Source organism: Schistocerca nitens, chromosome 4 (genome assembly GCF_023898315.1).
Source record: "Schistocerca nitens isolate TAMUIC-IGC-003100 chromosome 4, iqSchNite1.1, whole genome shotgun sequence".
Classification (NCBI taxonomy): domain Eukaryota; kingdom Metazoa; phylum Arthropoda; class Insecta; order Orthoptera; family Acrididae; genus Schistocerca; species Schistocerca nitens.
This window is the reverse complement of record NC_064617.1, coordinates 97,136,391-97,280,569: the sequence shown is the minus strand read 5'-3', so window position 1 is coordinate 97,280,569 and position 144,179 is coordinate 97,136,391. Positions and strand designations below refer to the sequence as shown.

Here is a 144,179-nt window from a genome sequence, read left to right as displayed (position 1 = left end):
GACCGAGGCACACAGGGCCAACACCCGGCATCATGGTGTGGGGAGCGATCTCCTACACTGGCCGTACACCACTGGTGTTCGTCGAGGGGACACTGAATAGTGCACGGTACATCCAAACCGTCATCGAACTCATCGTTCTACCATTCCTAGACCGGCAAGGGAACTTGCTTTTCCAACAGGACAATGCACGTCCGCATGTATCCCGTGCCACCCAACGTGCTCTAGAAGGTGTAAGTCAACTACCCTGGCCAGCAAGATCTCCGGATCTGTCCCCCATTGAGCATGTTTGGGACTGGATGAAGCGTCGTCTCACGCGGTCTGCACGTCCAGCACGAACGCTGCTCCAACTGAGGCGCCAGGTGGAAATGGCATGGCAAGCCGTTCCACAGGACTACATCCAGCATCTCTACGATCGTCTCCATGGGAGAATAGCAGCCTTCATTGCTGCGAAAGGTGGATATACACTGTACTAGTGCCGACATTGTGCATGCTCTGTTGCCTGTGTCTATGTGCCTGTGGTTCTGTCAGTGTGATCATGTGATGTATCTGACCCCAGGAATGTGTCAATAAAGTTTCCCCTTCCTGGGACAATGAATTCACGGTGTTCTTATTTCAATTTCCAGGAGTGTATGTGCAATCCTCTTACCTCTTGGCTAACCTATGGCCTTGGCATACGCAACAAAACTTTTACAATATTCCCCCGTTTCCAACTCTTTACTATTCTGTGACACTACAGTACTTCGAAGCTCAGATGCATGAAGCTGCCACTCGTTACAACTTTTTTCATGTACGTTGTCGTAAAACTCACTCTTACAAGAAATGGACTGCTGAACTCAAGATTATGACTAGGAACTGCAAATTTATCTGCACTTGTGGAGTTTCAGTTCAAAAAGAAATCACTTGTGATGTCACTATTCAAAACCTTGCTGAGAACAGAATAATTATAGTCTGAGATTCTAAAGCATCAAAACACCGCTCTCAACAGTGTCCTTAAAATAACCAAAGCTCAGGAAGATCAAGACTTCGCTGAACATGACTAACACTTTCGCTGTCATGCGGCTTATGGGACTGTTGTCGCCCCAGGCCGAAAAAGCAAAACAAAAAAAAAATAATTTCTAACCACATATTGAATAAGTTCTAATGTTGCACCCTGAAGGTATGAAAGCTCGAAATGCTTCAAAAGAGGGCTTAAACTGTAAGGTAGCCAGCGCCCTCATGGCCTAGAAGTGAAGTCCAGCTTCAAATAGGTGAGCCGCAAGGACACCAGGTACCTCACTCTCTTACAGGATGTGACTAAGAAGCATGATATAATTTATATGAAAATGTTTCCAATTGACTTATTTATTAGGTTATGTAATAAACAGTATACAAACATAGGAACAACAATTTTTTTACAATTTGTATGTTTTTGAAGAACAGGAAATCAAACAAATTCATGACATTCCTTACAGAGTGTGGTTGTTTTTGCTTCTAGTTTTTGCACTTCATTTCTTCCTTTACCTCTTCAAATCTTAAAGTAGCAACTTCTGCACCTCTTCCAGATTTTTCTATTTCATTTGTGTCTCTACATGCTTTCTATTACGGTATGGCTCTTGAAACTTTTAGATCGTTGATTTGGTGTATTGACGCTGTTCTCCGAGAAGCTGATGAGTATTTCCTCGCCAAAATTGTTTATATGAATATTTCTCAGGAAATATTTCTTACAAAATGTGAGCATTTGCTACTGCTGTGTCGAACATAATTTCAAACGCCACTTTATGGTACCATCTTGTTGTTTTCCTCAGTGGTGAAAAATTTGACATCTTGTCTGACACATCGATTCCTTGCTTTGCCGCATTATAATCCAAAATGGCAGCAGGCTTAAATATTTTCTCGCCAGTTTTCTTGCTTTTCTTCCAAATGGTTCACATTTAGATGCCATGCTTAGAACTTAGAAGTGAGAAACATCACATCTCTTTTGTCTTGCCATTTTGTTACCACTATTCCATTAGACTCTGCCAGTGAGTTTGCCTTGTCTTATCTGTGGCATTGTGATGGTGAGTGGGTGGGGGGAGCAAACACTTTCTTTTTTTCCCCTCAGTGTACCTACAAGGTTAGTATTTGTAAGCAGCAAATGCCTAATTAATAACACGCTTGTGTAATAATTGTCAGTAACAACGGTGCATCCCTTATCTACATATTTTTCCATTAAGTCTAAAACTAATTTTTCTGCAAGATTTTTACTCACATTGTACAGCCCTCCTGTGTAAACAATCATTCTCAGCGCATAACCGGCTTGGTTACAAAGTTTGAGTACCTTGATTCCATCTCTATGGTTTTTGCTGGGGATGTAGGGCCTACTGACGAAATAAGAGGCATCCATGAAAGAACACCATCCACTCATCCACTGCTAACATCTCTGCCAGTTCATATTGCGAGAAAAATAAATTTTGGATCGTATTAAGGAGTTTTCAGATTTTGAATATACGTCACTTTTATCGGCAGATGTGTTGCCCTCGAAATGGACGAACCTCAACAGCAGTTGAAATCGATTACAGGTCATAGTTCTAGCGACTGGGTTATTCCTGTAATGAACACTTGAACTCCAATAGTTGGTAATGTGTGGGTAGTGAACAAGCCCCATGTACATAATCGTGCCAAAGAACTGGAGTTTGTCTCCTTCCAAGCTGTAGCTCTTCCTTTACCATGGAGCTGATCAGGAGACAAGAATTATACAGCATTTATTTTTGTTTCAGTAACAATTAAGGCTACAATATCGTCTCCGATGAAAGTTCTGAAGACTTGTACTGGTTTCAGATCCTTCTGATTCTCGGGGTAATGTGGGTCATTATATTCAAAGGTTTCCATACATCCGAATTGTACGTTCCTCAGCGGGCTATAGCCCACTTCGGCCTAGTTTTCGTTTTCACTTATTTCTAGAAATTGAGGACAAATAGGTCATGCAATGGGTGGCTCATTACCTCCTTCCAATTCCTTGTCACTTTCATTCTCAGACACCAGTTGTTGCTTGGGTGAGGAAGTTTCGTTGAGTGCATAGTCACCTTCAGTTTCGTCACTCAGATCACAAACATAACTCCCCATCACGAGCCTTGAGAATTTCTAACAGCTCTTCCTCTGTCAAACTTTTCTTTCCGTCTCTGTTTACCAGTAGAGGGTTCAAATGGCTCTGAGCACTATGGGACTTAACTTCTCAGGTCATCAGTCCGCTAGAACTTAGAACTACTTAAACCTAACTAACCTAAGGACATCACACACATCCATGCCCGAGGCAGGATTCGAACCTGCGACTGTAGCGGTCGCGCGGTTACAGACTGTAGCACCTAGAACCGCTCGGCCACTCAGGCCGGCTTCAGTAGAGGGACTGGGGCTAGTATCTCCACCGCACTTCTTCGATGGCATGTCGTTATACTGCGCCATTTACTGGACAACAGAGAGCAAAGTAACAGTGTCAAAATACATTTGGTGTTTAGCAACCGATTACAGAATAATTCATAATGTGCCAAATAGTTACCGAACATATTCTTCAGTTTGTTATGGCAACACTAACAGTAACTCTGCCGCATGGTTACACAAGAGTATTTCTAAACAATTAAAACTAAACTATGAAAACAATGTATCAGAACCATGTCACACAGAGGGCAGGGTTTCACAAGTAAATTATTCTGCAATCTAACTGCACATACTATTACAATGTTACCTGTAAGGCCATTGAAAACACAGAATTGAGTTTCCTGCCAGCCCAGCCTGTTTCAGAGTTGATTGAATGCAACTATAGCTCAGGGAGCCAGCGCCCTTGCGCCTATGATGAACCCACGTCTGAGGTTACTGGAGCTCTCAAATCAGTGCTGCGATCTAGTGGCCACTGCACGTTCTATTACAATGTTGAAACTTCCTGGCAGATTAAAACTGTGTGCATGACCGAGACTCGAACGGGACCTTTGCCTTTTGCAGGCAAGTGCTCTACCAACTGAGCTACCCAAGCACGACTCACGCCCCGTCCTCACAGCTTTAATTCCGCCAGTACCTCCTACCTTCCAAACTTCACAGAAGCTCTCCTGCGAACTTGCAGAACTAGCACTCCTGAAAGAAAGGATATTCCGGAGACATGGCTTAGCCACAGCCTGGGGGATGTTTCTAGAATGAAATATTCACTCTACAGCAGAGTGTGCGCTGATATTAAACTTCCTGGCAGATTAAAACTGTGTGCCGGACCGAGACTCGAGCTCGGGACCTTTGCCTTTCGCGGGCAAGCGCTCTACCACCTGAGCTACCCAAGCACGTTTCACGCCCCGTCCTCACAGCTTTAATTCCGCCAGTACCTCGTCTCCTACCTTCCAAACTTCACAGAAGCTCTCCTGCGAACCTATTACAATGTTACTTCACAAGGTCACAGAAATGGCAGGTACGGGTTTCCTGCAAGTCCAGCCTGTTCGAGAGTCAGCTGAATGCAATTGAAGCTGAGGGAGGCGGCGTCCTCGTGGTCTGTGAGAAACCCACTTCTGAGGTTACCGGCACCAACATGGCAGTGAAAGTGTTAATGTGCCTGTCGTTGCAACTCTGACCACAGATAGCTCAAAGCGGCCCCATTTTCACAGGCATATAATAACTGCTGCCACAGGCAACTGAGAAAACACACAGTGCAGGATGCTCACCCACTTTTTCGGCTTGCTCAAACATTCCACCATCATGCATAACATTTTATGTAACCCATGACCATAAGAGCCGCTTACTCTGCCATGAATACTTCCCACGCTGCCACAAATCAGGACACAAACAGATGGTGTGCATGAATAAGAAATAAAAGTAAATTCTGTTCCGCACAAGTCACGTTTTGTGAAACAGGAAATAAATATCGTCTCTCCATCTGAGTGTACCAACTACTCCTGGCTATCCACATTGGCATCATGGACGAAAGTGATGCATTCGTACAGCAAAACACACGGTGCAGAACTTGTGTTCTCCTAACCAGCTCTCCTCTATAGACGTACAGCTAAATGCTTTGTCAGTCACAGCTCAAAGACAGTCTTCCGCAAGTCTGAACTGATTGTCATATTCAGAGGACAAACCACAAACTGTTTATGTCTTTGAAGATTTGCACTCAGTCTGTACCATTTCAATTAGGTACAGATGCTTCAGTCACGCAAATTAATCAAAATATTTATGAGCAACTGGGGCAATCCCAACTAAACAAACCATGCCTGCATCATGGCATACAATGGCGAAAGTATCTCCATTCAAGGAACATGTTCAATGCAAGCAACGTATAGAAATACAGCCACTCATACTCCTGCATCAGTGGCTTTCACAATAGCTCAGTCTCATTCTAATCCCAATATTTTTTGACATGGATGCTTTTGATTTATTTGGTTTAGATATTCAGTTGTGTACATGCTACTGATTCATAACTTTTCCCGTCAGTATTCATCAGTTATATGAAAAATAAGGGCATTTGTTCAACGGCACACTGGGACATACAAACAATTTTCACATGTGACACTGCAGAACCAAACATTTAACATTCTCGTTCAATACTGCATGCCACTCACAATGATATTGCTTCTAAACTCAACAAATTAGTTTTTATATTTATTTTTTTAATTTATTTTTAGTCCTTCAAATCCTATACGTATAGAATATATACAAGGATATTGGACATGGTTAGGTACTTACAAGATAAAATACAATTTGTATTGCAATCCTAAGGACTAGATATTGAAATAATTTAGCAAAGATTCATACATACAAAAAACATTACAGGTAACATACAAAGTAGAATATTAATAAAGCATCTTTATTTTTGTTATTTGGCTTTTATATATTTTGTCAGACTGTAAAAGCAATGATCAATTAAATATGCCTTTACTTCAGCCTTAAAACTACAGAGTTTACCTATTGATTTAATATGGTTAGGTAGATTATTGAAAATCTTTATCCCAGTATGTAGTGTGCCTTTTTGCCACAATAATGTTCTCACCTGTTTCATATGAAGGTCAGATTTTTGCCTTGTATTGTGTGCATGTATATCTTCATTTTTTAATAAGATAACTGGGTGTCTATCAATATATTGTTTGATGAAAACTGATGTTTCGTAGATAAAAATGCAAGGAAGAGGAAGAACTGACAGTTTTTTGAATATGAGTCTGCATGAATTTGTATTGTTTACCCCTTCAATAATTCTTAATATTCTCTTTTGCATCCTGAAAAGTTTAATATTTGTTGTTGAATTGCCCCAGAAGATTATGCCATATTTAATTACAGAATACACATAGGAGTAGTATACATTTGACAGGCTGGCTTTGCTGCAACAAGTTTTTAAGATCAGTAGTATACATTTGACAGGCTGGCTTTGCTGCAACAAGTTTTTAAGATCCATATCATGTACCAGGTTTTGCTTAGTTTTCTTTGCAAATATTCAATGTGTACCCCCCATTTTGTGTTGTTCTGGAGCCAGAGTCCCAGAAATTTAGTGCTGTCAACACTTTCAAGAACTCTGTTCATAAGTTCTATTTCTATGTTTGGGTGGTGTCTTCCTTTTACATTATAGAAGTTCAGTGCTACTGTCTTTTCTTTGTTTATAATTAGCTTGTTATAGCTGAACCACTGTTCTACACTGCTCATTGTTTGGATAGTGGAGTCTTTTACTTTTTCTTCTGTTTTACCATTAATAAGGAAGCTTGTATCATCTGCAAATTGGAGGGTAGTTTGGCAATATTTGTTGTACATAAGATCATTGACATAGATGAGAAACAGAATGGGTCCTAATACTGATCTTTGAGGGATGCCATATTTCACATTTTCATATCCTGAATAGTAGTAGCTGATTTTGTTATGGTCAGTACATTGCACTTCAACCACCTGTTTGCGACCACATAGGTATGTCTTGAGCCACTCATTGGATATACTTCTAATTCCTAAGTGGTCAAGCTTCTTCAGTAGGGCATTATGGTCAATGATGTCAAAAGCATTAGATAAATCAAGACATATGCCTGTCACAAACTCACTTGCATCCAGTTTAGTAAAGATTTCATTAAGAAATTCAAATATTGCACTTTCAGTTGAATAGCCTTTCCTGAAGCCATGCTGTGAAGGGGAGAGAATTTTATTTTTATTTAGGAAATCAGACAATCTCTTATAAAAAAAATTTCTAAAATTTTTGAAAATACAGGCAGTAGGGCTGTTGGTCTATAATTTGAAACACATTCTGGGTTTCCTTTTTTGTACAGTGGTTTCAGTTTTGCTGTTTTTAAGCATGAAGGGAAGGTTCCTGATGCCAGTGAGCTGTTGCACAAGTGTGTCAAGGGTTCAGCTAAGGCAAGACAGCATTTTTTAATAATTGCATCTGGTATTCCATCAATTCCACATGAGTACCCTGTATTCAAGGTTTTTATAACTGATAACATTTCTTCAGTATTTGTGGGTGAAAGGAACAAAGATATAGACACATTTCTCACACTATTGCATGATGGAGGTGATATTTTGTTGTGTTCTTCCAGTCCACTCACCAACTGTTCACTTACGTTTGCAAAATATTTGTTGAAGGTCCCTATAATTTCTGTTGGGCAAGAAATCATTTGTCCTTCATAACATAAGTTCATATTTTTATATTGTTTAGTTTCACTTGTTGTTTAATTTTTTATAACTTCCCATATAGCTTTAGATTTGTTTTCTGAATTTTCAATGTATTTGTCATTTGCCATTGTTTAACTTTCCTTACAACATTTACGAGGATCCTCTTACAATTCTTCAGGTACAAATGAAATTCATGAGGCATGTTCTGTGTCTTTGCTATATCGTGTAATCTTCTTTTCTCTGCACAAGATATTCTAATACCTATTGTAATCCATTTGTTCTTTTTGAAGTTAGGTTGACATTTTTGTTTTTTAATGGAAATGCAGCTTCAAAGTATGACATGAAGATTTCCATGAATTTTTCAAACTTTTTGTTAGTATTTTCACAAGTATACACTTCATACCAAGTTTCTTCACTTAGTCTCTGTACAAAAAGGTTTATTTGTTTGTTAGTGTATTTCCTTGCTTCTTTTACAAGTTCCTCTTTCTCAGTTGTTTCATTTGAGGTGTGCAAGCAATAAACTGTGCGTAGTAATCACTGAAGCCAGTATTAAGATTTTCGGCACAGAAATTGTGATTTACATTTGTGTTTATTAATATCTGATCAATTGTTGACCTTGTTGTTGGTGTTACTCTTGTAGGAGAGTCTATGGTGGCTTTTATATTATATGTTTCTAGTAGGGTCATCAAGCTTTGCTGGTCTTTTATTTCTTGAAAATCAATATTAAAATCTCCACATATGATCACTGTTTTGTTGTTTATAGTATTTAGAGCTGCTTCTAGCTGATGACAGAAATCATTTAAGTTCCCATCAGGGCTCCTATATACACAGATGATTATTAATTTCAATGCAGAGAGTTCAACTGCAGGTACTTCAAAAACTTTCTCTTCAGCTAACGGTTCAATGGGTTTTATGTTACAATAATCAATGCCACTTTTAACAAATATACATGACCCTCCATGACTGGATGTAATTCTAGAGAATGATGATGAAAGATTGAAGTCTGCAAGTTTTGTGACAGACATTGCATCTTTAGGCAGCCAGTGTTCAGTTATACACATTACAGAAGCGTTTTTTAGCTCATCGGTACATAAAATTTCAACTTCACTTAATTTGTTTAGCAATGATTGGACATTTTGATGAATCAGCATGAAATTAAAGGATTTGTTAGGCTTTGGCATATTGTCAGACTTTGGCATATTTAATTCATCACTTACCTTTACCTTGTCAATAAAAAATCATTCAAGTGTGCTGGAAGTACTGCTTTTCTTTTCCCAACTGCACCTATTCTTCTATTATCATCTGCAGCAGAATTTTCTTCTGTGTCTGGCTCCCCTGGTAGTTGTCCAGCTGCTGATCCTACTGTTGAAATATTGCTGCTGGTGTCAGAGCTGGGTCTGCAATTGGTAGAGCTGTTACTGAATTCATTGTTGTTGCTGTGCCTGAATACTGGAGGCACCTTGTTCCTTCTTTTTTTGTTGATGTTGGAGAGTGAGGTCTTTCTGGCGTTGTTTCCGTCGAATATTTGGGGGTCCAATCCAGGATGATTTTGCTTTTGAGTGTTTGATGCCTCTTGATGATAATTTCTTCATATTTTCTGGCGAGCAGTTTTTTCCCCATGTTGATAATGCGCAATCCATGCAATGTGTGGAATCTCCTGCCAATATTGTTAACATTTACGAGATCTACATTTCTGAAATGTTTGCAAAGTAATGAAATTTGTTGGTTGGCATTGATTATTTCTTTATTTACGTATGACCAAGATGGTAAGTCATACCGATGTGGGATGTTCAGCACTAAAACATTTGTGTGTGTCAACTGTCCTAAGTACCTTTTTAGTTCTTGTTTTGCTTTGTGTGTTTCATTTTTATATACGTAATTTGGCGCACCAATTAGCACAACAAAGTCTTCAGAGGATAAGTCAGCAACGTCTGTGGATCGTAAATGCTTGCAAACTTCCGACATAGAAGCACCAGGCTTTATGTAAGCGATTGTTTGTACACTGGACTGATCGTTCAGAAGGCGAGCAAATCCACGACCACGATTGTCTGCCATCACAACTACTTTTCTTCGTTTAGGTTTCTCTGCATGTTTAGAAGGCCCACCGGCGTTATGGCCAAACAATTTAGTATCAGCACTGGACAAACACTTGATATTTAGGTCACGCAACTGTTCAGGTCTTTCAGTTTCATTTCCTTTCCTTTCATAACAGTAGTTGAGTTGTTTGGCATTCTTTTTAATGTATCTCTCCACGTGTTTGTAGTTTCATATTCAACTCGGAAATTAGCTTTATCACATGCACAATGTTTCTTATCTTGCACAGTTGATCGCGCACTGAACTTGCATGTAACCGCGATATTAGGCTCATTAAATAAGCTTCGTTTAGAATGAGGCACTTTGTTTTTCACTTTGCCTGGAATTTCGTGGTTACTGTGAGGCAAGTTTGATGTAGGTTCACACTTTCCGGATGTAAGTTTTTTTAGTTCGCTCATCAGAATATTAATGGTTAGTTGCAGTTATGAAACCCATTTCTGCAAGTCAATAATCATCTCCTCTTGTGATCACATGAAAAGCGAACAGGAAGGTCAGAATTTCTGCCAACTTTGAATGGACAATTAATACTAGCAACAGTGATGGTTTCCTTCTCATTTACAAGTATTGGTGAACTTATGTGATTGGTTCCTTCCCACTTTCGCTACACAGCTGTCATATAGAGTAACATGTTTACTGGACATGACAGATGTGTCAAACGTTACCAACTATTGTCAGTGCCTAAGATCTGACAACAATAACATACATGAAACACTGTGTACTATGTTTTACACTGATGCACCAAAGAAACTGGTATATGCATGCATATTCAAATACAGAGATATGTAAACGGGCAGACTATGGCACTGCAGTCGGCAATGCCTATATAAGACAACAAGTGTCTGACACAGTTCTTAGGTCGGTTACTGCTGCTACAATAGCAGGTAATCAAGGTTTAAGTGAGTATGAACGTGGTGTTACAGTCGGCACGTGAGCGATGGGACACAGCATTTCCAAGGTAGCGATGAAGTGGAGATTTTCCCATATAACCATTTCACGAGTGTACTGTAAATACCAGAAATTCAGTAGAACTCAAATTTCTGACATCGCTGCAGTCGGAAAACGATACTGCAAGAACGGGACCAATGGCAACTGAAGACAATCATTCAGTATGACAGAAGTGCAGCCCTTCCACAAATTGCTGCAGATTTCAGTGCTGGGCCATCAACAAGAGTCAGCATGCGAGCCATTCAATGAAACATCATCGATATAGGCTTTCAAAGTCAAAGGCCAGCTCGTGTACTGTCGATAACTACACGACACAAAGCTCATCCCTCTCGTTTCCATGTATTGATGAGCTTATGTGACTGATTCCTTCCCACTTTCACTACACAGCTGTCATATAGAGTAACATGTTTACTGACATGACAGATGTGTCAAACGTTACCAACTATTGTCACTGCCTAAGATCTGACAGCAATAACATACATGAAACACTGTGTCCTACGTTTCACACTGAAGCACCAAAGAAACTGGTATATGCATACATCAATACTGACGTTGGACTGTTGATGACTGGAAACATGTTGCCTGGTCGGACAAGTCTCATTTCAAATTGTATCGAGCAGATGGACGTTTGCGGATATGGAGACAACCTCATGAATCCATGGACCCTACATGTCAGCAGGGGAATGTTCAAGCTGGTGGAGGCTCTGTAATGGTGTGGGGGTTGTGCAGCTGGAATGATATTGGACCCTCGATATGTCTAGATACGATTCTGGCAGGTGACACAGAAGCAAGGATCCTGTCTGATCATTGATGTCCATTGAGCATTCCGACGGTCTTAGGCAATTCCAGCAGAACAATGTGGCACCCTACACTTCCAGAATTTGCTCAGGTGGCTCCAGAAACACCCTTCTGAGTTTCTGCTGGCCACCAAAGTGCTCAGACATGAGCATTATTGAACATATCTGGGACGCCTTGCAACATGCTGTTCAGAAGAGATCTGCACCCTCTCGTACTCTTATGGATTTATGGTTCAAATGGCTCTGAGCACTATGGGACTTAACTTCTGAGGTCATCACTCCCCTAGAACTTAGAACTACTTAAACCTAACTAACCTAAGGACATCACACACATCCATGCCCGAGGCAGGATTCGAACCCGCGACTGTAGCGGTCGCGCGGTTCCAGACTGTAGCGCCTAGAACCGCTCGGTCACTCATGGATTTATGGACAACCCTGCAGGATTCATGGTGTCAAGTTCCTCCAGCACTACTTCAGACATTTGTCAAGTTCATGACATGTCATGTTGTGGCACTTCTGCGTGCTCTTGGGGGCCCCCATGATATTAGGCATGTGTGCCAATTTCTTTATCTCTTCAGTGTATGACATATTTCAGATCATATCGTATTAACTGACAAGCATATCAATGCTACAAGAGTGCATGACATGGCACTGAAGATGATTTATAAACTCTAAAACTGATTTGGCAAATAAACCATTTCTAGTGCAGCTCATGGCCTATACTAGATGTCCTTTAATATTTACATAAATGCATCAGCATTCAAGACTATTTGCAACAATCAATAACTGCACACCACAAAAGAACCTATAGCACATCAAAGTTACATATATCTCAATTATTAACTGTATCTATTATAAAAAAACTTTATTAATGCCTTACCTTTTTGTGTATGTCTGGTTCTGTTTGTTGGCCACATCCACCACCAACACAACATTTTGTATCTCCATCCATAGGTCCTGTATGGTTTTCAAGGGAACTCATAGCATTCTTAAAGCAAAATAGTGGTTGGTTGGTTGGTTTGGGGAACGAGATCAGACAGCGTGGTCATCGGTCTCATCGGATTAGGGAAGGATGGGGAAGGAAGTCGGCCGTGCCCTTTCAGAGGAACCATCCCGGCATTTGCCTGGAGTGATTTAGGGAAATCATGGAAAACCTAAATCAGGATGGCCGGACGCGGGATTGAACCGTCGTCCTCCCGAATGCGAGTCCAGTGTCTAACCACTGCGCTACCTCGCTTGGTAAAGCAAAATAGTGGAAAGATTAGGTAATGATTATGGATGTGGATAGCAAACACACATCCTTCTCTTCAAAGCAGACCACAAAGCCTCAATATTATTGACATCTGGTGGCTGCAGTGTCCCAGGGACATGTGACAACTCATCCTCGTACTCATAAACTTGTCCTTGACAATGCGAGCTGTGTGAACAGGGGCCCTGTCATCTTGAAACGCAGTATCGCCATTGGGGAACAAGCATTGTACCATGGGCTAGACCTGTTCAGTCAAAATGGTCAAACAATCCTTGATAGTAACGCAACATTGCGGCTCCCGGAATACCATGATCTGGCTGCTCAAACCATCTTCGAACCCTCTCCATGTTTGACTCTTGGGATATCAGTTCAACCAGAAGTTGTAAACAGGGTGAAACAATACTTTTTTGATGAAGTGACTTCCTTACATTGCTCCATAGTCAAGGATTTATGGCTTCGGCACCAAGTTTTCCAGTTATGGGCCATTTGCATCACTAATGAGTGGTTTTGAGATTCCAACTCGCTCGGCAATTCCATACTTATGGAGTTTCCAAATTGTTCTTTTGAAGTTGACAGGATTTGTGAAGTGGCATTCAGTTTTGCAGTCCCCTTATTTTTTGTCACCATCCTCTTTGATGACTTTCTGTCATGATCACTCAACACACACTTCTTCCACATTGTGATTTGGCAGGTGATGTTTCTCCACTTTCCCTGTATGTGGTATAAATCATTAATATGTTGCCTCTTACAACATTAAAGATTTCAGCTACCTTGATACCGAAGCACGCACAATATGAGCAGCAACAACTTGTACATGTTCTAGTTCTCTTAGCTCCAACATAATGCATTCACAACACACACAACACTGTTCTGGCCATGACTTTCATTGTGTTGCAATATTTTTGTCCTATCTCTGCATTTTTATAGGAATTCAGAAGTTTATTCTGGTCCTATGAAAGTGTACTGATTTTTCAGAAGTATTTTACTTATTATCAAGTATAACATCAGAAGTGTTTCTTTGGTATCTTTACTTTTCCTAAAGCAAACTGATAATCTAAATGATCTTTTTTACACTATGTTGTCAGTAACTTTAACCATTTCACAGGGCATGGAACGAATACTTGCCAACATTTTTGTTTCTTGTCGAAACTTGGGAAGTCATATAACTTCTGTACACTCCTGGCATCTAGTGAGTCTGCTGCAACAGCTGTAATTTCTGTTTGTTACAAAATACACTGAGGTGACAAAAGTCTAGGAATACATCCCAACATCTTGTTGGACCTCCTTTTGCCCAGCGTAGTGCAGCAGCTCAATGTGGCATGGACTCAAGTTGTTAGAAGTCTCCTGCAGAAATACTGAGCTGTGCTGCCTCTATAGCCTTTCATAATTCCCAAAGTGTTGCCAGTCCAGGATTTTGTGCATGAACTGACCTCTCTATTATGTCTGAAATATTTGATGGGATTCATATGCAGCAATCTGGGTAACCAAACCATTTGCTCGAATTGTCCAGAATATTCTTCAAACCAATTGCAAATCATTGTGAACTGGTCACATGGCATATTGTCATCCATTAAAATTCCATTGTTTTTGGGAAGATGAAGTCCATGAATGGCTGCAAATAGTATCCAAATAGCCATACATCAAGAGGTCCCAGGCCATTCCATGAAAACACAGCCCACACCATTACGGACCCATTGTCAGCTTTCACAGTGCCTTGCTGACAACTTGGGTTCACGGCTTTGTGAAATGTTCACCACACTCAAACTCTACGACCAGTTCTTACCAGCTGAAATCTGGACAACTGACCAGACCATGGTTTTCCAGGCACCTTGGACAACCAATATGGTCATGAGCCCCAGAGAGTGCTGCAAGCGATGTCGTGCTTTTAGCAAAGGCGCTCAGTCACGTCTACTGCCATAGCCCATTTTACCATCGCACTGTCGTAACGGATACATTCACCACACAATCTCTGGTACCGCGCACTGCAAAACTTGAATCCGCAACAGATGATATGGACATCGAAGACCCCTAGAGGTCTCTGCACCATCGCACTGTAAGCCGTGACGGCGTGCGCCTTCTGGCCTGCATTTAGTGTGAGGGCGCCACAGTGGAACACGTGGTCCCAGCGGCCAATAGCGGTGCCCTCAATCATGTATTCAAGCGCCTGCCTCTCACTCAGCCAGTCAGTGTAATCTTGCGTACGTCTCTGGACATATCGCCTCGCCTTAGACAGCGTGTTTACTTTTGTGTTCTGTTTACGAGTGGACATCGTTGTCTAGTTAGGTTTTCTTGTGACTCTGTTATTTCGATCTTGTTGTTGTCATAAGGTCCTTTGTTGTTGTGTCCATCCTCTCCTGTTTGTGTTCTGTGGGTCCTGCTGCGCTTTCCGTCATGTCAATGCTGTGACCATTCCAGTTGAAGTTACAACATTTAGGCGACGAGGTAAACGGCGGTCGTTGTTGATATGAAGGTGAAGTTAGTCTGTCTGCTGGAGCAACAGCAGCAGCTCGTGCAGCGGCAGCAGCTCCCATTAGACATCTTACAGCAGTCACTGCGATTGCTAACAGACAAAGTCGATGCCCGGGACGCATTACCACAATAGCTTTCGAGTCCTCGGGTGTCCGATGCGTTCTCACATCCGCTGTCATTGCCGCCATTTAATGACGCTAAAGAAGACTGGAAGACGTACTTACATTCACTGAAACAACATTTCACGGCTTTTCAAGTCACAGACAACTACTTGCAGCGGTCATTGTTTTGGTCTTGAGCCTCCCAAGACATGTTCTTTCTTTTCCGCAAGTTGGCACCGTTGTCCGATCCTGTGGCTTTCTCTTTCCAGGAGATATACTTTTGATGAGAAACTATTATTCCCAACGCTACCATGTGGTCGCCTCTCAGCTGGACTTCCACCAATACCATAAACAGCCTGGTCAATCATATTGTTCCTGGGTCACGGACGTGCAGGATCTCAGCCATCAATTCGATTTTACATTCACCAATCAGCAGTGTAAGGCTTCGTATGCAGAATCCCTGATCTGGGATGTGGTGGTTCAGCTGGCTCCCAATCCTGAGGTCCGTACTGTGACGTTGAAACTCGATAACTCCTCCTTGGAAAAGATCCTCCGCATTGCCCACACCTTTGAAATTGATCAAGCAGCTAACGGGTGTCTTATGGCACAGCCGCAGGCAGCGGCGATAGAGGTGTCACAACGGGTTCCGCCCTCATGACGTCAATGTGGCCCAGCCAACAGAGGCCAGCACCATCGGGACTTCTCGTTGTCCGACGTCTCTATGGCATCGGCGCCTCTGGTCACCCCTCATCACTGGTCACACGAACCACTTCCATCTTGCCAACAGTGCTTTACTGCACATTCTTGAACTGATTGTCCCCACTGCTGGAAAAGCTGCATGCTGTGTAACAAGGAGGGCCACATCTGATCGGTTTGTCATAGTCGCTCAACTCACTCCGGTCCTCCCCCTCCTGGATCTCAAGATACTGTCCACGCTCTGCAATCGGTCATCCCACACGATGACCCGTCGGCACAGCAGCTTTTCCTCACCCTCTGCCTATTCGCTCAGGATGTCAGTTTTCAGGTCGACACTGGGGACACTGTCTCCCTGATTAATATGGCGACATATACCTGGCTGGGCTCTCATGAGGTGCCACCTCCCTCATTCCATTTGGTCTCCTATGGAGATGGTTCCATTCCCCTTCGTGGGCAGTTCATCGTCCAGGCGACGTACAAGCATGTTCCCCAGCTCCTTACCCTCTTTTTCGTCGACCATCTATCAGCTTCGAATATTTTTGGCCTGGATGCATTTCTGCTGTTTCGCTTTCCAATTTCCGACAAAGTTAATGTCGTTTCCACGGCTGTTTCTTTTCAGGACTTGGAAATCTGTGCTCTGGTTTTGTGTCATTGTTTGCAAAGGATATCAGATGTGCTTCCAGTTTTCAGGTGCACATCACCCTGTGGCCGGATGCGCAGCCTCACTTTTTCCGGGCCCAGCCCCTTCCGTCCGGCAGTCAAGCGGGAACTTGATCGGCTCCAGGCTGCTGGCGTTCTAGAGCCTGTGACTTACAGTGCCTGGGCAACACCATTGGTGGTCATACGGAAACCCAATGGGTCCCTTTGGCTGTGTGGGGACTTCGGCGCTACTATCAATGCTCAGTCCCTCGTCGACACTTACTCCATTCCCCAACAGGAAGATCTTCTTGCCAAGCATGCCGGGGGAGAGTATTTTTCAAAGATCGACCTGGCTGAGGCATACCACCAGTTACCCTTGGATTCTGAATCTAAGAACATCATGGTTATCAACACGACTTTTGGAATGTACAAGTGCCTTCCCTTTGGTGTCTCTTCGGCGCTGGGCATTTTCCAGCGGTTCCTGGAGCAGCTTACACAGTCTATCCCTGCCTGCATGAATTATCTGGATGACATCTTGGTCACTGGGCGTTCCCGCTAGGAACATGTTCAAAATCTCAGTGCCTTATTTCACACTCTGCAATCCGCAGGTTTATGCTGTTGGCTGGACAAGGTTTTTTTCTTTTTTTTTCAACCGGAAGTGGAATACTTAGGTCACTGACTTAGCAAAGATGGCATTTGCTCTTCAGGTTGTAATGTCATGGCCACTGAGACCCTTCCTTGTCCCAAGAGCTCATCTGAACTCCAGGTGTTTTTGCGTAAGGTTACTTATTACTTAAAGTTCTTGCCCCAGGCTGCCTCCGCTGCTCAACCCCTCAATCACTTGTGTCGCAAAAGGGTACCTTTTGACTGAACTCCTGCGTGGGACCAGGGTTTTCTCCATTTAAAGGCGATGCTGCAGTCCGCCCCTTGCCTTACTCCCTTCTCTCCGGACCGCTCCTTGGTTGTGGCAGCTGATGTCTCGGCATACGGCATTGGGGCCATCCTCACGCATCAGGATGCCGATGGCTCCGAACAGCCCGTAGCTTATGCGTCTAAGACGTTGACCCCAGCACAATGGCACTATTCCCAGATGGAAAAGGAGGCCCTGGCGATCATGTTCGCCGTACAAAAATTTCACACCTATCTTTTTGGGGCAAAGTTCACCCTCCTGATGGACCATAAACCCTTGGTTACACTTTTCGGACCCCACTCTCACCTTCTGGAGCAGATGGCTCAACGTCTACAGCACTGGGCATTGTTTTTACGAAATTACGCCCACACCATCCAGTATAAGCCCACCGTCCACCACGCTAATGCAGACGCTTCGTCATAACTCCCAGCAGGCCCCGATCCTGCCTTTGACCAACAGGAGGTCCTCTGCTTTCACATTGATTCCACCCGCTGGAATGCACTGGACAGTCTGCCCCTCATGGCTGCTCACATTGCTGCAGCTACCCGCAGCAACCCTATCTTGTGACAGATTCTCCACTATGTGGTCCATGGGTGGCCCTCGTATGTTACTCATTGGATGCAGTCCAACTTCAGCCCCTGGCACCACCTGTCCCACAGGCTCTCCATGGTTGATGATGTCCTTCTGTTGGCCACAGAGTCGGATGGCCATCAGGTGTTCATCCCTCCACATTTGCAGCTTCGGGTGCTCAGTTTGTTACACCGCAGTCATTGGGGTATGTCCCGTATGAAAGTTTTGGCTCGGCGGCACGTGTATTGGCCTGGCATCCAGGGCGACTGTGCACTGTGTGTGCACGTCACCAGGCAAGCCCTCCTCAGTCGTTTACACCCTGGCCTGTGCCTCGCTGGCCCTGGGATTGCATCCATATCGATTTTGCGGGCCCATTTTTGGGGTCCATGTGGTTATTTATCGTTGATGCTTACTCCAAATACCCATATGTCGTCCACATGGCATCCACCACCACGGAGGCTACACTAACAGCTCTCGCCCAGGTTCTTGGCATTGAGGGCCTGCCACACACATTCGTCTTCGATAATGGCCCCCAATTCACGGTGTCCTCCTTCCACGACTTCTGTCATGCCAATGGTATCAAACATATCCGTAGCCCCCCCTTTCCACCCTTCATCCAATGGCACAGCGGAGAGACTTGTCCACACTTTTAAACAACAGTTGACAAAGGTGGTGGACACATCTCCAACCGTGTCAGCCCTCACCCTGTTTTTGAGCACCTATCAAACTACGCCAATTGACGGACGCAGTCCGGTGGAGCTCCTTCATGGGCGACAGCCACGGATCCTGCTCCATTTACTGATGCCTTCCCCCTCCCACCCCCATTCCCGGCCCTCACAGCATTATTCCCCCACCACGGTTGTGTGGGCCCGCGAGTGCAGGTGCAAGGCGGACTGGACACCTGCCATGGTCGTAGCAGCCCATGGGCGGCATGTCACGTTGGTGCAGATGTCGAAAGGGTTGGAGCACCACCATCATAATCAGCTCCGCCCACGTGCTCCTGCACGACTCGCGTCACCACCTTGCTCCTTCGGGTACAGATGTGGTCTTCGAGTCATCGCCCTTGCACCCGGTTGCCGTCTCTCCACAGGCCTGCTGTCGGCCCTCCCAACCCCTAGGTGGATCGGCAGCTCCCTCCCCTGCCCTGAACTCTGGGTTGACCATCATGGATACATAAGGCTTCCCTTCCTCCCCACCAACGGCGGTTGACGAGCCCAGCTCTTCTTTGCTTTGCCACCCACCTCGGCACCGTCTCGGGCGTTTCCGCCCCTACGCACAAGTTTCAGGGGGGAGGGATCTGGCAACGCACGCTGCGGAGCTCAAATCTGCACCAGACAATATGGACATCAAAGACCCGTAGAGGTCTCTGCACCATTGCGCCGTAAGCCGTGACGGCGCACAACTCCTGGCCTGCATTTAGTTTGAGGGCGCCACAGTGGAACACGTGGTCCCAGCAGCCAATAGCGGCACCCTTGATCATGTATTTAAGTGCCTGCCTCTCACTCAGCCAGTCAGTCTAATTTTGCATACGTATCTGGACATATCACCTCACCTTAGACAGCGTATTTACTTTTGTGTTCTGTTTACGAGTGGACGTGGTTGTCTAGTTAGGTTTTCTTGTGACTCTGTTATTTTGATCTTGTTGTTGTCGTAATAAGGTCCTTCGTTGGACGTGTCCATCCGCTCCTGTTTGTGTTGTGGTTCGTGGGCCACTCCACAGGTCCCGCCACGCTTTCCGTCGTGTCAACCCCGCGACCGTTCTGGTTGCAGTTACCACACAATCGACATTGATTTCTGTGGTTATTTCACATAGAGCTGCTAGTCTGTTAGCATTGACAACTATGCAAATGCTGCTGCTCTCAGCCATTAAGTGAAGGCCGTTGGCCACTGTGTTGTCCGTGGTGCAAGACAATGCCTGAAATGTAGTATTTTCAGCACGCTCTTGACACTGAATTGCAGATTATTGAATCCTCTTAACGGTTTCCAAAATGGAATGTCCCTGCATCTAGTTTGAACTACCACTGCACATTCAAATTCTGTTGATTCCCGTTGTGCAGACGTAATCATGTTGGAAACCTTATTGCATGAACCACCTGAGTACAAATGACGGCTCCACTAATGCAGTGCTCTTTTATAGCTTCTGTACGCAAAACTCACCATGTGTATATGTGCATATCACTATCCCGTGACTTTTGTCGTGTCAGTGTATAGCTTTTAGGGCCCTGAGAAGCAACAGCCAGCCAAATAACGTTATTTTAAAGGTGTTTGGAAAGTAAGAGCAGGCATACCACTGAAGTAGTGTCTCCATGGAACATGGGAAGTATACTTAGCACAGAACTGATATTTCTTTTCTGGACTTTTGGTAGCACACTTACCAATAACTTAATATTTTTACTATATTCACTGGAAAATATCTTACCACTTCTAGCTATGCCTGACATCTTGTGGTAGTAAGTTGTATATGGTGCATAATAACTGCTAGAACAGTCAGCTTCTGTTTCTCGTGAAATCACTACCGTATTCAGTTGCGAAGTCACAACGCACTGCTTCGTTGCTACAAAACTGAAGTGAGAAACACATTTACCACCACGGTTTAACAGGTCATAACATGGCTGTGGAAAATATACATACCACCACCATTTTTGGTCCTGAATCACAAAAATAAAATTATCAAAAAATAAATAGTCAGTTGAACGCAATATCAAAAACATTAACTTAGCTGAGTTGCTATAAACAGTGTTTCCCCAATATGTTTAAATAATTCTTTGGTTTCTGCTTCCAGCAATGGTTTTAAAAATTCTGGAGGAATGTTAAGAGGACATGCTGAAAAGTAATGTCACCGAATTTTTAGGGGAAAACTCTTTAAAGTTTTTCAAATAAAAGAAACTTTATTAACATTCTACATCTTCAGTCATTGTGTGTAGATATTTATTTCTCAGCATAGTATCCCATGACTTTTGTCATGTCATTTCTCCCAACGTGAGACCAGTTTGTTCATACCGTCATTGTAGATTGTTTTAACTTTGTTAACTTGGCCACTACTTCACCTACGTTCACACTGCTTCAGCACTCTCAAAGTGAAGTCCTCAAACATGTTCTTTAAGTTCTGAAAACAGACAAAAACTAGATAGAGCCAAGACAGGACTGAATGGAGGAGGATGATCAATAACCATGAGCCCCAGGTATTGGATAGTTTCAGATGTCACAGTGCTTGTGTGCGTCTGGCATTTTCATGCTAAAGGAAAATTTGCTCCACTTGTGGGTAAACTCTTCAACTTTGTGTTTTCAGTTTTCTGAGACCCTCATAGTGCCTTGCAGAGTTTATGGTGGGGCCTTTTACGCATGAATTCGAAATGCGCCTCACCCTGAACATCCCAGAACACTGTGAACATAGCACAACTTTACCTGCTGATGGCATGGCCTTGAAACTTTTTGGCATTAGTGATCCTCTGTTGCAGAGCACAACTTATGCTCCTTTTTGGGGGGCAGAATGGTGAAGCTAACATTCATCACGTCACAATGTTGTTACGGGATCGATCTGCCTCAAACTTAAAATGCAAGAGAGGTTTTTGTCAGATGTCCAGTCTCCTCTGTTTCATGTCACATTGAGCATTCAAGGCACCCACCACACACACAGTTTTCTGTACCACAATTCTACAATGATGGCCTGTGGATGCTCTTGTGATGTGCCACACTTACCTGAGGTATGCTTTGATGATTTAATCTGATGAGTTCATCAATTCAATTCCAATGAGTCTCGTCGGATGCTGTACATGGTCATCCATTCCGAGCTCTGTCACACACCTTTAGGTTACCACCACCTTCATTACAGACATGAACAACTCAACATCACACATTACTGATGTTGATACAATCATTACCATATACGGCTTTCATTCTTCTATGGTTTTCAATTGAGGCACATTTTCTGTGGTTAGAAACTCGATTACAGCACACTGTTTCCCACACACTAACATAGTTACGTTACACACCACCATGTTGTACACTGCTATTCAGAACTCTCTACCAGCAGAAGGTTGCAACTACTGTCAGTAAAACAGGAAGATGACTGAGTATTATGCCTGACATGTAATATCTCGACCGATATTCAGAAAGAATAAAAAATTCGGAGGCATTCCTTTTCTGCACGCCCTCATACTTATCCCTCCTGTCTAGATATTTCCATCATTGAATTCTTCTATCACATTAGCAGACATTTCCTCCATTTCTCAAGGCTCTCAATGTACTCTTTAACCAATTTGAGCTCTCCTATACATTTAAAAGTGGACTTTCTTGTGCAATCTCAAATATCGAGGACTTTGCAAGTTATTTTGACTTTCCTTAAAGCTTCTATCCTCCAGAATTTTTTTCCCCCCCGCAACCGTTTCATATTAATTTCCTTGCACTTCCTACTGATTTTATTTTAATCTGACTTATTCTGGAGAGTCTTTTCTCTTCCTGTATTTCCTTGTTTCATCAATCAGCTGAAATATTTCATCTATTACCCACATTTTTATTTGCAGTCACCCTTTGTATACCTACAGCCATGTGGCAACATATAAGATTACCCTTTAAAGAGATGCCCAGTCATCTGCAGCAACCTGTGGTATCATCACAGTACCTGCAGCCTCAGAGGAATTTTAACGAATGCCATCATTCCTCAATAATTCTGTACCCCACTTGTACACTGATGATTCTCTTAAATTTCAGCCAACTCTTCATAAGTACTAAACTGTGAGCCAAGTCTGTATGTTCTCCTGTGTACACCTCACTATCCGATATCCTATTTCAGACTGATATAATCCAGCTAGTGTCTTTTCTGAACAATGAATTTGCTATTAACAACCTCGTAATTATTGTAGAATCTCTCTCTCTCTCTCTCTCTCTTATTCCTGTGGTCTAGTCTATATTTCTCTGTAACTGTGCCATTACTACTTGCATTCCAGTCCCCTTTGACTATCTGATTTTTATCTATCTATACATACCAAGGTACCCATTCAATTCCCTCAATTTCACTCTTTGTATTGTCATGTTCTACTAGTGATACCACCATGTTTACCTGAATTGTAATTATTGGCTTTGGTTTGTCATTAATTCTGATGAGAATAATCCTGTTGATAGGCTGTTCATAGCAACTTATTCTGTGCCATATTCCGATATATTATGAATACTATTCCCATTTTATCATATTATGCAGCTGTTTATATTATCTTATATTTGTCTGACCACACATTTACATCTTATTCTTATTTCACTTCAGTACCCCTGCCATAACTAGTTTCAGTCTGTGCCTTTCCCTTCTCACATGTTCTCGTTTCCCTACCACATTCACACTTTTGACATTCCACAATCTACCTAGTAGAATATTAGCCTTTTGTTGCTTTTTTAACCTTTTTCTCATTTTCACCTCTGCCTTGTCAGACCCTTCTTGAGACCTGACTGGAGCACTGATCTGGAGTCTTTTGCCAGTGGACAGATTGTCATAATGCCCTTCAGAGACTACATTTCCTTAATGCAGTTATTTCAATTATCTTCTTCATCCTCATACTTTTGAACATTCCTTATTCTTCCACCTTTGTGGCCTATGAGTGTAATAAAATAAAGACTTTAACACACATTTCTTCTGTGGTGAGCTGTAATATTATTACAACACCTGTACCAGGCTGACTCACTCTATAACAAAGTAGTTCTGAACAGCTTTCTGAAAGTTAAAAATGTTACTTCAAAAATAACAAATACATGTACAAAGCTCTTTATTTACAAATTAAATTGAAATACAGTAAAGAAATGCTACAATCTTTTCCTTTTATTTTGTACTTTAGTTCTCTTTTCATTTGTATTTACACTAACTTCAGGTGTCTCCTTTGGATGATGCTTCATTTTTCTTTTTTTCCTTTTTGTAGCAAGTTTCTGAAACAATACAAAGAAACTCATCAAGTAACATAAATATGTTTAATAATAAATTCTGTTTAAAATCTGTCACAAGAGAGACACTGTAAGAAAACAACGTCATTAATATCAAATAGCATAAAACCTTTATGTAAAAAGAACTATTTCTTCTGCTAAAAATGTAAATGGCGTGTGACTAGGGCCTCCCGTCGGGTAGACCATCCGCCGGGTGCAAGTCTTTCGATTTGACGCCACTTTGGCAACTTGCGCGTCGAAGGGGATGAACTGATGATGATTAGAACAACACAACACCCAGTCCCTGAGTGGAGAAAATCTCCGACACAGCCAGGAATCAAACCCGGGCCCTTAGGATTGACATTCTGTCACGCTGACCACTCAGCTACCGGGGGCGGACATTTCTTCTGCTGGAAGACATGAAACATATTAACACTGTTCATCTACATCTATATTGATATTCTGCAATCTGCCTTACGGCACATGGCAGCGGGTACACCATACCACTACTAGTTGTTTCCCTTCCTGTTCCACTCATAAATAGAACAAGGGAAAAACGACTGTTTGTATGCCTGCTTATGAAGCCCACTTTCTTGTATCTTATCTTCTTGGTCCTTATGCACAATGTATGTTAGAGGCATGTAAATCATTCTGCAGTGACCTTCAAATGCCAGTGCTGTAACTTTTCTCAATAGTGCTCCTTGAAAAGAATGTTCCCTACCCTCCAGCAATTCCCATTTGAGTTCTCAAAGCATCTCCGTAACACTTGCACGTTTTTGAACCCACCACTTGCATGTTTTTGAACCCACCAGTAACAAGTCTAGCAGCCTGCCTCTGAACTGCTTCGAAGTCTTCCTTTAATCCCAGCTGGTATGGATCCCAAACAGTCAAGCAATACTCAAGAATAGGTCGCACTAGCGTCCTATATGCTGTCTCCTTTACAGCTGAACCACACTTTACTAGAATTCTCAAAAAATAAACCAAAGTCGACCAATCACCTTTCCTACCACAATTCTCACATCCTCATTCCATTTCATATTGCTTTGCAACATTATGCCCAGATATTTAAACAACATGATTTTCTCAAACAGTATCCTACTAATAATATATCTGAAAATTACAGGTTTGATTTTCATACTCATCCGCATTATCTTACTTTTTTCTACACTTAAAGGCAGCTGCCATTCATCATACCAACGAGAAATTTTAACTAAGCCATCTTGTATCCTCCTAGAGTCACTCAACTTCAACACCTTACCATACACCAGAGCATCATCAGCAAACAACCACAGATTGCTGCCCACCCTGTCCTCCATATCACTTTTGTTGTTGTTGTTGTTATTGTGGTCTGAGTGGTTTGATGCAGCTCTCCAAAATACTCTATTCTGTGTGGGCCTCATCATCTCCAAATACCTACTGCAACCTATATCCTTCTGAAACTGCTTACTCATCTCTTCGTCTCCCTCTATGATTTTTACCCCCCACCCCTATCACTCCCTTCCATATCAACCAAACCCTTCTTTTGGTCAAGTTTTGCCACAACTTTCTTGCCTCCCCAATTCTGTTTAGTACCTACTCTAAGTTACATGATCCACCCATCTAACCTTAAACATTCTTCTGTAGAATCACATTTCAAAAGCTCCTATTCTATTTTTGTCTAAACTGTTTATCATCAATGTTTCACCTACATACACGGTTACACACAGACAAATACTTTCAGAAAAGATTTCCTAACACAGAAATCTGTATTTGATGTTAACAAATGTCTCTTTTTCAGAAACACTTTTCTTGTCATTATCAGTCTACATTTCATATCCTCTCTGCTTCGGCCATCATCAGTTATTTTGCTGGCCAAATAGCAAAACTCATCTACTACTTTAAGCGTCTCATTTCCTAATCTGATTCCCTTAGCACCACCTGATTTAATTCTACTACATTCCATTTTTCTTGATGTTCATCTTATATCCTCCTTTCAACACAACATCCATTTCATTCAACTGCTCTTCCACATCCTTTCCTGGGTCTGATGGAATTAAAATGTCATCTGCAAATCTCAAGGTTTTTATTTCTTCTCCCTGAACTTTAATCCATACTCCTAATTTTTCTTTGGTTTTCTTTACTGTACATGGAAAAGAAAGAGTGCCCATATAAATATGGACGGAGCACCTGACGCATAGCAGTGGCTACCTGCAGTTAATGCTAATCTTACGACTCGAACCAAACTACTGTAGCTGCATCTTCATCCATTTGACCTAAATTGTGTCTCATGTTACAATGGACCAACTTTGTTTCCATTTGGAGGTGCAATCTAAAACTTTTCTCTCCCCTTGAATTTTGAGTCTCAAATTTCAGGTGCGGCTTAGATTCGGGAAAATTTTTTTCCTTGATTTCGAGTCTCATTTTTCAGGTGCGGCTTAGATTCGAGTAAATACGGTAAGTAGTATAATGAGACATACCCTCTGCCATGCACCTCATAGCATGCTATTGAGTATAGATGCAGATGTAGAAGAGTACCTCGCCAATCCATATAGTGCGCACCCATAGTCTAGCTGCAATCGCACAAAAGCCCTATACAAATGGAGTTGATGTGCTCTGTCCACTCCCAAGATCTGTGGCTAAGAAAGCATGATATTCAGTGTCTTCTGGGTACTGGCTTTCAAGTCTCTCAGGTGTGGTAACCATGACAATTTGGAGTCAAAAATGTGGCCTAGAAGGCTCACCAAATTTTTAAAATGTAGAATGGGGTAACTCACTTGCAAGTCAAGTAAATTAAAAATTTGACAAGAATGATTAAAATGAAGACACATACATTTATCTGCAGGAAACTGAAAACTTGTCTTTGCAGCCCACTCCCCTAAACTGTGCACTGTCAGTTGCAACTGACAAACTGCTGTTGTAACATTGGAGGAGAAACTTGCAAAATCATCCACAAATAAGGAGCGTTTTACAGGAATCTTTGCTGCAGACATGATGCTGTTTATGGCTATGGCAAAGAGGGTAATGCTGAGAACACTGCCCTTAGGAACACCATTCTCCTCCTGACAACGATCCACCTGTGTGTCACAAACTCAACACTTTAAAAACTGCTTAGACAGAAAACACCATATGAAGATTGGGAGGTGGCCACAAAAGCCCCATTGATGGAGTTGTGTGAGAATATTATGTCTCCAAGTAGTACTGAATGCTGTACATATTTCAAAGAATATACTAAGACAGTGGTGTTTACATAGAAAAGCCTGCTGAGCAGCTACCTCTAGCAGGGTCAGGTTGTCAACACAGGAATCCACACTGAGTGTGGCTAAGTCATTGCATGATCTCCAACAACCAGACCAAATGACTGTTAATCACTCACTCCAGGGTCTTTCCTATACAGTTCGTTAAGGTGACAATATGGTAACTACTGGAACATGTGCGGTCCTTTCCTGGTTTGAGGACAGGTATCAAAATTGCCTCTCTCCATGAGTTGGGAAAGTGACCTGTCTGCTATATCAAATTAAAATATTTGAGGAGGATTTCCTTTGATGCTGTTGGCAAATGTCGAAGCATGCAGTACCAGATTTGGTCATGACCAGGTGCAGAATCACAAGTCTCAGTCAGTGCTGAATTCAACTCCCACAAGGAGAAAGGGCAGCTGCAAAAAACAGAACTGTTGGATCTAAAGTCCATCCTGCCCCTTCTCTACAGCTGCAAGGTAGAGGGGGAAGGACGGATCCTGGCTGGCTTTGACAGCAGTTACTCTAAATGTCTGAGTGATGTCTTGGTGCATTATTTGGAAATGCACCTGTTTCAGCACTGCTGCTATTGGGAAATGACTGTATTTGCTAGAAACCCTCCTGACGGGTTTCCATACTTTCGTGGAACAAGTGGAATGGTTTATGGAAGCCAAGAAAACTTGCCGTGACTTTCTCTTACTCTCCTTAATTACACCTCGAGCCTCGGCTTTTGTGACTCAAAAGGCTGTGAGGTTATCTGTTGTTGGGTGGTATTTAAACTGTCGAAGAGCTGCATGCCTGTCCCAGGTTGCTGAGCAGCACTCATAAGTCCACTAAGGTAGAGACTGCCTCTTAAGGTAACCTCAGGACTTTGGGATAGATAAGTTAGCAGGAAGATGGATCACTGTTGTGGTGTTATCCACCCATTCCTATATACTGTCGCGATGTCTGAACACAGCCAGCTGGCTGAACACTGTCCAGTTAGCCTTGCTGACAATCCATTTCGGTGGCTTCTGTTAAGTAACGCTCCATCCAGTATGTGGATGATCCACATTGGGAAGTGGTCACTGGAATGACGAATATCAGTTGCTTCACACTGAGCAGGGTCTGCAAAGGCTGGATAGCAGAAAGAGAGGTTGATGGCTGAGGACGACCCAGTAACAGGTGAGAAATGTGTGTGACCATCTGTGTTGAGGATGCAAAGCTCCTGAGACAATATGATGTTCTCCAACACTCAACCCCCAAGGCAAATGGAACTTGAGCCCTATAATACATTACATGCACTGAAATCATTTACTAGGAGAAATGGGCAGGGGAGCTGTTCTATAATGTCTGTGTCAGTGTCTATCGCATCCTGCGGAGGTAGGTACAGTGAGCAGATAGTGATGATCTGACCAAAATGAACTGCAACAGCTATGGCATGTTGGTCAGTAACCAAGGAGAGAGCAGGGGAGAAGCGTGTTATTGACGAACACAGAAACCCCTCCCTTGCCCTGTTCATCAGTCAGGTCATCCTTGCAATGAAGGGTACAGCCCCCTAGTACAGAGACATCAGATGTTTTAAAATGTGTTTCCCACAAAAACAAGCACAGGGGATGTTCCTATGCTAGGAATTTCAGTTCCTTCCCCTGAGCCCTGAATCCATTGATGTTCCACTGCAGTATGGGAGCCATTTGTCTCGGAGGTTGCACTTTCACCTTGCCTTTCTGCCTGGAAGGGGAGCCCATAGTGGGTGGAGGCCCAGTCTTCGGGCAAAGATGACTGCCCTAGGCTGACACGAAGGTCCATCAGCTCTGAAAACGAATTATGAGAGATATCACAGACAGTGACATCAACCTCACCTTACTGCTTACTTCCCATCTCTGTCAGTGGCTAATTCTTTGCCTTTACCCTAGGTAGGCTTTAGAGCCACAACCACAGCTATGGTAGTGGCAACACTGGACAGTGAACTGAACTATTGGAGGGGCAGGGAGCTCTGCAACAATGGCAACCATAGCCTTTTCTGATGTTCTAGGGGGTGGGGTTGGGCTTCGAGAAAAACAGATACTACTGCAGACACTACCAACGTCCTTTTGAATACCAGCATGAGTTTTCGGGGCTGGCTGTTTAAGAACGGAAGCAAAAGAAGCAGCAAATGTGAGTACTTGCATGGTCTTTTAGATATTTTTGGTTTCACCATGTAAGATGCCCTTGTCATGCCTGGATCTACCTTTCTTCAAGAAAGACACTGCAGTCTGTACTCCAGACAGGGTGATCCCCAGAGCAGCTGACACACTTCGGAGGAGATGAACAACCAACTCCTTCGTGGGTGGCCTTACCACATTTGCCACAAGTGGCTTCTCCCTTAAAACTTAAGAGTAGTGTGTCCAAAGTGTAGACACTTAAAGCAGTGTACTGGGTCAGACCACGTGCTTAGATGAAGTAAACCTGCTTCGACACACTCTGGAAGTTTCATGGTATTAATTGTTAAATATAGAAGAGATTGATTTCATCAGACTGCCATCTACCCTTTTCATGATGTTTTGCATGTCAGCAATGCCTTCTTTGGTCAATCAGCTTTCAGTTCATCTTTTGGAATATTTACCAGATATCTGCATGGCACAACACCTTTGCTGTAGTTGATGGTGTTGCACAGTTCAGTTTCGATTGCATACTCCCCGAGGCATTGAGCTTCCTGGAGGTTCTTTACTTGATGGGAACTATATGTATCTTTCAACAGCGTCCCATTTCGCAAGCACTTGACATATTTTAAATGTGCCATAGATGCCCTCTAAATCCTTTCGGATACAGAAAGGTGAAACTTTCTTAAAGCTGCACTCTTACAGTTTGACAGAGTAGCAAGCATTCTGTTACTATAAATGGAAGCACCCTGAATAATTCCTAAATTAGGAGGACTGGCTACCTGAGCCCTCGTGTTAGACTGGGTGTTTATACCTATGAGCTGCCTACCCATTCCACTAAGAGAAAAAAAAGAGGAAATTTTGAAGGTTCCATCTCAGTCCCAAAGTGACAATGGACTGGCAGCACTTACCAGTCCCCAGCTCAGGAAACTGGGGTCACAAAGCCTGTACCTGGTGGATGAATGCTGATCCCCTGACGGCTAGATTCATTCAAATTACACCTGATGATTTCTGAAATGTAATTAGCATTTAAAACAGAACAATGAACACTGAAAGCAGAGGAATTTGTTAGGATATACCACTGACATCTATAGCCCATCAGGAAATTAGCAATGCTCATTATCTCCAACATATCAAACAGGACCAATACGGATTTGGTTCAGCATATTACTTACAGACTCAGCACATTCTCAAGTGTTAACACAGTGCCAAACTGTCAAAATTACATGTTCTAATAATACAATATTTGCAAACTGCTTTTGCTCAATAACATGCAAATCTTTTAAGGTACTCGGACCATCTTATCATGTACGGTTTTGGTTTTCCAGTGTACAAAATGGTGCTATCACAAATGGATGCTGACAACTAACGACAGACAAATGACATGTCATATTTCAGACACTGCTTTCACCAACCTTTTGCTTTCCAATTACTTTGCTGAGTATACATTACTCAAAGAGTTCAGCAGTTTCTATGCATAGCAATAAAAAGGCATATAATAATTATAGACTGAACATTCAAAAAGAAAAAATAGCACAGGAGGAAAAAATCTTTCAGCAACAAAATAAGCCTTATCTAGATCAACAAATGACTTGGAATCTCACAGTTTTTATTATTTTTTGTTACAGCACTTCACATTAAATCATAAAAACAAGAGTACACAAGGTCAAAAATGTGATGCTGTAGAGCAATGTCATTACCAGCATCAGAAAAAGTTTGCATTTTGTGATTAATGCAAATACAGATTTGATTTCTTATTAGAGATTGTCTGATATAGCTTTATTTTCTTTACATACATACTGAAAATGTAACCAGTTTTTGATTACTGGTATTGCACATCATCAGGCAAAACCCAATTTGAAAAGATAGTGTGTGTCAGAATGTGTTTGCAAAATAAAAAGTGCACGAATGCAACAGCATATCAGTGCACTCAGTGCCCTGGTGCCTTGCCAATTGTCAACAGTTGAATGGTCTGTGTAAGATACACACCACATAATGCAATATAATACCACCAACTAAGACAGCTCTTATCAACTGAAAGGCAGTACAAATTTGCTCCAACTTCAAAAATAAATAATTACATGAATAAGTAAATACATACATAAATATATCTAAAAACAAAGATGATGTGACTTACCGAATGAAAGTGCTGGTAGGTCGACAGACACACAAACAAACACAAACATACACACAAAATTCAAGCTTTCGCAACAAACTGTTGCCTCATCAGGAAAGAGGGAAGGAGAGGGAAAGACGAAAGGATGTGGGTTTTAAGGGAGAGGGTAAGGAGTCATTCCAATCCCGGGAGCGGAAAGACTCCTAAGGTAAGTCTTTCCGCTCCCGGGATTGGAATGACTTCTTACCCTCTCCCTTAAAACCCACATCCTTTCGTCTTTCCCTCTCCTTCCCTCTTTCCTGATGAGGCAACAGTTTGTTGCGAAAGCTTGAATTTTGTGTGTATGTTTGTGTTTGTTTGTGTGTCTGTCGACCTGCCAGCACTTTCATTTGGTAAGTCACATCATCTTTGTTTTTAGATATATTTTTCCTACGTGGAATGTTTCCCTCTATTATATACATACATAAATAAATAGATAAATAAATAAATAAATAAATAAATATAAGGATGAAAATCCATGTAAATGACAGTGTTTACATTCACTGAATATTGTATTCAGGACCGTAACTTATCCACTGCTTTGAGTGCTGTTGTCGCAATGCATAACAAAAAATAGTACGTGGTTGCACACATTTGTTTGTTAGCCAAAGTTCACCATTTTCACTGTGGCAATTTTTGGTGGTGGGTATTTTGAATTGTGTTCACATCAAATTCCGCTAGATGTCGGGCCTGAACTACCTAGTTTACAATATTCTGAAAATCTCCATAAGCAATATACTCTTCCAACCTCAAGATGCAATTGCAGAGTTGACCATTCCGAATGCTTTGTATTGTATGTTGCTTGCTGTTTTTTTTTTTTTTTTTTTTTTTCCTCACAACACCAGAAAGATCAGTGATTCTGTGACAATGTGTCAGATCTGCTTTCACAGAAAAATAGAGCACGGATATCGGCTGGTGGCTGCCTTGCAAGAGGGAGGCAGGGCGTGTTTCCCCACACTGCTCCTCTTTCCTCTGCAAGTCATTTTTCTAGTTTGTTTAGTTTAGACTCACAGCTGTCCACTAGTATACACAGTCCACATACTACACCAAAGCAAGTGGAAAACAAAACCCGCCATGTATTTTGACCGTGCCAAAATTTCTCCCCTAACATGCAAAAGGAGTTCTTTTTGGTACTACTTCTATGCTACGTGCCTTGTCAGTTCTCTCTCCAGCACTGTCATGTATGGGCTGCATGGCTATGAATGCCCAAAGAAGCTCAAAATTAATATTATGCAAATTTTGTAGCAATAGAATTGAGTGGAGGAAGAAAACTAATTTCAAGAAACACATTAAGTCAGAGATGCATTCAATTCATTGGTAGGAAAATGCTCTAACTTCCGAACAGAACAATCCTTTGTTGAAAGTTGAAATATAGCCAAAAGAAGAAACAAAGGCTATTTCAGAATTTCAGATAGAAAAAAAAAACTGTTTAAGTTTTTGCAAAAGCAAACATTCCAGTTATGAAGTTCCCCAATCTGCACATTTTTTAACAGTGTCAAAGCACTAAGGCTTTGTCTTCACTCATGTCACCTGACATCTTTTTAAATTTGCAAGCAAAAAAGTTAGATGTGAATTCTGACAAAATATGCAAATTTTGGTAAAAATAGATATGAATTTCACCAAAGATAGATGCTACATTTTCTTGATCCTAGTCATTACCAAGTGATCATAATACATCCAGAGCTTACAAAACAGACGTCTGTGACTGTATGAACAAAGAAACAAGATCATGGATTAATGTTCTGTTAACAATGACAGAAGCATTGACAGAGCACAAGATTGGACTCATTAAGGCTGTCACAGCATGGTGTTTTATATGGAACTGTTCCAGCATTTACCTTACGTGATTTACAGAAACCATGAGATGGGGTCAGGGGGAAGTCTGCCTTAACCACCGTGTCAATGAGTGTAGAACATTCTAACACTCTTAACAGGAATATTAGAAAATAAAAATTACAATTAAGCAAGTAGTACACTAAAAAACATAGAAAGAGTGATGACTACATATCAAAATTCTATTGTTTCTGAGCAGATAGACATAAGGCATAGTAACAACAAATAAAAAAACTGACATAACAAGAGCTTCTTAATTCTGTAAAAGAGTTTTGCTGTACTGTATTATCCTCATGAATTCAATTTAAACCCAATGCATACCTCTTTCTGTGGACAGTTGCCTTTCCTGTGTCCTTCACCACCACAGTGGTAACAAACACTGGAAGGAACAAAAGTTCCACATTTGTGATTAGTTAGGCAACAGCGTCCGCATGTGTTACAGTGCTTCCAAGAAGGTTTCACACATCTGTCACACTTAAAACAATGCTCATAAGTTGTACCATTCTGTAACAAAACAATAAAAAATGTGTGATAATGTGATAGTAAAAATAATTCAGTCAGTTCAGATCTAGTGTGTACCAATATAAAGAATCCCTTCAATAGCATTCACTGCCATTTCATAGTAAAAGACTCAGAGAAACACTTCAATATGTGCCACAATGACAGGCCACACACCGCAACCCACTGATTCCATTGAGCTTTGACACACTAGTCAGGGAAACATATAAAGTAACTCCTTTGAATAGGTTTTTTAAAACATCAAGGTCAAAAGTCTTGAGGCCTACAACATAATAGTTTCTCAGACATTGAAAAAGTTGCCGATTTTGATCTAATGCAAATTTAGTTGAGATAGGAAGCCAATGTTAACTGGGGCAGTGTCCAAGCTGTTGCAAAGTCTATATAACATCATTTTAGGTTAAATGAACTTTATAGTGAACAACAAAAAAATAACAATTAGCTTGTGTTCCTACATACTTCAACAATTCTTGGTGCCGACTGTAGGTTTTTGTGTTTTCCAATTTTCTCATAACATACTGTTTTTAAGGTATTTGGAGAAGAAAAAGAGAGCAAATATGTTATACACTGACAACTGGTTATGTACACTGAGCTGACAAAAGTCATAGAGTAACAATATGCACATATACAGACAGCGGTAGTATCACATACACAAGGTATAGAAGGGCAGTGCATTGGTGGAGCTGTCATTTGTACTCAGGTGACTCACATATAAAGGATTCTGATGTGATAATGACCACACAATGAGAATTAACAGACTTTGAATGCAGAACGGGAGTTCAAGCTAGATGGAAGGGACATTCCATTTCAGAAATCTTTAGCAAACTCAATATTCCAAGATATACAGTGTCAGGTGTATACCAAGAATACCACATGTAAGGCATTACCTCTAACCACTGACAATGCAGTGGCTGACAATCTTCACTTGATGAAAAAAACCGATGGAATTTGTGTGGAGTTATCAATCCTAACAGACAAGCAACAATGTGTGAAATAACAGCAGAAACCAATGTGGAATGTTCAACGAACACATCCTTTGGGAGAGTATGGTGAAATTTGGCGTTAATGGCCTAATGGCAGCAGATGGCTAACACAAGTGCCTTTGCTAACAGCACATCACCTGCAGCACCTCTCCTGGGGTCTTTCCCATATTGGTTGCCCTATATAACTGTAGAACTGTGGTCTGGTCTGATGAGTCCCGAGTTCAGCTGGTAAGAGCTGATGGTAGAACTCTACTGTAGTGCAGACCCCACAAAGTCATGGACGCAAACTGTTAACTGGTGTGCGCTGTGTAGACATGGAATGGACTGTGTCCTCTGGATGCCTGGGTACTTTGAAACAATTTGCAGCCATTCATAGACTACATGTTCCCAAACATGTCACCAGACCACAGTTGTTCATGATTGGTTTGAAGAACATTCTGAACAATTCAAGTGAATGATTTGGCCACCCAGATCATCCAACACAGATCTGATTGAACATTTATGGGACTTAATTGTGAGGTCAGCTTGTGCACAAAATCCTGCACCGGCAACATTTTCGCAATTATGGACAGCAGTCAATATTTCTGCAGGGGACTTCCAACGACTTGTAGAGTCCATGCTACATCAAGTTGCTGCAATACAGCATGAAAAAGGAGGTCCAACATGATATTAGGAGGTATCTCGTGACTTTTGTCACCTCACTCTTTGAAATTGATTTTGATGTTCTGTATGTATAAGAACAGTGTGTGGAATACTGAGGCTGAAATGTGATTCCATGATTCCATATACAGCTCTGGATCCTTACAACATCATCTGGATAATGTAGTTTTCAAACTATTTTGAGAAGTATGAGACAATTTTGCTTACTTTCATAAATTTGTGTTAATACATACGTACCACAGGAAAATTCGGATGATAAATTATAAGACATAATTGAATATAATAGAGGGAAACATTCCACGTGGGAAAAATATATCTAAAAACACAGATGATGTGACTTACCAAACGAAAGTGCTGGCAGGTCGATAGACACACAAACAAACACAAACATACACACGAAATTCAAGCTTTCGCAACAAACTGTTGCCTCATCAGGAAAGAGGGAAGGAGAGGGAAAGACGAAAGGATGTGGGTTTTAGGGGAGAGGGTAAGGAGTCATTCCAATCCCGGGAGTGGAAAGACTTACCTTAGGGGGGAAAAAGGACAGGTATACACTCGCACATCCATCCGCACATACACAGACACAAGCAGACATTTGTAAAGGCAAAGAGTTTGGGCAGATATGTCAGTCGAGGCAGAAGTACAGAGGCAAAGATGTTGTTGAAATACAGGTGAGGTATGAGCGGCGGCAAATTGAAATTAGCGGAGATTGAGGCCTGGCGGATAACGAGAAGAGAGGATATACTGAAGGGCAAGTTCCCATCTCCGGAGTTCTGACAGGTTGGTGTTAGTGGGAAGTATCCAGATAACCCGGACGGTGTAACACTGTGCCAAGATGTGCTGGCCGTGCACCAAGGCATGTTTAGCCACAGGGTGATCCTCATTACCAACAAACACTGTCTGCCTGTGTCCATTCATGCGAATGGACAGTTTGTTGCTGGTCATTCCCACATAGAAAGCTTCACAGTGTAGGCAGGTCAGTTGGTAAATCACGTGGATGCTTTCACATGTGGTTCTGCCTTTGATCATGTACACCTTCCGGGTTACAGGACTGGAGTAGGTGGTGATGTGAGGGTGCATGGGACAGGTTTTACACCGGGGACGGTTACAAGGGTAGGAGCCAGAGGGTAGGGAAGGAGGTTTGGGGATTTCATAGGGATGAACTAAGAGGTTACGAAGGTTAGGTGGACGGCGGAAAGACACTCTTGGTGTAGTGGGGAGGATTTCATGAAGGATGGATCTCATTTCAGGGCAGGATTTGAGGAAGTCATATCCCTGCTGGAGAGCCACATTCAGAGTCTGATCCAGTCCCGGAAAGTATCCTGTCACAAGTGGGCACTTTTGGGGTTCTTCTGTGGGAGGTTCTGGGTTTGAGGAGATGAGGAAGTGGCTCTGGTTATTTGCTTCTGTACCAGGTCGGGAAGGTAGTTGCGGGATGCAAAAGCTGTTTTCAGGTTGTTGGTGTAATGGTTCAGGGATTCCGGACTGGAGAAGATTTGTTTGCCACGAAGACCTAGGCTGTAGGGAAGAGACCGTTTGATGTGGAATGGGTGGCAGCTGTCATAATGGAGGTTCTGTTGCTTGTTGGTGGGTTTGATGTGGATGGACGTGTGAAGCTGGCCATTGGACAGGTGGAGGTCAACGTCAAGGAAAAGTGGCATGGGATTTGGAGTAGGACCAGGTGAATCTGATGGAACCAAAGGAGTTGAGGTTGGAGAGGAAATTCTGGAGTTCTTCTTCACTGTGAGTCCAGATCATGAAGATGTCATCAATAAATCTGTACCAAACTTTGGGTTGGCAGGCCTGGGTAACCAAGAAGGCTTCCTCTAAGCGACCCATGAATAGGTTGGCGTACTAGGGGGCCATCCTGGTGCCCATGGCTGTTCCCTTTAATTGTTGGTATGTCTGGCCTTCGAAAGTGAAGAAGTTGTGGGTCAGGATGAAGCTGGCTAAGGTAATGAGGAAAGAGGTTTTTGGTAGGGTGGCAGGTGATCGGCGTGAAAGGAAGTGCTCCATCGCAGCGAGGCCCTGGACGTGCGGAATATTTGTGTATAAGGAAGTGGCATCAATGGTTACAAGGATGGTTTCCGGGGGTAACAGACTGGGTAGGGATTCCAGGCGTTCGAGAAAGTGGTTGGTGTCTTTGATGAAGGATGGGAGACTGCATGTAATGGGTTGAAGGTGTTGATCTATGTAGGCAGAGATACGTTCTGTGGGGGCTTGGTAGCCAGCTACAATGGGACGGCCGGGATGATTGGGTTTGTGAATTTTAGGAAGAAGGAAGAAGGTAGAAGGTAGGGGTGCGGGGTGCGGGGTGTTGGTGGGGTCAGGAGGTTGATGGAGTCAGGTGAAAAGTTTTGTAGGGGGCCTAAGGTTCTGAGGATTCCTTGAAGCTCCGCCTGGACATCAGGAATGGGATTACCTTGGCAAACTTTGTATGTAGTGTTGTCTGAAAGCTGACGCAGTCCCTCAGCCACATACTCCCGACGATCAAGTACTGCGGTTGTGGAACCCTTGTCCGCCGGAAGATTGACGACGGATCGGTCAGCCTTCAGATCACGGATAGCTTGGGCTTCAGCAGTGGTGATGTTGGGAGTAGGATTAAGGTTTTTTAAGGAGGATTGAGAGGCAAGGCTGGAAGTCAGAAATTCCTGGAAAGTTTGGAGAGGGTGATTTTGAGGAAGAGAAGGTGGGTCCCGCTGTGACGGAGGACGAAACTGTTCCAGGCAGGGTTCAATTTGGATAGTGTCTTGGGGAGTTGGACCATTAGGATCATGATTAGGATCATTTTTCTTTGTGGCAAAGTGACATTTCCAGCAGAGAGTACGGGTGTAGGACAGTAAATCTTTGACAAGGGCTGTTTGGTTGAATCTGGGAGTGGGGCTGAAGGTGAGGCCTTTGGATAGGACAGAGGTTTCGGATTGGGAGAGAGGTTTGGAGGAAAGGTTAACTACTGAATTAGGGTGTTGTGGTTCCAGATTGTGTTGATTGGAATTTTGAGGTTTTGGGGGGAGTGGAGCTGGAAGTGGGAGATTGAGTAGATGGGAGAGACTGGGTCTGTGTGCAATGAGAGGAGGTTGAGGTTTGCTGGAAAGGTTGTGAAGGGTGAGTGAGTTGCCTTTCCGGAGGTGGGAAACCAGGAGATTGGATAGTTTTTTGAGGTGGAGGGTGGCATGCTGTTCTAATTTGTGATTGGCCTGTAGGAGGATGCTCTGGACAGCCGGTGTGGATGTGGGAGAGGAAAGATTGAGGACTTTTATTAAATATAGGAGTTGACGGGTGTGTTCATTGGCTGAGTTGATGTGTAGGTGAAGGATTAGGTGGGTGAGGGCAATGGATTGTTCAGTTTGGAACTGGTATAGGGACTGATGGAAAGAAGGGTTGCAGCCAGAGATGGGAACTTTAAGTGTGAGGCCTTTGGGGGTAATGCCAAATGTCGGACAAGCCTGAGAAAATAAAATATGGGAGTGTAATTTGCCTTTATAAATGTCTGCTTGTGTCTGTGTATGTGCGGATGGATATGTGTGTGTGTGCGCGCGCGAGTGTATACCTGTCCTTTTTCCCCCTAAGGTAAGTCTTTCCGCTCCCGGGATTGGAATGACTCCTTACCCTCTCCCCTAAAACCCACATCCTTTCGTCTTTCCCTCTCCTTCCCTCTTTCCTGATGAGGCAACAGTTTGTTGTGAAAGCTTGAATTTCGTGTGTACGTTTGTGTTTGTTTGTGTGTCTATCGACCTGCCAGCACTTTCGTTTGGTAAGTCACATCATCTGTGTTTTTAGATATATAAGACATAATTGTTGACGAATACTTACCTTAAGGAGCAAAAACATTTAGTACTGTTGATTTGCACATATAAAAGAAAAATTCATACATTTCCTAGCCTTCAAAACTAACAACTCCTTTTTCGGGGAAGAGAGAGGAGTAGGTTGGAGAAGGTAAAAAATGAAGGGCAGCTCCTACAGATTCTCAGAAGAAAGGACTATTAGTTCTGAAAGCTAGGCAATGTACTACACATTTAGCCACCATGTTAGTACATATGGCACTGTGATCTGTTATAGGTTGTTAACTGAACTCCTACAAAAATCATCTATTCATATATATTACAGTGATCGTGTTTCTCATTACATGAGAAAAATTTCTTGCAGTTACACACACACACACACACACACACACACACACACACACACACACACACACCAGAGAGAGAGAGAGAGAGAGAGAGAGAGAGAGAGAGAGAGATTTCTGATTACTTGAGTAGAGCAGCCAATATAAAACACATCTCTGAGATTGACAATGATGATTATAAATGGACAAGTTCAAGATTACTGTACAATACATCATAAACAAAGTTGTGGTGTGTGCGAAAGCTTCAAAACCAAAGAGAACTTCATTGCAGGTTTAAGCATAGCCAAAGCTTCATGGGGTAGGGGAGGTGAGATTGGGGGATTGGGGGGGGGGGGGGGGGGGGTGGCAGATCTAAGTTAAGTTGAAATTAGTGTAAGGACAGCCATGCATGAAGCACTCAACAAATTCAAAAGTAATATTCTATCTACTGATGTAAGGAAAATTCTACGAAATTCTGTTGCTTGGTTAAATCCATAAACAGATTAAAGCCACTGATCAACTATAAAGAAACAAACAGAGGATGACAGAGAGAAGGTCACAGTACTAAACCCTCTTTCTCTAAAACTATCTCACTGAGGAAGACTGTAGTGTGGTACCTTCTTTCAATTGTCATACAAAAAATAAAATGATAAGATATCGAAATAAGCAACTGTATGATAGAAAATCAACTAAATTACAGCAACAAAGGAAAGGAGACTGCAGCTGACTGGATACCTACAAAATTCTAGATACAGAATGTGAAGGAACTCACTCCTATTCTAGCAATAGCCTGCCATACATCACCAGAAGAATGAAGCATTCAAAATTAATGGAAAACCCAGGGGTCATTCTCATTTTGATGAAAGGGTGTCAAACAAGTGCATACAACGATATTGCTGAAGTCCGTTTGTCACAGAATTTTGGAACATGGTTGATGCTCATGTACTATGACCTGACTGACTGCTGAAAATTTCCTCCATACGAATTGAAATGGGTTCTGCAAACAGCAATCATGTGAAATCCAACTTGCTCTGTTCATCCAAGAGGCACAGACAGCAGCAAATACTGATGCTCAGGTCGATGCTGTGTTCCTTGACTTCAAAAACTCACTCAATACTAGTCTGTACTCTTGCCCAACAAACACAACGTAAGTGTACGGAATATCAGATGAACTTTGCGACACCACTACACATAAAAAAATCAGAAATGAACTGCCAATGACCTTGATTTGAGGGTTCAAGTTCCTTTTGACACAAATGTAAAAATTGTTGTGCTCAAAATGACAAACAGGAGATTCTCTTTTAACATAATTAAATGCTAAGCATGAACATAAATTCTACACTAACAGGGACGATACACACACTCTCATTAAATTACGAAACTTCAGTAATTATTTCTAAGGAAGGAAAATCCACAAATAAAGACAGGTTTTCTCCTATATGCTAAATAGTATTTTTTTCACTGAGATTTATCAAGCGAAGAACAGGTGCACAAGGGCTGTACATTAGAAAGCAGACAGAGAGTGGCACCTAATGAGGCACATAATGAATAGAATATATCTATGGCAACAAATTCTGTACGATGTGTCCTAAATGCATATTAAGTACAAACTTCATATACAAGACATTAAACTCTGATACCCCTTTCATTTTTAACATATGAATAATTTCTAATCCTATTACTGCACACATTACCTTTGAAGTACACTTGTTGCAATAAGTGCAATGCTTGTTCTCCTGACTAGACCACTGTCTACATACGGGGCAGAACCGATATCCTTCTTCTGCTGGTAATTCACATTTCTCTAGTGGGATGTCAGCGAAAATCCGTACAGGTGATCCCTTCTTCATAATTTTAGAACCTAAAATTTTGTCATGAGAAGTGAACCAAATATCATAACTGAACACATTTAAATTAACTGCCGCAAAGACTTCATGGTAACAGTGAAGCGAAACACACACACACACACACACACACACACACACACACACACACACACACACACACACACACCATCATTCCAAAAATCAGTAAGTGCCACCCGTAACAGTTTTACAGAAACTGGACTCCGTTTCATTGGGTGTCACGCTAGTCACTTACTGTTACAGCTCTGTACTTGTTAATTCATTTTGTCATCTTCATGACATGGGGTTCACACTGATTATCTTAGAGTCCCTTTTTTTAAAGTAATGTTTGAGTAACTAATGACTGACACTTTTGTGACATTCAAGTCAACTATGAAACAACTGTTTATCATCATACTTTGAATTATTTATCTTTGTCTATTATGTCACCTTTGGTACATATCTTAGTTGATTGAAGTCCATAGTCAGTCTTACTAGCAGAACGATGATGAGATCTGCAGGAAAAGTAAAATACTGTAATTGAAAGGAAATAAATAATGCATTTGTTGAAAAAAAAATGCATTATTGAATCTATGTCTGGTAACCAAGGCTTCATAAGGATCCAGCACAGTAATGGGAACTTCACATCATCTGGTTACAATAAAATTTCAATGACAAAAAATCCATCATTTACGTTAATTTACAAAAACCAGTTGTACTTATTGCTATCATTTGATAAATGTTGTCTGAGATGAAATACATTCAGTGCCAAATTTATTTTATGTAACAATATGATAGTTGTTACTCCCCACATAGCAGAGATACTGAGTTGCAGAAAAACACAACAAAAACACTGTCAGAAAGATAGTTTTCGGCCAACAAAGCCTTTGTCAAAAATAGACACCACACGTGCACACGCGCACACACACACGCACCCGCACCTCACACACACGACCACAGTCTCTGGCAGCTGGAGCCCGACTGCGAGTAACAGCGCATTATGGGAGAGACAAACGGGTGGGGGTAAGGAGGAGGCTGGGACAGGGAGGGGGAGGGATAGCCAGGTAGGGGTGGGGGCCAGTTAAGAGCTGCTGGGAGTGTGCAGGGGACAAAGTGGAGGGTAGGGCAGCTTGGTGCAATCGGGAGATTAGGCAAAGGGCGAGGGGGGGGATTGGGGAAAAGGAGAGAAGTATAAAGACTGGGTGTGTTGGTGGAATAGAGGGCTGTGTAGTGCTGGAATGGGAACAGGGAGAGGGCTAGATGGGTAAGGACAATGGCCAACAAAGGTTGAGGCCAGCAGGATTATGAGAAATAAGATATATTGCAGGAAGAGGTCCCACATGGCAATTTAGAAAGGTGGTGTTGGTGGGAAGGATCCAGATGGCACAGGCTGTGAAGATCATCAAAATGAGGAATGTCGTGTCAGATGGCGAGCTCAACAACACGGTGGTCCAGTTGTTTCTTAGTCACAGTTTGTCAGTGGCAATTTTGTTTGGACAGACAACTTGTTGATTGCCATGCCCACTTAGAATTCAGCACAGTAGTTGTAGCTTAGCTTGTAGATCACATGACTGGTTTCACATGTAGCCCTGCCTTTGATGAGATAGGTGATGTTTGTGACCGGAAGGAGTAGGTGGTGGTGGGATACTGTATGGGGCAGGTCTTGCGTCTAGGTCTGTTACAGGGATCCGAGCCATGAGGCAAGGGGTTGGGAACGGGGGCTGTATAGGGATGGACAAGGAAATTGTGTAGGTTCCACGGATTGGAATACCACTGCGGGAGGGGTGGAAAGGACAGTGGTTAGTACATTTCTCATTTCAGGGCATGACGAGAGGTAGTCAAAACTCTGGTGGAGAATGTAATTCAGTTGCTCAGTCCTTGGCAGTACTCAGTCACAAGCTGAATGCCCCTCTGTGGCCAGACGGTGGGACTAGGGAGGTATTGGGGGACTGGAAAGATAAGACAAGTGCTCGGTTGGCTAGGCTGTATGGAAAGGACTTCTTGGTACAGAATGTGTGGCAGCTGTTAAAGTGGAGGTATTGCGTGTGTGTGTGTGTGGGGGGGGGGGGGGGGGGGTTGTCTGTTTTCGACAAAGACCTCATTGGCCAAAAGCTAACTTTCTGACAGTCTTTTTGTTGTGCCTCTCTGTGACTCAGCATCTCCAACGTATGGTAAGTAGCAAGGAATAGAAAAGCAACTGGAATCACTCAACAGAGGAAAGTCCACTGGACCTGACGGGATACCAATTCTATTCTACACAGAGTACGCGAAAGAACTTGGCCCCCTTCTAACAGCCGTGTACCGCAAGTCTCTAGAGGAACGGAGGGTTCCAAATGATTGGAAAAGAGCACAGGTAGTCCCAGTCTTCAAGAAGGGTCGTCGAGCAGAGGCACAAAAATATAGACCTATATCTCTGACGTCGATCTGTTGTAGAATTTTATAACATGTTTTTTGCTCGAGTATCATGTCGTTTTTGGAAACCCAGAATCTACTCTGTAGGAATCAACATGGATTCCGTAAACAGCGATCGTGTGAGACCCAACTCGCTTTATTTGTTCACGAGACCCAGAAAATATTAGATACTGGCTCCCAGGTAGATGCTATTTTTCTTGACTTCCGGAAGGCGTTCGATACAGTTCCGCACTGCCGCCTGATAAACAAAGTAAGAGCCTACGGAATATCAGACCAGCTGTGTGGCTGGATTGAAGAGTTTTTAGCAAACAGAACACAGCATGTTGTTATCAATGGGGAGACGTCTACAGACGTTAAAGTAACCTCTGGCGTGCCACAGGGGAGTGTTATGGGACCATTGCTTTTCACAATATATATAAATGACCTAGTAGATAGTGTCGGAAGTTCCATGCGGCTTTTCGCGTATGATGCTGTAGTATACAGAGAAGTTGCAGCGTTAGAAAATTGTAGCGAAATGCAGGAAGATCTGCAGCGGATAGGCACTTGGTGCAGGGAGTGGCAACTGTCCCTTAACATAGACAAATGTAATGTATTGCGAATACACAGAAAGAAGGATCCTTTATTGTATGATTATATGATAGCGGAACAAACACTGGTAGCAGTTACTTCTGTAAAATATCTGGGAGTATGCGTGCGGAACGATTTGAAGTGGAATGATCATATAAAATTAATTGTTGGTAAGGCGGGCACCAGGTTGAGATTCATTGGGAGAGTGCTTAGAAAATGTAGTCCATCAACAAAGGAGGTGGCTTACAAAACACTCGTTCGACATATACTTGAGTATTGCTCATCAATGTGGGATCCGTACCAGATCGGGTTAACGGAGGAGATAGAGAAGATCCAAAGAAGAGCGGCGTGTTTTGTCACAGGGTTATTTGGTAACCGTGATAGCGTTACAGAGATGTTTAATACACTCAAGTGGCAGACTCTGCAAGAGAGGCGCTCTGCATCGCGGTGTAGCTTGCTCGCCAGGTTTCGAGAGGGTGCGTTTCTGGATGAGGTATCGAATATATTGCTTCCGCCTACTTATACCTTCCCCCATGAACAATGGTCCTTGCCGTTGGTGGGGAGGCTTGCGTGCCTCAGCGATACAGATGGCCGTACCGTAGGTGCAACCACAACGGAGGGGTATCTGTTGAGAGGCCAGACAAACATGTGGTTCCTGAAGAGGGGCAGCAGCCTTTTCAGTAGTTGCAGGGGCAACAGTCTGGATGATTGACTGATCTGGCCTTGTAACATTAACCAAAACGGCCTTGCTGTGCTGGTACTGCGAACGGCTGAAAGCAAGGGGAAACTACAGCCGTAATTTTTCCCGAGGACATGCAGCTTTACTATATGATTAAATGATGATGGCGTCCTCTTGGGTAAAATATTCCGGAGGTAAAATAGTCCCCCATTCTCTCAGGAGAAAGAAAACTGGCATTCTACGGATCAGAGCGTGGAATGTCAGATCACTTAATTGGGCACGTAGGTTAGAAAATTTAAAAAGGGAAATGGATAGGTTAAAGTTAGATATAGTGGGAATTAGTGAAGTTCGGTGGCAGGAGGAAGAAGACTTTTGGTCAGGTGATTACAGGGTTATAAATACAAAATCAAATAGGGGTAATGCAGGAGTAGGTTTAATAATGAATAAAAAAATAGGAGTGCGGGTTAGCTACTACAAACAGCATAGTGAACGCATTATTGTTGCCAAGATAGAAACAAAGCCCATGCCTACTACAGTAGTACAAGTTTATATGCCAACTAGCTCTGCAGATGATGAAGAAATTGATGAAATGTATGACGAGATAAAAGAAATTATTCAGGTAGTGAAGGGAGACGAAAATTTAATAGTCATGGGTGACTGGAATTCGTCAGCAGGAAAAGGGAGAGAAGGAAACATAGTAGGTGAATATGGATTGGGGGGAAGAAATGAAAGAGGAAGCCGCCTTGTAGAATTTTGCACAGAGCATAACTTAATCATAGCTAACACTTGGTTCAAGAATCATAAAAGAAGGTTGTATACCTGGAAGAATCCTGGAGATACTAATAGGTATCAGATAGATTATATAATGGTAAGACAGAGATTTAGGAACCAGGTTTTAAATTGTAAGACATTTCCAGGGGCAGATGTGGATTCTGACCACAATCTATTGGTTATGAACTGCAGATTGAAACTGAAGAAACTGCAAAAAGGTGGGAATTTAAGGAGATGGGACCTGGATAAACTGAAAGAACCAGAGGTTGTAGAGAGTTTCAGGGAGAGCATAAGGGAACAATTGACAGGAATGGGGGAAAGAAATACAGTAGAAGAAGAATGGGTAGCTCTGAGGGATGAAATAGTGAAGGCAGCAGAGGATCAAGTAGGTAAAAAGACGAGGGCTAGTAGAAATCCTTGGGTAACAGAAGAAATATTGAATTTAATTGATGAAAGGAGAAAATATAAAAATGCAGTAAATGAAGCAGGCAAAAGGGAATACAAACGTCTCAAAAATGAGATCGACAGAAAGTGCAAAATGGCTAAGCCGGGATGGCTAGAGGACAAATGTAAGGATGTAGAGGCTTGTCTCACTAGGGGTAAGATAGATACTGCCTACAGGAAAATTAAAGAGACCTTTGGAGAGAAGAGAACCACTCGTATGAATATCAAGAGCTCAGATGGCAACCCAGTTCTAAGCAAAGAAGGGAAGGCAGAAAGGTGGAAGGAGTATATAGAGGGTTTATACAAGGGCGATGTACTTGAGGACAATATTATGGAAATGGAAGAGGATGTAGATGAAGATGAAATGGGAGATAAGATACTGCGTGAAGAGTTTGACACAGCACTGAAAGACCTGAGTCGAAACAAGGCCCCGGGAGTTAGAGATGGGGGATCCGCTCCTGAACTGTTTTATAGAGTTGAATCTTTCAAAGGAGTGAACAATCAGTGATTCAGAAAAAAAGAACGCTAGCTCCAAACGTTTCCCACAGCAGAGAGAGAGAGAGAGAGAGAGAGAGAGAGAGAGAGAGAGAGAGAGAGAGACGGAGCGTATCAGCGGGGCCTCTGCTGGTCAGAGCACACTGCGCGCCACACAACACAGCCAGCGCCGGCCTCTGCCCTGCTTCTGCCTTGGCTGCCTGCATTGTGCAGTGCCCCATTGGATTTTGTGTTTCACATATCCCGTGCCGTCTCTGTGCTTCCTCTGCCGCGTGCAGTGTCTGGCGCACCTTAGCATCGCACTCCGTCGGCGATCGTTTCAGTCGCACGTCCTGCCCTCTGGGCAGTTGATGCGAGCAACAGGACAGAGAGCCTTCTAGCAGAGAACATAAGAACTACTTGCAACAACCTGCTCGCAAGAGAGCGGACGATTTGTCTCGGAGCGGGTGACTGGTGGCCGCTCACCGCTCCCCCCACCCTCGGAACTCGCCCGCTCAACGCTCACCCCACCGTTCTCGACTCTAGCCAGAGCGTTGAGCAAAGCAACTCAGGTGTCACTCTGGTCTCTGCGGTCTTAGCTCACGCAGCAATACAGCTCGCGGCTCGACCAGCTTGACTCAGCGCCTCTGCATCGGAGTTCGTCTATACTGGATATTGTTCTTCGTACTAATACCGATGTGTATATTACATAATTATGTTATGTATACATCATTTGTTTTTATTTTATTTTTATTTGTTTAAACTGATCAGATGAGGTTCCTGACGACTCCTCTTACTATAGGATTTTTTATTATGGACACTCGAATTTACACTTTAATTACAAGCGAACCAATAAACGTATCGCAAAATGTGATACACCAATATTTTCCTTATTTTATTCTGCATAAGGCTATATGCAGCACTTTGGTCTTCCAGTCAAATTTATATTTTTTTTTCTAATTGTAGTACGGATTTTGCGATTTTGGGCGTCTTAGGAAGGAAATGTTCACTTTAAAAATATATGGCTTGGGATGTATTTGTACGAGGTTAATGAAATTTTAATACATTATAGCCAAATACATTGTTAATGTAAATCTCAAGTTCCAAAATTTTCCGATCACCCAAAAAACCACGATAGCGCAAAATAAATCGTTAATCAAAAACTTTGTCATATCGTGGAAATTTCAATAAACAATACAAAATTCTTACTCATTATCTGTGTTACTTCAAAATAGGATCAAATAAGATCAAAATACAGGTATAGTACTGGAATAAACCAAGTTTAAAGGGCAATGTGCCTTCCATTTATTTTCTATTGTGAATGAGTGGTGAGTCATGAAAAAGACCTAGTTCATTTCAGGGAGTGAACAGTTCAGATCCGATCTCTGAAAAGAACAGTTTTGCCCATCTCTACCGGGAGTAGACAACATTCCATTAGAACTACTGATGGCCTTGGGAGAGCCAGTCATGACAAAACTCTACCATCTGGTGAGCAAGATGTATGAGACAGGCGAAATACCCACAGACTTCAAGAAGAATATAATAATTCCAATACCAAAGAAAGCAGGTGTTGACAGATGTGAAAATTACCGAACTATCAGTTTAATAAGTCACAGCTGCAAAATACTAACGCGAATTCTTTACAGACGAATGGAAAAACTGGTAGAAGCGGACCTCGGGGAAGATCAATTCGGATTCCGTAGAAATATTGGAACTCATGAGCCAATACTGACCCTACGACTTACCTTAGAAGCTAGATTAAGAAAAGGCAAACCTACATTTCTAGCATTTGCAGACTTAGAGAAAGCTTTTCACAATGTTGACTGGAATACTCTCTTTCAAATTCTGAAGGTGGCAGGGGTAAAATACAGGGAGCGAAAGGCTATTTACAATTTGTACAGAAACCAGATGACAGTTATAAGAGTCGAGGGGCATGAAAGGGAAGCAGTGGTTGGGAAAGGAGTGAGACAGGGTTGTAGCCTCTCCCCGATGTTATTCAATCTGTATATTGAGCAAGCAGTAAAGGAAACAAAAGAAAAATTCGGAGTAGGTATTAAAATTCATGGAGAAGAAGTAAAAACTTTGAGGTTCGCCAATGACATTGTAATTCTGTCAGAGACAGCAAAGGACTTGGAAGAGCAGTTGAACGGAATGGACAGTGTCTTGAAAGGAGGATATAAGATGAACATCAACAAAAGCAAAACGAGGATAATGGAATGTAGTCAAATTAAATCGGGTGATGCTGAGGGGATTAGATTAGGAAATGAGACACTTAAAGTAGTAAAGGAGTTTTGATATTTAGGGAGTAAAATAACTGATGATGGTCGAAGTAGAGAGGATATAAAATGTAGACTGGCAATGGCAAGGAAATCGTTTCTGAAGAAGAGAAATTTGTTAACATCGAGTATAGATTTAAGTGTCAGGAAGTCGTTTCTGAAAGTATTTGTATGGAGTGTAGCCATGTATGGAAGTGAAACATGGACGATAACCAGTTTGGACAAGAAGAGAATAGAAGCTTTCGAAATGTGGTGCTACAGAAGAATGCTGAAGATAAGGTGGGTAGATCACGTAACTAATGAGGAGGTATTGAATAGGATTGGGGAGAAGAGAAGTTTGTGGCACAACTTGACTAGAAGAAGGGATCGGTTGGTAGGACATGTTTTGAGGCATCAAGGGATCACAAATTTAGCATTGGAGGGCAGCGTGGAGGGTAAAAATCGTAGAGGGAGACCAAGAGATCAATACACTAAGCAGATTCAGAAGGATGTAGGTTGCAGTAGGTACTGGGAGATGAAGAAGCTTGCACAGGATAGAGTAGCATGGAGAGCTGCATCAAACCAGTCTCAGGACTGAAGACCACAACTAACAACCCTACTTATACCTCCCGAGGAGATCACGAATGTAAAATTAGAGAGATTAGAGCGCGCACGGAGGCTTTCAGACAGTCGTTCTTCCCGCGAACCATAAGCGACTGGAACAGGAAAGGGAGGTAATGACAGTGGCACGTAAAGTGCCCTCCGCCACACACCGTTGGGTGGCTTGAGGAGTATAAATGTAGATGTAGATGTAGATGTACCCTTTTCACCATACTGTTACATTCCATTCTGGATTTTCCACCATTAATTTTATTTTATGGTTAGATACAAACAAAGTAAACTGTTAAATACGTATATGTTTAAATTAACACTCCTCCCACTTTTTCCTCAAAAGGAAGATTTTTGTCACTGATTGTGTACACTGCTACATACAATAACTTATACTTCACTTTCCCATAGTTTAACATCACACTTAAAGCTAGGCCATTATAGGTAAAGTTTTTGCTCAAGTTGCCCTCGAGATTCGAGCATTGATTAAGTACTTCATAAAGAAAGGTATGAAAGCAAACAAGATATGACACATACAATATTCACAACTGCTCAACTGCTTCAGACTTATAAAAAGAACAGTTACCACATATAATAAAATGTTATCAATTAAAATTGCAACATCACGAAGGCAGCACGGAACAAATGTCAAATTAGCATGCTTGGACACACAAATGATTAGCATTTTAGCACAACTGCACAAAGTGGGTGGTAGTAACACTATCTATAAGGAACAAGCAAATGATAACCAAATGCTTGCCACAATGGGACCATAAAATGATTTCTTTTAAATTAATCACCACAGGTTAAGACATTTATCCCTCTGGGAGACAAGATGATGAATTTCTGTTTCACAGAATGTGGTTAGCTGCTGATGGATCCACAACCACACCCACTCTTGCACTTCCTTGTCTGACTGAAACTGACATTCACACATCTTTCTTGAGGTCGCTTAAGATGTGAATATTACACAGTGAAAGATCCCGGCTGTATGGAGGCTGTTGCAGCATTTCCCAACCAAACTGCTCAAGAGTAGCCAATTAGCAGGGTGAGGGTGGGCACTATCAAGCAACAAGACAGTTCCATTTGACAACATTCCTGGGTATTTTTACTTCATGTCACATCGCAGTTTCTTCAAGGCATCTTCATAGTGCTGCGCACTGATTGTGGTTCCATGCTCGAGGAACTCTATGAGCAGAGACCCTCTGGAGTCAAAGAAGGAAGTCATCATGACCTTACTGGAATTTATGTGAACAGCTCTGGGTTTCTTTGGCTGGGAAGATATGGGACACTTCCATTGTTGGGCTGTCAGATGGAATCATATACTTACACAATAACACCCAACCCCTCACTGCAAATGTGACAAAGTGATTTGTTTGGGACACTGCAACATCCTCCGTACAGCCGGATGTAATTTTCACATATTTGGCAACCTTAAGACAGATGAGTGTCGACATTGGTTTCAGATGGATGAGGAAGTGCTAGAGTGGGTGCTTTGTGGATTTGTGAGTGGCACAACCACATTCTATGAAACAGGAATGGTTCATCTGACTAAACATCATAACATGTGTTGTTACTGCTTTTGAATGGAACTGTACCATGGTCCCACTGTTGTGAGTTTTCAGTTTTCATTTGAGGGCCTCTCAAACATTCTGTATTCAAAAAAGGTGAGATTCTCAGCCAGAAATCATATCTGAATGTTGGCTGCTTCCAAGAAGATCATATCATGTCTTGTGTAAGAAGGAGAAGTGTCTATTGACATGTGTCGGAATTCGACAGTAGCAGTATCATGGCCTATAGCAACCGACTTTTATCACTCTGAGTTTAATGCCGCAATGACATGTGAATCAGCATGAACTTTCAGCATGGTGACCACTGTCACTGTTTCTCTTGAGCAGTAGCAGAGAGGCATGCTGACAGTGGTGCAGCCAATGACTACAGTGGACACAAAAATGACACCACGGCATTTCTTCAGGCAAGTCGTCATTATGCATACAGCATTAAACTGAATGCTCCATTGTGGAGGCTCCAAGAAAAAAGTGGTCAGATTGCATTAGCCATCATCATAAGGACCCAACACTTTGATAGTATTTGGTACAACTGGGTACATGAAACTATCACCTGTGATTCAAATAGCCAGTAATTTGAACAGCAGCTGTTAGATTTCTGAAATGTATAAGCCCCATTTTTTGAGATCCCTGTGACGTTCTCTTTCAATAGCACAATGCAAGACTGCATGTTGTTTGTGCTGTCCTGACCTAGCTCGATACAGAAGATGTTTGACCGTTGCCTTGGCCAGTGTGTACAGATCTCTCACCCAATGAAAATAGTTGGTCATGGTTCACCACCATCTGACAGACACTATGGTTGATGAACTCTAGCTAAGAGATGAAGCAGCATGGAACGATGTACTTGTACGTGTCATACAAGCTCACTCTGACTCAATGTCATGATGTCCTATTGCCATTGTTGCTGTCAGAGACAGCAGCTCTGTGTTCTGAATGTCAAAGACTGTAAAATCATATATAACCTACACATTCAGTCATGAATCCTTCCTACTATACTTTATAAGCACAATACATAAAATATTGTTATTTGGAATTCTTTCTGGTGTTGTAGTTTTAATAGCCAGTAGTACGTATAATATATGCAACTAATTATGTACCTAAGATTACCTTGAGAGAACAGAGGGTGGTTCTCGTAATAAACTTTGTAGTCCAACATGCGCAACTTTGGACAGGCATCAAGTATGTATGGTTCCATGAAATATGGACATACCCAGACAACTGAAACACAAAATTTAAGTTTACATAAGACGAATGTCTCAAAGACATCAAACAGAAATTTTGGGAAATGCTCATTTTAATATCTCTTGGCAGAAATTTATTAATACAAAAGCATTCAGCACCAAATTACAACATGTAAATAAACAGAAAATGACTGAGGAATACTTGTATATGAATTATGAGTTACAGCACAGATGCACTGTCAGAAGTGCTTTTCTTCCTCATTTGTTTCACTCTGATAATAGTAATGTGGGTCCGATTGTAAAAGTGTTGGTGTGGCAACATTTCAAAATATGATAAATTGTAAACAACCAGGACTATCATCGAAAAAACACCTCTTACTTTCTAATTTACCCTATTTCTAGTTTGTTCCATTTTAAAAAAAGTGTTTGTTTGCACAAAAAATACACTTTCTAAGTATCATTACAATCTGTTGGTTGGCTAACAATACAAGCTGCTGACTACCAATCCATTCTGTGAAAACCGCACATCAATAGCACTTTCCATTTCTGCAATGTTTGCGGTGAAAGATTTAGGTGATGCACTTTGTATAGGATGATTAGTTGATTTGGGGGAGGGGACCAAACAGTGAGGTCATTGGCCCCATGATCGAGGATGGCAGAAATCAAGGGAGGAACAACACAAACAGCACAGTCCAGTGAAGGGAAGGGGTAATGCACAAACAAAGAGGGAAAAGGGATGTCAGCACAGCAGGAAGAGGACAGAACAAGAGAGGGTGGGTGGGAATGAGGACAGCAGGTGTGCCCCAGAAACACCACGCAAGGTGGGACACCAACACTGTCACTGACCTGTCCCGACATCCACGTCATACCATTATCATGATACAAAGGGGACAACAGTATGGGAAGAAGACACAAGAAAAAAGGAAACAAAATATCACGATGGATCAGACAAAAAGGTACGAAAAAGGTGGGGAGAACCTGGCCAGCGTGGAGGCGATGTCAAGGCCTTCTTAACCAACACCTACACTAACCAAGGAAAGCATACCTGAAAGTACAACCACTTTTACAAAGAAACCAAGGACAGACGTAACCATGTCAGGGCCATTCCCTAACACCTGCGACAAGGAAGGGGGGAGGGCACATTTAGTGCAAAGGGCCAAAAGGCGGGAGCAATCCAGCAAAATTTGGTTCACCGTAAGCGGAACCCTAACTACAAAGAAGGAGGGGAAGGGCGGGGCCAACTGTGGAGTAAAAAAGCATAGATCAACATAGTATGGCCAATACGAAGATGGCAGAGCATGATAGATTCCCTCCAGAAGCAGCAGAGGGAAGAACACCACATGCTGGGAGTCCTGTTGACAGCAAGAAGTTTATTAGACAGAGGGGTAGCCTCTCCATAGTCAGCACATGATTGAGGAAAAAGGAATCTGATGTAAAGTTACAAATCCGCCCCCGGAATGGTCACGGAGAACGAAGGGTAGCTACTCACCCTCCCTCCCCCTCCCCTCCCCCAACCAGATGATCACCAAGTTCATTAGCCAGTATGCCCACATGGCCAGGAACCCAAAGGAAATCAACCAAACATGCTGCATCAGCTAGACCAGTGAAAAGGTCTCGGATGTCAGATACCAAGGTGTGGTGGGAAAAAAAACACCGAGTGATAGCCTGAAGGCCACTCACTGAGCCCATACATAACAAAACTCAGGTAAGAGAGGACCTTTAATAAAATGGAGGGCCCAACGGATGGCCATCAGTTCCTCAGTAAACACCGCACACGTGGCAGGCAAGAGATGGTGTTCTGTGCCAACAGAAGACGTGAAGAGATATCCAACTTGGATTTAGAGCCATCAGTGTAAAAAATGGTGGCATCCTGAAACTCCCATAAGAGCATTCAGAACAAACACCATTGGAACAATGGACACTTTTGGTACCCGGAAGAGATCCATCCGAATCTGTGGTCGAGGAACTACCCAAGGAGAGCTGGTCAGGAGAGAACATGGGGAAGAGGATAAGGAGGGGAGATGGAAGTCATGGTGGAGAGAAGTGAGGTGGATCCCAACAGGTAAACCCACCCGAGAGCTGGCAGCAGGCAGGCGATGGCCTGAAGTCACAAAAAGAATGGAATAAGACAGGTAAGCAGGGGAAGAGCGGATAGTGATGGCACAGGAAACCAGGTTCTGAGACTGCTGCACTGAAAGGGGAAAGATTCCAGCATCAACCAGAAGACTATCAACAGGGCTAGTGCAAAAGGCACCAGTGGCTAAACACATACCATGATGGTGAGTTGGGTCCAAGAGGAGCAGCATGGAAGCGAAAGCTGATCCATAAACTTGACAACCACAGTCCAGAGACGACAGGTATAGGCGGAGAAGAGTCAAATGATCTGCACCCCAAGAGGCGTGGGCATGGAAGCAAAGACATTGCGTTTGAAAAGACAGGCAACCTTCAGATGATGGATATAGGGTAACCAAATTCAAAAAGAAGACCCAAGAAATGTAACTGTGGCCACAGTCAGGTTGTGTGCATCAAGGTGGAGCTCCAGATCAGAATTAACCGTAGTACAGTGACAGAAATTCTCCACGCTTGAGTTAAGGGGAGAGAACTGAAAATTGTGCAAGAGTGTCTACGTGGAAGCGTGCCAGATAGCACCCTGGATCTGTCATTCCAAAGAGGCCACCGAGTGGCAGATAGCCGAAATACAGAAATCATCCACATACAGGGCATGAGAACAGTGTCAGCCCGGACTCTGAACAACCAGTGGGACAGGAGCTGACAAACAAAATTTGGGAAGGGGCCCCGAAGACCTGAGTCATGGAGTGTAAAAGAGAGATGTGATGGTGTCAAGCGGTGTCGTAGGATTTATGAAGATCAAAGAAAACTGCCACAAGATGGCGGCACTGAGAAAAGGTCTGCCAAACTGCAGGTTCCAATTGAAGCAGATGATCGATCAGAGATCATCCCTCCTACCACACCGATAAGGAGAAAAAAAGACCCCAAGAGTCAAAGACCCAATTGAGTCGACGAGCCATCACCCATTCTAGTAACTTGCAGCGGATGTTGGTCAGGCAGATGGGCCAATAACTATCAAGGAACAACAGATCCTTGCCACGCTTAAGGTCAGGAACCACAATACTGACTCTTCACTGAGAAGGGAAAATTACTTGGAGTCAAATATTGTTAAACACCTGGAGGAGATATTGTCACTGTGGAGGACTGAGGAGTTTAAGTAGTTGGTTAAGCATGGAGTCACTAGCAGGAGCTGAATCATGAGAAGTAGTGAGGACCAGAAGAAGCTCCCATTTGGCAAAAGGTTCATTGTAGGATTCTGACTGACAAGGGGTGAACATAAGCAGGAAGCTTCAGCCTACTGTTTCCAGTGGAGGGAGGAAGCTGGACAGGAGGCTGCCGCCAATGCCGTCGCTAAATGGGTCATCAGGTGATCCGCAAGAACTGACAGATCTGTACAAAGGACATTTGGAAGGGCAAGGCCCAGAATGCAAGAAGCCACTGACAACCTTGGAGGGCGCAGAGTGTATCCCACACCTGTGACAAAGAGACAGAAGAACCTACAGAAGAGAGAAAGTATTCCCAACACACCTGTTTGATCTTTTTGATTAAGTAATGGGCTTTGCCATGAAGATGTTTAAAGGTAATAAGACCGGCGGAGGGCAGGTGGCACTTAGGATGTTGCAAGACGATCACAGATAGCAGTGGCAATAGCCATACTCCAACACAGAACTGGCCGACGGGGCCTGTCAAGCGGGGAACAGCAATGCCGGCAGTGCAGATTACCTTATTGGATTATCATGGATGACTTTGTCAATAAGACCTGATAATTAAGGTGGAAGCACGACATGAGAGGTAACAGAGGACAATCAAGCAAGATGGAAAGCCCAGCAAGGAAACCTAGTCATCAGGAGGTGGGAACAGAACAAGTGAACTGACGGGAAGTGGACACTATCACAGAGGTCATCAAGTGGCAACCAGTGTAAGAGAAGCAGAAGGGGAGGGGAAGAGAGCGAAAGATCAATGGAAGAGAAAGTGCCATGTGCAGCACTAAAATGAGTTGGGGAACCATCATTAAGAAGGCACAAGTCATGGTGCACAAGCAATTGGTCAATGAGGAACCACCGACTAGATGAAGAAGCACTGCCCCACAAAGGGTGATGGACAATAAAATCCCCAAGGAAGAGGAAGGGGGGGGGGGGGGGGGACATTGCTGAAGGAGGACGGTTACGGCAGCATATGTACATGGTGTGTCAGGAAGGAGACAGACTGGAAACTGTGATGGCAGGGTCCAAGTGGACCCAAATAGCAACGACTTCCAATGTGGTAGGAAGTGGAATCCATAAACAACAATACACATACAGACCAACATGCAGACACCACCGAAAGCCCTCAAAGGGCCGACCTGGTTCCAACATAAAGCATGGAACCCACGAAGGGTCAGAGAGTGAGCATCACTAAAATGAGATTCCTGAAGGATGACACAATCTGCCGAGTAAAAGGCAATAAGGCACTGCAACTCTGGGGGGTGATAGTAGTATCCATTACAGTTCCATTGAATAATCACAGAGCAGGTATTTAAGTGGGAGGCAAAGGGGCTGGAGCCAATCACACATCACGGGTCACGAACCGTCACCAACGATGACGGGATGACATCCATAAATGTCAGACTCAGGTTGCAAGGGAGAGAGGACACCTCTGGAGGCACTGGAGTAGCCCTGAACTGGTACTTGTGTTTCGTGTTTCTTCTTCTTCTTCTTCTTCTTCTTCTTCTTCTTCTTCTTCCCTTCCACAGGCAGAGGAGGGCATGATACAGGAGGAGAGCAGGCTTCTGTGAGATCCAGAACCGAAAGAGAGTAGGCAACCTTGGGGCAAACAGACTGTGAGTCCCGTGGCCACTTTGAGTCCTGTGGCTGAGTTGGGGTAGGAGGCCTCCAGCCTGATAGACGCCGCAGGCAGGGGTCCTGGAAGGGAGCCCCATCACCAACAGGGGCCACAGAGGGGAAGCACTTCTTTGACACCTGGAGGGGAGGGTGTGGGAACAGCAGGGGAGGGGGAGAGGAGAGGGGGACGGGATTGGGATGAGGATGAGGGAGGAGGGTGGGATGAGGAAGAGGGAGGAGGGGAAAGGACATAACAGAGGTAAAAGTAGAAGTCATCGACACAGGTTGGAGTCAGTCATATTTTTGACAAGTCTTAGAGTAAATAGACAATCCAGGGACTTATACACTTGTATCTTCTTTTCTTTCTTGTAAGCCAGGCAATCTGGTGAGCATGGAGAATGACGGTCATGACAAGCTACAAACACAGGTGGTGTAACACAGGGGCTCCCCTCATGGTGTGGGTGTCCACAGTCACCACAGAGCATCTACCATACATAGTGAAGACATGTCCAAAATGTAAGCACCGAAAGCACCTCATGGGTGGCAGCACATGTGGCTTCACATCACACTGCTACCACATAACCTTGACTTCCTCTGGGAGGGTATCTCCCTTGAAAGCCAGAATAAAGGCACCAGTATTGGTATGGTTCTCCTTACAACCTTCCTGCACATGTTGAACAAAATGAACACTCTGTTGTTCCAGATCAGCCCAAAGGTCCTAATCAGTTTGAAAAATGAGGTCCCAATGAAAAATGATTCCTTGTACCACATTCAGAGACTGATGAGGTGTAACAGACACCGGATGTCACAAAGATGATCACAATCAGAAAGAGCTACAGATTGGGTAGCATAACAAGCTTTATTCAACAGGGAACCCAACTGTATCTGAGACACTCCACACTGCCAAACTTTTCTTTGATATTTTCTGCAAAAAATAGTGGCTTTGTGGAGATGAATGAGTCCCCATCCATCCTAGTACAGACCAGGTAGCGGGGAAAGTGTTTCACGCCAAGCTGGCGAGCCTGGCACTTGTCCCAGAATGTAGCAAGGAGAGGGAAGGCCAAAGGGTCATAAAAAGCAGCATTCAATCTGTTACCTCGAAGAGATGGCCGTAGGAGTTATGGCCAAATTTTTGGAGCTTGATACACTGCACGCAAAAAACATCTGCCCTGATACCACCCACTCTGATCAGGGGCTCTTCACATGGGTCCCACCCAGCCACAGCAAGGGCCGTCTTTCACCGTGGCCATTGCTGAAAGTTGCAATGATCTGGAATGACAAATAACCACTCCTAGACTCACGTGTGGAGGCAACAGCTCAGGTATCAGAAGTGTGATCCCTGTGTTGTCAGGGAGATGAGCCAGATGGGTACGTAACAGCCCCACCACACGGACTGGCTACACCTGTTGATGACATAGTGGGGTGGAGGAGGGGCTATAGCAGAGAAGGAAGAGGTGAAGGAAGGGAGTAGAGGAATTCATGCCATAGATGCTAGGGAGGGAGTTCTTCCCCACATGGCTCACACTACAGACAGAAAATTTAGAAGTGAAGGTCAAACCCCAAAGGGGACCAAAAATGCCAAAGAGGGTGAAAGAGAAAAGGCAAGGCAAACGAAACCACAAGGAATATAGGAAACAAGGTGGACAGCCACATCAACATACTTAAGAAGGGGGAGGAGGGGCAGCACAGAAGGAGCGAGGATGGGGAGTGAGGGGCACGGGGAGGAAATGCAGCCCGGGAAGGAAGAAGAGGCTGCCACAGCTCTGGACCGTGTGGGTGCCATGCATAAACTCACGAAAGAACTGAGAGCCCTTGGGGAGTTCACTCAGTATGATAAGGGAATGTGGAAATCTTTTGAGATAAGTGACTCTGACAAAGTGCAAATTGTTATGTCCTGGAACCTGTAAATGACCATATAAGAAAATAGTGAAGCTGGTTGGTTTTCTGCGAGCTACTTTCATGAGCATCTACTGAAATGGTTGAAGGACGGTGAAACCACGAGTAGATGACAATTTTGTTGGAATATGGATGTCGGAGACTTGCTTACTCTGTAGCCGGTAATCTGCAGCAGATCTGATGACACAGTAGAATGCTGGTCTAGGCACAAGTGTTTTGGAGCACACTGTTCGGGGCACTTTGTTGAACATGAGGCTCCATACCTATGTGTTCCCATGTTGACCCGACATCTGCATCGTACTATTGAGACTAGTGTGTGGATCATGGAAAAATGTTGTCTCGTTGTGTGAATCCCGTTCCTTCCTACACTAGCTTGATGTTTGTGTCTGAATATGCCATCACCCATGGAAACAGCTGCTCGAAACATATACGGCACCGTGAATGCAGGATGATGGGGATATGCTATGGGGAAATTCACCTGAGCTTTGATGACAATGGCACATTCCAGCAGGATAACTGTCCATATTACAAAGGCAAAAGCATGTTATAGTGGTTTAAGGATCATGAAGTGAATTCATTTTGATCTCTGGGCCACTAAATTAACATGATCTGAACACATCTGGATGCTATTGGGCATCAGCTCCATCCCCAAAAATCCTCAACTAGTAATTCATGGGAATTGTTTGACCTGTGACTAGTGTGCAGACATCTTGTGCCACATACCTCCAGAAACCTTCCTAGAACCAAGCCACACAGAATCACTGTTCTATTGTGTTCCCAAGAGGGACCAAAATGCTATAAAGCAAGGGGTCAAATTATGTTTTGGTTATTCAGTATATGAATCAGCCTACAAGCTAAACAATTTTCAATAAACAACGGGAGACAATGTCTTGGAAGAAACACATATAGAAGAGCACTTTAATTGCTCTAAATGACTGAACATGAATACAGTGCAAACACTGTTCAGAGAGCACACAAACTACTTAGTGCAGCTGTTGTTGGGAGGGTGTGACATCTTATGCTGAGAGATAGTACAGGAGGGTTTATGGAAAGGTTCAGACCAGCAAAGTTTCTATACATACAGTTTTGCATGAACTCTGGCTCAGTGTCTGCAGAATTCGTGCACAAGTTCCGTCTAAGGTACAGAAGCAAAACCAATCTTGACATTTCATAGTAAATGCTGTGAAAATAAAAAATGATCCCCAGTTTCTTTATACTCCAATAACTGAAGATGAGTTAGGAAAAATATGGATACACTGAAATCCAATAAGAGTATGAATCAAAATCAGGTTTATGCTGAGTTTCTTCTTTAATATATATGGAACTGTTTATTCAGAATACACAGTGGAAAAGCAAATAGCAATGTAAGAGACCTATGCAGAGGTTTTCTGACAGCCCTGTGGTATAGTTCAGCATAGGAAGACAGTAATCTGGAAGTTGTGGAGGGGAGTCGAGGGGAGGGGGAGGGGAGAGGTGTGGAGGGGAGGGGAGGCCAGGGCAGGGGAGGGGAGGGGAAGGGGAAGGGGAAGGGGAAGGGGAAGGGGAAGGGGAAGGGGAAGGGGAAGGGGAAGGGGAAGGGGAAGGGGAAGGGGAAGGGGAAGGGGAAGGGAGGCTCTAGCACTGAATCATGACAGCGTTCAATATCATTCATTCCACCTGATACAAATTTTCTTGGGAAGAAAAAGAAAGAAATCCAGTTTTTTTTTTTTTTTTTTTTTTTTTCTGAGCTCCCTATTTGCAAAGCCTTGGTGATGGCAGAGGTCTACTTTGAACGGAACTGAGATCCCTTCCAGTACGTAATATATTTCTCTTGGATGATGGTCAGGTACTTTTTAGATAAAACAGTTACGAGAGGTATTTGAAAAGGCAATGAAAAAATGAAAACTACTTACGTGTTTGAGGTAAACCTTTTTTATTTTTCGACATAGTCTCCTTTTAGATATATACACTTCATCCAACACTGTTCTAATTTGTTGATCCCTTCCGAATAATAGGAATTGTCCAAGTCTGCAAAATAGCTATTAGTTGCTGCAATCACCTCCTCGTTTGAATAAAATCTTTGTCCCGCCAGCCATTTCTTCAAATTGGGGAACAAATAGTAGTCTGAGGGAGCCAAGTCTGAAGAATATGGGGGATGTGAAACACGTTGGAATCCTACTTCCATTAATTTTCCGACCACAACTGCTGAGGTGTGTGCTGGTGCATTGTCGTGATGGAAAAGGAATTTTTTTGCGTTCCAATCACCGGCGTTTTTCTTGAAGCTCGGTTTTCAAACAGTCCAATACCGATGAATAATATGCACCTGTAATATTCTTACCCTTTTCCAGATAGTCAATGAGCATTATCCCTTGCGAATCCCAAAAGACAGTCGCCATAACCTTTCTGGCCGAAGGAATGGTCTTCGCCTTTTTTAGTGCAGATTCTCTCTTGGTAACCCATTGTTTAGATTGTTGTTTGGTCTAAGGAGTATACTAATGTATCCATGTTTCATCCACAGTGACGAAACAACGCTTAAAGTCCTGCGGATTCTTCCTGAACAGCTGCAAATCACCCTTGCAACACTTCACATGAATCCGTTTTTGGTCAAGTGTGAGCAATCGCTGAACCAATCTTGCACATAGCTTTCTCATGTCCAAATGTTTATTCAAAATGTTATGTACCCGTTCATTTGAGATGCCCACAACACTAGCAATCTCATGCACTTTAACTCTTCTGTCATCCATCACCTTATCATGGATTTTATCAATGATTTCTGGAGTTGTAACTTCCACAGGGTGTCCAGAATGTTCAGCATCACTTTGGCCCATATGGCCACTCCGAAAATATTGAAACCACTTATAAACTGTTCTAATCGAAGGTGCAAAGTCACTGTAAAGTTTATCAAGCTTCTCTTTAGTCTCCTGAGGCTTTTTGCCTTTCATAAAGTAATGTTTAATCACCACACGAAATTCTTTTTCATCCATTTTTTGACAATCACACGACTTTACACGAATGCCAAACAAAAAGAAATAGACCAATATAGCTGAAACTTGGTGTGCGTTCTTTCCAAAGATGGTACTAACATGACCTCAGTACATGCCGGTGGTGCCATCTCTCAGACTTTGCATAGACTTTTCAAATGACCCTTGTATTTCTTCAGATAGTCTTCAGTTTTAATTTAATGAAAAGAATACATTGCTACTCATCATATGGTGGAGATGTTGAGTTGCAGGGAGGCACGACAAAAAGACTAATAAACAAATAAGCTCTTGGCAAAAAGGCCTTCTTCTGAAGTACACAAAAAAAAAAAACACACACACACACACACACACACACACACACACACACACACTCACGAAAAAACGCAACTCCCAGCCACGACACAAGGCCAGACAGAGAGGTCTGGTCTTGGCAACCAGACAGTGGTCATTTTTGTGGGAATTATGTTTGTGACAATTATTGAACTATTTGAAATACAATCGTCATAAGTTCAGACAGAATAATTGGTGCGATATTCCTTGATGGCAGGATGACTACCGAATAGTACATGAAGGTTTTGGAAGATTATTTCACTTCCATTACCCAAAGTGATCCTTATTTTGTAAATATGTGGTTCATGCAAGATGGAGCTCGACCCCATCAAAGTAGGAGTGTGTCTGATGTCCTGGAGGAGCACTTTGGAGAACATGTTCTAGCTCTGGGATACCCAGAGGCCACTGCCATGGGGCATGAGTGGTTGCCATATTCTCCGGATCTGAACGCATGTGACTCCTTTTTTGTGGGGCTGTATTAAAAACAAGATGTACAGCAATAGCCCCAAAACCCTTGTTGAGCTGAAAACAGTTATTCAGGAGGTCATAGACAGCCTTGATGTTCCGATACTTCAATAGGTCACGCAGAATTTTGCTATTCGTCTGCGCCACATCATCATCAATGAGGGCAGACATATCGGACACGTCGTAACCTAAATCTGAATATCTGTAGACACGTTTACATGTTGAATAAAGTGTGTGTTCACCATACTTTGTAACTAATTTACTGTTTTTTCACATAGTTCAATAATTGTCACTGTGTGTGTGTGTGTGTGTGTGTGTGTGTGTGTGTGTGTGTGTTTGTTTGTTTTGCCAACATCAGTTGAAGGCCTTTTGCCTGAAAGCTTACTTGTTTAGCAGTCTTTTTGTTTTGCCTGTCTGCGACTCGAGATCTCCACTATATGGCGAGTAGCAATTTATCTCTTCAAAATATCAGTTCAGTATCGAAATATTTTAATTAACAGTGAGCTGACACTAAAAATCATTATGAAATGGATAGAGGTTCCCCATTTCACCCACATCCATATTTTATGTTTCTTTGCTTCACATAATGGTTGAAATATACTGCATAAGCACTTTGGAGTACATAATGAATGGAAGGATATATATCTACAAACAGAAAAAATATGTTATATCATAACATTATGACGGATAATAAAGTGCCTTTGAAACACCAAGACAAATCAAAAGGAATGAAACTTACCTTTAAATGTAGGGTTCTGCAGGTGCTCATTAACTTCCTGATGCAGTTTGCGCATCTCATTGATAGAGTACGCCAAAGGCTCCATTCTGCCTCCAAAAGGTGGGTCAAGAACCAATAAAATGCCATCATTGGCATCTGTTAGTAAGAAAGGTTTCAGTACTTCTTCCAAGCAAGAAGAGTCAAAGAAGTAGTTGTTAAATGAATTGTACCAGCAGAATTTATCTCGACTGTAAAAGCTATGCTGAAATTCAAAAATAAACTGTTAATAAAATAAACATTTAATGCCCACAACACATTTTAAAATAATGTAATACTTTACTATCAAATATACAGAGATTCTATTCTTCACACGCTAATCTCTGACAAATTCTCATAAGATTTTCACAAGCAACTTGAGTGTAGCTTGTGGCAACATGAAAGTCTTTTATCTCATCAAAAATGATATCGTTAATTAAACTTTAATCTAATATCATTTGCTCAGTTTAGTAGTTCAGATGTTTCATCATCACGGCATACTACACCAAATAACTAACAGACTGTGCTGTCATTCTGTAATATACCAAAGAAACAACAAATGGTGCTATCAGTTTTTTTTAGGGCGCTCAACTACTAAGGTCAATAGCGTCCAGTCACAAACGTTAGTGCACTAAGAGCATAGAAAAACACAAGGGGACAATATCAGAAAGTACTTACAAAGATGCAGAGAAACAAAATATAAGAGTTAGATCTTTTTGGACAAGTCCGTCAGTGTAATAAAACGAAGGACACGAGCAGCTGCTCGAGCGTCATCAGCTAAAAGTTCCTGTAAGATAGGCGGCAGACATAGGACAACACGAGAGTGAATAAAAAGGGGACAGGACAACAAAACATGGCGCACCATCAATGGATGACCACAGGAGCACTGCGGGGTGGGGTCACCAGACAACAGGTAGCGGTGGCTAAATCGGCAATGCCCGATCCGCAACCTGGCCAAAATGACCTCCTCTTGCCGGGAAGGACTTGAGGAGGTCATCCAAGCCATCGGGATTGGTTTGATGGCCCTAAGCTTATTTTCATGGAGAGAGGACCAAGTCTCATGCCACAATTATGAAACACGCCGACAAAGAACCCCACTAACATCAGTTGATGGGACACAAAAGGAAGCTGTCCGAGCAGGAGGACAGCAGCCTTGGCCGCATCATCAGTAGCTTCGTTCCCAGGCACACCAACGTGGCCAGGAATCCACAAAAAAAAAAGGACACGAGCACTGGTATCAGCTAGCGACTGTAGGGACCATTTAATCCATTGCATGAGAAGGTGGTCCGAATATGGGTGATGGAGACTCTGAATGGTGCTCAAAGAATCAGAGCAGATGGCATAGGGAGAATGACGATGGTGGCAGATATACTGAACAGACTTATAGAGAGCAGAATGCTCAGCTGTAAAGCTTGAACACTGGTCAAGGAGCAGTTATTGAAAGGTATCATCTCAAAAGACAAAGGCACATCCGACGCCAGCTGTAGTCTTGGAGCCATCTGTCTAAATAAAGACGTTATGAGCAAGTCTCGAACGAAGTTCGACAAACCCCGAGCGGTATATCGAATCAGCTGTCCTCTCCTTTGGGAGCGAGCTGAGTTCAAGGTGAACGCGAACCTGAGCCTGGAGCCAAGGTGGCGTCGGGCTCTCACCCATTCGAAAAGTCGTAGGGAGGGTAAAATCAAGTTGCTGAAGCAGGCGACAAAAGCAAACTTCAGGAGGTAACAGGGCAGAGACATACAGCCAGTATTGGCGGTCGAGAGAGTCGTCAAAGAAAGAGAAATATGACGGGTGGTCAGGCATTGACATCAGACAGTAGGCATACCGACAAAGCAACATATCACGCCGGTAGTTTAGCGGTAATTCGGCAGCTTCGGCATACAGACTCTCAAGAGGGCTGGTGTAGAATGCTCCTGTCGCCAGACGTAACCCCCGATGGTGGATAGAGTTTAGACGGTGCAAGATGGATGGCAGGGCAGAAGAGTAGACAAAGCTCCCATAATCCAGCTTCGATCTGACAATGAACCGATATAAGCAATATAGGCGAAGTAGGACGGTTCGATCGGCTCCCCATGACGTACAGCTGACAACACGGAGGACATTTAGGGGACGGGTACAACGAGCAGCCAAGTAAGACACATGTGGAGACCAGCAAAGTTTCCTGTCAAATGTAAGACCTAAAAATTTTGTTGTCTCCACGAATGGGAGAGCAACAGGACCGAGATGTAAGGATGGTGGAAGAAACTGTTTGTAACACCAGAAGTTCATACAGACCGTTTTCTCACCAGAAAAATGGAAACCATTAGCGACACTCCAGGAATATAGATGGTCTAGACAATGCTGAAGACAGTGCTCCAGGAGACATGTTCTCTGAGCGCTGCAGTAGATCGTAAAGTCGTCCACGAAAAGGGAGCCTGAAATGTCAGCTGGAAGGCAATCCATTATTGGATTGATAGCTATGGCGAAAAGGGCCAGGCTCAAAATGGAGCCCTGGGGCACCCAATTCTCCTGGCGAAAGGCATCTGACAAAACAGAACCCACACATACCCTGAACATTCGATCCATTAAAAATGCATTAATACAAAGAGGGAGGCAGCCGCGAAGGCCCCAAGTGTGCATGGTGCGGAGAATGCCGGCCCTCCAACAGGTGTCGTAAGCCTTCTCCAAATCGAAGAACACAGCCACCATCTGGCGCTTATGCAAAAAGTTGTTCATAATGAAGGTCGACAAGGTAACTAGGTGGTCAACAGCAGAGCGGTGCCTACGAAAGCCAGATTGGACATGGTAAGGAGGCGTCAAAATTCAAGGAGCCAAACCAATCGAGAATTTACCATGCGCTCCATCACCTTGCAGACACAGCTGGTAAGGGAGACGGGGCGATAATTGGAAGGAAGCTGTTTGTGCTTTCCTGGTTTGGGTATGGGAACAACAATTGCTTCAAGCCAGCGTGTGGGAACATGACCTTCAGTCCAGATGCGATTATAGGCGCAAAGAAGAAAGCCTTTACCTGCAGGAGAAAGGTTCTTTAGCATCTGAATATGGATACCATCAGGCCCCGGAGCAGAGGATCGGGACCGGGCGAGTGCACTTTCGAGTTCCCGCATGGTGAAGGTGGCATTGTAACTTTCACGATTCAAAGACTGGAAAAAAGGTGGCCGTGCCTCCTCTGCTTGTTTTCTAGGGAGGAAGGCAGGGTGGTAATGGGCAGAGCTCAACACCTCCGCGAAAATCGGCCGAAGGCATTTGAGACATCCTCAGGATAAACAAGGACGTCATTCGCTACAATCCGGCCAGAAATCGGGGAGTGGACCTTGGTGCCAGATAGCCGGCGCAGGCCACCCCAGACAACCGAAGAAGGAGTAAAACTGTTGAATGAGCTGGTGAAAGCCACCCAGCAAGCCTTTTTGCTTTCTTTGATAACACGACTACATTGTGCAGGGAGTCGTTTGTAACTGATACAGTTCGGCATCATAGGGTGGCGTTGGAAGGTGCGTAAAGCACGTCGACGAGCAAAAATAGTGTCGCTGCATGCCGTAGTCCACCAGGGGACTGGGACTCGACGGGGAGAAGAGGAAGTACGAGGGATGGAATATTCAGCAGCAGTGAGAATAACGTTCGTGAGGTAGGCGACCTGACTATCGCAGCTGGAGAAGTCTTGATCATGGAAGGTCGCCATGGAGGTGAAAAGCCCCCAGTCGGCTTTGGAGATGTTCCAGTTAGTGGAACGTGGAGAAGGGGTGTGATGCAGGAAATGGATTATGCAGGGGAAATGGTCGCTCGAGTATGTGTCAGACAGAGCATACCACTTGAACCGACATGCAAGTTGGATAGTGGATATTAAGAGGTCCAAGTGGGAATAGGTATGCGTTGCATACGAAAGGAAGGTAGGTGCACCGGTATTTAAGCAGACTAGATTGAGGTGGTTAAAAAGGTCTGCCAAGAGGGAGCCTCTCGGGCAGGATGCTGGAAAGCCTCAAAGGGGATGGTGGGCATTAAAGTCTCCAATCAAAAAAAATGGTGTAGGAAGCTGAGCAATCAGTTGTACCATGTCTGCCCTAGTAAAGGTAGACGATGATGGAGTGTAAACACTACAAATGGAAAATGTGAAAGTGGGGAGGGTAATTCGGACGGCAACTGCCTGCAGATCTGTGTGCAATGTGATTGGATCATAGTAAGAAATCATCCCAAACCAGCAACATGACCCCTCCATGAGCCGTAATACCTGCCACAGGGGGTAGGTCAAAACGCATGGAGGTATAGTGTGCCAGGTCAAATACGATCGCATGGGCGTAACTTCGTTTCTTAGAGACCTACCACAAGCGGGCACTGCATTCAAAGGAGCAATTTTAGTTCCTCTCGGTTGGACCAAATGCTGCGAATATTCCATGGAAGAAGTGCCATTATGGAGAGGGGGGGGGGGGGGGGGGGAAAGGAGAGAGAGAGAGAGAGAGAGAGAGAGAGAGAGAGAGAGAGAGAGAGAGAGAGAGTCACCTTGATGGACGCTGAGGGCCTGGCTTCGAGGAAGCACTGCTGCTGCAATTGATAGGTGGTGAGTCATGGTCCATCAATTCAACAGTTGCGTCTGCCACCTTCCTGAGCTGGTCAGGAGGGGCAGCTTCCTCCGCCGGTGAAAGGCCAGACGATCGGCTACCAGCAGTGTGGCCTGGCGAAAATGAAGACAGCCGGGGATGGCAATCACTGGGTGGCGCAGGAGAAGAAACGCACCTCGCCGGAGATGGAGAACTCTTTTTTACAATGAGTCTTCTTTGAAGAATTACGTTTTGTCGAAAGAACAGTTGATGGCTGTGAAATTCGGGTACGCAAGAAATCTTCACGTGTCGCTTCTTTTTCGAAGGTCCGAGCATCTGATTTAGAGGTCCTCGTCTTAGCAATAGCACATGATGACGTTTGATCCTTAGGGTTGGTGGGAGGAAGAGGAGACGTTGATCGGGTGATCTTAGCACTGGCCGATCTGATGACCGAATCGTTAAATGTTAGATCGCATGTCTGTGTATCTACCTCCCTGGTAGGCTGAGGAGAGACGAGAACAGTACTGTATTTCCCTGCCGGAAGCACAGTGGGCTTTCTGCTATTGAATAACTTGCGGGCAGCCGAGGTCGACACCTTCTCTTTCACTCGAATTTCCTGTATACTTTTCTCATCTTTGTAGATGGCGCAATCGTGAGAGGAGGCAGCATGGTCCCCCATGCAGTTGACACAACGAGAGGACAGAGGTGGACAGTCACCCTCATGGGTGTCCCTGCCACAGGTAACGCATTTAGCCGCACTTGAACAAGACTGCCTTGTATGGTTAAACCACTGACATTGGTAACACCTTGTAGGGCTGGGTATATACGGCCAAACAGAAATAATCTCATAACCCACTTTAATTCGTGAAGGCAATTGTACATTATCGAATGTCATGAATATGGTTCGGGTCGGTATGAGGTCCTTGTCGACCCTTTTCATGACCCGATGGGCGGTCGTCACTCCCTGATCAGAGAGGAAAGACAGAATCTCCTCATCAGTTAGTCCGTCGAGTGACCTGGTATACACCACGCGACGCGACGCGATGAATTCCAGGTGCGGTGGGCCTCCACCCATACAGGGAATGTGTGGAAGAGAATGGCTTGAAGTAATTTTTGGGCCTGAAAGGCGCTCTCTGTCTCCAACAGCAAGGTACAGTTGCGCAATTGAGTACAAGACTTCACTGGTCCTGTAATCGCATCTACACCCTTCTGAATGACGAAAGGGTTGACTGTTGAGAAATCGTGACCGTCAGATCTTGTGACAACAAGAAACTTCGGTGCTGGTGGTAGAATTTTCGGAACAGGAGTTGCATCTAGCTTTCTTTTTTGGGCAGAAGACAGGGAAGAAGAAGAAGAAGGAGGAGGAGGAGGAGGAGGAGGAGGAGGAAGAAGAAGAAGAAGAAGAAGAAGAGAAATCCATTGCGGATGAATCCTCCACGATTGCCAGCGTCTCCGATGGCGCGCTTCTTCCCTGTGGGGGCCCCCTCAGAGGGCACTCCCGCCTTAGGTGATTGTCCACACCTCAGGTCACATCTCCTGAGAAACAGACGGAGGGACCATTCGGCACGTTTGGAAGGTAACAGCTCAGGCAATCACCCCTCCCTGGGCCTGGCCTTCACCAGGGGGTACGTGCGTGCCTTACCTGTCTACCCAGGGTGGGGAATTACGCGTTACCCCATCACCGGCTACGCGTGCGAATGCGTGGGTCAGCCTTCAGACACGCACAGGGAGGAAAGAAGAGAGGAAAGAGAGATAGGGATAGAAGAAAGAATCTCAAACGCCAAAGCGGAGAATAAAACATGGAAAAGAAGACAAGGACAATGGGGCAAGGAGAATGAGGCAGAGATAGAAGTAAGGGCATGAAAGCAAGGAGAAGAGTGAATGTAGGGAAAGACCAACAGAGGAAGAAAGTGTGAGAACAGAGAAAAACAAAGGAAACAGGATCCCGGAGTGTTCAAACATCCATCTCCGGACGAAGGCTCGATACATTACTCCCAAGAAGATGGAGTGTGAAGGGGGGGGGGGGGGGGGGGGGTAGGGCAACCCGGAAAGGAAGGAGAACTGCACTAGCTCGGGGCCCTGTGCTCGCCGCGCACTTATCCACAAAAGAGTTGTGGACCCCCTTGGGGGGGCTTTATGATTTTGGTGCCTATTCATTACATTTTAATTTTGCTTTGTTTACAAATAAAAATGACCAGAAAATGGTCGAGTTTTCCTTCACACACCAGAATGGCTAAAAAGACTGAGGACTTTACTGTCTCAAGAACCCAAAGATCATGAGGCAAGAGTTATTGTGGCTCGAGAACATCAAGCTTTAACTCAGTCTTTGGAAACTCCTTCCACAAGCGAGGAGTGACATAATTTGATCAAGAGTGTCATGCATTATCTGCCCTTGATTCAACAGGCTTAAAGTGATTTATCTCCAACATAACATCATAAAAATTTTGACGGGAAGTGGGGTAGGTGAGAGATTTTTTACATCCCGAGTCCTGTTTATCCCTAACAATTTACCATTTTACTTAAATGTTTACAATTCCTGATGAGCTTACACTATATTACGACCACAAATAAAGCACATGGACAGATGCTGCATGTTGTGGGTGTGGACCTTAGTATCAGTTGCTTTTTCCATGGTCAGTTCTACATGGCTCTCTCCCATGTTATTGAAGCACACGAGCTCTTCATCCATGTCCCCAACCATACTATTTCAAATGGTGTACAGAAAGAAGAGTTGTAAAAATAAATTCCATGCATGCAAAGTCTCGTGAACAGATAGAAACAGACCCCTGGGCAAAGCCAGGTTTCTCAGCTAGTATTACATAACCCGCCATTTATCACACAAAACACAAATTTTTCAGCTCAGATGACAAGTTCTATGTGAGAATGAAAATCAAGTACATCTTCTTAAGCTGAAATACTTACATATCTAGTGTCTATGTCAAGAAGTAGACTGTGCATGTTCTGGCAATCAGAACTGTTTACATACTCATGTACCCGTGGTGACCCAATACAGAGCAGTTTCCTCAAATTATTTTTCTGTGCTAAATTCATTATTACTGATACTGCACTGGAGGAAAACAGGTACTGAGCCTCTTTTTTGTCCCTCTCTGAAGGTTTCAGTAGCTGCAAAAGGAAAAGTGATATAAGCATCATTGGTATGGAGATTTCAAAGGTAAACACTGGAAATAAATTAAGTTATATTTTTTCTATGTTGGTAGTAGGGTCAGCTTCTAAACATCCACCACAACAGGAATGTGTAGAGCTATATTTACAAAAATGGACAGTAATAGGAAGTTTAAAATTGCTGACATTCATTCCTGAGCTATGTTTCAGTTTAAGAAGATACCTGTTCAAATTATTGTGAATATCTAACCAAATTATTACTGGTCATGGATGCTGTTTTTTTACCCGTAGTTCCTCACTGGGAAAGTGAGATATACAGTCTCAGGTAAACCTGACCAACAGACACCCACCTCGGTGACTTACAAGGGGACCCTCCATACTGTAAATCATGGATTTTGATGCACTTCATATATGTTGTAGAGGCACTTACCCTGAGTACCTGGCTATCTGGTCTTTTAGCGACGGGTCTTGGTTTTTGAGAAAATCAATTTTGAAGTTCATTGCGCACGTTGTACACCTGTAACATTACATATATTCCGAGCAAGTCAGCGTAGCGCAGCGGTAAAGGCTCACTGCTACTGCGATGGAGGTACCATGTTCAAATCTTGCTGGTGTACTTTAATTTCTTTTTTTTTTTTTCTTCAAAATCGACCGAATTTTTCAATTTTATTTCAAAGAATATCAACAAACAGTGTAAGGTGTGCGAAATTATAAAGATATATTCAGTTATTAATTTTTTCTGTCATACAATATTACAAAATCTTATTTTTCATCATCCACATTGCTTGATGTGCCAGAACAATATTGTGGGTGATACTTACCATAGAAACAACTGAAGCACAAATTTTCGCAGCACCACGCGTGTTTTATGAAAGTAACCATCTTGCAGGCGCACGGTTACTTCATGAGCGATACCAGGAAATACAATTCTTTTGCATTCAAAAAGATTTCTCTTTCATCCACTAGTTTCGATGCGAACCATGCATATCTAATCACGCTTTCAAAATTAGGTGCGCTGAATTGATGTAGGATTAGCGAATGTAATTTTATCTAATCTTCCCTAGAAGCAATCTCTCTATTGTCTTTCATCAAGTCGGGAGCATTCTGAACAATTTTCGTGAAGATTTTCACCTGTGGGTAAAAATAAACATCGCAGGGCTGGGAATAAGGCATGCACTTTGGTGGGACCACTTTTAGGTTGCAGGTGCTCACTTTCCTTTCATCAGTGGATAGATGATAATATAAAGCTGAATCAGTTTGCCCTCCCCACGAATCGATAATGTACAAAAAAAAATTCTGTCCCACGTGCGGAAGAATTACAGTTTTTGAATGTTAGGACAAAATTTTCTGGATGGTTCTTGCATGCATAAAAAAAACCTATGGGATCACCTTTCCTGATGCTGTTATGGTATATTGGGCCGTATAAGAATGAGTAGCCTTTTTCTCAGACGAGAATGGTTTTCGTTCCTTTTTTCAAAAGTGATCTATTATACGTTGCCTGATACTGGCAGCCAGTTTGATCAGTGTCGATTATGAAGTCACGGTCGAAATTCTCCATAAGTATTCTAGTTTGTATGCGGAATAGTTCGGCAGCTGCTAAAACTTTGTCTATCGTTGCAAATTCTTTAGAGCTGACGAACTTTGTAATTTTTCTTTGACAAATCTTATGTTTTTTCTTGAACTGCTCAACCCAAGCATGGTCAGCCACGAAATTGAAGCTTTCCAGCGTTCATCGCCCACTGCTGTAGAGTTCTTTTTGTCACCTGAGCTCAGAAATAATTATCATTATTTTCACAAGCCATTCTCTTTTTTATGATATACTCAACATATATTTCATGTCAATATGATTTACCTGTTCCAAATTCTGCCTCGCTTCGAGGAACCTTTCATAAGTCTCGCAATCAATGGTTCTCCATTTATCGAGACGAGTTCCACCTAGCTTTACATCCTCTTTTCTTCGATATAGTATCGATTTATGTTTCAATCAAGAAACTCCATGAGACTGCAGACTTTTCAAGCTCCACTTAGGATGAGCTGCAGCAAGAGCAACTGATTTTTCCTTGTAGGACAGAGGCACACAATCTGTCAGTTCTGGCATGAGCTCCTCGGGAGCGTAATCACCATCTTCCTCTATCCCCCTACACTGCAAAGTGAAGAGTTTTATGTTTATTTTCATTCGTCCAAAAGCGAAAATATTCATAAACAAGTAAAACTTACTGCATCATATCACCAATTGCAACAGAACTGGCAGAGATCATGCTAGGCAGTGTATTCGTTACAAGATTCAAATCGCAGAGTAGATTTTTGGCATATTTAATGGCATTTGTGATTTCGCCTTTTGATTCTTCATTCAACTCCTCTACTTGTGGATCTTCTTCTGGCTGCACTACTCCAGAAACACTTGGTTCTTCCATTTCACATAATTTTTTTAACACACGGCACTTGAGATGCTTTGCGAGCAACTGATACTGTAGTTAGATACGAATATAAAGGAAAGCTTCTCGCATCCTCATTGGTCAGAACTAGGAGCTGAGGTTTCCGTTATGGCTAATGGTATTCATGGGATAGGGGACAATAATGGGCGGGGATCGATTTCAGGTAATGCAAGAAGCGACCATTGTACGAACATTTGGAACTCCAACTGTGAACCACAAACGGAATGAATATTTGAAAAAATTAATAACTGAAATATATCTTTATAATATCGCACACCTTACACTGTTTGTTGATATTCTTTGAAATAAAACTGAAAAATTTGGTCGATTTTGAAGAAAAAAAAAAAGTACACCAGCAGGATTTGAACATAGTACCTCCAGCACGGTAGCCGTGAACCTTTACCGCTGCACTACGCTGACTTGCTCGGAATATATGTAAGGTTATGGGTATACAAAGTGCGCAATGAACTTCAACATCGATTTTCTCAAAAACTAAGGGCCATCGCTAAAAGACCAGATAGGCAGGTACTCAGGATAAGTGCCTCTACAACATATTTGAAGTGCATCAAAATCCATGATTTACAGTATGGAGGGTCCCCTTGTTAGTCTGAGCTGACCGATTTCACAGAAAACTTGATCACGCTCACAATTCTAAGACCAGTTATCTGTAAAAGGTGGTAACACTGTAGCCTGCAGCAGTTTGTACAGGAAAAGTTCTCTTCTTCTTGAGCTGTCCTGTGCTGTACTTGCAAGTGGTTTAGCGCTAAAGAACACAAAGTGTTATGTACAGTCAACTGTTCAAGGTCACTCTGTCTAACAATGCAAACCTCTTAGGGTGAATGAACTCTCAAATATCCACTGTGCTTCAGACAAAACTATTATAATAGCTGTGCAAAGTAGAACCAAGCAAATAACACTCCTGCACATAAAGTTATGATTTAGGTTGGCATCAATACACTAAACATTATTCCTAACTATGGTTTGGCTTTAGCCCTTGACCATAACTACTTATATGTGAATAAAAGTCAATTGGGGTGTTTGCTGACCCTTCTGTCTTTTTGCCCAACCACACTGTGTCTTTGAATGTCAGCCAACAGTCTCTCTAGCAGCAAAAGAGGTCCAGACCACCTTACGCAGGAGACTAGCTATGCAAACAAATTATTTGTATAATTAGTGTAGCTGACACTTCGCAATATTGTGGGAAATATTTGTCTTTCTTGGCATCTTCATGAAATGAGCTGAATAATTCTCACTTAAAATGTGACAAAAGGTGGGTTAACTTTGCGTTTTGAATAAAGGAAGGTATTCCCACATAGCTATTACAAATTTTCTCTTCTTTCACTCTGCAGTCTACCCACCATCCTAATTAGAGTAATTACTACTGCACCTTCTTGATAGCTTAGTCCATAGTGTGGATGCAGTGAAAAACTCTGTTTTATAATACAGGATGATTCAAAAAGAAAGAACAGATTTCAACTGTGTATTACAGACAAACTATGAAACATATAAACAGTTTGTGCACGTTACTTAATATAGGGAGGTTCAAAGAGTTATGTTTCCACAGATACTATACCATACATTCAACATGACCACCATGTGTCACTCAAGAAACATCAAAATCATTGTCAATTTCATTCCACACATGAATCGACAGGTCCCTTTATACTGAATCAACAGCTTCAATAATTAGATTTCTCAACTCTCGAAGAGTGGCTGCCATAGGCGAGACAAAGACCCTGTCTTTTAAGAATGCCCACGGAAGAAATTGTAAGGTGTGAGGTGTCTGGTGATCTGGGAGGCCCAAAGCAATGAACAAGACCTTGTCATCCACCTCTTCCAACTGAACATTGTGATATGGTGGTGTTACGATAATAAGGTGAATGTTAGGTGGGGCACTACCACACATAAAAATGAAATCGCTAGACTTGCCGTGAAATTGAGGAAGCAACCAATCTTGCAGCATGCCTACATATGACATCCCTGTCACAGTTTCTTCTACAAAAAAGAAAGGCCCCTAAGCTTTGTGAACAGAAATGGCACAAAACACATTCAGTTTTTGTGAGTCTCTTATATTTGACGATGATGGCAGGATTTTGTAACCTCCAAATTCTTACATAATGGCAGTTTACTTTACCCAACAGTTGAAACGTCAAGTCATCCAAAAAGATGAGTCCTTCAAAAAAAGCGTCCTCTGCCATAACCTGGAAGACTGAAGCATTGCTACAGTAACTGCAACTTGTACAGTTTCATATGCAGGGGCCGTTTCAGAACATGCCACTCTGCTGTTTGAGGAAGTTGAAGTTCCTGGCCTGCCCATCTTATGGGCTTCTCCTCAGAATGCATCTCGGATAGGCTCAAAATTTTCATCAGAAGTGTGTGGCTGATCAGTTTTCTTCTCTTTACATATGCAAACAACTTCAAGAATTTTGTATGCCAGTCCTAAATCTTCTTGTGCAGAGGTTCATGCTGAATCGACAGCACAATGCATGAGGCACTTAAGCAATGAATTGACTTAGTGCAAATTTCAACACACAAAATGATCTCTCTTGTGGTGTAGTCGCCATGTTGCTACAAACACATGACAGCGCAGCTATGTCGAAACTTGAACCTTCCTCTATCCAATAGCATGCATAATTTGTTTCTATCTGCCATAGTTTGTCTGTAATAAACAATTTTAACTTTTTTTTTTCTTTTTGAACCACCCACTGTAAGTTATATAGTGCAAACTGTGTTTGATTCAAGGAAGCACAAGGACCAACCAAATGAGGCAGTGGAGTCACCAAGATACTGCCCTCATATTCAGGAAGATAGAGTTTGCTCAGTTGTCATCCTAATTTAGGTTTTCTGTTGTTTTCTAAACCATTTCAGACAAAAGCCAGGATGGCTCCTTCAGCAATGTCAAGGCTAACCAACTATCCATCCTCATAAAAATATCCCTATATATTTTATGTATACATATATTTGACCTATTTATTATTCATTGTATGATGATGACAAATCCTATTTCACTGTGAAATGAAACAGTGGTAGCATGATGGTCTTCTGAAGTGATAGTTACCTTAGCTGTTGGTTTAATTCTTAGTGGAGCAACCGAGTACTTTATAAGTTTTAAAAAAAACTCTGCTTCATTACAATCATCACTAAGTATGTGGTATCACATTCAAAAGATCTTTGATAGTATGGGTTCAGGTATTTTTCATCAACTGGGAACCAATCAACATGAGAAAAATTACTTAGTAACTGGTACCACCATTCCTGTGTGATAGTTATGAAAATGAAAAATGTATTAAATTGCTGAATGCACACTTCTTCCTATCTGCATTTTCCCTCTGAATACTCCATGAAGTACATTACTGTGTGAAATAAAGTAATTTGTTAACAGAGCTTTTTCACATGTCCACTCTGACCATCATATTTCTACATTTTCAGGGTAGTTCTGAAATTTTACTTGTATATGACATAATACTACACATATAAATAGTCTGTTACGATATCGAATATGTTTATCATCTTACTGGTCCATGACAGTTTCGGCAAGTCAAAAGTTTCTGGCACTATTGTTTGCAGTCATTAAGTTCTTGCTCCCTTCCACACTAGGTAGCTTCAGGAATGTGAATCTATTAGAAAACCTTCCGCACTACATAGCTTCAGAAACATGAATCTAATAGAAAACCTATTGTGACACTTTCGATAAGTCTGAGTCCTTCATGAATCCCGCCATGAAAGTCAAAATCGGACAACTTGTCTGAAAGAGCATAACATAGTATTCACTCAGTTTATTGCACACATTTCCTATGGGGTCATTATACCATGTCATCTAGGGGTCCGAGCTCTACCATCTCAAATCGTTCAAACGGCTCTAAGCACTATGGGACTAAACATCTGAGGTCATCAGTCCCCTAGGCTTAGAACTACTCACACCTAACTAAAGTATATCACACACATCCATGCCCAAGGCAGGATTCGAACCTGTGACTGTAGCAGCAGCGCAGTTCCGGACTGAAGTGCCTAGAACCACTCAGCCACAGTAGCCGGCTCTACCATCTCCAATTTACTTGAAATTTGTACAGAATGTAGCTAAGGGACCTATATAAACTTCTAACACATTTCAGCTCCATCTGTAACATGGTTTAGGTACTAGAGTTATTTACATTAGGCTCACTTTCTTCAGAACTTCTCAAGTTTGGCAAACAATTGTTCCTGGCCTAATAAAGCTATGATCCTGATACTTGTCATCCTGACAGAACTCTTTGAGCTGCATACAGAAATAACATAAATGACGGTCAAATAGCAATACTTGTGATACAATCTGTCTTCACACTTGTTGGAAAATGTTGACGCCAAAAATTTTCCCTCTCTTTTAAAAAGTTATAGTAAATAGCACTAGAATCACGAACATTTGTCAATGCATTGTCTATCTATCTGTCAAAAAATAGTTAATTATGAACTTTCCTACAAAATAGTCCACTATGATATCAATCTCTAAAATTACCAAAAGTTGCCCACATTAACACCATGTATCTTAAAAGTGACACCTTTGACTTTATAATTGTTAAAACCACTTAAAAAGGTGCATTTAAGCCTCTAAGAAACAGTTATTTTCATTTTGGTGTTGTTTCACATGACACGCAAAAAGGTGGATTGCATTTGTGATAAATAAATAAATAATAATAATGTAAATATACGTGTTAGTTTATGGTGGATTCTCAACTACCTGCTTGGGATGTATTTTACACAAGAGTGTGGACCTGCTGCACCTACAGTAACACACCACTCTGGATGTAATTTATAAAACTTTGAAAATTTGACTTCACCTCACACATTACCTATTCCTTGTTAAAATATGGGAAAAGTTGGTTGTAATAAATTTTTTCGGCAAGTTTAAAGAGAGACAGTGCCATAGCTACTGCTTTCTTAACTTTATTTATGTTATTTCTGTATTCTGCACAAAAAATTGTCTCAGGATGGCAAGTTGCAGGATTGTAGCTCTGTTAGGTCATGCACAACAATTTGTTCCACTTCATTTTTTTTCCAGTTCCAAAGAAATTGGACCTTGTGGAAACAGCTCTAATATCTGCACCAAGTAACAGATTGAGCTCAAATTTGCCAGAAGTTTATATGGCCCCCTTAGGTACTTTATGAACAAATTTCAACAGAAGTGAAACTAGCTCAACTGGGAGCATTTTCAACAACTGGTCAATTGACAAAGGCTCATCCCTTGAAAACTTGCATAAAAATAACATATAAATTTATATTTTCAAAAATAAGAATAATAGTGATACTGTGGAGTACAGCTCTTTGCATCTGAAAGGGAGCATACATGTAGTTGTATGCACCTACTGTGTCAAAGGCACACTCCCAAACACAAAGTTTCACAGCCAGCTGAAAACTATTTCACAAATTTTTATGGTAACACTGACATGTCAGAAAGTGAAATAACTACTGATTTTGTATTCAATCCCTCAACAAGCCATAACTTTCAGTGCTGCCAGCTTGTGCAGATTGCCAGACTGAATTCTGAGGGTGGTCAGGTTTACTGTCATGTTATCAATTCAGATTTATTCACTGTGGGGATCACCCCAATCCCAAGTTTGGTGTTTAAGACAGTAAATATGGCACGAAGTCTTACAAAGGAAAGGGGAGAATTACATGTATGAACATGAAGATGGAGGATTTTCCAGGTAAGCAATAGTAAGGAGGTAGGTAGAGGGAAGGAGATTGTTGAAAAGAGAGCAATATGAAGCAAATTATAAATAAAATAATTTCTCTAGGACACTAAAAACAGAACAGAGAAGCAGGCAGTATGTCCCCCCCCCCCCCCCCCCCCCCACAAATACATTGAAACCTCTTGATGTTGGTACAGATGCACTTTTACAAGCAGATAATTCTTATTTTGGCTTGTACAGTGACATACTATTCCTCCGTGAGTGCTTGTATCATGCAGGAGACATAAAATTGCTGCCATTGAATGCCATTGCTATTTTAGCCAGTTATCTTATATTAGGAAATTAAGAGACATTTTGTATTAATGTTTACATGAGAAGAAGCGAATTAGTGCAGGGATCAATTTCATTATCTATGGAATCTGTGAGAGCAGAAGTCCAGAGGTTATTATGTACACTGAAATATTGAGTTGTATATGATAACGTGAACCCCAGACAGTGTTTGAAATTAATTCTGGGTTAGCATGATTTAGTACAAATTTATTTACTTATTTATTTGTTTCTTCATAGGAAGAACTCAGATATATTCTGTAGAAGATGAAGCACTTCCTTCTCAGATAATATAGTACTTCAATATGAATCATGAATCATATTATTACTGCTAGCAGTCTCAGTAGGTATCCATGGTTAATGGTGCACTTTAACATGTTCTGCTGAGTTACTCTTCGCATTTTATGCAAAATATTTTCACAACCAACCCATCTGTGTTCTTCAGGTGTTGTGAGTTCTGAGTTCTGTTGTTATGTGCAGGTTTTCAGACATCTTTATTTTGATAGACTCTCCAATAACGCTGTTCCAGAAACTTTGTGTTTGCTCCATAATACTGGCCTCCTCATATTTCATTTCATGGTTTTATTTGATGCAGTGCTCGGTCAGCTGATTTGCTTGGCTGTTTAGGTTGGATGTGATGCTGATGTCCCTTGTATCTCTCCTCGATTGTTCTGATAGTCTGCCCCATGTAAGACATGCCACCTTCACATGGAATGTGATACACATGCTGCTTTTGGAGACAAGACTGTCTTTAACTTTACAAAGAGTGACATGAAAAGTAGTTGAAGAGAGTGAAATGCCATGTTCCCCTATGAGTCTACCAATCTTTCCAGGTGGTGGGCCAGCATAACATAGATAAGTGAGTTTTGCCTTCTCTTCCTTGCTTTCAGTCTCAATCTGTTTTTCAGGTGTTCTTGATTTGACTGCATCAACCATTCAAACTCATGACCAGAGAACCTGTTCCTCCAGAACACTAAATGTAGATGTAGTAATTCTTCAGTGAGGCTCTCCTTGTCTGAAAGTCTTCATACTCTATGGGACCGAGCTTCCAGCATTGAATTTCTTTGTGATGTATGGTGATGGCTCGAGGCACAAACACATAGTTCAGTGGTATTTCTTTTTGTTTGGTTTAGGACACAAAAACAACCAAGTTCATGAGAGCCCATGTCATTAGCTTAGACCATCAAGAAGTAAAAGAACTTAAAAGTGACTGTATATTAAGCCCAATCGATGGAAGGAAATCGAAGTAAGAACAAGGACTTCCTCATGCAGAAAGGTCCACAAAATATGAAGTAGAGACATATTGTTATGACAGATAAAACGTAAAATGCGGTCGACAGTCTGTGCTTTGTTTGCTAAAACAGCCAACAATGCAGACAGCAAACATATGAGAACGTAAGTGGTTAAAAAAAGGGCATTCGGTCAGGAAATGATAAGACGTTAAAGGTTGACGACACTGGGCACAAAGTGTGGGCAACCACCACTTAACAAACAGTAATGGCTAAATCGACAATGCCCAATACTCAACCTAGCTAAAACGATCTTGCAGCAAGTAGGCCAAAATGATATCGGCCAAGCTGCTTGGACAGGTTTAATTCTCTGGAGCTTGTCCCCATGAAGAGAATACCAGTGGTGATGCCAAAATAACACCACCTGCCAAAACATGGCAACATGGAGATCATCCAGAAGGATCAAAGAGCTAGCGGACAGAGGTAGGAGGGCAGCCTTGGCAGTAGCGTCAGCAGCCTCATTTCCCATCAGACCAACATGACCAGGAATACACATGAACCTCACAGGGGCCCCTACACAGTGAGCAAATGGAAGGTTTCTTGGACGTGTTGCATTAATGGATGGACTGTGGACTGCACACAGAGGCGCTGAAGGGCACTGAGAAAACAGGAGCATATGACACAATTAAAAAGCCAGTGTCGCCGGATGTATTGGGTGGCCTGATCGAGGGCAAAGAGCTCCGGAGGTAAATATTGAGCAAAGTTCAGGGAGCCAATACCAAAAATGGTTGGTGCCAATGACGAAGGCACACGCAACACCATGGTCAGTCTTAGAGCCACCATTGTGCATGAAGATGCTGTCAATAAGTTGCGTGCGAAGGTCAAGAAACTTACTGCAATAGATCGACCCAGAGTAGTTTCCTAGCGAATGAACACAGGCTGCTGCCCAAAGCCAAGGTGGTGAAGGGTTCACACCCACTGGGAATGTGGGAGATAGCGTGAAGTTAAGCTGCTATATTTTTTTGTGGTTTTAGGGTGCGCAATTACAGTGGTCATTAGCGCCCAGACTAAATTATGAATGCACTGCGAGGCACAATGTTAAAACAGCAACTAAAAAGGACAACACTATAAAAGGCACATTAACAGGCAAGGGATTAAAAGGAAACAGCATAATCAAATGTCCTTAGACAGGTTTGTCAAGTGGATAAAACGAGGAACGCGAGCAGCTGCTCCTGGGTCATCCGCTAAAATTTCATCCAGAGTACATGGCAGGCCAAGATCAATGCGCAGTGTATTAAATTTCAGACAGGACATTAAAATGTGGCATACCATCAGCAATTGCCCACATGGGCAGAACAGCGCCGGCGCAGCCATCAGCAGATGGCAGTGGCTGAACCGGCAGTGTCCAATCTGTAACTGGGCCAAAACGACCTCCTCCCGCCGAGAAGGGCGAGAAGATGTCGTCCAAACCATGGGAAGAGGTTTCAAGGCCCGAAGCGATAAAATGCGCTGACAAATGACCTGCTAAAATGAGATTAAGGCACACAACAAAAAGCTGTCTGAGTCTGGAGGACCACAGCCTTGGCCGCGGCATCTGCAGCTTCGTTCCCAGGGATACCGACATGGCCAGGAACCCACATAAAGGTAACTGGAGAACCATCGTCTGCCAGCTGCTGAAGAGAGCGTTGGATACGGTGCACGAAAGGGTGAACCGGATACGGATCACTGAGGCTCTGGATGGCACTCAGGGAATCAGAGCAGATGACATAAGCAGAATGCCGGTGGCAGCGGATGTAAAGAACAGCCTGATAGAGGGCAAATAGCTCAGCTGTGAAGACTGAACAATGGCCATGGAGCCGGTATTTGAAACTGTGTGCCCCGACAATAAAAGAACACCCGACACCGTCATTGGTCTTAGAGCCATCTGTATAAATGAAGATCATATTAATGAACTTCGAACGAAGTTCGACAAACCGCCGCGAACGGTATACCGAAGCTGGGGTAACCTCCTTTGGGAGCAAGCTGACGTCAAGATGAACACGAACCTGAGCCTGGAACCAAGGAGGCGTTTGGCTTTGCCCACTCTAAAGGTTGCAGGGAGTGGAAAATCAAGGTGCTGAAGGAGGCAACGAAAGCGAACTCCAGGGGGTAGCAGGGCAGATACATACAACCTGTAATGACGGTCGAGAGAGTCGTCGAAAAAGGAACGATAAGACGTGTGGTCGGGTACTGATAATAGCCAACAGGCATACCGACAAAGCAGTATATCGCGCCGGTAGGTTAGTGGCAATTCACCGGCTTCAGCATGAAGACTCTCGACGGCACTAGTATAGAACGCTCCAATTGAAAGACATAACCCCCGATGTTGTATAGAGTTGAGGTGGCGTAAGATGGACGGCCGTGCAGAGGAGTATACAAAGCTCCCATAATCCAGCTTTGAGCGGACGATAGACCGATATAGGCGAAGTAGAACGGTTCGATCCGCTCCCCACGACGTACCACTGAGAACACAGAGGACATTTAGGGAACGGACAGCCAAATAAGACACATGTGGAGACCAGCTAAGTTTCCTATCAAATGTAAGACCTAAAAATTTTGTTGTCTCCATGAATGGGAGAGCAACGGGACCGAGATGTAAGGATGGTGGGAGAAACTCTTTGTAGTGCCAGAAGTTAACACAGACCGTCTTCTCGGCAGAAAAACGGAAGCCATTGGCGACGCTCCAGGAGTGAAGACGGTCAAGACAACGCTGGAGACAGCACTCCAGGAAACATGTACGCTGCATGCTGCAGTGGATGGTAAAATCGTCCACGAAAAGGGAGCCTGTTCCTTCAGCTGGGAGGCAATCCATTATTGGATTGATCGCTATGGCGAAGAGAGCGACGATCAAAAATGAGCCCTGTGGCACCCATTCTCCTGGCGAAAGGCATCGGACAACACAGAACCCACACGTACCCTGAACTTTCGATCCATTAAAAATGCACGAATAAAAAGAGGAAGGCGACTGCGAAGCCCCCACGTATGCATGGTTCGGAGAATGCCCGTCCTCCAACAGGTGTCGCAAGCCTTCTCCAAATCAAAGAACACAGCTACTGTCTGGCGCTTCCGCAAGAAGTTATTCATAATGAAGGTTGTCAAGGTAATCAGATGGTCAACAGCAGAGCGGCACCTACAAAATCCACAATGTACATTGGTAAGAAGGCGTTGAGATTCGAGCAGAGAAACCAAACGAGAGTTAACCATTCGTTCCATCACCTTACAGACACAGCTGGTAAGGGAAATGGGTCAATAACTGGAAGGCAAGTGCTTGTCCTTCCCCGGCTTAGAAATCGGGACAACAACAGATTCACAGCAGCATGTGGGAACATGACCCTCAATCCAGATGCGATTATAAGTACGAAGAAGAAACCCTTTACCTGCAGGAGAAAAGTTCTTCAGCGTCTGAATATGAATAGAATCAGGCCCCAGAGCGGAGGACCGTGACTGGACAAGGGCACTTTCGAGTTCCCGCATGGTGAATGAGGCACTATAACTTTCAAGATTCGAGGAGCGGAAGTTAGGTGGCCTTGCCTCCTCTGCCTGTTTTCGGGGGAGGAAGGCAGGGTTATAATGAGTGGAGCTCGAAACCTCTGCAAAAAATCGGCCGAAGGCATTGGAGACATCCTCAGGGGCCACAAGGACGTCATTCGCTACCGTCAAGCCAGAAACTGGTGAGTGGACCTTAGTGCCAGATAGCTGGCGCAGGCTACCCAAGACAACAGCAGAAGGAGTAAAACTGTTGAAGGAGTTTGTGAAAGCATCCCAGCTAGCTTTCTTGCTTTCTTTAATAACACTACGACACTGCGCACGTAATCGTTTATAATTAATACAATTCGCCATCATAGGGTGGCATTTAAAGGCGCGTAAAGCACGTCGACGAGCATGTATAGCGTCTCTACATGCTGCGGTCCACCAGGGGACCGGTACGCGACGTGGAAAAGAAGTAGTATGAGGGATGGAATATTCAGCAGCAGTGAGAATGACTTCTGTGAGGTGTGCGACCTGACTATCGGAGCTTGCGAAGTTTTGATCCTGAAATGTCACCCTGGAAGAGAAGAGCCCCCAGTCTGCTTTGGAGATGTTCCAACTAGTTGAGCATGGAGATGGGGTATGATGCAGGAGATGGATAACACAAAGGAAGTGGTCGCTCGAATACATATCAGAAAGAGCGTACCACTCAAACCGACATGCAAGTTGGGGAGTACATATAGAGTGGTCTAAATGGGAATAGTTTGATTTGTGTCCGAAAGAAAAGTAGGGGCGTCAGTATTGAGGCAGACAAGATTGAGGTGGTTGATTAGGTCTGCTAACAGGGAGCCCCTCGGGCAGGATGCTGGAGAGCCCCAAAGGGGATGGTGGGCACTGAAGTCTCCAGTCAACAAAAATGGTGCAGGTAGCTGAGCAATAATTTGCATCATGTCTGCCCTAGTAACGGCAGACAACGATGGAGTGTAAACAGTACAAATGGAAAATGTGAAAGCGGGGAGAGTAATTCAGACGGCAACTGCCTGCAGATCGGTGTGCAATGTGATGGGATCGTAGTAGATATCATCCCAGACCAGCAACATGACCCCTCCACAAGCTGGAATACCTGCCACAGGGGGTAGGTCAAAACGCACAGAGGTATAGTGTGCCAAGTTAATACGACAATACAATCGCATGGGCGTAGCTTTGTTTCCTGGAGAGCTACTACGAGCGGACAGTGCAAGCGTAGCAGCAACTTTAAGTCCTGTTGGTTGGACCGAATGCTGTGAATATTCCAATGAACAAGTGCCATCGTGAGAAGAAAAAGGAGAAGCAAGAAGGGGTCACCTCGAAGGCTGCTGAGGGCCTGGCTTCGAGCGAGCACTGCTGCCGCTATCAATAGGCGGAGAGTCATCGTCCATTTTTTCAATAGGTTCGTTGGCCACCATGTTGGCTGGGAGGGGAAGCTTCCTCCACCAGTGAACGGCCAGATGGTTGGCTACCAGCGGTGCGGCCAGGCAAAATGGATGACGGCCTGGGGCGGCAACCGCTGGGTGGCACAGGAGAAGAAACGCGCCGTGGCGGAGAAGGAGAACTTTTCTTCCTATGAGCCTTCTTGGAATGTCGTTTAGTTGAAGTACTGGTCGATGGCTGGGAGTTCGAGGTGCGTAAGAAGTCGTCATGGGACAGTTCCTTCTTGAAGGCCTGTGCATCTGACTTCTGGGTCTTAGTCTTGGCAGAAGCTGATGAAGGTGCTTGGGTCTTAGGGGTGATGGGAGGAAGAGGAGACGTTGACCGGGCAATCTTAGCACTGGCGGAACGAATGACCGTAGCGCTAAAGGTCAGATTGCATGTCTGTGTCGATACCTCCCTGGTAGGCCGAGGAGAGGTATTTCCCTGCTGGGAGCAGCGTGGGCTTCCTACTAGCAAAAGCTTGCGAGCAGCCGAAGTGGACACTTTCTCTTTGACCCAAATTTCCTGTATACAGTGTTCATCCTTGTACCTGGGACAGTCGCGAGAGGACGCTGCATGGTCACCCTGACAATTCACGCAACGAGGAGACGGAGGTGGACAGTCACCCTCATGGGCGTCCCTGCCCCAAGTGATGCATTTAGCCACATTAGAACAAGATTGGCGGGTGTGGTTAAAATGCTGACACTGGTAGCAATGCGTACGTGTCGGGACATAGGGGCGAACAGAAATAACCTCATAGCCCGCTTTGATGCGCGACAGCAGCTGAACACTATCAAAGGTCAAGAAAAGTGTCCGGGTCGGTACAAGGTCATTGTCGACCTTTTTCATGACCCTATGGACAGCCATCATGCCCTGCTCAGCGAGGAAAGACTGAATCTCCTCGTCAGTCAATCTGTCGAGTGATCTAGTAGATACCACACCAAGCGACAAATTCAAAGTGCGGTGAGCCTCCACCCGAACAGGGAACGTGTACAGGAGTGTGGCCCGAAGGAGTTTTTGTGCCTGAAAGGTGCTCTCAGTTTCCAACAACAAGGTACCGTTACACAGCCTGGTGCAAGACTTGACAGGTCCGGCTATGGCATCCATGCCGTTCTGAATAACGAAAGGGTTGACAGATGAAAAATCCTTTCTGTCCTCAGATCTAGAAACTATGAGGAACTTTGGGGCAGGCGGTAGTACTTTTGTCACTGGTGGCTGGTCAAGTTTCCGTTTTTGGGCAGAAGTCGAGAGAGAAAAAGAGAAATCCACTGTGGATGAATCCCCCATGATTGCCAGTATCTACGATGGTGCGCTCCTTCATTGTGGGGACCCTCTCAGAGGGAGCTCCCACCTTAGGTGAATGTTTACACCTCAGGTCACACCTCCCGAGAAACAGACAGAGGGACCAATGGGCATGGTCGGAAGGTGTCAGCTCGGGCAATCAATCACCCCTCCACGGGACTGGCCTTTACCAGGAGGTACGCACGGGCCCTACTTGTCTACCCAGGGCGGGGAATTACGCTTTACCCCGTTACCAGCTATGCGTGCGAACATGTGGGTCGGCCTTCAGGCATGCACAGAAAGGAAAGAAGAATAGGAAAAAAAAAGGAGAGAGGGAGAGAAAGGACAGACTGTCCCAAACGACAAGGCGGAGACCATAGGGTGGACAAGAAGGCAAGGAGAAGGCAACGTAAAAAGTAAGGAAGACAGTGAGAGAGGGAGAAGGACAAAGAAAGGAAACAAACAAAGGAAGGAAGAAACCAGAATAAGCGAAAAACCAAAATGACCACAAATGTAAGTCGTTGAACTGTCCGTCTCCGGACACACGCGCAAACTACCCCCTTGAGGGGTAGGGACTCCTTTTAGTCGCCTCTTACGACAGGCAGGAATACCTCGGGCCTATTCTTACACCGGACCCACAGGGGGATAAGCTGCTGGAGTAGGAGCCAAATGCAAACTTCACGAGGTAACAGAGAAGAGGGAATGCCCCATACCGGCGATCAAGGGAGTCATCAAAAAAAGGAGACATAGGATGGGTGGCTAGGCATGGCAGACAAATGGCATGCATATCTGTTGAGAAGAACATCACACCAGTATGAGTGTGGCAGTTCGGCAGTTCCTGCATAGAGATTGTCAACCATGCTAGTGTAAAAGGCACCAATGACCAAACGGATTTCACAATGGTGGATAGTATTAAGATGACATAAGATGGACAGACATGCAGATGAATAAACGAAATACCCGTAGTCTATGTTTCCAATGGACAAGGTATCAGTACAAATGCAGGAGAGTGGTCCAATCTGCTCCCCTAGAAGCACAACTTAGAACACATAGGACACTGGGAGACTGGATACAGTGTGTGGCCAGGTAAGGCATGTGAGAGGACCAAGAAAGTTTTCCATCAACCACGAGTGTCAGGAATTCCATAGTTTCAGTGAACAGAATAGCAACAGGACCAAGATGTAAAGAATGTGGAAGAAACCGACTGCGCTGCCAGAAATTCATTCGAACTGTTTTGTCAGTAGAAAAGTGAAAGGCATTGTCAATACTCCACTAGTAAAGACGATCAAGACATTGCTGAAGATGCTGCTCACGGAGACAAGCCCATCAAGAACTGCAATAGATCACAAAGTCATCCATGAAAAGGGAGCTGCAGGTGCCTGGTGAGGAAACAGGCCATAATAGGGTTAACGGCTATAGCAAAGAGGATGACGCTCAGGACAGAACCTTGAGGTAGCCCGTTCCCCTGGAAGAACGTGTTCGACAAAGCTGAACCCACTCACACATCAAAACCCCAGTCCTTTAAAAATTTCTGGAGGAAACAGGACAGGTGGCTTTGGAAGCCCCGCATGTATGAGGTACGGAGGGGACCAGTCCTCCAGCATGTGTTTACACTTTCTCCAAATAAAAACTCAGTCACAGTCTGGTATTTCTGCAGAAAACCATTCATGACATGGGTTGACAAAGTGATGAGATGGTCAGCAGCAGAATGGTATGTGACCCAATCTTTCAAGTTTAACCAGTTTCAGACAGTTATGACTTATAGTAATGTTTTAAAGTGTAATGGGCACTTGATTTTAAACTTTTTTAGCACACAACTTTCGTACTATAGTCAAATTTAGTGCTAATTATTATAATGTTATGAGAACTATGTAATGTATTTATCTATAATGTTTGTTGTTGTTGTTGTGGTCTTCAGGCCTGAGACTGGTTCGATGCAACTCTCCATGCTACTCTATCCTGTGCAAGCTGCTTCATTTCCCAGTACGTACTGCAGCCTACATCCTTCTGAATCTGCTTAGTGTATTCATCTCTTGGTCTCCCTCTAGGATTTTTACCCTCCATGCTGCCCTCCAATACTAATTGATGATCCCTTGATGCCTCAGAACATGTCCTACCAACCGATCCCTTCTTCTAGTCAAGTTGTGCCACAAATTTCTCTTCTCCCCAATTCTATTCAATACCTTCTCATTAGTTACGTGATCTATCCTTTTAATCTTCAGCATTCTTCTGTAGCACCACATTTCGAAAGCTTCTATTTTCTTCTTGCGTACACTATTTATCGTCCACGTTTCACTTCCATACATGGCTACATTCCATACAAATACTTTGAGAAATGACTTCCTGACACTCAAACCTATACTAGATGTTAAAAAATTTCTCTTCTTCAGAAACGCTTTTCTTGCCATTGCCAGTCTACATTTTATATCCTCTCCACTTCGACCATCATCAGTTATTTTGCTCCCCAAATCGCAAAACTCATTTTAAGTGTCTCATTTCCTAATCTAATTCCCTCAGCATCACCCGAGTTAACTCGACTACATTCCATTATCCTCATTTTGCTTTTGTTGATGTTCATCTTATATCCTCCTTTCAAGACACTGTCCATTCCATTCAACTGCTCTTCCAAGTCCTTTGCTGTCTCTAACAGAATTACAATGTCATCGGCGAACCTCAAAGTTTTTATTTCTTCTCCATGGATTTTAATACCTACTCCGAATTTTTCTTTCGTTTCCTTTACTGCTTGCTCAATATACAGATTGAATAACATCGGGGATAGGCCACAACCCTGTCTCACTCCCTTCCCAACCACTGCTTCCCATTCATGTCCCTCGACTCTTATAACTGCCATCTGGTTTCTGTACAAATTGTAAATAGCCTTTCGCTCCCTGTATTTTACTCCTGCCACCTTCAGAATTTGAAAGAGAGTATTCCAGTCAACATTGTCAAAAGCTTTCTCTAAGTCTGCAAATGCTAGAAATGTAGGTTTGCCTTTTCTTAATCTAGCTTCTAAGGTAAGTCGTAGGGTCAGTATTGGCTCATGAGTTCCAATATTTCTACGGAATCCTAATTGATCTTCCCCGAGGTCGGCTTCTACCAGTTTTTTCATTCATCTGTAAAGAATTCACATTAGTATTTTGCAGCTGTGGCTTATTAAACTAATAGTTTGGTAATTTTCACATCTGTCAACACCTGCTTTCTTTGGGTTTGGAATTATTATATTCTTCTTGAAGTTTGAGGGCATTTTGCCTGTCTCATACATTTTGCTCACCAGATGGTAGAGTTTTGTCAGGACTGGCTCTCCCAAGGCTGTCAGTAGTTCTAATGGAACGTTGTCTACTCCCGGGGCCTTGTTTCAGCTTAGGTCCTTGAGTGCTCTGTCAAACTCTTCATGCAGCATCATATCTCCCATTTCATCTTCATCTACATCCTCCTCCATTTCCATAATATTGCCCTCAAGTACCTCCATTAGTGTTAAACATTTTTTGTCTTAGACTTCAGTCAGAAGAAAAAGTAAGTTTATTAAAGTAGGGTATTTTGTATGATTTTTTTCATGTACTGTGGTGGAGGAGAACCACCTCCAAGGGAACTGATAGCAGTGCATTTGCCTGCTAACTGCCACTTGGACCTATTGAAGGCATGGGCAACTTGGTGAGAAAATGTGAAAAAGCTCATTAAAAGTGTGAAAGTGCTATAGGAAAATACTAATACAAGTGAAATTTTCTGTCCATTGCAACCCACGAGGATTTATTATTTGTAACAAGACAGGACTTGTATCAAATGATATGTATATTTAAATGTAATCTTCGCTTACCCAAAAAGGAATCACTTATGATGAAGATGCCTAATTTTTGTTAAAAGTATAACTTGTGGATATTTTATGTAAATGTACAATACACTGTAAGTAATTATTTTGTATGTGGATTTTCATGACCAGTTCAGAACAGCCAGTTCACATAAGTATAAATCTGGAGGAGGAAAAAAAAAAAAAAGGCATATGTACTGTAATTTTGATAAGATTTCTTATGTAATATTTTTTTGTGTGTAGATTTTAAACCCAATTTCTGGTGTCACTTGTGGTCACGAATTGCCCAGTTAGCCATTTGCAATATCTATCTGATCAATCCAATGAGGGGGAGGGGGGGATGTGACGAAGCAAGCTGGGATATTTTTACTTCCCCTCTTGTTTTACCATCTGCCTCCTTAAATTCATTCTTTTTACTTTTAACTGTTTACCATTAACATACGTGAATATAATCTCCATTTTCATAAAAGAGAAAGGTTGGCCCTCAGTTTTAAGGAATATAACACCAGATCTAATTTTGTGCTTAGTTTTATGTATGTAATTGATTTTCTAATTTATTTTAATTATTCCTAGTTAGTATCTTTTGTTATAGGGTGAAATCATTAATTGTTTTGTGACTTAAATTCTATTGTTGATGTATAACAAATACAAATTCTGTACTAATTACAGACATTTTGAAGACGAAATGCTAGTAATCTTAAAGTATCTATTTGGCTATATTCAAAAACATGTTAGCAAAGCCAGCCCTTAATTAATCCCAAAGTAATTAACAGTTTTGTCAAAAGTATTGTCTGCGTAACTATATATGTTAATTTCATGATTTAAATAAATAATTTGGCCTAATTCTCGCAGTAGAAGAAACTGTTAAAAAGACGCAATTTTTCGATGTATTCAGTTCACTGAATGAAGTAAGTTTTAATTGTACTTTCTGTAAATTTAACTTCAAACAATGTGTAGTTTCAGTACTTATTACTGTGATGATATACAAGGGCCTGATTTTCAGTCACAAGACAGTCAGTCCATGGCCGAGTTGCAGACGAGAAACCTGTGTTGGTTAGAACAACAACAATGCTTCAACTTAACTCTGGAATAAGTGTTAAATAATTAGGCCGTGTGTAAAAACAATGACAGTGTCTGCTCCATACGTACCTTTCTACTCTTCAAGAACTGCGAACTTTGTGGTTAGGTTTTTACTGCTCATAGGTGTCCAGTAATAAACTATTGTAGCAGTATGTGGATGTTCGCCTCCAACCTATTAATGAGGCTTATCGAAAGTTAAACAATAGTGCACTGGCCACATATGATTGTGTCATATTGGGGGTTGTGAAAAGTGAAAGTAAAAGACTGTGAAATGCAAATGTGCATCTGTTGGCTACATCATTTACAGTAGACAGTACTGCATGTCCATCCCCTATTTCTTCAGCCAGTACGTCGACACCGAGGACATCAAATGAAGAGGTAAACAGAGCCGGTGAACCACTACAGGTACACCGAAATCCACATCGTGCAGCAGTTAGTGGATGCGAAATTCGAGACCCCATAACGACCGATCATTAAGTATAGCTCCATCACCTTGGAAACACAGCTGGTGAGAGAGAAATGGGGTGGTAGCTAGAAGGAAGCTGTTAGTCAATAATGGGCTTAGGTATGGGTATGACAGTGGCTTCATGCCAGTGTCTGGGAAATGTACCATCTGTCCAAATGCAACTGTACATATGAAGGAGAAAGTGCTTGCCCGGAAGAGAAAGGTGCTGCAACATCTGAAATGTCAACATCGTCTGACCCTGTGGCGGAGGATCAGGATGAATTGAGAGCATGACCTAGCTCCCTCATAGTAAAAGCGGCATTGTAGCACTCACGATTCTGGGAGGATAAGTTTATCATCTGCGCCTCCTTCATTTGTTTCCAACGAAGGAAGGAAGGGTGACAGTGGATGGAACTCAAAATCCCCACAAAATAACAGGCCAAGGTGTTGGAGATAGCTAGAGGGTCCACAAAGATGTCACCTGCTACGGTCAGGCCGGAAATTGAGGAACAGACCTTGGTCGCAGAATGTTGACAGAGGTTTCCCCACACCACGGAAGTGAATGAAATCCAGCTAGCTTTTTTCCTATCGCAAAGAATACGACGATGCTATGCACGCAACTGTTACGTCGAATATGGTTTGCCATTGTAGGATGCAGTTACAAATGCAGAGAGCACATCTCCACGTGTGAATTGCGTCACGGCACGCCTCAGTCCACCAGGGGACCAGGACATTGTACAATAAAAACGAAGGATGAGGTACGGAACATTCTGCGGCAGTAAAAAATGACATTCATGAGGTACTCTAACTGGTCATCACAACTGGGGAAATGTTTGTCGAAGGTCACCAGGGAGGAATAAAGCCTCCAGTTGGCCTTAGAAAGTTGCCAATTGGGCTTACACATAAGTAGGGTAGGAGTCAGCAAATGAGAGCACACAGGAAATGGTCGCTTGAGTACGTGTCAGAGAGAACGAACCGCTCGAGACAATGAGGGAGCTGGGCAGTGCGGAATGAGGTGTGTGTGGAGTCTGAAAGGAACATGGGTGTTCCAGTGAGTCTGAGTTGATTGAGAGGGTCAGCCAAGAGGGGACCTCTCGGACAGGTTCTGGAAGATCCCCAAAGGCGATGGTGTGCATTTAAGTCACCGAGCAGCAAAAAGGGGTGAGGGAGTTCACCAATAAGCTGGAGGAAGTCTGCCCTGTTAACACCAAATAACGGAAAATTGCAAAGAGAAAAGCTGGCGCGAGGAAGGATAACGCGGACTTCATCAGCTTGCAGCCGAGTGTTCAGCAACACTTGTAGCAACACATCAGGTTTGGAATGTACAGTCGGACTGTGATGACTTCACAGCCTGCTTTGATCTTCAATGGAAACACTACTTGATCAAACTTGAGAAAAAGAGTGCGTGTAGGCACTAACATTGCATCAACTTTTTTCATTAGCCAATGGGCAGTGACACACTGATCAGAGAGGTAAGTCTGGATTTCTACCTCAGTCAGACCATCGAGCAGCCTAGTGTAAATAACACCATGCAAAGAATTCAGCATTCACTGAGCATCAACACAAACAGTATAGCTGTGGAGGACTGAAGTTGCCAGCAGTTGTTGGGCCTGAGTATCACAATTGGTTTCCAAAACCAAAGTTCCATTATGTAAACCAGAGCAGGATTTCACAGGGCCTGCAACTGCATTCAACACCTTTCTGGGTAATAAATGGATTAATACTAGCAAAGAACTGACCTCCTTCGGTACGTGATACCAAGAGGAATCGAGGTGCAGCTGGGTGATTCTTTGGATCTTTAGCCTCATTCTGTTTATGTTTAGTAGATGTAGATGGTGATTAGCTCATTGCAAAAAAAAATCACCCCCCCCTCCTCCTCCTCCTCCTCCTCCTCCTCAGAGAGGGGCTCACCTGCCTTAGGTGACTGTTCACACTTCAGGTCACACCTCCCGAACTCCTGATAAAGGGACATTGGCAGTTTGACAAGCTAACAGCTCGGGCAATCACCCATCCCTGAGCCTGGCCTGTACCAGAGGGTACTTACTAACCTTACCTGTCGAGCCAGGACTAGGAATGATGCGTTACCCAGTTACCTGTTACACGTCAAACTCATGGGCCGCCCTTCAGGAGTGCACAAGATGGAAGGAGAAATGAAGGGGAAACTCAAATGCTGAAATGGAGGAAGGATAGGAGACGGAAAATGAGGAAAGAAAGAAAAAACAGCTGAGGGACTGTTCTGATGTTGGGCTATTAAAACTTGAGAATACATTTCCAAAGGAGCACAGAAAGGGAAAGGGTGCTGTAAAGGCTGTGGCCTCATGGTAGCCAAGCACTAACTCACTAAAGAGTTTTGAACACCTTGGGGGAAGATCAGTGGTGAGGTTTCCTGACTACATGATGGCTCAGGGATCCATCCGTTCTTTTTATTAACACCAGAAAAGGTAGTTGGTCCTTTTTAAGGAAGTTCATTGTGAATTTTATATTATGATGAGTAGAGTTTAAACATTCCAATAACTCTTGACACTTCTCCACTCCTTATGGCTATACTACAATTGACACTTTTCTACTCCTTATGGCCATACTACAAATGTGTTGTCCATGTACTGATACAAACAAGTTGGTTTCAATTTGATGGGTTTTAGGGCCCTTACTTCAAAGTTTTCCATACGTAGGTTCATCTTGACAGGCAATAACGGACTACCCATCGCTGCACCATCTGGTTTTTCGCAATACTTTCCAACGAAAAGGAAATAAGTTAATGTCAGGATGTGACTAAAAAGCTGCATAAAACAATCTTCAAACTTTTCTGCACTTATTTCCAAGGAACTCTCATAAACACAGAGGCCACATTGAAAGTGACAATAATATTCATATCCTGGAGCTGCAATTGGCTGAAGTGGAGTACAAAGCTGGCAGATTTACAGATATGGTATTCATATTTCACCACAAATCCTTCCTCTCGATTAAATGACTCTTCTCACTGAGTCAAGATTGCCACCTAACACCATTAAGGGTCTAAGACACGAGCAACAGTGCCACCACAACTAAGTGGCCTTCCTAATGTACACAAGAAAGAAATTCCTCTAAGACAAAAAGTTAGTAATACTGGCGCACCTACTTACCAGCTCAAAAAATATCTGCAACACATTCTCAGGAAATCCGTGGAAAAGTGTGAAACCACATACACAACTCTGATGACTCTTAAACCCACCTCAGTCAACTGCAGCTCCAACATACAGATATTTTGGTCACTTTTTATACATTCACCATCTTTATGAGAGTTCCACTTTCTGATCCTTTGGAAATAAATCCATAAAAGTTCGACAGTTGTCTCATGGAACGTTATTGGCATGTTCTGACTTAAACTTATTTCCCGTTCATCAGAAAGTATTTTGAACAAACAGATGGCGTGACATGGTTAATATATACATGGAACACTTTGAAGCATAGTTGAAACCAACATGTTTCTATTGGTATGCAGACAACAAATTTGTAGTATGGCAACAAGGAGCAGAAAAGCTTCAGAGTTCCTGGAACATTTAAACTATCTATCATAATATAAAATTCACAATGGAACACGATAAAGATGAAAAACTACCTTTCCTCAGTATTAATAAAGAGAATAATTGATGGATCCCTAGGTCGCAACGTACATAGAAATCGTACACACACTGATCCCTATCTCCATGCCTCGAGCCGTTACCATCAGGCACAAAGATATTTCATGCAACAGACTGGTCCATTGAGATCAAACACTTCCAGACAATGATAGCCTCACAAAAGAAATACACCACCTATGAATAGTGTTCAGAAGGAATGGGTACTCAGAACATTAAACTGAACTGACAATGCAGGGGAAACCAAGAATGCCTACAGAAGAGGTTGAGACAGGTCAAGGAAGACAAGCCACATGTCCAGAATGAGATTTTCACTCTGCAGCGGAGTGTGCGCTGATATGAAACTTCCTGGCAGATTAAAACTGTGTGCCTGACCGAGACTCGAACTCGGGACCTTTGCCTTTCGCGGGCAAGTGCTCTACCAACTGAGATACTGGCAGAAGTAAAGCTGTGGGTACCGGGCGTGAGTCGTGCTTCGGTAGCTCAGTTGGTAGAGCACTTGCCCGCGAAAGGCAAAGGTCCCGAGTTCGAGTCTCGGTCGGGCACACAGTTTTAATCTGCCAGGAAGTTTCAAGCCACATGTCACTTACTACATTGTGCTGGCCCAATATCTGGAAAGATCTGTAGTCTTCTATGGAAACATGGTAACCAGTGTATTCCATTCCTTCACCTAAGATAAAAGGAATTCTTTGTAATGTTAAAGATAGTCTGGGGGAACACTAGTGTAATAGTCCAGTGAGAAGGGAAAAAAACTCAATGACACACCTGACTAAAGCAGTCAACAAATCAGATTTCACCGGGCACCACCTCGAATATAATCATGAAATGAAATACAATGTGACCAGTATTGTGGCACAAAAGCCAAGTTTTTGGGATAGCATAATTAAGGAGAAACAGAAAACATTATAAACACGGATGGGGTTTCAATTCAAATAATGCTTGGGGTCCGACAGTCAAATTATTAAACTATTGCCAGCCATCACATCCACCAGAGCTGGACAATGCTGAGAAAATTTGAATTTCATGGAATATTCGTGTGAGCTCCAAAAACCAAAAGAACATAAAAGGGCGTAGTGAGCAACAGGAACTGAAGTCAGCTACAAATAGCAGTGCGAGACCAACAATAGTTCACAACCAGATTGGAGTCCAAGGAGCAAGTACTCATAACAGTGAAACTCGCAGAACCTATAGGAGAAAGATGTGTTGGTAGTCAAAATATTGTGCATGAAATGCAAACAACTCAGCGGAACACCCAGAAAAACTGTGTTGCAAAATCCTGAGAGATAACAAAGGTAGGTGTCAACGAATTCATAGCAATTCATAAAACTAATGTCGCCGGTACATTTTTATGCAAATATGATTGCATAAACACAGCAATACTAAAATGGTTAACAATTTAGGTCGCTTATTACAGCTATTAAGATTTGCTTTCGCTTCTTGTAAGATTACTACTTCCAATCTGTGAATCACATGGACTGATTCTGAGCATGCTCTTTACACTGTGTGTATGGTGCCATATCCTTGTCTCTAACACAAGTATTTCTTTCTCTCTGCCCATTAAATACTAATGAAATGTTTCTGTCATCAGATCTGTGGGCAAACACTTGACTTACCACAGATAATGGAAATTAATGACAATTATGTAACTGTGTAAAATCACTGTCTCTGTCCATACTCCACATTATCAGACAATGCTGATGAATGAATTCAAAAATCTTTAGTTTAAAGTAACAACAAATCATTCAAGGACAACACTTACTTCAGCAGAAACCATAAATTACCTTTATGGTGAAGATACAAGTTCTGTTGATGACCCACCTCAGATGGGTGTGTAAAATGGTGAAAGGTTATGTTGGCCGTAACTTCATGATGGCTGTGACTCTGTTCCTCAGTACCAAGTACAAAACATTCACAAGAATGACAGTAATCGACTTTCTTTTTCTTCTTTAGCAATTTAACAACTTTCTGGCGCATAATATCAATATTGCTTGCAGGTTCCAATTTCTCTCGTTCAGCAGCGCAAGATAAAAGATGTGCTGCACTAACTTCAGTCCCATGCTGAATGAAATATGGACACAACTTTCTATCTCTGCATGCAGAACAAGCATAGAACTTCCTGTTCTTTTGTGCAAATAGCAGCATTGGACCTGAAAAGGAAACATAAGTAGTACTGGTTTCGTAGAATAATCCTGAGAATGCTAAGAACATACAAATGTCTACCATCAACTCTTCAGATATCAGTTGAAAGCAATACACCTTTCACAACTCACATATGGTACATAACTCTTCCAACTAATTGTATATGATATTTGGTTTGTGGGGCACTCAACTGCACAGTCATCAGTGCCCATACCAAGTCCCAATTTTTTCACACAGTCCAATCTAGTCACTGTCACAAATGATGAGGACAACACAAACACCCAGTCCCCAGGCAGAGAAAACTCCCCAACCCGACAGGGAATGCAAAGCAGGTGTACATATAGGTGCTTAGAACAATTTAAAACTACCAAGATGACTCTGAAGACATTCAGTTTCAGTCAACACACATTTATTGTCACAGAACACTTTAATGGTCATCAGAATTCTGATAAGAAGTTTCATTATCTGCATTACTAAACCACTATGCCACAATCAGGTACCAGTTGCAAGTTGCCTATCTAATTGCTTACAGAGATAGCAAAAATTTGATTTTCAATTCTCTGCATGATTAATGACTGAATTTAAAAATTTTCATTTCTGTTATAATCTTACTCATTAAGAGGTATAATGTTAAGTTAAAAGTTTGACACAATAAGACAAGTATTACAGTTAGAAACTGTGAGCTTTTCTTGAAACAGGTCAACTGGTTGAGCCCAAATAGCCATACTGTATTCATCCAGTATTTGTGAATGAGAGCACTTCCAACAACTTTACAAATTATTTCAAACTTTAATGAAACTTTTTCTTTACCGACAACCCTACAAAATGATGAAAGGGAAGAAGTTCATCACTTACTACATTTTCGCTGTTAGTGCAGTTTAACTTCAGCATCAGGCATGATGTTTTAACTTACTGTTTCTTTACCACTAACTCTATTCAGCACAGAGGGGGGAGAGGGTCCTTCCAGATGCCATGAAGGGTACATGAAGGGTACAGGGTGCACCCATCTCCAGGTGGTTGCTCATGTCGGCACCAATGATGTGTGCCGCTATGGATCGAGGAAATCCTCTCTGGCTTCCGGCGGCTATCTGATTTGGTGAAGACTGCCAGTCTCGCTAGTGGGATGAAAGCAGAGCTCACCATCTGCAGCATCATCGACAGGACTGACTGTGGACCTTTGGTACAGAGCCGAGTGGAGGGTCTTTTATTTATTTATTTATTTATTGTTCCATGGGACCACATTAAGGAGAAGTCTCCATGGTCATGGAACGAGTCAATACATGAAATTATAACACGATTGTAGAAACAGATAAAATGAAATATAAGAAACATATTCAGGTGATACGTCGTTAGTTTAAATAAAGAAAATCAAGAATGTAACAATGGAATTTGCTTAATTTTTTAGCTCTTCCAGGAGCTCCTCGACAGAATAGAAGGAGTGAGCCATGAGGAAACTCTTCAGTTTAGACCTAAAAGCGTTTGGGCTACTGCTAATATTTTTGAGTTCTTGTGGTAGCTTATTGAAAATGGATGCAGCAGAATACTGCACTCCTTTCTGCACAAGAGTCAAGGAAGTGCATTCCACATGCAGATTTGATTTCTGCCTAGTATTAACTGAGTGAAAGCTGCTAACTCTTGGGAATAAGCTAATATTGCTAACAGCAAACGACATTAAAGAAAATATATACTGTGAGGGCAATGTCAGAATTCCCAGACTATTGAATAGGGGTCGACAAGAGGTTCTCGAACTTACACCACACATAGCTCGAACAGCCCGTTTTTGAGCCAAAAATACCCTTTTTGAATCAGAAGAATTAGCCCAAAAAATAATACCATATGACATAAGCGTAATGTGAAGTAGACTACTTTTCGTGTTGAAATGTCACTTATTTCAGATACTGTTCTAATGGTAAATAAAGTGGCATTTATTTTCTGAACAAGATCCTGAACATGGGCTTTCCACAACAGCTTACTATCTATCCGTACGCCTAGGAACTTGAACTGTTCTGTCTCGCTTATAACATGCCCATTCTGTATGATTAAAATATCAATTCTTGTTGAATTGTGAGTTAGAAACTGTAAAAACTGAGTCTTACTGTGATTCAGCATCAAATTATTTTCCACAAGCCACGAACTTATTTCATGAACTACATTATTTGATAACGTTTCAATATTACACACAAGATCCTTCACTACTAAGCTGGTGTCATCAGCAAACAAATATTTCTGAATCACCTGTAATACTAGAAGGCATATCATTTATATAAATAAGAAACAGCAGTGGCCCCAGCACCGATCCTTGGGGAACGCCCCATTTAACAGTGCCCCATTGGGACTGAACATCATTACCACTCTCAATATTGCGGAGAATTACCTTCTGCTTTCTGTTCTTAAAGTAAGAGGCGAACCAATTGTAAGCTACTCCCCTTACTCCATAATGTTCCAACTTCTGCAGTAATATTTTGTGGTCAACACAGTCAAAAGCCTTCGTTAAATCAAAGAAAACACCTAACGTTCGCAACCTTTTATTTAATCCGTCCAAAACCTCACAGAGAAAAGAGACTATAGCATTTTCAGTTGTTAAGCCATTTCTAAAACCAAACTGTACATTTGACAGCAAATTATGTGAATTTAAATGCTCCAGTAACCTTGTATATACAACCCTCTCGATAACTTTAGCAAACACCAATGGCATAGAAATAGGTCTATAATTATCAACATTATCCCTGTCTCCTTTTTTATAAAGTGGCTTCACTATCGAGTACTTTAATCGGTCAGGAAACCGACCACTCCTAAAGGAAAAGTTACAGATATGGCTAAGTACTGGGCTAACATACATGGAACAATACTTCAGTATTCTGCTAGATACCCCGTCATATCCATGAGAGTTCTTGGTCTTTAGTGATTTAATTATTAACTCAATCTCCCTCTTGTCAGTATCATGGAGGAGCATTTCAGGTAACAGTCTCGGAACACTTTTTTCTACGAGCGCTATATGATTCCCTGATGGGACTAGGTTTCTATTTAGTTCACCTGCTATATTCAGAAAGTGATTATTAAATACTGTACATATATGCGACTTATCAGTAACACGGACATTCCCACTAAGCAATGATTCTATATCCTCGACCTGTCTCTGCAGACCAGCCACTTCCTTCACGACTGACCATATGGTTTTTATGTTATCCTGAGACTTAGCTATTCTATCTGCATACCACATACTTTTTGCCTTCCTAATAACTTTTTTAAGCACCTTACAATACTGTTTGTAATGGGCTACTGCATTTAGATTGTGACTGTTTCTAACGTTTTGATATAATTGCCACTTTGTTCTACAAGATATTCTTATACCTTTAGTCAGCCACCCAGGCTGCCTGTTTGTGCTAGTAGCCTGTTTTGAACGTTCTAATGTAAAGCAACTTTCAAAGAGCATGAGAAAAGTATTGAGGAAAGCATTATATTTATCGTCTACTGTATCAGCACTATAAACATCTTGCCACTCTTGTTCCTTGATAAGGTTTACAAAAGTCTCTACAGCAACTGAATCAGCTTTCCTAAAAAGTTGGTAACTATATTTAACATGTGTTGCAGCACAAAAATCTTTTAGACTTAAAATTTGTGCATCATGATCTGAAAGGCCATTCACCATTTTGCTAACAGAATGCCCTTCTAGTAATGACGAATGAACAAAAATATTGTCTATGGTTGTTCTACTGTTCCCTTGCACTCTCGTTGGAAAGAATACGGTTTGCATAAGATTATATGAATTAAGGAGGTCTACCAGCATCCTTTTCCTTGCACAATCACTTATACAATTTATATTGAAGTCACCACATATAACTAACTTTTTGTATTTCCTATAAAGTGAACCAAGAACCTCCTCTAGCTTTAGCAAAAATGTTGTGAAATCGGAGTCTGGGGATCTATAAATAACAACAGTAAGAAGTTTAGCTCCACTAAATTTAACCACACCTGCACAACATTCAAACACCTTTTCAGTGCAGTACTTTGAAACATCAATTGACTCAAATGGGATACCATTTTTTACATACATGGCTACTCCCCCACACCGCAAAGAGCTCCTAGAAAAGCTGCCAGCCAACCTGTATCCTGGTAAAGGAAGCCTCTGAATTATCTCCTTATTTAAGAAGTGTTCAGATATACCAATAATTTCAGAGTCAACATCTATAAGTAGTTCACTAACTTTATCTCTAATGCCTTGTATGTTTTGATGAAATATACTAATTCCCTCATTAATCGGATACCTAAGCTTTGTCGAAAGTGGTTTCTTTGTTAGAGAGACTTCCCTTAAGCAGGAATACCTGTCAGCTGACTTCAATCTAAAAAAGGTACAGCTCTAACACCCACAACTACCGGAATTTTCCCATGAGTGATCCCCCCACCCCCACCTATGCTGTCACCTATAAGCTTTGCCAACCTCCCCTTCCCATACCTGTTGAGGTGCAGGCCGTGTCTAGTGAAACCCGTCCTGCTGATAGACTCCACCGACACCATTGAAATGTGACCCATGCTTTCTGTCATCAGCACACCCCCAAGTCTCATGTTATTACGCCTGACGGCTGTATTAAGATGAGGCCGATCATGACACTGAAACAGTTCCACGAAATGTACATTCGTGTTGCCAGTCTGAGTGGCTACCTTTTCCAGGTCACCATCTATGTCATACTCCCCATCCCTATCAATACTATTACCAGCCCCACCCACAATCACTACCTGATCCTCTTTTGTAAAATCCCTACATAACCCCCCTATGTTAAAAGTCACCTGAGCCAATCCTGCATTAGGCTTCACAATGCTGGTGACCTGGTACTCACTCCCCAAAACTTCCTGCAACTGCTGGCCTACACCTCTACCATGAGAACTACCTAACAGCAGAACCTCCTTCTTTCTCTTAGACTTTGCAACTTTCCTAGCCACCTTAACTGCTGAGGTCTGCTGCATACTTCCTACATCTATAGCTTCTAGAGATTCCTCTCCACTAGACTCTGACAGTTGGTCAAATCTATCACAAACACCAATAGTAAAACTATCTGAAAATCTCCTTCTCCTAGCAGATCTCTTGCCAACAGCCAGCTCCCATTCCCCAACCCCCTTTTCCCTCCTCATCCTATCTAGCTCCTCCTGTGCGTTTTTCAACTGCACCTGAAGGGCACAGATCTTACGCTCCTGCTCCTCTATCAACTTACTCTTGCTACATAACCTGCAGTTCCAGGAGAGGATCTCACCAGAATGCCCACTGGCTTCCCCACTGCATTCCCCCCAGTGAAAACACTTCGAACAAGTCTCACACCGCAATCCACTACTCACGAACCTACGGCAAAGCCCACACTTCTCACTCATGATAAAATTTTACAGTTATTGAAACAAGAAAACAACTTTATCTAAGTTCCGCTACAACAATAAGAAGATGTTAAAAACTGACTACAATAATCACAAACTTGCTCCACAAGGAAAGTAACTACTATTATTGACAGTATTAATCAACAAAAATTGAGAATATAACAAAATACTAACACAGAAAGAAAATAAAACGTCTCATGACAGTAACGAAACTGAAAGCAGTTCGCAAAAATTTCTTCTGAAGTTATTTCACCGGAAAACACCAAGAACACTGGTTGAAGACTACTAAAGTTACTAAATAAACTACTATACACAAACAATTAATTAGTACTTAGCTTTTGATGCGCCGCTACAGCTGCAACTGGTCAGCGCGGAATGTAAACACGGGTAAGAGGTTAAGTTGCTCGATACGAAACACTCACAAATATCAGGTCACAACACAAGAAAGGCAGAGGTGAATGAAGAAACCACTAATAAGTCACTTATATAGTAAATATTATCACAAAAACCGTTAAAATATATATCTGCAACCTAAAAATAGATGAAAACTTAGAGAACGATCTCACACGCAGTCACGCGCGTATGATGTCACACCAACGCTTAACTTAACACTGAATCAGAGGCTGAGATGGTTCTGCGACCATGTGGGCTGCAGATTCCTCGACTTGCGCCATAGGGTGGTGGGGTTTCGGGTTCCGCTGGATAGGTCAGGAGTCCACTACACCCAGCAGCCGACTACACGTGTAGCAGGGGTTGTGTGGCGTGGACTGGGTGGTTTTTTAGGTTAGATGGCCTCGGGCAAGTACAGAAAGGGCAACAGCCTCAAAGGGTGCGGGGCAAAGTCACGACATGCGGGGACCAAGCAGCAATCGGTATTGTATTTGTAAACTGTCAAAGCTGCATTGGTAAAGTACCGGAACTTCAAGCGCTGATAGAAAGCACCGAAGCTGAAATCGTTATAGGTACAGAAAGCTGTCTGAAGCCAGAGGTAAATTCTGCCTAAATTTTTTCAAAGGCACAGACAGTGTTTAGAAAGGATAGATTGCATGCAACCGGTGGTGGCGTGTTTGTCGCTGTTAGTAGTAGTTTATCCTGTAGTGAAGTAGAAGTGGATAGTTCCTGTGAATTATTATGGGTGGAGGTTACACTCAACAACCGAGCTAGGTTAATAATTGGCTCCTTTTACCGACCTCCCGACTCAGCAGCATTAGTGGCAGAACAACTGAGAGAAAATTTGGAATACATTTCACATAAATTTTCTCAGCATGTTATAGTCTTAGAAGGAGATTTCAATTTACCAGATATAGACTGGGAGACACAAATGTTTAGGACAGGTGGTAGGGACAGAGCATCGAGTGACATTATACTGAGTGCACTATCCGAAAATTACCTCAAGCAACTAAACAGAGAACCGACTCGTGGAGATAACATCTTGGACCTACTGATAACAAACAGACCCGAACTTTTCGACTCTGTAAGTGCAGAACAGGGAATCAGCGATCATAAGGCCGTTGCAGCATCCCTGAATATGGAAGTTAATAGGAATATAAAAAAAGGGAGGAAGGTTTATCTGTTTAGCAAGAGTAATACAAGGCAGATTTCAGACTACCTAACAGATCAAAACGAAAATTTCTGTTCCGACACTGACAATGTTGAGTGTTTATGGAAAAAGTTCAAAGCAATCGTAAAATGCGTTTTAGACAGGTACGTGACGAGTAAAACTGTGAGGGACGGGAAAAATCCACCGTGGTTCAACAACAAAGTTAGGAAACTACTGCGAAAGCAAAGAGAGCTTCACTCCAAGTTTAAACGCAGCCAAAACCTCTCAGACAAACAGAAGCTAAACGATGTCAAAGTTAGCGTAAGGAGGGCTATGCGTGAAGCGTTCAGTGAATTCGAAAGTAAAATTCTATGTACCGACTTGACAGAAAATCCTAGGAAGTTCTGGTCTTACGTTAAATCAGTAAGTGGCTCGAAACAGCATATCCAGACACTCCGGGATGATGATGGCATTGAAACAGAGGATGATACGAGTAAAGCTGAAATACTAAACACCTTTTTCCAAAGCTGTTTCACACAGGAAGACCGCACTGCAGTTCCTTCTCTAAATCCTCGCACAAACGAAAAAATGGCTGACATATAAGTGTCCAAGAAATAGAAAAGCAACTGGAATCACTCAACAGAGGAAAGTCCACTGGACCTGACGGGATACCAATTCTATTCTACACAGAGTACGCGAAAGAACTTGCCCCCCTTCTAACAGCCGTGTACTGCAAGTCTCTAGAGGAATGGAAGGTTCCAAATGATTGGAAAAGAGCACAGGTAGTCCCAGTCTTCAAGAAGGGTCGTCGAGCAGATGCGCAAAACTATAGACCTATATCTCTGACGTCAATCTGTTGTAGAATTTTATAACATGTTTTTTGCTCGAGTATCATGTCATTTTTGGAAACCCAGAGTCTACTCTGTAGGAATCAACATAGATTCCGGAAACAGCGATCGTGTGAGACCCAACTCGCTTTATTTGTTCATGAGACCCAGAAAATATTAGATACAGGCTCCCAGGTAGATGCTGTTTTCCTTGACTTCTGGAAGGCGTTTGATACAGTTCCGCACTGTCGCCTGATAAACAAAGTAAGAGCCTACGGAATATCAGACCAGTTGTGTGGCTGGATTGAAGAGTTTTTAGCAAACAGAACACACCACGTTGTTATCAATGGAGAGACGTCTACAGACGTTAAAGTAACCTCTGACGTGTCACAGGGGAGTGTTATGGGACCATTGCTTTTCACAATATATATAAATGACCTAGTAGATAGTGTCGGAAGTTCCGTGCGGCTTTTCGCGGATGATGCTGTAGTTTACAGAGAAGTTGCAGCATTAGAAAATTCTAGCGAAATGCAGGAAGATCTGCAGCGGATAGGCACTTGGTGCAGGGAGTGGCAACTGACCCTTAACATAGACAAATGTAATGTATTGCGAATACGTAGAAAGAAGGACCCTTTATTGTTTGATTATACGATAGCGGAACAACCACTGGTAGCAGTTACTTCTGTAAAATATCTGGGAGTATGCATACGGAACGATTTGAAATGGAATGATAATATAAAATTAATTGTTGGTAAGGTGGGTACCAGGTTGAGATTCATTGGGAGAGTCCTTAGAAAATGAAGTCAATCAACAAAGGAGGTGGCTTACAAAACACTTGTTCGACCTATACTTGAGTATTGCTCATCAGTGTGGGATCCGTACCAGATCGTGTTGACGGAGGAGATAGAGAAGATCCAAAGAAGAGCAGCGCGTTTCGTCACAGGGTTATTTGGTAACCGTGATAGCGTTACGGAGATGTTTAATACACTCAAGTGGCAGACTCTGCAAGAGAGGCGCTGTGCATCGCGGTGTAGCTTGTTCGCCAGGTTTCAAGAGGGTGCATTTCTGGATGAGGTATCGAATATATTGCTTCCCCCTACTTATACCTCCCAAGGAGATCACGAATGTAAAATTAGAGAGATTCGAGCGCGCATAGAGGCTTTCAGACAGTCGTACTTCCTGTGAACCATACGCGACTGGAACAGAAAAGGGAGGTAATGACAGTGGCACGTAAAGTGCCCTCCGTCACACACCGTTGGGTGGCTTGCGGAGTATAAATGTAGATGTAGATGTAAACATATCTGCAAAAACTGTATCATTGTACAACACTTACACTATGTAATCAAAAGTATCCAGACACCTGGCTGAAAGTGACTTACAAGTTCGTGGCGCCCTCCATTGGTAATGCTGGAATGCAATATGGTGTTGGCCCACCCTTTGCATTGATAACAGCTTCCACTCACACAGGCTTACATTCAATCAGGTGCTGGAATATTTCTTGGGGAATGGCAGCCCATTCCTCACAGAGTGCTGCAGTGAGGAGAGGTACTGATGTCTGTTGGTGAGGCCTGGGACGTAGTTGTCATTCCAAAACATCATGGAGGTTTTCTATAGGATTCAGGTCAGGACTCTGTGCAGGCCCTCCATTACAAGGATAACCACTCCTCCACATGCCGTGCATTATGAACAGGTGCTCGATCATGTTGAAAGGTGTAATTGCCATCTCCAAATTGCTCTTCAACACTGGGAAGCAAGACGGTGCTTAAAACATCGATGTACGCCTGTGCTGTGATAGTGCCCCGCAAAACAAGGGGTGCGAGCCCCCTCCACGAAAAGCACGACCACACCGTAACACCACCGCCTCCGAATTTTTCTGTTGGCACTACAGACGCTGCCAGATGTTCACCAGCCATTCGCCATACCCATATCCTGCCATCGTATCGCCACATTGTGTGCCGTAATTTGTTATTCCAAACAATGTTTTTCCACTGTTCAATCGTCCAATGTTATGCTCCTTGCACCAAGCGAGGTGTCGTTTGGCATTTACCGGTGTGATGTGTAGCTGATGAGCAGCAGCTCGACCATGAAATCCAAGTTTTCTCACCTCCCGCCTAACGGTCACAGTACTTGCAGTGGATCCTGAAGCAATTCGGAATTCCTGTGTGATGGTCTGGATAGAGGTCTGCCTATTACACATTATGACCCTCTTCAACTGTTGGCGGTCTCTGTCAGTCAACAGAGGATGTCGGCCTGTATGCTTTTGTGCTGTACGTTTCCACTTCACTATCACATCGGAAACAATCGACCTAAGGATGTTTAGAAGTGTGGAAATCTCACGTGTCGACGTATGATACAAGCGACACGCAATCACCTGACCACGTTCGAAGCCCGTGAGTTCCATGGAGCGCCCCATTCTGCTCTCTCACAATGTTTAATGAGTACTGAGGTCACTGATATGGAGTACCTGGCGGTAGGTGGCAGCACAATGCACCTAATATGAAAAACATATGTTTTTGAGGCTGTCTGGGTAATTTTGATCACATAGTGTAGTTTAGGAGATATGACAATGCCAAGATGTGTGAAAAAATACCTTTTGCTTAAAGTGGAGGCAAATTACCCAGGCTATGTTCATCCACTGTTTCGTAATGAGAACATATGGCGACTTCTAATAAACTTTAGGCATAATTTCAAACATTTTCTAAACTTTTTCTTGCCGACATGCTTAACATCAAATATTTAACACATTAACTCATTTGTAAAGTAATCAGATGTTTGAAGCTGTTTCATAAACCAGACTTTGATATTTTAAAGAATCGATGGCTTACTGGTTATTACGAAGTAGGTTAGCAACTTACAAAGCTCTCAAGGAGTCTAAACTAATAACGTGAGATGCAATTTATAACACCACATGGAACTGAAGCCATGGTATGTGAAATTACTTTGTAGAGTGTCACATATTGCTGGCTAAACAGAGACTCTAAGGATCAGTTGCCCACAGTGTGGCTTAGTGCTGACTGACTCAAGACAGTTCCTGGTGCCTGTTTAAAGACTTGAATAAGAAAGTTTTCACAAAATATTAAAATACAGATCAGTTATGGATTCAATAATAATATAAAAGACAGGAATTGTAAATAACACTATTACACATCTGGAAAATAAGTTACTTCCTTTAACTGTTGACAATATATTGTCGCAGAAGAAGCTGAGGAGCACAGTTGCTGTAGTGTAGTGGTTATGATACTAGACTGTTGCATCGAGGGTCGTGAGTTCAAAACTCACCTGAACTGTAAAATTTTAATTTCTACATTCGGTTCGAGTACATTCTGGAAGCATCCACAAATGGCAAGAACCAATGTACTGGAATGTTCTGTAGCTGTATAAATACCGTATGTGTTCTGGCCAGAGGCAGTTCGCTCCACGCTGTTGTATGTGCAAGTGCTTCATTAAGTGAAGTTAGTGTTCGTCATTCATTAATTACACCACCTTCTATGTGACATTATTCTGGTGGAGGCGCTGGGTATTGGAACCTGTGATACCACACATTATCGACAATGCAGAGGCTCCCATCAGGCCACAACAGAGCTGCTGTTTACACGGCGAGAAACCCGAGTTTGAGCCATATTCTGCAGATCACAATCTATCGGAGATAGAAGAAGAAGAGGACGTTATTCTCTGGTGAGGATGGCCAAGATCCAAACAAGTGGCTGAAGGTATAAGAGTGTATAGCCAAATTTAACAAAGGGGTGACACCGTGTGTTTGGCTAACGTAATTTTCTACTTGTAGGGCACTGCCAAGCAATGGTATGAGAACAAAGAGGAGAAGTTCACAAGCTGGGAAGTATTCCAGGCAGAACTGCGAAAGTATTTTGGTGACACACGACGACAGAAGTGCAAGGCTGAAGATAAATTAAAGTGCAGGGCACAGCACCCAGGAGAAACGACAGCATCTTACATTCAAGACGTCTTGGAGCTGTGTACAATAGTGGATCCCAGGATGAAGGAGGAAGGTAAGGTTGCATATCTCATGAAGGGTGTTGCTGAGGACATGTATCAAGCCCTACTCCAGAAGGAGGTTTCGACAGCAGATGACTTCATAAAAAGGTGTCAGCATATCGAGACAATGCATCAAAAAAGAATTACATGCAAGAAGTTATGAATGGCTTCCAAACGTCGTATTGATGTCTGTGATGGAGGAAGAAACTGATTTCACAAGTGTTCTTCGTCAGATAGTTAGACAGGAAGTTCAGAAGGCACTTGGATTGTATGGCGAGCAAAAGAACCAAGGTGCTTCAAGAGGTCATAAGGGAGGAAGTGGAACAGGCATTGAACCCAATCTCTCGTCCTTCATTTACCTTTAAAACGGTAAAAAAGTTAAGACCCAGGCGAAGTTACATTCCTACAATGCCGCATGATGAACCTGTTTGGGCACAAAGGAAGACTGACGTCTGCAGGTCGCAGGATAACCAAGTAGTATGTTTCCACTGCATACGACTGGGACATGTGGTGCACTATTGTCAAGAAAGGCGGTGGATATTTTATGACGCCCGCGCCAGAAAACAGCAGACCAATCTTAGCTGACGACAACTCCGGGATGACAAAGATGAACAAGAAGGTGTGGGTGCAGGACGATGTAGGTCACCATCGCCGAAAGCTAGCCGCTGGAGAGGTCGCTCCACAACACGCCGATCAAGGTCTCCATCACCGTTTAGAAGCTCCAGCCGATCACCTAACCGCCGGGTCATTCCATGTCAAGTCACCCAGGCCTTGACACCAACCATGTCAGATTTTGATGAAACTTGGTACAATTACTTCTTTTATCATCCTGAAAGCACTTGTAAAATTTTTTTGCTCTATCTCTTATTTTTTTTAATAAATTTTTAAAGTTTTTAGATTTGGCGTTGTTTCAGCAGTCGGAAATTGTAACTTAACGTGTCCTCACAACTAAAAAAATTTGTATATTAAAGAATACTCAAGATATCAGTATGAAATTTTGGAATAAGTTTGTGTATTATATCTAAATGTTAAAAAAAATTACCATAAAGATATATTAAAATCTTCCAAATGAAAAAAAATTTACAAGGTTTTTTTTTTTTTTTTTTGCTAACGGATGTTTAGTTTTACAAAAACTGCAATATCTAGAGTCTCAGACCTGATAGAAAGCTCAAATTTGTTTTAAAATACTCTTAATTGTATAGGCTATTAGATAAAAGAAAAATTATGTTGGCTTTTTAACCTGTTTAATAGTTATCTAATTTTTAAAATAATATTAATTATATTTTAAAAACAAAAAATACCAAGTGACTTAGACACCGAAAATAAGTTTTTGTCTTCTTGGAGTAGCAATGTACACTTGGATTTTGTTTTGTTACTCCTGTGTTTTGAAGTAAAAAATTATTACAGTGTTAAATAGTGCTTGGATAGTATTTTATTAAGTTTATTCGAACTCTCAGTAAGTACTGTTACTTAGTTTACAGAGATTCTTTTCCAATATCCTATAAAAGTAACCAGAACAGTAATCAGACCAAAAGTGAAATCAGTATGTCAGATATTCAAACCTGTAGTGTAGGGTTATTTAAAAAATCTGACTGTTTCCAAACAACCTACACACCTTCAAAAAAGTTACAACCGGTATCAGAATTGAGTGAGGAAGAAAAAGATTTGATCCACTTACGATCTGGAATTAATCTGTGTGAATTTAAGAATATATGTTCACACCACAGCTACTACTTTTTAAATGTTTTTGAAAAGTATCAAACAACGTGTAGACCCACTAAAAAAACACAAAAAGCCCATCAAAAAATCGTTGAGAAATGTAGGCTTGGATCTTTCTAAACAATTACTGACAAAAAATATCAGCATAAAACCCGGACAAAAGCTTTGCTCAACATGCCGTAACTTTTGTGAGGAAAAATTAAGAGTTGAAGTCAATGAAAGTGAAACAGATGATGAATTCATGGTTGAATTAGAATCATTGGAATCCAGAAATGAATCCCTCGTACAAACAAACATTGCTCTTGATTATTTAGGTTTAACACCGATAAAGCTTCATGGCTTGTCAGAACAAAGTAAAGGGTCTTATTTTAAAAGGAAGGTTAGCAGTATTGAAAAGACTGCAAAAAAGGCGGTTTCAAAAGCATTAAAATATGATGCACCAAGTTCTGATGATGACGAAGAAGATAAAAGTGTGGTTGAGAAAGCAAAGGATTTTGATGTAATGATTTCTCTTATGAAAGAGAAGATTTCATCTGTTGGGAGGTCTAGAAAAATCCAGATTCTGACCTTGGCTCCAGATTCTTGGAGTCGAAATAAAGTGATGAAAGAATTTAATGTAAGTGAGTACATGGTGCGACAAGCTAGAAAGTTAAAATCTGAAAAGGGTATTTTGGAAACTCCTGGTCCAAAAAAAGGTAAAACTCTTTCTGAAAATACAGTAAGACTTGTAACAGATTTTTATGAAAAGGATGAAAGTTCCAGAGTGCTACCTGGAACAAAAGACAAAGTAAGTGTTCAAGAAAATGTGTACATGCAAAAAAGACTCATTTTGTGTAACTTGAGAGAACTCTATTATTATTTCAAATATGAGAATCCCAAGGTAGAAGTAGGATTTTCAAAATTTTGTTTCTTGAGACCTAAATGGTGTATCCTTGCTGGTGCTGCAGGCACACACACTGTATGTGTATGCAGTATCCACCAGAATGTTAAACTATTACTGGATGCTGTGAAAATTTAAGAATCTTATAAAGACCTAATTAAGATGCTTGTGTGCAACACAGAAAACCAAAACTGCATGCTACATCATTGCAACAGCTGTCCTGCAAATACTGCACTAACAGAGTGCTTAACTGAAAAACTAAGTGAATATTATGATTTAGAAGAAGAAATTGTAATCAGTCAGTGGGTTAACACAGACAGGGCAGAAATGATCAAACAGTCTATCAGTGTTGAAGACTACATTTCTTTATTGGTTAGGTCATTGGAAAAGCTCACCCCGAACTCGTTTATAGCAAAATCCCAATCAGCAGCCTTTAAAAGATTGAAAGAAGACCCACCACCCAAAACAGCAATTATTGTGATGGATTTCAGTGAAAATTATTCCTTTGTTATACAAAATGAGATCCAAAGTTACCACTGGAATAGAGGTGGTTGTACTCTACAAGCAGTTGGAGTTTTTCTAAGAAATGAGGAAAACAATGTTTTTGTTTCCAACCACTGTTTCATTAGTGACGACGAAGAACATGACACTGGTTTTGTTAACTTTGTACAAAAAGAAATTACAAAGTCGCTGTCATTACATCATACTGACATTGACTCAGTTCACTACTTTACAGATGGTTGTGCTGGGCAGTACAAAAATAGAAACAGTTTTAAAAATTTGACTGAACACTTGAGAGACTAATTTGAAGGCCCAACACTCTTTTTTTGCAACAAGTCATGGGAAATCAATTTGTGATGGCCTAGGAGGAACTATTAAAAGAATTTTAAGGAAAGCCAGTCTACAGCTTTCAGACAAAGAACAAATAATGACAGCAATCGATGTGTATAAGTTTTGTGAAAAAAATATTGAGAACATTCATTTTCACTTTATTGACAAAAAAGAAGCTGATTTGCTACGGTTAAAAGAAGAAAAATGTTTTTCAGCAACCCGAACCATTCCTGGAACAAGAAGTTTTCATAACTTCAAACCACTTCCAACAAACAACCTTGAAATTAGAAGGACTACAGATAGTGTAAAACCCTCCTTAGTCTTTTCTTTCCATTCTTCTTCTGATTGGGTTCGTGTTGAACCATCCATAAATAGCTATGTGGCTGCAAATTATGATGGTAACTGGTACTTTGGACTGGTAAAAACAATATTCAATGATGAAGAAGATGCAGAAATTCTATTTCTACATCCTTCAGGACCTGCTGCATCATTTTATTGGCCTGAAAGAGAAGATTCCTGCATAGTGCCTTTGGAGCACATAGTCTGTGTAGTAGACGCACCTCAATCAAGCGGCACTGGGAGAATGTATTACTTCAAAAAAGACTGTATCAAAAGAACTGAAAGCTCTTGGATGAAGTGGAAAAACAGTTTGAATCAGCATTAATGTTTATTAAAAAGACAAAATTACTCAAAAAATTCAATGTTTCAAGCAATCAGTTGGGTTATACATAAGTGTCGTAAGTATCTTTGTAAATAATTCTAATGTAATCTACTATAATTAATAAACATGTTAAAAAGCCAGCATTATTTTTGTTTTATCAAATAGCCTATATGTTTAAGAGTAAATTAAAACAAATTTGAGCATTCTATCAGGTCTGAGACTCTAGATATTGCAATTCTTATAAAACAAAACATCCGTTAAAAAAAAGAAAAAAATACATATATTTTTTTTCATAGAAAATATTAATATATTTTAATAGCATCATTTTTATCTTCAAATGTGTATAATAAATAAACTTGCTGAAAAAATTCATGATGTTATCTAAAAGAGTTTTTAAGATAAGCAAATTTAAAGTTTTGAATACAAATTAAATTGACCATTTCCGAAGGTTCAGAAAACGCAAAACATAAAAACTTTAAAAATTTATAAAAAAAACTGTAAGAGATACAGCAAAAAAAAAAAATTGCAGGTGTTGTCAGGATGGTATTAGAACCATTTGAGCGAAATTTCATGAAAATCTCAGGAGGTGGGTGTAAAATTTATTTTTTATTGGGTGATTTGATATGGAATGACCCCACCGCAACCTGGAAAACTAAAGGATGCAACTTTCCTTGGAGGTGAGGCCGCTGAAGAGAAAAATCCTCCGGCGTCAATCACTACAAAAATGATAGGAAACTATGTTGATATTCTCATGGATGGCCGACCAGCCCAAGCTCTTGTGGACTCTGGAGCATCACATTCAGTCATTTTGCAGAAGTACCGTCGCCAGTTGCAGAGAACCGTATTCCTCGACAACAAAACATCTCTGCTGAAGGTGGATAATGGGAAATATATAAAACTTACAGGAAGATGTGTCATTCATGATGGTATAAGTGGCCATACACAGCTCTTAGAATTCATCATCATACAAGAGTGTAGTCATGACATCATTCTCAGATGGGACTTTTTGAAATTTTCTCAGGCAATTACAGATTGTGGTCGCTCGAAGATTATGCTAGACGAGATGAGATACTATGGACAGGAAGATGCGCATTCGAGTGTGTGGAGACTATGTGTGCTGGAAGAAGTGATCATTCCTGCAGTCAGCGCTAGAAAGGTAACTGTCATGTGTCATGCCATGCATCAACCCATGGATCTTGTAGTGGAATGTGAGAGAAGCTACCACTGAAGAATAACTTGGTCATCCCAGCCTCTGTTGTCTCGGTTAAGAACGGATTCGGTGAATTGTAGATAGTTAACTGTCACCGAGAACTGCAGATTCTTCCACGACGCATGTGCATAGCAATTACTGAGCCGTTAATTGCAGAACAGCTGAGTGTCATAGAAACCTCCCATGCCGAGTCTGTGGGCAAAAATAGCACTACCATTACGAGACAAGATCTTCTAGCTCGACTATCACCAGATCTAACTAAGGAACAACAGAAGAAGCTACTTGCTATTCTTCAAGAGTTCTCTGAATGCTTCAATCCACAGGTGAAGAGCAAATTAGACAAAGTGACAGTGAAACACCGGATTAGCACGGGAGACCATCAATCAATAAGCCAGAGAGCATACCGTGTATCAGCAACGGAATGTCGGATAATTCGCGATGAGGTAGAGAAAATGATGAAGAATGACATCATTCAGCCTTCGCAGAGCCCTTGGTCATCACCAGTGGTTCTCGCCTGGAAGAAGTATGGCAGTCGGCGCTTTTGTGTTGATTACAGGAAGCTTAATAAGATAACTAAAAAGGACGTTTACCCTCTTCCACGAATTGATGATACACTAGATTGTGTGAAGGGGGCTAAGTTTTTCTCAACCATGGCTGATTGTGAGAAAACTGAATTCATCACCCCTGAGGGCCTGTATGAGTTTAAGGTAAAGCCATTTGGTTTGTATAATGCACCAGCAACTTTTGAACGGATGATGGATAATCTTCTAAGGCACCTGAAGTGGACGATGTGTCTTTGTTATTTAGATGACATTATAGCATTCTCAGACACATTTGATGAACACACAAAAAGACTGAGGGCCATTCTTAAATGTCTCCAACAAGACAGACTGAAACTTAATCCATGAAAGTGTCTCTCTGGAGCAAAAGAAATCACACCTTGTGTGAAATGAAGGTGTGCAGCCAGACCCAGAAAAGGTGAGATCCATCACGGAATTTCCAATTCCTAAAAGTATTATAGATGTGAGAAGCTTACTCGGATTATGTTCTTATTACCATAGTTTCATCAAAGACTTTTGTATCAAAGCCATGCCACTCCTAGAGTTGTTAAAAGCTGATGCTAAATTTATCTGGGGTGGTGCTCAACAAGATTCTTTCGATGTGCTGCGAGAAGCTCTGACGACTGACCCTGTACTTGGTCTGTATGATGAGAGAGCACCTACAGAACTACACACAGATGCCACTGGGTATGGGATCGGTGCTGTTCAGGTGCAAATTTCGGATGGAAAAGAGAAAGTTAAAGCCTATGCTTCTAGGACACTTACAAAATCCGAGAGAAACTACTGAACTACAGAAAGAGAATGTCTTGCTGTGATCTGGGCCATGTGCAGATTTTGACAGTATCTATATGGAAGGCCATTCATAGTTGTTATAGACCATCATTCACTTTGTTGGTTGACAGGTCTTAAAGGTCCAACAGGACGACTCGCCAGGTGGGCACTACGTCTCCGAGAGTATGACATTACCATAGTGTACAAAAACGGAAGAAAACACCAAGATGCCAACTGTATCTCAAGAAACTCTGTGCAAGACCATCAAGACTTTGATGAAGTGACTGTCTCGCTGCACTCCAGGATCTCTCTGCTGAGCAGGAGGACACCAAGATATCTCAAATTATGCATGCCTTAAATCGGTCAGAGGATGTGAACGGACAATTTAAGGTAGTTAATGGATTACTATGCAAGAAAAATTTTGATCTGTTTGGAAAAACATGGCTACCAGTGATTCCTAAACACATGCACTTAGATGTTCTACAAAAATTCCATGACACACCTGAGGCCGGACATTTAGGATTTGTTAAAACATACGATAGGATCTGCAAGAGATTTTTCTGGCCAGCTTTATTTAGGAGTGGTCGTCACATTGTCGAGTGTGCCAGAGGAGAAAGGCAGTTCCTCAGCAACCACCTGGCCGACTCACACCAATTCCACCAACCGAAACGCCTTCCCAGCGTGTTGGGATTGATCTCCTCAGATGATTTCCAATGTCTGCTAGTGCCAATAGATGGATTACTGTTTGCACTGATTCTCTGACACGCTATGCCATTACAAAAGCCATGAAAACAGCCAAAGCATTTGAGGTAGCCAAATTCATCGTAGAAGACATTGTATTAAGACACAGTGCCCCAAGGTCGTTAACTATGGATCGAGTGTAAGTTTTTTAATTGAATCTTGTGACAGAGATAAATCGTTGGTGCAACATTACTCATCAGAAGTCTACTGCCTACCATCCGCAAACTAATGGGTTTACTGAACTCCTTAATGAGACCTTGGCTGACACGCCATCAATGTTCGTCAATGTTGAGTAGAGCAACTGGGATGAGGTGCTACCTTTCGTGACGTTTGCCTACAACACCACCAAACAAGACACCACAGGATTTACGCCATTTTTCCTGGTGCATGGGCGTGAGGCAACAACAATGATGGACACTGTGTTTCCGTTACATCCAGATGACGTGGATGACGACTACATCGGCCAGGTGTTAACCAGAGCTGAGGAAGCTCGGCAGTTAGCTCAACTCCGCATGCTGCAAGCTCAAGAAAACGATCACCGAAGGTATGATGCAAGCCACCGCACTGTTGTCTACCAGTCTGGTGACCTCGCCTGGATCTTCACTCCTGTTCGGAAGGCTGGTCTCTCTGAGAAGCTCCTCACGCACTACTTTGGACCTTGTAAGGTTGTAAGACAGTTGTCGGATGTTACTTACAAAGTTGAAGATTTCAAGCCAGAGACAAGACGACGAAAGATCCAAGATACTGTCCATGTCCTTCGCATGAAGCCCTATAAGGATCCTGCAACCCAGGGTAAATTCGAAGCTCCAGCAACAGACAACAGTCAGAAAGGTGATGAAGAGCATAGCAGCAAGGGAAGTTCTAAGATCGCTGCCGGGGCGAACATCAGTCATCAGGAGTTGGAGTATGCAGGACCGATGACTCATTCCCAGACTAGGAGGACGTAACACCGAGACGCTGTTTTCTTAAGGAGGGAGCAATGTCGCAGAAGGAGCTGAGAAGCACAGACACCGTAGTGTGGTGGTTGTGGTACTATACTGTTGCATCAAAGGTCGTAAGTTCAAAACTCACCTGAACTGTAAAATTTTAATTTCTATATTCGGTTCGAGTACATTCTAGAAGTATCCACAAATGGCAAGAATCATTGTACTGGAATGTTCGGTAGTAGCTGTATATATACCGTATGTGTTCTGGCCGGAGGCAGTTTGCTCCGCACTCTTGTATAAGAATGCGCTGAATAAACCTTCATTAAGTGAAGTTAGTGTTTGTCATTCATCTAATTACACCTTCCTCTACATGACAATACCCTTAAAATGGCATTAATACCATGTTCTGTTTTATGAGCAGATTTTAAGTTACTTTTTTTGCCAAGTGTTTGGAAATAATTTTCTAGAATCATAACTTTTATCTTCAAGACTAAAGTGTTTTTCTAATAAAAGTGTGCAATTTTCAACAGTAACGCTAGAACAGTATGTAGAAGATAACAGCAACCAGCTTCTTTTTACAATGCTATTTCTTTATATAAATAGCGCTGTTACCCACTTCAAACTGACATGTTTATCTTCAGATGATTAGTTCACATTAAGATACATTTTACATTAGTTTTCACCTTTTGCTTCCCCTATTGATGAAATTTCCTTGGGGTGGTGGTGCCCTACAACCAAAACAAGATGTGAGACAATGTCTTTAACTGTAATTGTGCCTCACAACAATTTTAAGTGATGTAAACACATTATTAAAGGGAAGATGTTTCAGTTATTTATGATGAAAAATCCATGCCATTACATTCCATTTCAAACTGCTTGTGATCTTGGTATTGCCATACAATTACTTCAGCTTCAATAAAAAATACACAAACAGAAAGATGGGTTGGCAATGGGTAGCAGCCTAGCTGGAATGTTAGCAGATATTTATGTAAGTCACTTAAAGAAGATATTTTTTAAGCTAATAGCACAGCAACAGCAAAATCATCTACTACAAAAGCTATGTTGATGATACAATTATACTCTTTGGTGGCATCAATGAGGAAATACACACATTAGCAACAAATCTGAGCAGAATGCACAAAAACATCAAATCCACCGCTGAATATGAGACCACAAATAGCATAAATTTTTTAGATGTAAAAAACACCAACAAAAACCATAAACATCATTTTGAGATTTATAGGAAACCAATGTTTATTGATGTGTGTGTCAACAGCTCATGTTGTCATCCAAACCAGCATAAGATGGCATACTTTAGATCCATATTGAATCGCCTGCATAAAATTCCACTTAAACCAGTTCAAAAAGAAATCAATATCATTAAAACCATAGCCTCAAACAATAGATACAGCCCTCTCATGATAGACAAACTGTCACAAAAAATCCAAAAATCATCAGCCAACAAAGCTGCATACCAGACTACCATGCAGCTGACACAAAACACAGTAGAAAACAGAAGAAAAGGTATTGCACTGGAGACCCCCCCCCCCCCCTCCTCCCAACTGGCAAACACAAGCTTAGCTGTCAAAGTTTCCCCTTTCACAATACAGGACAAACTGGGAGAAGTATTGAGACTCAGCTCAAAGAGCATATAGATGTCATATATTTGAACGCCATTTCAAAATCCACATTTGTCATGCAGGTAACTACTAACAATCATGGAAGAAAGAGCACTGAAGACCATGTACAGGTATTGCAACATGTTGAGAAAGGTAGCCCTCTGAATTTGTTTGAGGAGACAAATATATGTACATAAAAGCAAATCACCACAAAATCTCCTCAATGAACAGATCAAGTTAGCAAATGCAGCCTTTCTTCCAACTTCAAAATTTCATTCACCTGCTCTCCAATTAAAGAAGCCCCCCCCCCCCCCACACACACACATTAATTGACTGTATTTCCAATGTACGCCATAATATTTACATAATACGGCCATAGTTGTAATATTTATTTATGTACCTCTGGCTCTTATCGTTTACTTTAGTTCCAATGTATACCATAATATTTACGTAATATCACTACAGTAACACTTTATAACAAACTAACTGCTTTATTTGTTTGCCACAATTTTTAATCAGTTCTCTTTCAATGTAAATAGTAAGTAATGTAACACTGGTAATTTGTAAATTCCTACTGCCACGTACAGTTATATAACAAAATATCTCAGAGTGGAAGTCTTCGGCATTGTTGTGGTTGCAATATTGCCATCTATGTATACATACCTCGATGTGGTGAAACGTCTTAGTGTGTGAGTGGTGCTTTAGATTATGTGCATACATATACATATAAAAGAAAATGCATCTTACAGTTTTTGCTGCTGCAAGACCACAAGCAGTATGCAATGGAAAGTAATGGTGCGGATTTTTCATCGTAAGTAACTGAAACATCTTCCCTTTAATAATTTGATTACATTAGATTATTAGATTAGATTACAATCATTGTCACCCACAATTACAGTTAAAAAGACATTGTCTCACATCTTGTTTTGGTTGTAGGGTACCACCACCCCAAGGAAATTTCATCAAATTGGGGAAACAAAAGACAAAAGCTAATGTAAAATGTATTTTAGTGTGAACTAGCCATCTGAAGATGAACCTGTCGGTTTGAAACCAGTAACACTGCTATTTAAATAAAGAAATAGCACTGTAAAAAGCGACTGGTTGGTGTTATCTTCTATGCAAGAGTGAACCCATATCTTTTTTTGTACACGGCAAAGGGCTCAGAATGTCTGTTTTCGACAAAATAGCAGTAACATTAGATTTTTTGAAAGGGTTGCATTCTAAAATTTGAATAACTATGCAACAGCATTGGGTAGTAATCTTCCGTTAACTAGAAAATTTAGAAAAAGGACAAGAAGTTCTTTACACAGTACAGAAATTGGACTTTCAAATAAGATGTATCAGTCTTAAACCACACAATCATTAGCGAGGTTGATTTCCAACTCAATGTGATCATCCCAAATTTTAAACTTCGAACATTTCCTTAAATATAAGGTTTATATATAGAACATTTGTAAAGTTGTTGTCAGATACACATCAATTACACTCTGAATAACAGGCTTTAGGAAAAGACAACTTGAAAATGAAGTTGGATATTTCATGTATATGTAACAGGTATGTTAAAAAAAAGGAGGAAAAAATAGTACTTAAATTATTCCTTGAATAAAATAACTACGTGACTAACAGATTTCAGAGGCAGGGGCACAGCATTGCCAGTGTGCAACCAGCCATGTAAAACAAAGATCTGCATATACTTAGCAAATAGGAAACACAATAAGCATGAGGTGCTCAAGAAAAAACTATGATTGGCTAGCAAATGGCCCCTATAACTTGATGCATCAAAACATCAAAAACTTTAACTGAAGAATAGGAATGGTATCAGAGTAAGTGGAGCCACTCCATCTAGCTGTAGTTCACCGTCCTATCACTCTCATAGCACTGACTTTCTTTCTTTCTTTCTTTCTTCCTTCCTGTTTTCACAATGTGTGGCGTGATTCATTCTCCAATGTCTGCTACAACATAAAGGTTATCTTCTAGTATTAAAAATTGCCCAAGATACTTTGGCAGACATATGAATGATACCATGTTCAATAATTAGGGGTCAAGTATGGCACACTCATTGTGGCCCACAATGTGTTCAATGACTTGCCAGCACAAAAAGAAATTAGCTACTGATGAAGTACAGTTTAAGAGAAGCCTAAAGGATTTATTGTTGACCAATTGGTCATCTCCACTGATTAGTTTCTTAGCAGGATTACTTGATTTATACATTAATAACTAATTGCCTAACACAAATAAATGTTTAAGTCTTGGAAGTTTTTATGGCTACAAAAACCCAAAGATAATTTAATACATTTAAGTTTGTATTCATTTATATTGTCCTCTACCCATTTTGCACCTTCTGTCAATCTTACTTTTCAGATGTCTGTATTCCCTTTCACTTTTTTTCTTTAGCCGTGCATGGGTTGTGATGGACAGAAGACAGGGGATTTCTGGAGTGGAATCACAGGATTAGTCATACTGACTGAAATGATAGTTGAACAGTAGTAGGAATGATAATCAATTCATATGGAAATTGGTAGTAGAGTCGTGTCATCTGCAGCAAACATAAAGAACACACATGGTCAGACTGAATAGATAACGAACAGACACCATAATCATGCCAGCATATATGCCAGGTATAGATATAGATGACAATGTAATTGAAGCAGATTATGGTAATTTCAATGAAGTTGTCCAGCAGGTCAATGGGGATGAGAACTTATTGGGAGAATCACAGTGGGTAGCCTAGATATGAGTACATAAAGCAGATAATTGATGATGTGGGATGCATCAATTATGCTGAAACAAAGAGGATATCAGCCAAGTTACAAGCTCGGAGAACAACACGATACTAACCTTATGGTTTATGGCCATGCGGGGTAACCACGCGGTCTGAGTTGCCTTGCCACAGTTAGCACGGCTCCCCTAGTTCGAAGTTCGCGTCCTCCCTTGAGCACATGTGTGTTAGTGCAAGTTAGTTTAAGTTAGAATAAGTAGTTTGTAAGCCTAGGGACTGATTACCTCAGCAGTTTGTTCCCATAGGAACTTACCACAAATTTCCAATTTTTTATGGTTTATGACCAACATAACAACAGTTAAGGGACCACAAGGAGTGGCTGGAAGACCACTACACTACTCGGAAAGCAGATTACAAAGAAAGTTGCGGGGGAAGTGGAGAGGATTATCAGAAGTAAATGTCCCATCAACATGAGGGGGCCATTAGAGACACAATACTAGCTCTGTTGGGCAGGGATGAGGAAGAAAACTGTTTTTAAAGGAACCACAGTAAACTTAAATGTGGATATCTTGGAGGGACACTACAAGAAACTAGCAAACAAAATGTAATGAGGGTAAAATAACAGCTAAGAAATCTCACAACAGATGGAGAAGTATTAAATTACAGGTACTTGTATTAAGTGAAAGAATAAGATTATTTGTAAAATAAGAGAAAGGCAATCACTCTACTATAGTGCACTGATGTGTGGAGCACAGAAATGCATAACAGAAAACAGCATTCCCACCATCTTCCACGAACTAGCTCTCTTTTTAGCAAATGTACACACATTCACCCAAGCAACCAAACTTCATGCACGCATGGCTTATCTCTGGCAGCTCCAGCTGTCATGTGCATGAGGTGTGGTTGCTTTTGTGAATGTGTGTGTTTTCTTTTCTTTTCTGAAGAGGGCTTTGGCTTTTTGTTGTGCCTGTCTGCAACTCAACGTGTCATCTTTAAAGTGAGTAGGTTCTATCCTTTTCGTAATATTGTCTATATTAAGAACAATGTAAGAGATTTTGACACTAGAGAAAATATACACTAAACTGAGACTAGAGGCAAAATGGCTATCAACAGTATAGACTGACAAAGACAGGAAACTCGCACAAAGTTAATTGTAACATTCCGCTCTGACAACATCTTTAAATAATTTGGAAAGTAAGTTGTGTAGCTGGTTAGTTGAAAACCTATTCAAAGCATTAGAAAATTCTTTGATATGTTTAATGTTAAAAATGATTTTTAAGATTTTGATTTTTTCTGGTTGTTGTTCTTGTCTTCAGTCCTGAGACTGGTTTGATGCAGCTCTCCAGTAAAGCTGCATGCCCTCGGGAAAAATTACAGCTGTAGTTTCCCCTTGCTTTCAGCCGTTCGCAGTATCAGCACAGCAAGACCGTTTTGGTTAGTGTTACAAGGCAAGATCAGTCAATCATCCAGACTGTTGCCCCAGCAACTACTGAAAAGGCTGCTGCCCCTCTTCAGGAACCACACGTTTGTCTGGCCTCTCAACAGATACTCCTCCGTTGTGGTTGCACCTACGGTACGGCCATCTGTATCGTTGAGGCACACAAGCCTACCCACCAACGGCAAGGTCCATGGTTCATGGGGGTAAGTTTTTCTGGTTAATATCTGTTATTTCATCTGTGCGTGTAATGTGAATGTAAATAGTTAATATTTTGATTGCAACTGTAACATGCTATCACTGACAAAGCCTCTACTTCTCTACATCTGTACATTGTCAATGCCAAATAAAGAATCTCAATTAATAATTATAAGTCTTGTAATCCCATTGAACATATCAACAGATCAACTAATATAGTTCACAGCCATAATACTTTGGCAAACAGTCTTTTGGTCATCTTCACCTGAAGACACTATGGCCGTTTTGTTTTTACCTACATACATCTAAATACACAGAATGTAGGGAAAATAATTATCCATGACATGACAATAACATCTACTTGTTCTTGAGGTATATGTTCGTGAAAAATCTATCTTACAAGAGTAAGCTGGACTTCGCAAGCCACTGATTTTGACGAGCTTCTGCATGTCATTCACGGGCCATTCGAAAGATGGAGGGCAAATCGTAATACCCCATTAGCCAAAACTTTGCTGCAAAAATCATGTAGCAGTGTTAAACAATGCAGTGAAAGACTGCCTAACTGAATGTATGATGAGAAGAAGATAGAAAGAACTTTTACTTAAACATGCGATAGTGAAGAGGGAGGGAGATTCGGATTTCACATCCCGTCAGAAGGAGCTGCTTTAGATGCAGTGCACAATCTAGGATCAGGGAACAATGGGCATGGAAAATGGCCATGACCTTGCCAAAGGCAACATCCCAGCTTTGCCTTAATCGGTGTAGTAACCTGCAGAAAACTAAACTGGATAGTCTCAGCCCTGTTCCTCCCGGAAGTGACTCCAGTCTCTCTTTGCTTGGGCAAATGTTGGTGTGTACAGAAAATATACACCAACGCCGACCTTCAAAATCAGGGACCAATGTCAGGGTTTGGATCAAATACACTATTTATGAAATAATCAGAAATGCCACCACGTATAACATCTTTAAATTCTTTCAGGTTTACTTATGTTTAGGTGTCGCTCCTTTTACCCTTTACATTTTGTAACTTCTCATAGTGTCTTTCTTTTGGCTGCTGCTTTAGTATTTACTGATACTTCCTTCTCCTCTGCAGTTACTAATCTTTCTCGTGACCGTACTTTTTTAGTTTCGGTCTACTTTACTAACTGTTCAGGTTTGCCAACCCAATTTCTTAATGGCAAGTCACTTTGGTTTTCGTTCCATCCTGTCCTGCTGTTTTTCCTTTGACAACAGGGCCTGTGTGACTTTTTTCCTACTTCATGCCAGAATGGTTTGCTTCCCAAATATATACCTTTCTGAAGCCAAGTGAGATAAACCCTTGTTCAATATGTTGTCATTAATATTCACTATGACGTGATGCTTGGTAATCAGAATTACATCACTGCCTATAAATGATTCTAGAAACAATTATGGAAGTTGATATGAAGTCTAGTGGGGTTATCCAATATACATGTATTCATCAATACAAAAATCCACTCAAGTTAAATGTATGTCATTGACATACAGTGACAGGAAAGACTTTCACTTCAGCACAGTTATAATATGTATGTACGGCACGGCACTCCCAAGCAATGACCACACCATGTTTGAGATTCAATTGTTCAATACAGTTCATCATAACACTATTCACTAAAAATCAGTAAGAGTAAAATAGTGCCTCACATCCCTCCTCTTGCATATCCCATAGATTATGAATTATATACCCTCATAACATGCACAAAGATGCTGAATTGTGATCAAATCAGATCTTAAGCTAAGCTATAGATTAATGTGTGTCCAATATTCTGTGTGTGTTGCCGGGATGGAGGGGGGGACTACAAATCAGTCTCTCAGAAGGTCTGTTTCTCAAACTCATCAACGAGGTAAGTTCTTTGCGTAATCCACAGTAAATGTCACACTTCAATGTATAATTATGGAAAGGGCAATTATTCATGAAGAACAAAATCATCATTGTACTGATGACAAACTCAGATGTGTAAGGACAGACAGTAACAAACTCATTTGACAGAACTTACAGTTGAAAAACTGGAAATTCTACTGTGACACTTTTTAGGAAATACGGAAGTGTCCGATCCCGCCCGTCTGCTTTGACCCTTGACGTCACAAATATGGCGGAAATGACCATAAACCACGATTCCAATATGGCGTATATAAAGTCGTTACGTACACATTATGAGGACGAAAATACATCGAAAAACAAACACACAAACGTTCCACAAAAAGGCCTAATGACACTAACGGGACAAGCACGGGAAATAGGGGTTTTTGGGGTGGGGACAAACTAAATATATACAAATTTAGAAACCCACCCCCATACAAAACCACGCAAAACGACGAAAAGAACCGACATCACAAAACTCCCCACCACTAAACACATCATCTGGAATCGGACACTTCCCTTGACCTATATAGCTCAACAGCAGCTCCTGATCCAATAAATTAGGACCTAACACTTCCCTTGACCCTATATAGCTTAAAAACATCTCCCGATACCAATACCAACATTCACAGCCACACATTGGGATCGAACACTTCCCTTGACCTGTTATCCTTACGACATCTCCACATACAGCCGTCCCTGGTCCGAGATGCTGGAGCTTTAAGTAAGGCTCATTTCTTCACGACATACTGAACACTTCACGACTTCATCCAAAAATCCGAATAGTTGAAGAAATTTTACTAGTGACAACGCACTGTCCCCCATCACAGCCGACAACCGAAAACTGTTGACCCTGTCAGTAATATCCATACCTACAAGAGACATACAAAAAGCAATTTACCAAAATTCACACACGACGCAACACTTGCAAACTAAACCAAAAACATCACCAAACACACCACCAGAGAGCACCACCAATCGCATCAAAACGACACCTTCAAACACGCCACTCTCACAAACTAAATTCCGCGCCATCGTGACGTCACACACCACAGCAGCCTTACGTCGCGGGTCAAAGCCGACAGGTGGGATCGGACACTTCAGTCGACTCACTTTTTACTGCGCTACGGTATCAATCTAAAAAAGTTACTCATGAACAAAATAAAAGCTTGATAGGATTGGAAAACACAGTCAATTTTACTCCTTTACAAGAAAGAAATACAATTTTTTTTGTAATATATTTACCTGAAGAGCTAATATATGCTATTTATCTGTTCTGGGTTAAATCTGAGTTTGGCACAAAAAAGGGTGAACTGTGCTGCCACAAAAATCTCTGGTCGTTTGCCAAATAGCATTTAAAGGCTGGCAAATTGCCAACAACATTTAAACACAAATTAAAAGAATTTCTGAATGACAACTACTTCTACTCAATAGATGAATTTTTAGATACGGAATAGTAACTTTAAAAAAATTAAGTTATATTGAGTAATGAAAACTTAGTTAAACTGACACGTTCCACATCATTACGAAATGTCGTATTCATGATCTATGAAACAAGTATTAATGTAACGTAAAGTTACTATAGGCTTGCATACTAAACTGTTCAGGTAATGTGTGCAAATACACAATGTAGCCTACTGTGAATTAGAAAAGCACAGAATTTTATGTCTAGGCAATATTTTCTCAAGAGATTTTTAACTACTTGTAAATATGTAAGAATTCTAAAAAAATATACTAGAATTACATAAAAATGTACCATGTAATTGGTAGTACAATATACTAGGTTAGAATTACAATGCAAGTGCATATGGCTACACAAGGCAAACTCATTTAAGTAACCACTGGAAAATGGAATGAAAATACATACCATGTGGGCACTGAGGGTGATTTGGCAAATCATCCATAATAACATCCAAAACTGGGTTCTGATTTTCAATACCTCTCACCATTTTCTGAAAATTGGAATTTTTCCTCGGTTTTAAGATAGTTGGTGAACATGTGCAACATAAACGTAAGAAAGTTACTGGAAACAACTTCTTATAATGTCATACTTCTCACGTATAGCGAAAGCTGACAAACATTGTTTATGTGGGTTTCACAGTAACTTACTCAGCATCTGTTAATGACATGTTAAAACACATCGCGTCACATTAAAATATTATGCCGCACACCAGCTCATCGAAATGACTCAAAGGAGGGAAGATACAGATGTTGCTGAATAATATCAAAATCCTGACCATTAAAATAAGCAAGCGAAACACACCCTCGTGTACATGGGCACTAGAGTTTTTCATTACTACGCGGAAAATTGAAGTCATTTATTAATAAAAATAACACGAGGAATTGCTTACATATACATATTACATATAACTGTTGAGAACACCTTTAAAACAAACCTTCGTGTTTAGTCTTCAGAACCAGCAATACACTACACTACCCTTCCGCATCATACCATTCACTCAACCATATGAACACCAAAACAACCAACGATCTGTTTGTAAACAACAGTTAATCCGTTAGGCAGGTATTTAGCTATCATATTTCTCCGTCAAAGTTGATAATTAAATACATATGTCAAAAACATTTGACAGTGTAATACGGAATTTTGTCAAATCTCGCCTTTCTTCAAAGAAATATGATCAAATCTAGGCCCTCGCAGTATATTTGTTCATAAAAGTCGTCCCGCGTTCGTCTTCTGTTCACTCATGACTGCATGCAGCAATGTGAAATGTAAACACTTGGAGCGCTAGAATCGCTGCGCTATTTGACGTATTTTGTGTGTTTGTAAATATCGCTGCAACACTTAGTTGGTGTGTTTCTTCGACCTCAAAATTAATAGAAATGTGTGAAGAGATTAGGCGCTTTATCACATGAGGCATCTGGAATACAAACTTTTGTTTATTGCAGATGCTTGCAGCGCACAATAATACTTACATAGTATACAAGTATTTTAGATACTTTTGTTTATTGCAGATGCGTAAAGCGCAAGCAAACGTAGACCCAGTTCACATGCTGCTTACACTCCACTGGTATAGTGGTTCTCTCTTTAAGTTTATGTATCAGACAACAGCGGCTGATGAAAGTGTATCCAATGTAGAGGGTGTTAAACGTGACAATGAACGTTGAACACCCACCTTCGAAGAAATTTTTGTGGTAGATATATTCTTTTACATTTAGTTTTGGAAATGCGATTGTTTTGCCAGAGCATTTTCGCAGCACCTTTGTAAAAAGTTTTCTCTAACTGCTCTCCCATGCCGGCCGCGGTGGTCTCGCGGTTCTAGGCGCGCAGTCCGGAACCGCGCGACTGCTACGGTCGCATGTTCGAATCCTGCCTCGGGCATGGATGTGTATGATGTCCTTAGGTTAGTTAGGTTTAAGTAGTTCTAAGTTCTAGGGGACTGATGACCACAGCTGTTAAGTCCCATAGTGCTCAGAGCCATTTGAACCATTTTTTGCTCTCCCATGTATTGGACTTTCAGAGGCAGCTTGGCAAACTGTAGGTTCTATTGGTGTAGGTTCTCAGTGCCTTGTGACTCAAGTGCAGTTTCCTATTAAAAAAATGGTTCAAATGGCTCTGAGCACTATGGGACTCAACATCTTAGGTCATAGGTCCCCTAGAACTTAGAACTACTTAAACCTAACTAACCTAAGGACATCACACACACCCATGCCCGAGGCAGGATTCGAACCTGCGACCGTAGCAGTCCCGCGGTTCCGGACTGCAGCGCCAGAACCGCACGGCCACCGCGGCCGGCACAGTTTCCTATTACTGCAGACACTGTTTCCTAATGAGTGCACATGTTTTTTTTCTCCTCTCGGTTAGCAAGCTATGCTGCGTCCAAACAGGTTTACCGCACCCACTGAAACTTTGCAATTGACGTATGCGTTTCCGCTGGCCTGCGGATGCGTTTAACTGGCGGGTAAATCGAAGATGCGACTAGTGTGCCACATCCGGTGGATCACCGGTATTATCGGAGGACGCTCCACGGAGGCTGGCCGGAGGAAACGGAGGGCGCCTAGGAATATCGCCGGTCAAACGGAGTTTCCGACGAGTGCGCTCCACCCGGGCGTTTCTGGTACTAGCGCAGGAGGCGCAACAAATGAGGCGGTTGTTTTGAACCGACGGGAATGTGTATTTGTCGTATTTTTGTATCCCACATGGAAGTAGACATTTTGAAGTTAATTAACGTTCGAACATTTTCTTATAAGTGTGACTATACTTTATCTGGGTAACCACTACGTTTTTAAACGTAAAATAATCCCTTTCTAGGTACGTCAAAACGTAGATCGGATGTGTGGCACTTCTTCGAGACAGGGGCTGAACGATGCCAAAAGATTATGTGTAGGTTGTGTAGACGACTGTATGTTGCAGGTGGAGGAACATGTAATCTTCACGATCATTTAAAAAGATTTCATAAAGACTCCTATAATAATGAAGTACAAAACAACATGGAAGTCGTAAAGTATGGAAATGAAAGCGTCGAAAAAAAGTAACTAGACGATGCCTTAACACATTTCATTATTTCCGCAATGCAACCATTCGTAAATGTGGACGACAGTGCATTCCAAAAGTTTGTGGAAGCTCTGAATCCTCGCTGTGCGCTACCCGGAAGGCATGATCTTTCAAATGTGGGTTTATGATAAACAATGGATTTATGTAGCTGTGTTGCGAGAAACATCAGAGGCACTAAAGTGAGTGTCATTTACGACGGCGGCCGAGTTTAGGTTCGTTCTGCGCATCTGACGTCACAAAACACAGTAAGCCAATGAACAGAGAATGGCGTTGCCAGAGCTCGATTGCAGTGCAGAGCACGGACGAGTGTCTTCAGTTTTAGAAACGTTCAGTCATAAATAAAGTAATTGACCAAAAACAATGTCTTGATAGCAGACTTTATTTTATAGAAAGTTTGGAAAAAGCATTCTTTATACCAATCGCTTATTCTATTGATTAATTAAACCAAACAAGCAATAAGCCTCCTAATTCAAGTAAAAGCAAGGAAATGTGTTTGTATCATTCTAACTAACCGCTTTTTCGCAATAAAGAACAGCAGTAATTGTTTATTTCCTATTGTGCTTCGACGAAACGTGAGTAATTCATAGTCATACCAACAGTGTTTGTCGGTATTTTGCATGATGTGTTTAAGTTCTCCGCCAGGAGAGCTACTCAGAAATGAGTTGAGTTAGCGTAATGGTTAAAGTGTATGGCTGCTAAGCAAAAGGTTCTGAATGCAAACCTTATATGGTGCTTAATATTTTCTTTATTTAAAAACAATATCGAAGTGTCTTAGTTCATGAATTTTATTTGTTTGAATGTAAGTTTTGGAAATTTCTAGTTGCAACTAAAATCGACCATATGGAAAGTATACGCTGTGGACTTTTACCTCTGCAAACTCTTCAAAATTTCGTGCAATGGTTTACTACATTTAATGCTGCACCATAACTGCGTTGAACATCGAAACAAAATTAAGTCATTTATGGGGGAAGGTATCAGTCAAGAAGATGTGTAAAAATCAAATTTTTGGGCCAAATAGTTTTTGTGAAATCGAATGATAAAGTGTGTCAAAGCAGTCGAAACACCATGTGTCTGCACAGGCGAGCAGTGCAGTGATGACAAAATCATGCACAGCGCGGAATGCAGGGACCACGTCTCTGTAGCAGCGAAAGGGTTAATGCGGCTGCGCGCTCTCCCCTAAACGTAAGTTTGCGAACTATACTATACTACGGCGCTGCTTCTCTTGGCGCGTACAACTGGCAACGCAGCAATCTCCCGCGTCTGGGCTTGCATGCGCGAACCGCCAAGATAAAAGAATTGAACTATAGTTATATCAGCTAACATACAATTCAAAAACAAAATTCACTTTGTATAGTAACTATTTGTGTAAGAAACATAGCACCGTTCGTGACATTAACTTGCAATTACTAATTACGTCCACAGGATATTTTACAAGAAAAATATATGGCCATAAAATATGCAGTATTCACAGATTTATCTAAGGTTAAAACAGTGACGCTGACCACTGGGTCATGGGCTTGCAATAGGCGAGATAGCTACATAGCAGTGACGGCGCATTTCAAAAAAGATTCAACACTGACTTCGGCATGTCTTGATTGCTCCGCTTATAAAGAAAACCACACGGCAGATAATATCGCCGATAAACTTAAAAAAATATTGGACACGTGGTGTATTTCTGACAGAAACTGACATTGTCACGATAATGACAAAAATATGGTTGCAGCTGTAAAACACCTGTCCATCCGCCATATACCATGCGTGGCACACACAATAAATTTAGTTTTGCTGGACGGTATAAAAAACACTCCGTCACTGGCTGTGCTGTTAGATCATAGTGCTGACATCGTCATTTATTTCAAGTAAGTCAGATTATTTATTTCCATTACTAACACCTGTAAGGTGTCTATGTAACAATGATTTTTAACATTCGTTTCAGGCAAAGCAATATTGCTTATGCAGAATTATCAAATGTGCAAGATATCGCAGGGAAACAGTGATTACGTCACGTGCAATATGTTGCAACTAGATGGAATAGCAGATTGGCTATGACCGCGCGTTTGCTAGAAGTGAAAGACGAACTTGTCCTCGCTCCATCGCATTTGGCAAACGCTCCTCGGTTTCTTACAGTTCTCTACACATGTTCAATTATAATACATATAACTTTTTCCACTTACCATCTATTTAATTGAATCCCGTTACTTTTATTTCAGTGGAGGATTGGACAGTTTCTTCAGGAAGTGAGTTTAATTAGTAGCCAGTTAAATACAATGATTACTGTTCTCTCAGGTGAAGGATATGTGACTGCCTCCCAAATTATTCCACTAGTTCACGGTGTCTATTTAAAACTCATGGACGTGAATGACAATCTGACCACCAACACTGCTAAACTGAATTTAACATCTATTAAAGAATCAATTGAATAGTGCCTGTTTCACTATAAAACACGCACTGTCATAAAGTTAGCCTCTTTTTTTGATCCACGCTGCAAGAAGTTAGCGTTTCAATATTCCCCGCGTGCTGAAGAAATGAGAACTATGGTGAAGAAGCAGGAAGAGAAAGTTGAACAAACGATGCAACCAGTTGCTGGTTGTAGTTCCTGGGGTGTAGGATTACTAGATTTTATGGCACAGAAATTAGAGACGCAGAGGCCATCATCAACTGCAGTTGATGCCACAATTTGTGTGCATCAGTATGTTGAGAATCAATGTACGCTTCAGACGACAAATCCTGTTGAATACTGGTGCCGGTAAAATCGTACGACAGGGCTAACCGACGTCGCCAAGTGTTACTTCAGAATTCCAGGCTCATCTGTACCAGCCGAAGGAATATTTGCAAAAGCTGGACTAATTATTTCTGATTGGCGTAATTCGCTTACCCAGAAACAGCCAGGAAATGTATTTTTCTGAGTGGATACAAGAAGTATTTATAACTTATTTAGAGTTTAATCAATTAAACATTATTATTTAATGTAGTTACTGTTATATAAAATAAAATTATATATAATAAAATTATTTTTCCTTAGTTGTTCTCAGTTTTCCTTGCTGCCTCCCATCACTCCGCTCTTCTCTTCTTGATAATGATTGATAAGTCTGGACAGAGGAAAAGATAATAATTACATGTAGGGGTAGCTGCAACGCTTTTCTTAGAAATTGTTCTATGTAAATAGTACAAACAGAGCGACAAGAAACGACGAGGAAACAGAACACTAACAACAATCCCTTGTTTCCCGCTTACATACAGTGTTTGGAATCACTGCTGTGGACAGACTAATCAGAACGTAACAGAAGATCGAAATTAACTTGGAATTCGATACTTTTGGTTTTAATGTTGTGATGGGGCGACGCTTGTCTCCAGTTAGACTTTCTTCACACAGGACTGCTACTACATCTTTGTTCCCTATCTTCAAATTGATTTCACAAAACAAGTGAAAAATTTATTTGAAGATGGGACACTGTGTGGACGTTAACTCGGCAGTTTATAACAGAAAGCTGTAAGGACAGCCCTTGATAAAAGGTATATGACATGTTGAATAAAGCTTCACAAATATATTACCTTCTAGAAACAAAAAAAAAAAAAAAACTCGCTTTCGTAGTAGAAGTGTGAAAGAAACAAATTTTATACATTTATGGAGAATTAAAATATTTGCTGTTGCGTGAAATCGAACTAAGGACTTCCAACTCAGATACTAAACACTACTGATAAATCTACAATTTAAGTCGCTTGATCATGTTTCAAATTTGTACTTCATTGTTCGTATAAGACTATTATAAAAATTTTATAAATAAATTTAGCGTTTAACAGCATTTCATTATGACAAACTCCTATGAGAAAAATTCGATGGTGGTTTGTGTTCATAGAATTTATGCCCGGAAACAGCATGTTTTTGTGCTACGCAAAACTCCACTGCAAAATCAAACAAATATGGCAAGATTCATCTTCAGTGTGGCGTCTGCTCGATTGGACCTGTCCAACCAGAGAAAGCCGGAGGCTCCGAATGAAATGGCGCGAAACCTCCGCCTCCGAAACAATCGCTCCGTTACCAGCACTCAGTGAAGAATGAGAAGCGCTAGGTGTCAGGCGTGCCGTACGAACCAATCCCTGCGTAGTAGTCGCTTTCGGTCATGATGTCAAAGCTCCCGCATTGCCACCTTTGTTTTCAGTGTACACTTTACATAACGTGCATTGTGATTAGTTTGACACGTATGATCGCATTGTTCTGTGGTTTAGAAAATTGTGATAAGTGATAAATGCCACAGAAAGAGAGTCAGTTCGCTGAGTGACAATCCCTTGCATCGAGATGTGCCACTAAACAGCCAAGCACTGGAGTTACTACCCAGTGAACACGCAAGATTTATGAGCAGGAGTAAGAATACGTATGTCCGCCCAGTGAGCCATGTGGTTTAACGCACGGCTTTCTAGATTGGGAAGGAGCGCATGGTCCCTGGCATGAATCCGCCCGGCGGACTTGTGTCGAGGTCTGGTGAGCCGCCCCTGTGAATGGTTTTTAGGCAGTTTTCCATCTCCCTCGGCGAATGGGGGCTGGTTCCCCTTATTCCACCTCAGCTAGACTATGACGGCGATTGCTGTGCAAACAAGTGCTCCACATATGCGTACACCACCTTTACTCTACCACACAAACATGTGAGCTACACTCGTCTGATGTGAGATATTCCCTGGGGGAGGGGGGGGGGGGGGGGTCCACGGGGGCCAAACCGCACAATAACCCTGAAAGAGTGGTTTGGTGTGGGGCGGTGGAGGGGTGAAGTGCACTGTGGTAGTCATCTTGGGGTTGTGGACCACTGTGGCTGTGGCGGGGATGGAGCCTCTCCATCGTTTCTAGGCCTCCGGTTAACATATGATACAATATGTGAGTATTCACGGGCAGCCATCAGTTTCTGCCAATAAAGTAGTGGAACGCAGACAAAACAATACCCAACTGTAGCATAGTTGCTAGTGTCATTAAAAGTCGGAAAATGTCACTAAAAACTGTGACACAAAGTCCTTTTAGAAAAGGCACATATTGTAATGGCTCGAAGCATATTCTTGCACAAACTTGTGGGCGAGGACATTGATTCTATAATATGACTAGACGAAACAATACCCTATTGTAGCACAGTTGATAGTGTCATTAAAAGTGGGAAAATGTCTCTAATAACTGTGACACAAAGTTCTTTTAGAAAAGGCACATATTGTAATGGCTCGAAGCATATTCTTGCACAAACTTGTGGGCGAGGACATTGATTCTATAATATGACTAGACGAAATGTGGGTCAATGCCAGGGAAGCTGTCAGTAAATGCTGGACTGAGGACACTCGAAGCAGTAGTGGTGATCAGCCGACAGGAAGAGGAGGAAGATTAATAGTGGTCCATGCAGGTTCACCCAGTGGTTTTGTCCCTGATGCACTTTTAGTTTTTCAATGATGGATGATTACCATGCAGACATGGACCACACACAATTTGTTGAATGTTTCAGGAACCTTTTAAAACACTTTTCTGCCCCTACAACAATTGTAATTTGGACAGTGCTCCATATCATTCAGTGATACTGAACAAAGCCCCAACCACAAACGACTGCAAAGAAGTTGTGGTGTAATGGTTATGGGTACGAACTAGTGCTGCTGATATGAGCATGATGAAGCTTTTGTTACATTCGGTAGTTAAAGAGATTAAACCTATGGCGCCTGCTTATGTAGTAGATGAAATCGCTGTGAAATAAGACTGCCACTATGTCACTCTTTATTAAGTTAGTATGGGTTGATGTGAAGACATGAATAAGGAACAATGACAAATAATTTGCAATAAAAGAGATGCAAGGCTTTTATGCAAAGCTCTTGCTACTGTGGATGCAGCGTGATGGGGGAAAAAGGTCGAGCACATTGGTAAACTTGGACTATGGAAGGTATGATTAGTGACCATGAACAGCTAATTTGCCTTTGTGATGACGATGATGGAGATGGTTTTGGTGTTGATTCCGACAACAGTGACTACGTGGAGTTGGATGGAGTTGCATCATTGTTGCCGTAAATTGGTGAGTGAAAGGCTACGAATATTTATTCTATCACTGTCATAGTAAAACTTAGGGCAAGAAGTTACTATCTCTATTATTTTGTGAACTATGTACTGTATTGTTTTCAAAATACCAGTCATCGTCAAATGCTTATTTCGTGTACTTCTTTGTCCCATCATCGAAAGCATGTGCTTTGCTATACTATATGTACAGTATTATGCAGTTGTTTATTTGCTGCTCAAAACAAATTCTTATATATGCTGTTATTGCTCAGTAGCTTACATTTACAAGGTCGAACAGAAATCTGTATCATATGTTGTGTGTGCAGCGGCTGCTGATGCAACGTAACTGTTGCTGTGTAGCCAACCTAACTTGACATAACATGAACTGTCAAGTGCAATGTTTTGCCAATGTTATTGTAGTAGGGAGGCAGATTGACAGTAGTAAGAAAAATCCTGAAGCGAATGGCAAGAATACTAAAGTTGCCTTCTACTGGTCTTCTTCCTTGTGATAACATGTAATTGAAAACTTTTTCCTCCTTAGTGATTCCCTTCAAGGGATACAGCTTCATAATGTTACTCACAGGAAAAGCATTGTCTGCCAGCACAACAATTGGAGTTGTAATGTTTTTGTTCCCTAGCTTTCTGCCTTCAGGAATGTTCAGAATAGATGGGTCAATAACACACTCCCATTGTTTGCTTTTTGAAAACACTACAGCATCACCAACATACCCATTACTTCCTACATCAACATACAATAATTTGTAGGTAGAACCTACCAGAGGAAACAAAATTATACTGTTGAAAGATTTGTAATTGAAAAAGTGAGCACCACTAGCTCATAGACCTCTGATGCAAATATGCTTTCCATCCATTGCTCCTGTAGTGTTAAAACAATTCCACTTTTCCTCAAAATCATTTGCATTTTGCCCCCACTCTTCTCTGCGTGTGTGTACCAGTAAATAAAATTTATGTATGTCTGCGATAATATGTAACTAATGGTTTTCATTTCTTTATTTATAGCATGAAATAAAGGCTCAGTATTCTTCTCAAGAGGAGACTGAGGTCACCTACAGTGAGCCCCATCAACACGAGGCAAACTCCAAGAAAGCAAAGAAAAGTGTCAAGAGATGTTCTTCTTTAGGCCACCAGAATACTGAGAGTAGTGGCTGACATGTGGCACAGACAATCCCAGTGTACCCAAGAAGATGGATGTAGCGCTTTTGCCACCCACATGTGGGTGAACCACAGGAGACAAGTGATGTGGGAGGGGGGGAGGCTTTTGCAAGGGGCACAATTCATGTGATTAATCATGTACTAATGGGCAGGTGGGAAGTGCTGCAGGATACTTCAAATCCACAATCACAGCCACACACCTCTACATGTGGATACATCCAGGCAGCTTTTCAACAATCCAGAATGGAGGCAGAGGACACAGTTTCAAATAAAAACATTTTTCTTAGCTCTTCATTCTACCTTGGTCTATTTTTGAACTCTGGATGCCATAAGTTAAGTGCTTTATCTGTTTCATACATTTCTACTAATTTTGTACTTGTTGGAACATTAATTGTATTAATTAAATTACTCAAAAATAAAATAGTTCTTGATATCCATATAGGATATTAAACATTCATTTAGCTTCAGATATTCCTGCTCCATTGCTTTATAAATTGTTTCTACACATTTCTGGAATTATGTTGGTTAATGTGCCATATAGTATTTGAAATCTGTATTGTAAACTATAGTAGCTCTCTCCTTTAGCAAGAAATCACAGTGTTACAGTAAGCCTAAGATGACAGTGTAATACTCCTTTTTTGTACCACATAAAAGATCTTTGTCAAAGAAACTTGATGAATATTTGATCATATTTCTTTTATCAAAGAAATATGAGGGTAAAGATTTGTGATGTAATGAAAAGAACGAAATATATATTCCAGAGAGCTCTCTCTTCTGTGTCAGGCTTGTGGTGCACAGCTGAAATTGGAAAATGGTCACGTGACATCCCTCATTTGCTATTTTTGAGCCACCATACTGAGTCTATCATTTTTGGTTGTTTCTGTATTATAACTTTCATATTACGACAATATGCCATTTTAAGACAAGGGCACAATGAAGATGTATCGCTATGGCTGCAATTTATTATAATTAAATGTCAATTAATGATGTATCATTTGTAAAAGATACAAAATTACGTACCATCTGTAAAAATTATGTATGGATTGTTTTAATGCAATGTCTTAAGTTTTCCCCCTGGTCATTTGTGGAAGGTGTGACAATGTGGAGTGGAAGAAAGGGGGTTCAAAACTAAGGTTCATCTGACTCTTTCTCTTCTTCCATCTTAGCATTTGTAACACATCCTGGGAGTTCTTATTCATGTAACAGAAGCATGTTGTGCAATGTTGGATGTTATTTAATTGGTATTTATATATAAGAGAGTTCTCTCTCAGTAATGAGTTCCTTCAATTTTGTGACTTCATTTTGAAAAACAAAAGATGAAGTTGTTGTGAGTGAAACAAGAAGCAATGACAGGGTTGCCACAGGTTCTGGAAATCAGGGAATTCTAACACGTGTGGGGAATATGAAAAAAACACTGGAAAAATCTTAGACGAAATGGTTTGTTTACTGAGTTGTCATGCATCGTTGCTGGCTGGGTGCAGCTGAGTATCTGCACTGCTTCCCTACTCCCTCATTCTTACTGCTTCTCCCCTTCCTACCACTTCCCTCAGCTTGCAGTCAGTGCTACCTCCACTTCTTGCCACTAGCCTAGCAGCTGCCAATGAGAGGCAGGGAGGTGTGAGGAGTGGTTTGTTTGGATCTGATTCTGAGGGATTGTAGACACAGTGGCTGGAGACGGCAGTTGTGTGTGCATGAGTTGTGTCTGAGTGATTGTGTGAATCTGTGTATGCTCTTGTTTCCTGACAAAGCTATAGCTGAAATTTAGTTGCTAGGGTGTGATTGTCTCTTCTACATGTCTCTCTGTGGCTCAGCAATCATCTTTACAGTGAGTTGCTACATATCCTCATTATTATTGATTCTCAGCTTATTTGAACAAGTTATCTGTTGCATTGATTGATCACTGTGGTCTCATCTCATCAACATGTTGCCTGAGGCTCATGAATAACTAGCCACATGAGTGAATTTCCGTGATGTGTCAAAACCACAGGCAGTTTCTGTGGCTATCTATTATGTATCAGACCTGCTGATCTGAAGCCATTTGGTTCCCACTAATGTGCAGGCCCTTCCCATTGGATCTAGTCTTGCCTAACTGCCCACAGGCTGGCCTGTTTGTGTGTGGTGTAATGCAGCATATTTTCATGGTTTATCCATGGACCCAGGGCTGTAGTGCTCCTCAGCAGTCCAGAGACCATGACTGATGGATTTCAGGAATTGCAACTGTCTCACTGCAAGTACGCTGTACAGTGTGGCATTTTATAGACATTTTATTTGTTCTAGTACATTTTGGCACTTCAAGAGTAGTTTATGTGCTAGAAAGTATGGATGATAAGAAGAAGAAAATTGTGTCAGTTGCTGGTGGTTTGTATACTTTGTGTTCATATATTTCTCGAAAGAAACTTCACACAGCACCTGTAAAATAATAGATATAACACAGTGGGTAATAACTGACAATAATGAATGTAGTAGAACCAACATTTTATTGGTAGTCATCTACAGTGTTGGCTTACACAATTCTTCCCCGCCTTATACACTTCTTTCAAGAGTCCTTTTCTGAGGTTATTACTGAAATCAGTGAAGGTATTTTAAATATGTCTTGTGACTCCAAGGAAACGCATATTTTTGTCACCAAATGGATTTTGTTTTGTTGAAATAAAATGACATCAGTGGTCTGAATGAAATACATATATCATTTGGCTTGCTTTTTCCATCTAAAAACCGCTCATTTTTGCTCGCATCAGGAAACACATCTGCTTGCAAGTTTTTTTTACATTTCCTTGTCTGCACTATTGTTTCTTGTACCATAGCTGCAAAGACAGGTTGTCAACTTGTGACTTAACTTATCCTTGAGATCTAAATGCTAAAACTTGTCTGGAAATCAGGGAATTTCACTTGAGGAAACTTGTGGCAATCCTGAATGACATTTATATTTCTTCTTGTCACCAATATTACACCATCCCCCCCCCTCCCCCCTCCAAGTATGTCTCAATTTCTGATAGTGTAGCAAGGCAGTAATCTTAAGAGTACAGCATAAGTTGCTGGAGGTAAAAGGAGCAGCAGTAATATATATGTCCATGCCTGTCACAAATGCTTGAGGTGTGGTTAGGCAGGTACCTAAGAGTGCAGCTTAAATTGCTGTGAATGAAATGGTCAAGACAAAGATCACACCACACAAGTGAGGTATGTTGTGACTGCTTTCCGAATGCAATTGAGTGCCATACTTACTTTGGATTTTTAGTCACTCATTTGTGGCATCATCCACTAGTATTCTCCCAGCCTCCCCAACCCAAGAAAAATCATGAACACAAGATGGTATCAAATTGTGTAGTTCCTTGCTCAAAACATTTGGTGAACAAGTGCACAGCAGGCATCTTGTACTTGGTGTGGAATTGTCCACACCAGATCCCTCATACTGAGGTCAATATAGTGTTGAGCATGCAAGAGCTCAGGCCAGTTAAAGACCTTAGCTACAGCAGTCAGCATCAGAGTATGGGACCAGCAAGTATTAAAGTTTCAGATGAACTTGCAGTATTGTTAATGTTGAACATTTTACCTCATGAGAACAGTTTGTTAATTAGTGCATCAAATGATGTTTTGCAAGTCCATGGCAGTTGTAAATTATCTAGTACTCCTGTGGTGTGTCAGACTTAAGTAAATCTTTTATTCATTTACATAATAAAATTAACTAATATTTCATGTATGCTAATATGATGAATCTTCTTCCAGAGCTATCGAAGAACTCACAATTGTGGCTGGACAAAAGTAGTTTCAACTGGTCACAACACTTAATGTGTGAACCAGCTACTGTGAAGCATAGTAAATTATTGTAGTGGGCAATGCCTCAGAATACATAACACTGACCAAAACCATTGCCTGCTTCTGTACTCCCAGCCTCTCTACTTCACTCAGCATGTGTGCAGTTCAGCAGACATCTCAGAGTTTCCAACTTGGCCACTGTGGTGTTAGTAGTGTAGAGTATACCCACACTGGACAAACATTAGAATCAACAGTGGAAATGGTGAAAATATTGTTCTTTGTCATTTCTCTATCTAGCTCATCTCAAATTAGTTATTTCTTATGATCTTGCCTTACACTGCGTTAATACAGTAATATATCATTACGTGCTTCAGTTTACTGAAAGCAATGGTGTATTGCTGTCTACCTTTTTACCCAACCCAAAGTGGTAAGGTAAAAGGAGTTTCATTTCAAGCATTTCCCAGCCAATGTGATGTCAGAGACCAATGGCGTAGAGCAATATCAAGAGAAGTTTTCACACACAGCTTAAACTTTAGATAAGGGGTGTCCAAACATTGTAGTTTACCTGGGCTGCATGAGAAGAAGAGTATTTTTGAGCCACACATAGCATACTTGGCACTAACAATAATGAAGAAATATTGATCAGTGACAGAACAGCATCGTGTGATGGGAGTTTCAGATTCAAAATATTCAATTTATCATAACTTTATACAAACAGATTCTTTCTTTTTGCCCCTGCTCTAGAACTTATGTGGTATGTACCATTTATTTCTAAAACTCTATCAACCGTGATTTAAAAAATTGCAGGAAACTGTTGTTCCCTTGTTTTTCCCTTTTTATCCAACTTATAAGATCACAAGGGGACTGATGACCTCAGGCATTAAGTCCCATAGTGCTTAGAGCCATTTATAAGACCAGACAAGTCAAACTAGAATTTAGGTTTTTTATCAGACATTCAGTGAATATGAAATACAAAAAAATAAAATATGAAAACATTGAGTAAGCCCATGATCAGAGCATTACTTCAGGTGTCTCCCTGCATGAGTATCATGGCAATAATAATTGCTGTTGTTCCAGTCATATCCAGTGTGACATTTTAGATGAAAAGCTGATCAAAATACAGCAGAATAAATTGTGACTCAAACTGTGAAGAGCACATGTTAAGCTTTAATGTCTTGAAAAGAAAAATCAATGTAACCACTCATGAGCTGGAGTCTTATAACAACAGCTATTGCAAGGTTTTATCACATGTACTTAAAACAGCAGAATAAGATTTATGACAAGCAAAATCTTCCAGTATTTCCAGAAATCCTCTCCCACATGGACAGAAGATTCTATAAAACATAGGCCTTATAGTGTGGAAATCAGTATCACTCAGAGCATACAGATATGCTAGAAATAATATCTTAAAGCTGTCTTCTATGGGCACATTGTCACGCTATTTGGGTGATGCTTCATGTGAAACTGGAATTATGAACCTCCTAGAAGAAAGATTAACCTTAGAAGCCAAACATTTGAATGAGGTTGAAAGATTTTGTTAAGGTTTTGTTCCTTGATCCTTGATGAAATGGCAATGAAACAACAGTTATTACAATATGACAGGAAGCTGGATACCATCTTGGGTCATAAGATGACACTTGTTAACAAAAGCTATTAGAACAATAGCAATAATATATCTGAAGCTGAGAATGAGATGAATGAGAGACAATGTGAAATTATTGCCAATAATTTACTGTGTTTCTTGATAGCAGATTTACAAACTAGTAACAGGCTGTGTACTTGTCCACCAAATATGATTCACAGGCAAGGAACTACATAATATGACACCAAATGTTACCTGAGAGTTCAAGAAATGTGGATTTCTTATAGTACATCTAGTTTCTGACAATCATTAGACCAATGTATGCATGATGTCATGCCTTTCCAATGGTAGGATTTTTCACAAATTACTCACCCAAATGTTCTGAATTGGCCGTTATTTCTTGTGTTTGATCAGTGCCACATTTAAAAAAATTAAGAAACATATTTTTGGCGAAGACCATGTCTTGTGGAGAAGACAAAAAAGTGGCTCTCTATGAACTGCAAGCAAATTATGTCATAAAACCTGTCCACTTTTTTTTACATATAAAAACTGAATTTGAAGCAAGCGAGGAATGTATACCAATAATAACAGCTCTGTAATATCTCCAAAGACAATCTCAACATCCAAGAGCCCATTTGTTCCAAGACTGCACAACAACTGTATATTTCATAAAATGGTTCAGAAATGGTACAACATCCACTATATTAACAGTTATAATAACACTAAGTTTTGCCCTGACATAATCCATATTTTCAATGCAGATGATGGCAGGCTTCATTGGCCAGAAAATGAGGATGTGAAAAAATTATACCATAAGCAAGGAGTGGTTTTCCTTAGCAACATGACTTAAGAGGCAGTTCAGTAGGCTGCACATTCTGCAGTACTCTGTGTTCAATACTTACCGTTGTTGTGCATTCAGTTTGTAGCAACAAGAATATTTAATGGCGATTCTATAGAACTGCCCTTTAGCACTTTAAGGAGAATCTCAGGCAACAATGCAATGCTGGATTCAAGAGCTGCT

General features: G+C 41.8%; 1 protein-coding gene across 2 annotated transcripts; it reads right to left on the bottom strand.

Annotated features, from left to right (window-relative positions):
- Window positions 1-23,793: 23,793 nt before the first annotated feature.
- LOC126253397 (rRNA N6-adenosine-methyltransferase ZCCHC4) lies at window positions 23,794-128,828 on the bottom strand. 2 transcript variants are annotated; one of them, XM_049954696.1, is made up of 9 exons: window positions 128,524-128,828; window positions 127,995-128,079; window positions 97,937-98,265; window positions 71,077-71,277; window positions 63,611-63,851; window positions 52,258-52,368; window positions 41,222-41,388; window positions 33,585-33,767; window positions 23,794-23,949 (listed from the first exon to the last, which is right to left on the bottom strand). In XM_049954696.1, the coding sequence occupies exons 2-9, from the start codon at window positions 128,074-128,076 to the stop codon at window positions 23,830-23,832; spliced, it is 1,434 nt and encodes a 477-aa protein (XP_049810653.1). In that variant the 5' UTR covers window positions 128,077-128,079; window positions 128,524-128,828; the 3' UTR covers window positions 23,794-23,829. The 2 variants fall into 2 exon arrangements, with proteins under 2 accessions (XP_049810653.1, XP_049810654.1); XM_049954697.1 differs by lacking the exon at window positions 33,585-33,767.
- Between the last annotated feature and the right edge of the window lie 15,351 nt (window positions 128,829-144,179).

What these genes read in the sequence shown, in the direction of transcription:
- LOC126253397 (XM_049954696.1), bottom strand. Translation starts at nt 128,076, where the DNA reads ATGGTGAGAGGTATTGAAAATCAGAACCCAGTTTTGGATGTTATTATG. An exon ending in TCACCCTCAGTGCCCACATG is followed by an intron (nt 98,266 to 127,994) that starts GTATGTATTTTC and finishes TTTCCTTTTCAG; the next exon opens with GTCCAATGCTGCTATTTGCA. An exon ending in CCACCCTCTGTTCTCTCAAG is followed by an intron (nt 41,389 to 52,257) that starts GTAATCTTAGGT and finishes ACAAAATTTTAG; the next exon opens with GTTCTAAAATTATGAAGAAG.